Source organism: Bufo gargarizans, chromosome 1 (genome assembly GCF_014858855.1).
Source record: "Bufo gargarizans isolate SCDJY-AF-19 chromosome 1, ASM1485885v1, whole genome shotgun sequence".
Lineage (NCBI taxonomy): Eukaryota > Metazoa > Chordata > Amphibia > Anura > Bufonidae > Bufo > Bufo gargarizans.
In genome coordinates, this window is record NC_058080.1 from 521,349,900 (window position 1) to 521,494,078 (window position 144,179).

General features: G+C 43.8%; 2 protein-coding genes across 3 annotated transcripts; both read right to left on the bottom strand.

The window, feature by feature from the left end:
• Positions 1–7,360: 7,360 nt before the first annotated feature.
• Positions 7,361–73,845, bottom strand: TPST2 (tyrosylprotein sulfotransferase 2). 2 transcript variants are annotated; one of them, XM_044275391.1, is made up of 7 exons: positions 73,726–73,831; positions 24,771–24,824; positions 17,667–18,588; positions 15,873–16,071; positions 14,549–14,599; positions 12,098–12,140; positions 7,361–7,386 (listed from the first exon to the last, which is right to left on the bottom strand). In XM_044275391.1, exons 3-6 carry the CDS (start codon positions 18,512–18,514, stop codon positions 12,111–12,113), a joined length of 1,128 nt encoding a protein of 375 aa, XP_044131326.1. In that variant the 5' UTR covers positions 18,515–18,588; positions 24,771–24,824; positions 73,726–73,831; the 3' UTR covers positions 7,361–7,386; positions 12,098–12,110. The 2 variants fall into 2 exon arrangements, with proteins under 2 accessions (XP_044131326.1, XP_044131327.1); XM_044275392.1 differs by lacking the exon at positions 24,771–24,824 and having other exon boundaries at positions 73,726–73,845.
• A 20,923-nt stretch (positions 73,846–94,768) lies between these two features.
• On the bottom strand, positions 94,769–106,330 carry CRYBB1 (crystallin beta B1). Its single transcript, XM_044288916.1, has 6 exons — positions 106,207–106,330; positions 105,798–105,956; positions 101,799–101,917; positions 97,380–97,512; positions 95,519–95,661; positions 94,769–95,097 (listed from the first exon to the last, which is right to left on the bottom strand). The coding sequence occupies exons 2-6, from the start codon at positions 105,933–105,935 to the stop codon at positions 94,911–94,913; spliced, it is 720 nt and encodes a 239-aa protein (XP_044144851.1). The 5' UTR covers positions 105,936–105,956; positions 106,207–106,330; the 3' UTR covers positions 94,769–94,910.
• Between the last annotated feature and the right edge of the window lie 37,849 nt (positions 106,331–144,179).

Below are 144,179 nucleotides of genomic sequence, written 5' to 3' on the forward strand. Positions count from 1 at the left end.
GACAAAACGCTGGCCGCCGGGCAGGCCAGCACCTCCAAGGCATAAAAGGCTAGCTCTGGCCACGTGGACAATTTAGAGACCCAGAAGTTGAATGGGGCCGAACCATCAGTCAGTACGTGGAGGGGTGTGCACACGTACTGTTCCACCATGTTAGTGAAATGTTGCCTCCTGCTAACACGTTGCATATCAGGTGGTGCTGCAGTTAGCTGTGGCGTGTTGACAAAACTTTTCCACATCTCTGCCATGCTAACCCTGCCCTCAGAGGAGCTGGCCGTGACACAGCTGCCTTGGCGACCTCTTGCTCCTCCTCTGCCTTGGGCTTCCACTTGTTCCCCTGTGACATTTGGGAATGCTCTCAGTAGCGCGTCTACCAACGTGCGCTTGTACTCGCGCATCTTCCTATCACGCTCCAGTGCAGGAAGTAAGGTGGGCACATTGTCTTTGTACCGTGGATCCAGCAGGGTGGCAACCCAGTAGTCCGCACACGTTAAAATGTGGGCAACTCTGCTGTCGTTGCGCAGGCACTGCAGCATGTAGTCGCTCATGTGTGCCAGGCTGCCCAGAGGTAAGGACGAACTGTCCTCTGTGGGAGGCGTATCGTCATCGTCCTGCGTTTCCCCCCAGCCACGCACCAGTGATGGGCCCGAGCTGCGTTGGGTGCCACCCTGCTGTGACCATGCTTCATCCTCATCCTCCTCCTCCTTATCCTGGTCCTCCAGTAGTGGGCCTCTGCTGTTGCAAAAAACCTCCCTCTGAGTCACTTCTAAGAGACTGGCCTGCAAGTGCTAAAAATGACCCCTCTTCCTCCTCCTCCTCCTGGGCCACCTCCTCTTCCATCATCGCCCTAAGGCTGGGTTCACACCTGAGCGTTTTACAGCGCGTTCCTACGCGCTGTAAAACGCACAATAGGCAAGAACCAATGATTCCCTATGGGAATGGTTCTCACCTGGGCGTTTTACAGCGCGTACGATCGCGCTGTAAAACGCCCGACGCTCAAACAAGTGCTTGAGCTTTTTTTTGGGCGTTTGTCGCGCGTTCCCGCACATAGATATTCGGGAACGCGCGACAATGTGTGCACCCCTGTCTCTGTATGCGCGATTGTAAACGCCCGTACAATCGCGCATACAGAGCGCTCGTTTCAGAACGCTCAGGTCTGAACCCAGCCTAAGTGTTTTCTCAAGGAGACATAGAAGTGGTATTGTAACGCTGATAACGGCGTCATCGCCACTGGCCATGTTGGTGGAGTACTCGAAACAGCGCAACAGGGCACACAGGTCTCGCATGGAGGCCCAGTCATTGGTGGTGAAGTGGTGCTGTTCCGTAGTGCGACTGACCCGTGCGTGCTGCAGCTGAAACTCCACTATGGCCTGCTGCTGCTCGCACAGTCTGTCCAGCATGTGCAAGGTGGAGTTCCACCTGGTGGGCACGTCGCATATGAGGCGGTGAGCGGGAAGGACGAAGTTACGCTGTAGCGCAGACATGCGAGCAGCGGCAGGATGTGAACGCCGGAAGCGCGAACAGACGGCCCGCACTTTATGCAGCAGCTCTGACATGTCGGGGTAGTTGTGAATGAACTTCTGCACTACCAAATTCAGCACATGCGCCAGGCAAAGGATGTGCGTCAAACCAGCTAGTCCCAGAGCTGCAACGAGATTTCGCCCATTATCGCACACCACCAGGCCGGGCTTGAGGCTCACCGGCAGCAACCACTCGTCGGTCTGTTGTTCTTTACCCCGCCACAACTCCTGTGCGGTGTGGGGCCTGTCCCCGAAACATATGAGTTTCAGAATGGCCTGCTGACATTTACCCCGGGCTGTGCTGAAGTTGGTGGTGAAGGTGTGTGGCTGACTGGATGAGCAGGTGGAAGAAGAGGAGGAGGAAGCTGAGTAGGAGGAGGTGGCAACAGGAGGCAAAGAATGTTGCCCTGCGATCCTTGGCGGCGGAAGGACATGCGCCAAACAGCTCTCTGCCTGGGGCCCAGCCGCCACTACATTTACCCAGTGTGCAGTTAGGGAGATATAGCGTCCCTGGCCGTGCTTACTGGTCCACGTATCTGTGGTTAGGTGGACCTTGCCACAGATGGCGTTGCGCAGTGCACACTTGATTTTATCGGATACTTGGTTGTGCAGGGAGGGCACGGCTCTCTTGGAGAAGTAGTGCCGGCTGGGAACAACATACTGTGGGACAGCAAGCGACATGAGCTGTTTGAAGCTGTCTGTGTCCACCAGCCTAAATGACAGCATTTCATAGGCCAGTAGTTTAGAAATGCTGGCATTCAGGGCCAGGGATCGAGGGTGGCTAGGTGGGAATTTACGCTTTCTCTCAAATGTTTGAGAGATGGAGAGCTGAACGCTGCCGTGTGACATGGTTGAGATGCTTGGTGACGGAGGTGGTGGTGTTGGTGGTACATCCCCTGTTTGCTGGGCGGCAGGTGCCAACGTTCCTCCAGAGGCGGAGGAAGAGGCCGAGGCGGCAGCAGCAGAAGAGGTAGCAGGGGGAGCCTGAGTGACTTCCTTGTTTTTAAGGTGTTTACTCCACTGCAGTTCATGCTTGTCATGCAGGTTGTGCTAAGGTTCAGAACGTTAATGCCTTGCTTCAGGCTCTGATGGCACAGCGTGCAAACCACTCGGGTCTTGTCGTCAGCACATTGTTTGAAGAAGTGCCATGCCAGGGAACTCCTTGAAGCTGCCTTTGGGGTGCTCGGTCCCAGATGGCGGCGGTCAGTAGCAGGCGGAGTCTCTTGGCGGCGGGTGTTCTGCTTTTGCCCACTGCTCCCTCTTTTGCTATGCTGTTGGCTCGGTCTCACCACTGCCTCTTCCTCCGAACTGTGAAAGTCAGTGGCACGACCTTCATTCCATGTGGGGTCTAGGACCTCATCGTCCCCTGCATCGTCTTCCACCCAGTCTTGATCCCTGACCTCCTGTTCAGTCTGCACACTGCAGAAAGACGCAGCAGTTGGCACCTGTGTTTCGTCATCATCAGAGACGTGCTGAGGTGGTATTCCCATGTCCTCATCATCAGGAAACATAAGTGGTTGTGCGTCAGTGCATTCTATGTCTTCCACCGCTGGGGAAGGGCTAGGTGGATGCCCTTGGGAAACCCTGCCAGCGGAGTCTTCAAACAGCATAAGAGACTGCTGCATAACTTGAGGCTCAGACAGTTTCCCTGGTATGCATGGGGGTGATGTGACAGACTGATGGGCTTGGTTTTCAGGCGCCATCTGTGCGCTTTCTGCAGAAGACTGGGTGGGAGATAATGTGAACGTGCTGGATCCACTGTCGGCCACCCAATTGACTAATGCCTGTACCTGCTCAGGCCTTACCATCCTTAGCACGGCATTGGGCCCCACCAAATATCGCTGTAAATTATGGCGGCTACTGGGACCTGAGGTAGTTGGTACACTAGGACGTGTGGCTGTGGCAGAACGGCCACGTCCTCTCCCAGCACCAGAGGGTCCACTAACACCACCACGACCATGTCCGCATCCGCGTCCCTTACTAGATGTTTTCCTCATTGTTACCGTTCACCACAATAAGAAAAATATTATTTGGCCCAATGTATTGAATTCAAATTCAGGCCTTTTTTTTTTTCTTACAGACACCTAACACTATCTGGCTATCTATTTAGGTACCGTATTACACTAATAAAGGCACAGCAGTAACGACAGATTTAGCTGAATATAAATTTGAGGCCTAGTATTTAGGCGCTGGGTGACAGGTATACGTTTACGGATAGAATTAGACTTGGAAATGCACGGTAGCGTGTGAAGTTATTGTGGATGACCCTATCATCACCTTGAATCTAATATACCCTTTTAGGGATAGATTTAAAGTAGGTCTGATACAGCAGAAACCACTAAATTAGGAAATTGCTAAATTGGGAATTGTATTTCAACCCAGAACAAAAACTGTGCTTTGACGGACACTAAATAACTTGACCAGCCACAGCAATAACCACAGATTTAGATGGATGTAAATTTGAGGCCTAGTATTTAGGCGCTGGGTGAAAGGTATACGTTTACAGACAGAATTAGACTTGGAATTGCACAGTAGCGTGTGTGTGAAGTTATTGAGAATGACCCTATCTTCACCTTGAATCTTATATACCCTTTTAATGAATAGATTTAAAGTAGCCCTGATACAGCAGAAACCACTAATTTAGGAAATTGCTAAGTTGGGAATTGTATTTAAAAAAATATATCCTTTGCCAGACAGCAGACAGTATTACAATTGGCTGGCCACAGCTGAAACACCAGATTTAGGGTACTGCTATTTTGGCAATTGTATTTCACCCCTCAATAAAATAGCAAGGACAGCTTGACCCTGATGTAGGATATAGCCAAAAAACAACCACACTATTGAGGGTTAAATGCACTTGGTGACAGCTTGCCCGGCCAAAAATCGCTTTTTGCTCCGGCCAAAAATCCTGAAGACTTGCCGCAAGGCCGGATCCGGAATTAATGCCCATTGAAAGGCATTGATCCGGATCCGGCCTTAAGCTAAACGTCGTTTCGGCGCATTGCCGGAATCGACGTTTAGCTTTTTCTGAATGGTTACCATGGCTGCCGGGACGCTAAAGTCCTGGTAAAGTGTAGTGGGGAGCAGCATACTTACCGTCCGTGCGGCTCCCGGGGCGCTCCAGAGTGACGTCAGGGCGCATGGATGACGTGATCGCATGGCACGTCATCCATGCGCATGGGGCGCTCTGACGTCATTCTGGAGCGCCCCGGGAGCCGCGGGGACTGTGAGTATACCGCTCCCCGCTCCTACTATGGCAACCAGGACTTTAATAGCGTCCTGGGTGCCATAGTAACACTGAAAGCATTTTGAAGACGGATCCGTCTTCAAATGCTTTCAGTACACTTGCGTTTTTCCGGATCCGGCGTGTAATTCCGGCAAGTGGAGTACATCCTCAAAAATTCAAACCTTTTATTCCAATCTTCAAGACTTTTCTTGAGCTGCACCAGCTCTCTGGAATGCACTGCCCCAGACAATCAGGTTAATTCCCAACTTCCTTAGATTTAAACGTGCCTTAAAAATTCATTATTTTTTTTAGGCAGACTTACCACGTTCTCTAAACTGCCTCTTGCCCACTTAGCTCCCCACTCCTCATTTTTCAGAATCAAACACCATCATCATACAGTAATCAATGCATGAGCTCATGCAGCTCCATCTGCACTACTCTTATTTAGTGCAAAGATGGCTGGACCACTCTCTAAAACAAATCAATTTTACCTTTTGTGTCACCCCCTATTTCCTCATAGATTGTAAGCTATTGCGAGCAGGGTCCTGACTTCTAGTGTTTCAATAGTATATTAGCCTGTAATCCTGTGATGTCTATTTTGATTTGTACATGCAGCCTCTGAATAGTAAAGCGCTGTGTGCATCAGTGAGGGCTTCTTACAATTTTGGAAATCCAAATACAGAATTTACTTTCTGGATTTAATTTAAAATACAAGAACAAAACAAACAAAAAAAAAAGTCTAAATATCAGACCTTAATATGTCCTCCTTGTTCAGGTTATGTCTAGGTATCTCTTAAAGTCACATCTTTTGATAGAATGACTGGGTTATAACCAACAGAAACACCTAGCTTTTCAAGGACCCTGAGCCAGCGAGTGGGAAAATAGTACGAGGAGGAAAATAACCAGGAATTGTAATATACTCTTGTGTATATCATTATCTATCTATCTATTTAAAGGGAACCTGTCACCTGGATTTTGGGTATAGAGCTGAGGACATGGCTTGCTAGATGGCCGCTAGCACATCCACAATAACCAGTCCCCATAGCTCTGTGTGCTTTTGTGTCAAAAAAACTATTTGATACATATGCAAACTAATGTAAAATGAGTCCTGTCCCTGACTCATCTCACGTACAGGACTCATCTCAGGTTAATTTGCATATGTATCAAATCGTTTTTTTTACACAATAAAAGCACACAGAGCTATGGGGACTGGGTATTGCGGATGTGCTAGCGGCCATCTAGCAACCCATGTCCTCAGCTCTATACACAAAATCCCGGTGACAGGTTCCCTTTAACAAAATCACGTGGGCCATTTACCTTAGCCTCTTTAACAACTGTGCCTTTTATGGTGGTCGTACTTTGTGCAAGAGCATCCTAAAACATACAGGGCCTCATTTATCAAAACGGTTTAACTGGAAAACTGGCTTAGTTGCCCATAGCAACCAATCAGATCTCACCTTTTTCAGAACACTTTAAGAAACAAAAGGGGAGAGTTGGGAAAGCTTGGTAATACTTCCTTATTTTGTTGTCCTCTTTGTAGAACTTTTTCCATCTCTATGGGGTGGGGCTGTGATCATCTCTTCTTGATTTTTTTTTAAAATGCCAAAGCTCTTCAGATCTGTTGACAAGGGGCAATGCTGCCTGGTGGCTGTTTTTGCTGTGCCCGTGGGCTGGTGTGATCCAGTTCTAAAGGGGCTTAGCTCGACCGCAGTGGTGTTCTTGGGCCTTGCCGCCTGCAGTAGCTGGTTGCAGAGACATTGGTTGCCATGTGGCGCTGCGCCAAATTAGAATAGGGACCAGCTCAAGAGGCCACTTTGACCTGATGAGTGGGCTTATGCATTTGGATCAAACCTATACAAAGTGCTTTATGTACAGGTTTATACATTATGCTGAGAAGTAAAATATCAATGCATATTTTAATTTTTTTTACAGTTTGGCAACCACAGTCACCAGTATTATAGAAGAACGCCAAATAACTGACCGCACATTTTATATCATGTTCTGCAACCAATCTAGAAAATGCCTGCTTGCCATAGCGCAAAACCTCTTTGCAATAAAAGGCGGCAATAATTTGGCACTTTATTAAAACAGTTTAATATCATGACATCTGAATAAAAACTTGGAATGCGATGGATCATATATTAAAATTTTAAATAGAGATTTGAAGAACACAGTTAAACACCAATGTAAAAAGACACTGATTTCACTTTTGTCTCCTTTGTTTGCAACCACGTGGAAGAAACAAAATGATAGACTATTACAATGGATCAGTCTGTTGTAAGGAAAAGAATACAACTATTTATTGCAGCCGCTCCTTCATGTCACCAGTCTGTGTGATGGATGAGAGGACGCACATACCCTTCCGTCCAGTTTACCGAGAAGGACATTCCAACCTCATGTGTCAAAAATAAAAGCCGCTTGTGGCTCATTATAAAATACTGGCTCCATATTCAGTAACAAATAAAAGATCCAGAGATCACAGTAAAAGTCAGATGAGCTATGCAAGTTAACAAGTGCAAATACATTCGCTCTAGACAGTCACAGTTTGGCAATATTTGGCAAGCAATATGCTTGGATAATCAGAATTCCTTCAGTGTCAGGTTTTTTCAGGATCTGGTCTTGATGATGAGGTTAACTTGAAACCTTGAAAAATGAAGAAAAAATAAAAAGTAAGTAAACAGTGCAAAGTCTCCATTTTGGAAAGAAAAGCTCCAAACTGCCATTATAATAGTGTCCATAAATATTCAGATGCACATCAAATATCCAACTATGGCATTCTGAGCCACCAGAGGGACAGTTCACTGAAAGGACACCAGGTGGCGCTGCAGGACAATTAGAGACATTGCCAGGTTCATCTGCTGATCACTGGGGTCTCAGTTAACAAGGGATTGGTCAAAGCAGCAGCCAAAATAGTAGAGCATGTAATAGTAAAAAATACAGAAATATGAGCCATACAATTAAAGGGGTTGTCAGGCATAACTGGCAGGCAGGGGGTGTGAAAAAATAAATAAAAATCAATCACCTTGTGAAACTCCATCCGTTCCAGCAAGAGTTCCTGCCAGACCAGAAGTGATAAGGTCCCGTTCTTGGTTATAAGACCACTGCAGCCAAAAACCGATCTCAGTGAGTGAATGCACAGGAACAGCATATCACAGCTTTCGAAACAAAGGGAGTTTCAAAAGACTAGTGATTCTATTTTTTATTTTACTCGCCTTCTTGTCTGCCATTTATGTTTAAGGTATGTCAGACAACCCCTTTAAAACCATGTGCGTACTGTTGTGGAGGTCTCCCTTGTGCCTGTCGAGGCATGGACTCCACAAGACCTCTGAAGGTGTCTGGCACCAAGGCTTTAGCAGCAGATTGGTCATTTCAAGAAGAACTCTTGACGTTGTCATAGTGACATGCCAAAAGTTTTGATCAACGAGAGTTCAGGTCCAGAGAACCCCTGCTCATTTTAGAGATTAGTGAGGGTCTCAGCATGTGTCTATGTTTTTTTTTTCAGAATATCCCATACATGATCAATTGGACTGAGATTTGGGGAAATTGGAGGTCAACACCTTGAACTCTGTCATGTTCCTGAACTATTTAACGGTGACTTATCATGCTGAAAGAGGTCAATGTCAATAGGGAGTACTGCTGCCATGGAGAGGTGTACCTTGGTGGTCTGCAACAATGCTAAGGTAGGCGGTATGTGTCAAAATATGGAACTGTTCACATTATATTTGAACCTGCATGTCAGGAGGACTCCCGATGTGTACCTCCAATGGAAAGCGGCAATGTACCCCACAGTAGAGGCACACAGTGGTATATGTCTAGACAGCTCACAAATGATCCTTGCCCATCTGCTGGACCTTCTCACCAAGCTGACACACTGCACATGATGCATGAAGCTGACAGCTCACTAAGGGTTAAAGAGACCGCAGATAAGAAGCATGAGGGGAGAGGTCAGGAATGCGCACACAACAACAAATGCTGGCAGAGAGAGAGAGCGCATCTACGACTATAAGGCACACCATCATTTACAGTCTTATGAAGCCTGCCTGTTTTGTCCCCTTCCCTGACCACATCTGCGACCACCAAGGGCTATACTCACATATATGTTACGTGACGCGATGGGATGGAATACCTCAGTCTACTAAGCTGCTCCATGCCTTTATTTTGTGGTATACTGATGTATGCCAGCCAGATGGATGTCAAAAACACACTTTTTTTGGCCTCTGTATGCAATGAAGATTATGGGCACATTTAGGCCCCGATTTATCATACCTTCACTCCACAATTCTGGCGTGCAAAATGTAAGCGACTGCGCAAAATTTAGCAACTTGTTTGCGCAAAATTTTGGTGACTTGTGTTTTTACACAACTTAGGGTGGGTTCACACTAGCCTTAGGGATTCCGTTATGGCTTTCCGTTATAACGGAATCCATAAGGCGGGAGGACGGATCCGTTCTTCTGGCCATAGACTTGTATTATGACGGAATGCAAAATGGAAGGACTTCGTTTTTCGGTCTCGCATAACGGGACCCAGACGATCCGTTATGCTTTCCCATAGACTTCTATTAGGACGGAAAGCAAACGGAATACCTTTGAAAGGCTTCCGTTTTGCATTCTGTCTGGGCATTCCGTTATAACCATTTTATAATGGAAAGCAATAACGGAATCCCTAACTCTAGTGTGAACCCACCCTCACTCCAGTTTTGTAATGGGGATGGAAAAGTGGGTGTGTAATGAGTTTTACTCCAGATTCATCATTGAGACTTTTTTTTTTATTTTTTATTAAAGGAGGAAGGTGGAGTATGAAAACTGAAGGAGCTTCTCTATACACACGTGGTCTAAGGATAAAACAAATTTATCAAGTAACATGAGACATTTGCTAAATACGACAAAGTACTATAACGCAGACTCAAGCAAAACTGACTTTAAAGTTTCCCCTCTTAATAAATTCCCCCCTTAGGGAACTTTCACACGAGCGGATGCCGTGCGTGGAATCCGCTGCGTGAAAGACAGCCATGCCCTGCTCTGGACAGCAGAGACACGGAGCATTGACATGACTGATAATGCTCCGTGCCTCTCTGTGACCTTTTTACTACAAAATCACAATGAGATAAAGTTGTCACTGTGATTTTGTAGTAAAAGGGTTACAGAGAGGCACGGAGCATTATCAATCATGTTACTGCTCCGTGTCTCTGCTGTCCGCAGCGGGGCTTAGCACTTTTTCACGCAGCGGATTACCTGCACGGGATCCGCTCGTGTGAAAGAGCCCTTAGTGTGTACACTAAACCTACATAAATTTTTTTTTTTTTATGTGAACAGTTCCTAAAATCTATATGAAATCCAGGACCTAAGGTTTCCTGGTGGAACATTGCCTATAGCATCAGAAGGTACATGCACCCAGCCACCCATGTGATGTAGAATAATCACACCAGGCCACTCCAATTCTGATGCTCACATGTGATGGGAAGCTATGCAGCCATATACGCAGCTACCTGCGATGTACTGTGTGTTCTGACTGTTCTCATAGCGTGCATTAAAGAGGTTGTAAAGGGCGAGATGGGAATGTTCACCTTAAAGGGATTCTGTCACCTCTTTTTACCGTATAGAGTTGCGGACAATATACATGTCCCATAGCTCTGTGTGGTTTTATTGAGTGTAAAAAAATGATTTTATATATATCTGAAAGTTAGATCGCCGTAATCTCAAGATGCGAGAGCTCGTGCATGCGCAGTTTCTTCCCTGAGGCTGATGCCAGCACAGGGAAGTAACACTATGCCGGCATGTGCGAGCTCGCGCATTGCGAGATCACGGCAATCTGACTTTCTGAGCAAGGAGGAGATTTGTGGATACAGGCGGTGCTGGGCTCCTTCACAGGGGGACGTGGCTGGGCTCCAGAACGGTTAGTGCAGCCCCTTGGGCTCCTTACTAGGCTGATTTACACATATATATATATATATATATATATATATATATATATATATATATATATATATATATATATATATATATATATATATATATACACATATATATATATATATATATATATATATATAAACAAAGAAAGTCCGCAGCACTCCTTGAAGTAAAAAATGTGCAGTTTATTCACACATGTCAGACAATTGACAACGTTTCGGTTCTCTCACAGAACCTTTCTCAAGTCAGGTGCGGACTTTCTTTGTTGTTTATCCGTCCTGTATCGAGGGACCACCGCGGGCATCATTTTTTACGCTCAATAAAACTACACAGAGCTATGGGACAGGTATATATGCGGACATGCTAGCGGCGATCTATAGGGTAAAAAGAGGTGACAGAATCCCTTTAAGTGCGGCCAGGGAAGGTGGAGTGATGGAAATGGCCAAGCACACAAAATATAGCACAGCAAGCTATGCCGTATCTGTAACCTAGGGGTTGGGGATACTGTGTAACTTGCTGTGCTAAACTGTTTGTGTAGCTCCCATTCACTGCTATGGGAGTTACGGACACAACAGAGTGCCACCTTTTTGACCATTTCCATAACTCCGCTTCCCTCGGCAGGTGCTTACAGTGGTTATTCCCATCTTTTCCTCATTAAAAGCCAAGATGGGACAACATTTGTATTTTTTTCAGCAATTTGGGCTACATTTCCTTGGACCACCTTTGGAAGGTACTAACTAACCACTGGATGTCATGAACACCCCACAAGACCAGTACTACTGGAGATGCTCTGAACCAGTCATCTAGCCATCACAATTTGGCCCTTGTCAAAGTCGCTCAGATCGTTACAATTGCCCATTTTTCTTTCTTCACGAACTTCAAGAACTGAGTGTTCAGTTGCTGCCTAATATGTCATACCCCTTGATAGCTGCCATTGTAAAGAGATAATTCCTGTTATTTACTTCACCAGTCAGTGGGTTTACAGTTACGGCTGGTCTGCGTATAGACCGAAAAACAATATCATGCAGATCATAACAAACGCATCAAGGCTTCTGTAAAAAAAATCTATGGTGTGAAGAGAGCTAGAAGGTGCAATAACAGCCAGTGATCAGCAGGGGTGTCTGGCTATATGTTCCCCTGTAGCAGCAATAGGGCATAGATACAGGGGTTGTCCTCATGAGACAACCCCTTTAACGGTAATCCGGTATCTTTAGTCACATAGTTGATGCTACCATGAAACTCAAGGCAGCTGATGAAACGCTAAAACATCTAAAAAGCATGCAAATATTAATAAAATGTCAGTAACACCAGCAATAAAAAATTCATATCTTGTAGGCCATCAGTATCTAAGGACTAGCAAAGAACGGAAGCACTCCCAAAGCTCACGCCCATTGTAGGTATGTATGATCTGGATCTATAAGGAATAACGGCTAATAAACCAGTACCTGATTGCTCCTGTCACCAGTGGGACGAGTTATTCTGATGGATCTAGAAATAAAGACAAACTGTTATCGGACTTGTCAGAAGGTCCTCAACCATCTTTATCAAGCTTTATCAGTAACAGCACTGCAAAATCTGTTACAAATGTCTGGCCAAAAAGAACATAAAACATTTTACATGGTTTCTTTGTCATTCTTGGGGTACTTTCACACTTGCGTTTTTCCGTCCTAGGGGCTCTATACCGGAAAAGAACTGATCAGGCATATCCCCATGCATCCTGAACGGATTGCTCTCCATTCAGGATGCATCAGGATGTCTTCAGTTCAGTCTTTTTGACTGATCAGGCAAAAGCTAAAACCGCAGCATGCTACGGTTTTATCTCCGGCCCAAAAGAACTAGACTTAAAAGAACAAAAACAAAAAAAACTGGTATCCTAAGGGTTAAAAGGGTTGTCACGCCGTTACTAAGGGCCAGGAAATGTCAGGTCGGACCGCAGCTCCGCTGTCTTCAGAGCTCCCATGTGTTGCAATGGGAGCTAAGGAAACAGCGGTCCCACCTGCCGTTTCCTGGCCCTTAGTAACGGCGAGACAACCCTTTTAACCCTTAGGATACCAGAGTTTTTTTTGTTTTTGCTATTTATTTTTCTTCCCCATCTTCCTTGAGCCATAACTTTTTTTATATTTCCGGTCACATAGCTGTATGAGGGCTTATTTTGTTGCAGGACAAGTTCTACTTTCTAATGCCACCATTTAATATGGAATACAATGCAGTGGGAAGCGGGAAAAAAAATCCAAATGGGGTGGAATTGGAAAAAAACGCAATTCCTCCACCACTTTACGGGTTTTGTTCCCACGGCGTTCCATTTGCAGCAAAACTGACAAATGCCCTTCATCCTCTGGGTCAGTACAAGTAAAACAATACCCCATAGGTGTAGGTTTTATGTCTAAAAAGTGTAAAAATAAATTAAAATTTTGAAACAATGTTTATATCTACTGAGCTGTGTTTAGGCAAATTTTTTGCAGGAGAACCTGTAGTTTATATTGATACCATTTTGTAGTGTGTGTGACTTTGTGATCACATTTTATAAAAAATAAAATTGGGTAAGAGAAGCGATGAAAAAATGGCAAATTGGCAATTAGTCGTACTGGAAAAATATTTTTACATTTTAATGGTACAGGCGTTTTCGCAGAGCCCGCCGGCCATGACACCTGCTGCACGTGCGAACGGGCACCATGTCTGCACTTCGCTCCAGTGCCATATATTAACATAGGTTAAGGACCAGTAAATTTTTTTTTTACATTTTTTTTTACAGAATTTTGGGGAAAGGGGGCGATTTACATTTTTATGATTTTTACATTTTTAAAAACCATTATTAGTTTTGCACTAGCATTGGAGTGTATGAAAAATGTACTAGTTTCCCATGGAGCCCTGCTACAGACAGAAGCTCCATAGGAAACGCTGTGCTGCAGCCTCCTGTCATTCTCCGGCTTCCTTCGGCAGCGATTGGAGGAGCCAGAGAATACCTGGGAGCACGCGCTTCCAGGTTTGCACAGGCTTAGATGCACCACGGCATCTGAAGTATTCAATGTATGAAACAGCAGGCACCCTGCGGCTATGGTGCCCACTCCGCTCCGCAGTTTTTTGGGGCCATTTTTCTGGTCGAACAATTTTTACGGGTATTTTTTTTTAAATAATATATAGTAAGTATTCAATACAGCTATACTATGTATTAAAATATGAAGCACTTTGCATATTTTTGATCAAAATTACGTCAGGCTCATCTATCAGCGACAAGGTGGCTTCTACAGATGGTAAACTAACACTATCAGACCTGCCTCTCCTGGGACTAAATAAGGCTAGGGCTACACGACGACATTTGTTGCGCGGCTATTTGTCTAAGTAATGTCGCGTGACATTTTTTTTTATAATGGCAGTCTATTTTGTCGCATTGTGACATGCGACATGCTGTGACTGCGACATAACAGTCGCATAGAGATCCATTTAGGTTGGATTTTTGGGCGACTGTCGTGTCGCAGTCGCAGTGCGACATCATAGACTGTCATTATAAAAAAATATTGTGTGACATTACTCCAACACATAGTCCCAGTGTCATTGTATCCTTTTGTCGTGTGACAAATGTCGTTGTGTAGCCGTACACTAAGCCTACAAAATTCTGGGCCTGCACACAACAGTACATACTGCACTGGACACAATGGAGGGGTGACATCAGAGGCCATAGCACAGTGTTGGGTAGCGGTTTGTGCTCTTTGAAAGATTGGAAACGCCCTGGTGGGCACTTCTTGCCTCATTTGCATATAGTACAAACTTCATTTTCTTGTGATGTGAAATGCACGTAAAGGCATGTGTAAACCAGCACCTTCGCATCAGTTATTTCCCTTTGAAACTGTCCTACATTAAGTAGTCAGCAACAATTAGCGAATATAAAGAAGTCTAACCTGGACAAATCCTTTCAGGCTGCTCGGCGTTTTAAAGTCCCCTTTTAAGACCTGGAAAATAATATTATATATTGGGGTACCATTAATTAGGCTAGAAATGTATAGCATTAATAAGATAAATGATTATAATAATTGCATATCATATAAAAATACTAAATTGCAGCAGAAGTAAGGTGAGAAATGTATGCTACACTTCACCAGATATTAGGGAGTTTAATATTGATGACCTGATCTTAGAGTATAGTGCTGGCACCAGACACAGGAATACCACAGCTTGGGCCACGGTGTAGTGGCATGCCTGGTGACTGTACAGCTGCGCTCATTCACGTGGCGCTGTGGTGTTCCAGCTCCTGGGAACAGCTGACCCCCACTGATCTGATACTGATGACCTTTCCTAAGGACAGTTATTAAATGCCCAGAAAACCCTTTCAATTACCAAAATTAGGCCGGGTTCAGATGGTTTATTTTTGTGTTCTTCTGATCCCTCAGAAGAACAGAATAAGGCCTTGTTCACACTTCAGTGTTTGGTCAGTAATTTCCATCAGTGATTTGTGAGCCAAAACCAGAAGCCTCCACAGAGATGAGGTATAATGGAAAGACCTGCACCTGTTCTCTGGTTTTGACTCACAAATCACTGATGGAAATCACTGCCCAAACGCTAAAGTGTGAACCAGGCCTAAGAAAAAAAAAAAAAAAAAAAAAAACGGATCCTGTATTTTAAAGGGAGTCTGTTACCTACATTACATGATTTAAACTAATAATATAGCTCTATGGGATGCAAATACAAGGCACCAAAAAACTGAGTTTTAAAGATATGCAAATTAGCTACTTGCAAGTGCCCAGTGCTCCCCGCCTGACTTCTCCCCTCTGTATAGTCTGGCCGGCCCTGTATCCTTGTGTCGTCATTCTCATCTCCATTTATTACTATGCCTCTGCCCACAGTGGCCAATGTACTGTGCATGCCCGGGCCCGGCGTTGAAGCGCTGGATTACAAATAGAGATGAGAATGTCGACAAAAGGATACAGGGCTGGCCGCATGATATAGAGGGGAGGAGTCAGGTGCGCATTCTCGATAGCTAATTTGCATATCTTTAAAACTTAGTTTATGGTGCTTTGGAGACTCTGAAAAACGAAACCCAGGTACCATCAGTGTATATTATCAGTTTAAATCATGACAGACCCCCTTTATGCTCAGTTATGCACATTTGGCGTCCGTTTCAGCCATTTCCGAAGAACGGAAAAATAAACGGTGAAGTGAACCCGACCATACTCTGACTACACACAGTGCATATTACAGAAGTCTGCAGAGCATGGACATACTCACTCTGTGGGTGTTGTTGACCACTAGTGCATCTGGATTACCATATTTTGGTGGGTTTGCAAAAGGATCATATCCTAGTCGGGCAAGCATTGGAGCTATACGAGCCATGTCCTCTACTATATCTGTTGGAAGCTTTCCAACCCATTTAGTCAAGGCCTCAAGATTCACAGGTTTCATTACTTGGTCTGTTGACTTTTCAGTCCTATAGATTAAAAAAAATAATAATAATAATTTTGCATGGGGGACACTTAGGCTTACACAAGTTCGGAAGCATCGTCAAGGTACATAGTAGGCATGCTTTTAGGCCTGTGGCCTAGTCTCTTAAACGGCATCTGTCAGCAGATTTGTCCCTATGAAACTGGCTAACCTGTTGTATGTGCACTTGGCAGCTAAAGGCATCTGTGTTCCCATGTTCATATGTGCTCGCATTGCTGAGAAAAATGTTTTAATATATGCAAGTGTGCCTTCTAGGAGCAATGGGGGCTTTGCTGTTACACCTAGAGGCTCAGCTCTCTCTGCAACTGCGCACCCCCTGCATTTTAATGCATTGACAAAGTCATCACACCTGGCCCTGTCAATCAAAGTGGAGAGGACGCAGCAGTTGCAGAGAGAACAGAGCCTCTAGGAGTAATGGCAACGCCCCCGTTGCTCCTAGAGGCTCATTTGCATATATTAAGACATCATTTTTCTCAGCAATGTGGGGAGGGAGACAAAAGGAGCTCTAGGATTATTACTTTCACCCTTGCATTAAATTTACCTTGAATATGCTGTCTAATGAAAGGGAAGCAAATTCCAGATCAGGCCTGTATGCCTATTTACCAAAATGGCACAAAAACTATTTGCACCTTTTGACATCTAGTATCAACTATGTGCGTATAGGTGTGTATACACAGCAGCCTGAGTGCTCCAATTAGAGAAGCATTTTTTATGACGTCTTGGCTGATGAAAGCCTGGACCTGTCCTTGTAATATATTGAACTTACATAGGGCGGAGAACAGATCACAGATGTGAAATTCACACAGATTTTTCCCACTACATTTGGATAGGGTTATATCTCCTTCACACATAACGTACTGTCACTTTTTTCAGATTTTCTGTGCGGAATCCGACTGTGAGCCCATGTCTGAATGTGGCCCAGCAGTGAATCTCTATTCTTTATTTGCCTTCTAAAAGATGGTGGGCGATTACAGTAGACACATGATCCCATAGTTAAAACGGAAGACTGCGGCACAAATCTACTGGCAGATCAGGAGGAATTCATAGTCTGGATATAACTGTAGCAAACACTCAGCTAGAAGAAGCATGGGTATGTACAGGTTTCCTTCCCATATATACATACATACATACATATATACATACATGACAACATGGCAGAGATCCTGAAAGTGCTCAAAACTAGAAGCACAAAGTATACAAAAAAGCAAAACTTCAAGAGAAGGATTTGGCAAAAGTTACATAAAATTTGTCGTCAGAGCTTAACCATATTAAACATAGCCTCAAGGTTTTTGGGCTTGCGTTAATTGTTCCCCTAGAGGCATACAGCTAAATTTTCAAAAAATAACCCCCTATTTTGTGAATAATAAATCTAATAATTTAGGAGCTATGTGTCACATGAAAAAAATATAAAAAAAAGTAGAAGCATAATGGCTTGTTTTCAATCTAACCACAAGGTGTCAGTGTAGGCTAGAATTACCTGACTGTGATGCTTTTCGGCTTTGCTGTTAAAAGTGAATACTGAACAAGAATAAAGCTTATGGAATGTATCGGCACACCCAACACCCAAACGGCCGTACTCACTTGGAGAGGGATACGCCTCCTGGTTTTCCAATCAGTTCCTCATGGTGAAGCACTGCGTCATTCCATTGGATGCCCAGAAACTCAATAATGGCATGCAGGGTTTGCTTAGGATGTAAAACTAGCTGTTCATAATGCACCGGAAGGCACTTGTGCTCCCCGATCTCTAAGCACTGGGCGTACATGATCTCGATCGCTTTGTTCCACTTGGTCAGGCAGTCTCTATAGCTGTTTAGATCAAAGCCAGCTATGGTTATTTTTCTGGTTATCATGGAATGTACAGATGCACGTCCATCCCGAATCATCAGCAGAAACTTGGAATTGGGGAACAGTTTGGAGAGGTAAACTGATGATTTCAAAGTGAAGGGATCCTTATTACATAATAGTTTGGCAGGTTCTCCATGTTTTGCTATAATTTCTAGTATAAAGGCCTGCACTGCGGCGTCCATGACCCCATCCGTTACACCGGCTTCATCAAGACGCATCTTTTCACTGCCAGACTTCGACCAGGCTTGGCGCATTGCTAAAATCCGGGGAATAATCCGCGTCTCTTCTCCACAGCGGACATCTGGATGAGCATCCAGCATTGCTCTCATTAAGGTGGTACCACTTCTGGGCACTCCCCCGATAAATATAAGAGGCATGTTCTTACTGTATCTGTACTCGATGTTGTTGGCATCCATCATCACAAGTTCTTCACTTTCCGGCTTCATGACACCCCAATTCCTTCTATTATAACCTTCATCTAGAATCTGTTGGCATTCCAGCATTTGCTGGCCAAGATGCACGGCTAAGGCCACCAAAACAATGAAGCCAAACACTAACAGCACCTTCCTCACCGTGAACCGCATTCTTACTGGTCAACATGCGGAAACTAGCACAGCTGCTGGTAAACTTTCAATAGGATGACGTTTCCATGTGGACCCTGGAGAGAAAAACAATAAAAAAAAAAACGTTTACTAAACCAGATCACATTACTGTTATGTCGCCATATAGTGGCAAACTGGCTTGATCAGAACAGTTCTAAACTGAAATCTACCATATTGTTCTATTTCCAGCAGGATGAAGTACCCTAGACTGACACAAGGTGGCAGAATTCTGCTCTAACGTAAAGCGGCTAAAACAAGGCGCCTTAGTGCTACCATTTAATGTCTAACTGAAAAGATGAAGACATAATTGCAAGCTTTCAAAGCTATTTGGGCCTCTTCCTCAGGAGTCTCTTAAAGGGGTTGTCACAGTTTTCAAACCAGCTCCTGGATCTGAATACTTTTCTAATTGCATGTAATTAAAAATTTTGCATGGCCACTGAGTTATTTAATAAAATGTATCTGTATAGCGCCACCTGCTCTTTGTTCTTTTTCTTATTTGTCCGGATCACTGAGATGGACGCACATGCTCAGTTTCATCCTTCAACTGCCTCCTGAGCTGTGATAGGGAGAGCTGAGACACGCCCCCTTAGCTGCAGAGGAAAAGACACTCCCCTTGAGCTGTCAGCTTGATATAAATCTAGCAGAACAATGAATGGGGAGATCTCTGGATCCATGTGAGGTACAGGGCTGGTTCTAGCTTTGTTAGAAAGAGACAGTCAAGTACTATATGATAATTTTTTACATTAATAATTGGATAACCCCTTTAAGACAGTATCTGAAGATTAACATATTTATACACCAAAGTACATAGTAATAATCAGGTAGAGGAGACCTTCACACTTATCTATAATATTCCTCTATAAGTGCTACAACTGTTTGTTTACTCTTTCACTCATACTAATCTACCTCTGTACCTATGTACTTTGGTGTATAAATATGTGACTCTTCAGATACTGTCTTAAGAGACGTCTGAAGTGGGAATATGGAGTCTCTGATCGTTTGGAATCTATTGGGTCTGATAAAATTATCCTGACCTATGTATAAAGTAATCTGTCTGGACCTGATAGAATGAAGAAAAAAACTGGTCTGGAATGCGTGTGGAAGGCTTTGTCCATTTTATCTGATAGACTAAACAAAGAGAACCGTCTGAAATGTGTACTAGGTATTGTACCACTTATTTGATGACCTCTAAAAGAACATGGACTCGCTTAGAAATATGTGTACAAGAGTGAGAAGCATTGTCTGCATAGTTTGTCTTGGGATTCTAAATTATTGTGAATCTAAAGGGCCGAGAATCGCATAGATCATCAGTAAAGAGCGTTCAAAGTAACATTTGTTAGGGATGATCTGGCGGTGTAAATGTACCGCTGATTACCCGAGGAACAAGCAAAACGCTTGTTCAACAGGTAATTAGAACGTCTTTCCGAACCAAAAATCGTGCTGTAACAGGCAGCGCACGGCGCATGCGTGAGGAGAGCGCGGTCCCGGCATCACGGCAAGATGTCCATCACAATATAGAGAGCAGGGGTAAGGGGCAGGCTTATCGTGCCTTGAAGCAAGGAGGCAGACATTAAAACTGCAATTTTAACAAATATGAGGAGACAGAATGAGGAAAGAAAATCATAATTAGCAACACACTGGGCGATACTTTAAGGTACTGTGGTTGGTTTAATATGCGTTTTCCAGGCGACAGGTTCCCTTTAAAGCCACTTGCTCCCAGTACTCTGGTGCATAAGCATGGGAAGGATTACAGCAGGCCACGTGGGTACGGTGCATGAAATGGAGGAGAAATTCAGTTAATTTCTCTCCATTTCATGTTCAAACAGTGAATATAAAATAAGATGGTGGTGGTAATGGGCATATAATAGTGATTCCCAACCAGTGTGCCTCCAGCTGGTGCAAAACTACACCTCCCAGCATGCCCGGACAGCCAAAGGGGATGCTGGAAGTTGTAGTTTTGCAACAGCTGGAGGCAAATTAGTTGGGAAACACTGTTATATGCCCATTTATTAACCCTTGTACAAAGGACAAGTAAAAGCAGTTGTCCATAGCAACCAAATTCCAGCTTTAATTTTTTCATTACCATCAGCAACTGCGCCGCTGTTATAATTGGTATTGATGAGTACTTAAATGAAAGTATCGATACTTGTACTCAGTCTTAAAAAAAAAAATTGTATCGGGACATCCCTAGTTAAAACAGTATAAAAGCTGGACCTTTTCAGTTAAAAAGTTGGAGTTCACCTATGTGGAGACTAAAACGGGCTCCTCAGCCGATGTGTGTCGCTGTCAGAGGATGCAAGTACCTTCATTCTGGATGTAGTCAGGACTCTAGGTGAAGTGTGGTTGTAATTAGTAATTAGGGATTTTATCTATCCCTTATTTTGTGTAAGTTTTCTATCCTTTGTATTTACTTAATTTGCTAAAACAAGGACATACATTTTCCGGATTATCACTATTACTTCTTTGTTTTACTATTCTTAAAGTGGTGTGTGTAGTCTCTCTTAAAAGAGTGAACCTGAAATGGTGTATTTATTTTATTTTATAGCAATTTGCCCGATTTTATAGCAATACAACGCCTGAGGAAGAAGCCAGAGTGCAATTGTGCCATCTGTTCAGTTAGCCATTAAAAGGTATCAGCCACTGAGGAATCTTCTATTTACTGACTAACCCGGTACAAATATACTTAGTGCTGCCAAGTCTTCCTAATCCCCTTTTCCAGACAGACAGACAGACGTATGAATGTCCAACTTGTCCAGAAACGGATTTAGTGTCGGAGTTCTTACTCCTTTTAGTGAAGCCAATGAATAGGTGAATGCAGTATGTATGAGGCCACACAACTTACCACAGGTATTATCACTTTCCCACAGTGGAATCGAGTCTCACAGACGTCTTCTATCATAAAACATCCTGTGACACATCAGAAAGGTGCACTGATGGTGAAGCACCGTTTATACAATCACCAGTATACTCACATCAGGTGAATATAGATCTGCTTCCTTTTTCTGTTGTCGGGAGCCTGCACTGGCTGCAGCAGGGAGTGTCTGCTCTGACCACATAAGCTAGTGATTGTATAAACGGTGCTTCACCATCAGTGCACCTTTCTGGTGTTTCACAGGATGTTTTATGACAGAAGACGTCTGTGAGACTCGATTCCGCTGTGGGAAAGTGAAAGTGATAGTACCTGTGGTAAGTTGTGCTGAAGCCTCATACATACATACTGCATTTTACTTTGTGTGAATTGAACCCACAACACACCCGAGACACGCAGCGATAAACCATCACAATTGACGGACTGGATATATGGTATATTGCATGTTCAGACGGTCGCTTCCTATTTCCAACAGACCTCAAACTGCTCATAGTGTTCAATTAATGAAATAGGGATGGCAAGCTGCAGTGAGGTACGTTCGGGTGGCAAACAGAGGGTTAAAAGCGCTTCGTGGACTGCTCACTGTACCTGGATATGTAATGGTCACAACACCAGGGGAGCTGGGCATACCCTTTAGATGGCCGACTGGTGGGCAGCTTGGTCAAGCATGCAGGTTTTTATGCGCAGAGAGTCTACCAGCAGCTTACTCCCCGGGGGGCCAAAGAAAGCGATTCATATATTAAAGGGGTTGTCCACTAGAAATCAATGGGATTGTATGTAATCCTTGGATACATGATCTCCGCCACAGGAAATATTAGTATGTACTAATGGGACACACAGATAAGAGTTGTATAAACAGCAGTTCCCAGAGGAGTTCTACTTCCATACATCTCTAGTTTCAGCAGATATGAAGAACTGTAGAAGGACGGCTGGGGGTCTCCCTGCACGGCAGTGTAATACTGGTCTGTGGCCTGGAATGTATGTTTGTGAGGTAGATACGTGAAGGAATGGCATGCAACAGCTACAGTACCATCGCGCCAGTACCGTGGCACAGTGGAAAATCTTTTGGAACTGAACTTGACAGGTGCGTTATAAAAAGTGCACTTTGCAGGTGAGTATTTTAAAAGGGGAAATACTGCTGTTATTGAACTGACGGCTTGCAGTACAAGAACACAAAAAACATTGGGGAACACTTATCAATGCCTTTTCATGACAATAGTGGAGTTAAAAAAAAAAAAAATCCGCTAATTACGGTGCACACCATATTTGCACCTTAATTTTTTTTAACTTTTTCAGCTTCTTGCCACTTTCCCAAAGTGGCGAGAAAATGGACGGGGCTTAACAGGAGAGGTGGGGCTTCTCACGGCCCGCCGGATTCACTATAAAGTACACTAGGACCTGGCGTAAGTTATAGCTGAAGTCTATGCCAGCCCCTAGCTGGCGCACAGACTGCCAAACATGAGCTTAGTTTATTAACAGGCATCTGCCACTTAAAGGGAGTCTGTCACCACATTTGACCATATTAGACAGATCCTATAGCGTTATATGTGCCACCCAGCAGTTAAAAACGGTACCTTTGTTGCATATAACCGAGTCTTCTTTCTGCCAAAAATGAACTTTGAAGATTGTGTAAACGAGCCCTCTCAAGTGCCCAGGGCGGTGTCTCAATCTTCCGAGCCCAAGACCGGACCTCCCTAACTGCTCATAACCCTGCCCTCCTTGTGCCTGTGCCCGCCCGTTTACTCCCCTCCCCTCGCCTTTTCCATTGCGGCTGCGCGGACAAATTCGTAGCCGGCGCATGCGCAGTAGGTATTGCGATGCCCTGCCAGGACCGGGCATCGCATTGCGCATGCGCCAGCTACGAGTCTCGTAGCTGGCGAGGGGAGGGGAGGGGAAAAGGCGAGGGGAGGGGAGTAAACGGGCGGGCACAGGCACAAGGAGGGCAGGGTTATGAGCCGTTAGGGAGGTCCGGTCTTGGGCTCGGAAGATTGAGACACCGCCCTGGGCACTTGAGAGGGCTCGTTTACACAATCTTCAAAGTTCATTTTTGGCAGAAAGAAGACTCGGTTATATGCAACAAAGGTACCGTTTTTAACTGCTGGGTGGCACATATAACGCTATAGGATCTGTCTAATATGGTCAAATGTGGTGACAGACTCCCTTTAATAGATTAGGCGCAACCCACTCCAATGCAGAGGGACCAAGTCTAGATAAATGTCCCCTATTGTGTGGGTGTTGTCATAGTGCCGTTGCCTGTCACCTCTCCTGATATATCGATTTACAAAAGACTTGCATTTCCAATTAAATAACTGTTCGGGGGTTATCTTCTCTTAGAACCCTGTTTGTGCGTTTTACCTGTTATTCCTCCAGGAAATTACTGAAAAAAATGCCAACTTGTTGTTACTTGGTGGGGGGTGTGCCCCCAACATTAGAACTTGTTGTTACTTGGTGGGGGGTGTGCCCCCAACATTAGAACTTGTTGTTACTTGGTGGGGGGTGTGCCCCCAACATTAGAACTTGTTGTTACTTGGTGGGGGGTGTGCCCCCAACATTAGAACTTGTTGTTACTTGGTGGGGGGGGGGGGTGCCCCCAACATTATACATTATCCGATTGGTGCTAGGACACACCCCTTCGACTATTTAATCAAATATTCAGGAGGAATAACTAAGGAATGGCAACGTGCAAAATTAAGGGGAAAAAAGATGCTTCTGAATTATTTAATGGGAGAATGCAAATAGTTACTAAAGCAGATATGTCAGGAGTAGTGATCATTAAAGATTTGCCCTTAAAGAGCATCGGTCAGATTTGTACCTATGAAACTGGCTGACCTGTTGTATGTGCACTTGGCAGCTGAAGGCATCTGTATTGGTCCCATGTCCATATGTGCCGCATTGCTGAGAAAAATGATTTTTTAATACATGCAAATGAGCCTCTAGGAGTATCGGGGGCGTTGCCATTACACCTAGAGGCTCTGCTCTCTCTGCAACGGTCATGCCCTCTACACTATGACTGACCACATTTACACTGATCAGCGGGGCCCAACCAATGGGACCTCAACAACCTCCAGAAAGAGCAATCGTGGTCACTCTCCATTACAGTAGATGGAGGATACAGAAACTGCTGTTTGTGCCCTGGGCCCCTATCAAGACCACTTTGGTCATGTGGCAGTGGAGGGGGGGGGGGGGGGTCATATGAGGCAAATACTACCAGAGCAATATGGCAGCAAAGGCCTATGGTGATCACATTATACAATCTCAAAACAAGGGTTAATTATTAATGGTCCGGCAATAGCGTCTCCATTTACAGGATGAAATATTTATACCAGCCTTGCTATATCAGACCTCATTACGGAGGGTGAACCCACCTACCTATGGTGAAACCACCTTACGCTGACATCTTCTTGCCGTTTAAAATGGTACATTCTGAAAGAGAAAGGGGGAACATCCACTTACAATTCAATGAGATAGCGAAGAAAAAACTCTGTGCTACTACAATGCTGGTTATCTTCATGTCACAGAGGACCCAGCAGCTTTTGGATTTGCCATAATATAACTGTTCTGGAGCATCTTTTCTTAGATGCTGTATTGTGCTCCTGTTATTCCTACTGGAAATGTGAAAATAAACTTAGCCCTGGGTGTTATCAAGTCCTTCACACAGGCAGCACCGACAGGATAATATGAGGACAAGCAGGGACACATCCAACTGGCAAAACCCTGTTATTCAATTTCTAGTAGGACTTAGGTTGGCATCAGATGACCGTGTGTTGGCCACATCTTCCAGGGCTACCATGGGTCTGCTGTACTCACATCATCATGCGAGTACAAGTAGTAGACCTGCGGGGTCAGGCAGGAACTAACAGATCATAAATCATGATAATGCTGTGTGTTGGGGTCAGATGTCTGGAAGATGCGGCAGAGGGACAACAACCTAACAGAGAAACAACACCGTTTTAGGAAAAGATGTTCCAGAATGGTTATACTATGGAGAAAGCGAGTATCTACTAAGGTCCCTTTCACATGAGCGAGTTTTCCGCGCGGGTGCAATGCGTGACATGAACGCATAGCACCCGCACTGAATCCGGACCCATTCATTTCAATGGGTCTGTGTACATGAGCGTTGTTTTTCACGCTGCGTTGCGTGAAAATCGCAGCATGTTCTATATTCTGCGTTTTTCACGCAGCCCTGGCCCCATAGAAGAGAATGGGGCTGCGTGAAAAACGCATTGCATCCGCAAGCAAGTGCGATGCGTTTTTCACTGATGGTTGCTAAGAGATGTTGTTTGTAAACATTCAGTTTTTTATCACGCGCGTGAAAAACGCATCAAAACGCATTGCAGTCCCGCCGAAAAAACTGAACAACTGAACGCAATCGCAGACAAAACTGACTGAACTTGCTTGCAAAATAGTGCGAGTTTCACTGAACGCACTCTGAACGCATCCGGCCCCAATCCGCAATGCCCGTGTGAAACCAGCCTAAGAGTCCATCATCACGCCTGGTGCAAAGCTGTGCCTCTAGGTGTAACTGTAACGCCCCTGTTGCTCCTAGAGGCTCATTTGCATATATTAAAACATTATTTTTCTCAGCAATGTGGGCACATATGGACATGGGACCAACACAGATGCCTTCAGCTGCCAAGTGCACATGTAACAGGTCAGCCAGTTTCATAGGTACAAATCTTCGGACAGATGCCCTTTAATGAGGCTGCTGGAGCAGATAAATACAGACCACGCGGGCCAACACATAAAGGGAGGGTACCTAGGAGGAGAGAAAAGGAGGAGCGGGGCTCACTGCTGATGGGTACAGCTGGGTTCAGCAAAATACAGACTTTTGGGCTTTTTTCTGCCTAATTTTATTTATAAAAGTTGTTTTTTTTATTTTTTTTTGTTGGGGGGCACAGAGAACTTTCAATTGGACATAAAGGTATATTCTGAAATAACAGTGCCATACAAGCAGCTACAAACACTGCAGGGTGGTAACAGTTTCCCTTTAAGCAAGCAGGGCAAATATATTTACAATATATAAATACCAAAGTATTTCTTGGGGAAAAAAAATGCAACATAAAGTCTTCTAAAGTCAACAATTATTATATAGATGTAAAACCACTTTCACACTGGCGCTTTGCTTTCCGTTTCTGAGATCCGTTTCAGGGCTCTCACAAGCGGCCCCAAACGGATCAGTTTAGCTCCAATGCATTCTGAATGGATAAGGATCCGCTCAGAATGCATCAGTTTGCCTCCGTTCAGCCTCCATTCCGTTCTGGAGGCGGACACCAAAACGCTGCCTGCAAACGTTTTCTCTGGCACAATCTGGCACAATAGAAAAAGGGATCCGTCTCACATTTACTTTCATGACGGATCCATCTTGGCTATGTTACAGATAATACAAACGGATCACGGCGGATGCATGCGGTTGTGTTATTGTAACGGATCCGTTTTTGCAGATCCACAACGGATCTGCCCAAAACACGAGTGTGAAAGCAGCCTAACCTGCAAACCAGCTGCACGGAGATTGCAAATGTTCATATACTCTCACAGCACACCGCTCTGCATTATTACCGGGTGATGACTCCAGAACAGAAGGAGTGCAAATGTCACACCACCATGTTATCTGACACCACTGAGTTCATAGCACCTGCAAGTCCTAGTCATTCCCAAATAACGTGCTATTACAGAGATGTGAAACAAATCATTAGGAGGACACTAAACCTAGAACTCAGTGATATAAAAAAAAAAAAAAAAAAGGGAGGGCTGAAACGATTAGGCCTCATGCACACGACAATGGGGCCGCAAAGGATGTGGACAGCAGTCCGTGTGCTGTCCGCATCCATTGCTCCGCAAAAAAAAAATATAACCTGTCCTATTCTTGTCCGTTAAGCGGACAAGAATAGTCAGTTATATCAATGGTTGTCCATGCCTTTCCACAAATTGCGGAACGCACACGGACGCCATCCGTGTTTTGCGGATTCGCAATTTGCGGACTGCAAAACACACAACAGTCGTGTGCATGTAGCCTTACTCGACTGAATCGAGTAATTTGACACAAAAATATCCTAGATACAAATATCTTTGCATCAAGTATTCGTTTGTGTCATGTGACCACGGAGCAGGAGTGAATCGCTTGCTATTACTTACCACTCCGTGGTCACCTGCACCGCACTTTCTTCCTGACACATTGTCAGGTCATAGTGCACGTAAGCGCGCACTATGACCCGATGCTGTGTGACGTCAGGACGACGTCAGCACGCAGAGAAGAAGATGGAGGAGCTGTGGAGCAGCGCCCCTACAGGAAAGGCAAGTACTGTCGCTGGGAACATTCCTAGGAGGGGGAGCTGATGGCACTGGGGTGGGGGGAAGCAGGGAACGGAGCTGATGGCACGGGCGGGGAACGGAGCTGATGGCACGTGCGGGGAACGGAGCTGATGGCACGTGCGGGGAACGGAGCTGATGGCACGGGCGGGGAACGGAGCTGATGGCACGGGCGGGGAACGGAGCTGATGGCACTGGCTACTTTCACACTGGTGTTTTGGTTTCCGTTTGTGAGGTCCGTTTAGGGATCTCACAAGCGGTCCAAAACCAGGGCTGTGGAGTCGGTAGAAAAATGGTCCGACTCCAACTCCGACTCCTCAGTTTTTGGTACTTCCGACTCAGACTCCTTTGTATTTATTATGCGAATGTCATTACCACAGAACTACTGGCTAGGAAGCTGCTGCCTTCTCCTTTGTGTGCTGATCTTCTGCTGAAGATGGGCAGTAGGGGGATCCGGGAAGGGGCAATTATTGTAAAACATGATTTCCCTAGTAGAATCCCATAGTCATGTTTAAAGCTTAAGCTAACAATCCGAGTTTACACGTTTTTATAGCCTTAGCTGAATGACAGCAGTTTTTCCAAATGGTTTACAGCTTCAGTCTTGAACTATTGACTATCCATTCCCTTAACTTATACAAGTGTCTCTACTTAATCAGTTATCAGTGAAAGGCTAGGTTAACCATGGGCGTTGCGTTCCCTGTAACAGCGGAACACAACACAATGGAAAGTATAAATATTGCCGCTCCTTAACTGTGCGTTGCGTGCCATATAGTGAAGCATATGAAAAGCATGCTTCTTCATGGTCACTTAACATGTTAGTTTTTACGGTAACGTGACGCACTGCATGCATTGGCCTTTATTCTTACGGCCGCTTATACCGCCAATACCTGGCTTTCTCAAAGACACCACGTCTGTTTTACAGACAATTGATAATATGGAATGGTCCTCGAATTATGTGTGGATCACAGCAGACGTGGCGTCTTTGTATATCAACATTCCCCATGAACTGGCCATAAAATCCCTAACCTGGTTCCTTAAAATATATGGGAATATTACTGCAGGCTTGCAGGAATATGTCCTGGTGGTGGTGGACTTCCTCCTCAGGCGCAACTTCATGTTCAATAACCAATTTTATATTCAGGTATCGGGGGTGTCGATGGGGGCTAAATTCTCTCCCTCCATTGCTAATATTTTTATGGCATGGTGGGAGAGGTGTTTTCTCCTCATCGACACCCACCCTTTCTGGCATCACATCAGGTGGTATGGTCGTTACATCGATGACCTGATCCTCATCTGGACGGCGATGTGACGGCCAACCTTCCTTTTGTGATTACATCAATTCCTGTGTGAACACTATCTCATTTAGTGTTCACCATGATATACGGGAAGTTTCTTTTTTGGATTTGCGCCTGAGGGGGGATCCCTCTACCAGCAGGATTTCTACCTGCACTTTATAGAAAACCTATGGCAGGTAATACCACATTGTATGCAACATCGTGCCATCCAAAACATGTAACTGCCGATATCCCCAGAGGGGAATTAATTTGTGCAAGAAGGAATTGCACGGAAGAAAAAAAGCTATATGGATGAAGCAAAAAATATCTTCCATAGATTGGCTAAAAGAGCCTATGGCATCAAACATGTAGAAGAGGCTATACAGCAGGTTTCCACTATTGCCAGGGGTTCCCTCCTCTATCCTCAACAGGAACAATTACCACGTAATACAGGAAAAAAAGTAATAACAAAAATAAAAATAAAAAGGATGACATTGTTACCAATGACAGGAGTAACAAAAATAAAAATTTCTTTGTGACTCATATAGCACAGAGTACTTGCAAATAGGTCATATTATAAAAAAACATTTTCCTGTCCTGGCACACGACAGAGAATGGACTGGCATAGTCGCAGATGGTATACAATGTGCCGCTAGAAAAGCGCCTACCATTGCGAACTATGTCAGTCCTAGTATGTACCAGGAGGAGAAAAGACCGCAACCGGTCTGGCTTAGGACCAAGGGGAGTTATAGGTGTGGACATCACAGGTGTATTTGCTGCACTCATAAGGCAATATCCAAAACCTTTGTCTCAGCCTCTAATAATAGAATTTTCCCAGTTAAAGCATATCTTAACTGTAACACAACCCATGCTGTTTAATCACATGCAAAAAATGTAACATTCAATATGTAGGTTGTACCATCAATGCAATCAAGTCTAGGATACGGAAACACATCTCTGATGTGCCCCACCGTGGCAATCGCAATGTATCTGCGGCCAGTCTGCACTTTGCTGTTTGCCATGGTGGGGACACATCAGACTCGGTGGTACAAGGTATAGAAAAAGTCTTCTTGCCTAAACGTGGAGGAGACCACAGAAGAAAATTATTAAATAGAGAGCCCTTCTGGATTTTTGCATTGAATACACGTCAACCAGACGGCCTGAATAAACGTCTGGATCCGATTCTGCAGCAATAAAATCATATTCTATAGTTTCAAGCGCACAACTTTTTTACATGTCTTTTTCTGAGAACACTTTTGGGAGACGCTTCCCTTTTTTTGTAATGTGACTTTTTATCACACTTTACCACTGTTTAGTAAAATGATTAGTGTGTACCCAGTATAAATACTATATGCATTTCCTCATTTCTCTTTCTTTGCATAGTAGTCCTTACTATGTATATGTATGGTTAAATGCTTTTTTCTGTGTTTTTCTTTTATTTTTCTTGAGAAGAGCTTTGAAGGTGTGGCACCTTTTCTTGGGGGAGGTTACATGCCTGTGGAAGCAGGTGCACTTTCCCCTTTAAAGGGAGTCTGTCACCACATTTCAGCATATTAGACCGATCAAATAGGGTTATATGATCCACCCAGAACTTAAAAACGGTACCTTTGTTGTAGAAAACTGACTTTTCTTTTTGCCGAAAATGAACTTATAAGATTGTTCTGAGCCCTCTCAAGTGCCCAGGGCGGTCTCTCAATCCTCGGAGCCCCAGGCAGCACCTCCTCAACGGCTCATAACCCCGCCCTCCGTGCGCCTCTGTCCGCCCGTTTACTCCCCTCCCCTGTCCTTTTCCACTGTGGCTGTGCGGTCCAAATCGTAGCGGGCGCATGCGCAATGCGATGCCCGCTCCTGGCAGGGCATCGCAATACCTACTGCGCATGCGCCCGCTACGATTTGGACCGCACAGCCGCAGTGGAAAAGGACAGGGGAGGTGTGTAAACGGGCGGGCAGAGGCGCATGGAGGGCGGGGTTATGAGCCGTTGAGGAGGTGCTGCCTGGGGCTCCGAGGATTGAGACACCGCCCTGGGCACTTGAGTGGGGTCATAACAATCTTATAAGTTCATTTTCGGCAAAAAGAAAAGTCAGTTTTCTACAACAAAGGTACCGTTTTTAAGTTCTGGGTGGATCATATAACCCTATTTGATCGGTCTAATATGCTGAAATGTGGTGACAGACTCCCTTTAAAAGGTCTCATTTTTAATGTCCGTGTCATGAGGAAGGGCTTAAATTTGTTTCTGGTAGCCCGAAACGCGTAGACAAGACTGCTATTTTTGTAACTAATGGATGAGATTTTATCGCAAGCAAAATAAATATATTCCTTTATACAAGTGGAGCTGGATTCCTTCAAACCTTTTTGCAGTAGAGAAGTACCGTATTTTTCGCAAAAGTGGGGGGAAAAATAGCAGTGCATCTTATGGGGCGAATGCTACGACCATCCGGTGAATAGGCTGAGAGGGAGGAGGGGCTGGGGGCCGGCATCTGTTTCTGTAATGGCAGCGGGGCCCGGCGCAGTCACTGTATTCTACTACACCGGGCCCCGCTCACTGTAGTATACAGTAATCATATCTAACTTGTGGGTATTGTTAAAGTATTCCAATTATCTTAAAAACTTCTTGGCAGTCAGGAGGCCAGGCGGGCGCTCGTAGCGTAGCTCACTACGTCACGCGCCTGCTCCGCCCACTTTATGGATGAAGCAGGCACCGGGCCCCGCTGCCATTACAGAAACAGGTGTCGGCCCCCATTCACTACACAGGGACACTGTTATGGGGGGGGGATCTGTGGATGACATAAGATAAGATGCTATATATGTGTCATCCATAGATGCCACCCACAGATGCCCCCATAACAGTGCCACCCACAGATGCCCCCATAACAGTGCCACCCACAGATGCCCCCATAACAGTGCCACCCACAGACCACCATTAGGTCAAAACCGACCAAAAGCACACCTTTTGGTTCAAAATTTTTTTTTTCTTATTTTCCTCCTCAAAAACCTAGGTGCGTCTTATAGGGCGAAAAATACGGTAATTAATTAGAACTTTTTGTGAATTGGGACATTTAAACTTTTTTTATTTTTATTCCAATTTAAATCTAGTAGGAGTCGGAGTCATTTTTTTGCCGACTCCGGGTACCCAAAATTGCCTCCGACTCCTCGACTCCAACTCCACAGCCCTGTCCAAAACGGATCAATTTTGCCCTTAATGCATTCTGAATGAATAAGGATCCGCCCAGAATGCATCAGTTTGGCTCCGTTCCGCCTCCATTCCGCTTTGTCCGTCTGACAAAACTGATCCGTTTTCTATTGTACCATATTGTGTCAGTGAAAATGGATCCGACCCCATTGACTTACACTGTGTGTCAGGACGGATCCGTTTTCACTGACACAATAGAAAACGGATCCGTCCTCCACTGACTTTCAATGTTAAATATAATACAAACGGATCCGTTCTGAATGGATTCATGCGGTTGTATTATCTGAACGGATGTGTTTGTGCATATCCATGACGGATCCGCACCAAACGCGAGTGTGAAAGTAGCCTTACTGATAAGAATGTGACTTAAGTGTTTCTGACCTCTTAGTAGTTTAGAGATGAGGTTTATTAGATGACTGGCACCAAGTGAAAGTACCAGTCACACAGGTAGAAAAACAGTTAACCCTTTGTGACAGAACGACTCAATATTTTGAATAAAGGCCAACTGAAAATAAGATTTTTAGGCAAAGATGAGTAAAATGCAATCAAACTAAAATTGCCTCCAAAAGGTGTACATAGACTTTAAGAAATACAGTTCTTCTGTTTGTCATCCTGCAGCATTTTTGGCGTGATTCCGCAGATCTTCTGGAAATCCTGCAGAGAACACAGGGGTCAATCTCCTGTTACTCTTTTCCATTTTGGATTGGGTTCCGGGGTGACGGTGTGTGGCTTAGCAAGGGGGGCGGGTTTACCAAACGTTTGTACTACTGCAGTGGGGCACAGCAGGGAGGCTCCTGCTCCAGAAGGGGGACAACTGAGCTGCAGATCATTATTTTAATTTTTTATTTTATTGTGCATTTTCTGTCTTGACTGTTCACTAACAAAACTGCAAACCTCCTTCAAGTTCTATATCTCACTGTTTCACTAAGCGCGTAGCTCTGACAGGCAGGAAAAATAATCGCCACTCAATGGACACATTTCCAGGGGCACCTCACTTCTATAAAGAGCAGTCTGTCCTATGAGTTACAATCACTAATAGATGCCAATGGATATAAAACGCATAAGAACTTGACATCTCTCCAAAAGCTGAAAGCGACTGAAAATAAGGAACGCTGTGACAGCTCCCTGAGGGACACCATGTCGGTATAGGAACAGAACTTTAGTATATATATAATATTTTCCCACTACACAAAGAATTCATTGGTATAACTATGGCTTTTTCATCAGGCCCGTGTGGTGCAGTGTGCTACAGAACAAAGCACTAAATAAATCCCTTCTAGAGTTGTGGATTGCAGTTACAACGCGAGCCTCATCCTCTAGGCCAAAGTTCCCACCTGCACATCACAGAGCGTTCTTCTCCATAATATCTTTCTAGATATTGCTTCCAGCTGTTCCAGGACTGTGACTAAATATAGTTTAAGATGTGGAAGCGTATAAAAACTATATGATGGAGCATTGTTCTCTCAGTATACAGGCAGCTATTGTCAACTAACTGTGCTGTAAGCATAAAAAGGCAATAAACCTGAGTTATATCAACCACTACAATACACATAAAGGGACTGTCTACGAGACACAAGCCGGCTTCACTATTCTCTACCGATACAAAGGGCCACTAAATGCAAACAGCACAGTAAATGATCTGGGTTAGGAGCTTCCGTCACAAAGAGCCAATTAAAAAAAAGCTGGACATAATAAAGGAGCATGCAGCAATATAAAAGTGACACCAATAATACGGGCTTATGTACAGGGCCGTAACTATAAACAGCGGGCTCCCATGCCAAGGGAATATTTGTCAGTTTTACTTGAGTCGGTGTTGGCATACTTTATGCCCCATTTATTAAAGGGTTTCTACCACTTCGGTGTCACATATTTAGCTGTCAGACACTAGCGATCCGCTAGTGTCTGCTCTGCCCAACCATCCTAATCTAATTGCTTTTGGGGCAGCCGTTTTGCTAAAAAAAGAACTTTTATTAATATGCTAATGAGCCTCTAGGTGCTATGGGGGCGTCATTAGCACCTAGAGGCTCCGTCTACCTTCAGAAACTGCCGCCGCCCAGCGCGTCCCTCCAGCCCGCCCATCTCCTCCTGAATGCGATCCTCCTTGTGAGCGCCTGTATTCGGCGCATGCGCAGTGAATGTCCGACAGCTTCCCTGCTCAGACATCTCCACTGCGCCTGTTCCTCGGAGCACTATGGCGTCATCGCGCAGGCGCAGTGGAGATGTCTGAGCAAGGAAGCGGTCAGACATTCACTGCGCATGCGCAGAATACATACGCTCACAAGGAGGATCGCATTCAGGAGGAGATGGGCGGGCTGGAGGGACGCGCTCGGCGGCGGCAGTTTCTGAAGGTAGACGGAGCCTCTAGGTGCTAATGACGCCCCCATAGCACCTAGAGGCTCATTAGCATATTAATAAAAGTTCTTTTTTTTTAGCAAAACGGCTGCCCCAAAAGCAATTAGATTAGGATGGTTGGGCAGAGCAGACACTAGCGGATCGCTAGTGTCTGACAGCTAAATATGTGACACCGAAGTGGTAGAAACCCTTTAACCACTTCAGCCCCGCTAGGTGAAACCCCCTTCATGACCAGGCCACTTTTTACACTTCGGCACTACACTCCTTTCACCGTTTATCGCTCGGTCATGCAACTTACCACCCAAATGAATTTTACCTCCTTTTCTTCTCACTAATAGAGCTTTCATTTGGTGGTATTTTATTGCTGCTGACATTTTTACTTTTTTTGTTATTAATCAAAATGAAACGATTTTTTTGCAAAAAAATGACATTTTTCACTTTCAGCTGTGAAATTTTGCAAAAAAAACGACATCCATATATAAATTTTTCGCTAAATTTATAGTTCTACATGTCTTTGATAAAAAAAAATGTTTGGGCAAAAAAAAAAAATGGTTTGGGTAAAAGTTATAGCATTTACAAACTATGGTACAAAAATGTGAATTTCCGCTTTTTGAAACGGCTCTGATTTTCTGAGCACCTGTCATGTTTCCTGAGGTTCTACAATGCCCAAACAGTAGAAAACCCCCACAAATGACCCCATTTCGGAAAGTAGACACCCTAAGGTATTCGCTGATGGGCATAGTGAGTTCATAGAACTTTTTATTTTTTGTCACAAGTTAGCGGCACCCCAAAACACATTCCCCAACTTCTCCTGAGTACGGCGATACCAGATGTGTCACACTTTTTTGCTGCCAAGGTGGGCAAAGGGGCACATATTCCAAAGTGCACCTTTCGGATTTTGCAGGCCATTTTTTACACATTTTGATTGCAAAGTTCTTCTCACACATTTGGGCCCCTAAATTGCATGGGCAGTATAACTACGCCACAAGTGACCCCATTTTGGAAAGAAGACACCCCAAGGTATTCCGTGAGGGGCACTGCGAGTTCCTAGAATTTTTATTTTTTTTGTCACAAGTTAGCGGAAAATGATGTTTTTTTTTTTTTTTCTTACAAAGTCTCATATTCCACTAACTTGCGACAAAAAATAAAAAATTCTAGGAACTCACCATGCCCCTCACAGAATACCTTGGGGTGTCTTCTTTCCAAAATGGGGTCACTTGTGGCGTAGTTATACTGCCCTGGCAATTTAGGGGCCCAAATGTGTGAGAAGTACTTTGCAATCAAAATGTGTAAAAAATGGCCTGCAAAATCCGAAAGGTGCACTTTGGAATATGTGCCCCTTTGCCCACCTTGGCATCAAAAAAGTGTCACACATCTGGTATCGCCGTACTCAGGAGAAGTTGGGGAATGTGTTTTGGGGTGCCATTTTACATATACCCATGCTGGGTGAGAGAAATATGTTGGCAAAAGACAACTTTTCCCATTTTTTTATACAAAGTTGGCATTTGACCAAGATATTTATCTCACCCAGTATGGGTATATGTAAAATGACACCCCAAAACACATTCCCCAACTTCTTCTGAGTACGGCGATACCAGATGTGTCACACTTTTTTGCAGCCTAGATGCGCAAAGGTGCCCAAATTCCTTTTAGGAGGGCATTTTTAGACATTTGGATCCCAGACTTCTTCTCACGCTTTAGGGCCCCTAAAAAGCCAGGGCAGTATAAATACCCCACATGTGACCCCACTTTGGAAAGAAGACACCCCAAGGTATCCAATGAGGGGCCTGGCAAGTTCATAGAATTTTTTTTTTTTTCGCATAAGTTAGCGGAAATTGATTTTTTTTTTGTTTTTTCTCACAAAGTCTCACTTTCCGCTAACTTAGGACAAAAATTTCAATCTTTCATGGACTCAATATGCCCCTCAGCAAATACCTTGGGGTGTCTTCTTTCCAAAATGGGGTCAGTTGTGGGGTGTTTGTACTGCCCTGGCATTTGAGGGTCTCCGCAATCATTACATGTATGGCCAGCATTAGGAGTTTCTGCTATTCTCCTTATATTGAGCATACAGGTAATGAGATTTTTTTTTCCGTTCAGCCTCTGGGCTGAAAGAAAAAAATGAACGGCACAGATTTCTTCATTCGCATCGATCAATGTGGATGAAAAAATCTCTGCCAAAAAAAAAAAAATGGAGGGGAAAGGCGTCTGCCAGGACATAGGAGCTCCGCCCTACATCCATACCCACTTAGCTCGTATGCCCTGGCAAACCAGATTTCTCCATTCGCATCAATCGATGTGGATGAATAAATCATTGCCGGGATTTTTTTTTATATATATATATATATATATATATATATATATATATATATACACAAAGTGCTTGCCAAAGCATAGGAACGCCGCCTCCTCCTCAGCTCGTATGCCTCGGCAAACATATCTGTCACTGCAGAGGAGAAAATCCCGTCTTGCAGCGCCGCATACACCGACTTGCGTGTAATCTGACAGCAGCGCAATGCTTCTGTCAGAATGCACATCGGTGCTGCAGCTAGTAGATCGGTTGGTCCACCTGGAAGGTAAAAAGACAAAAAAAAAAAAAAAACCAGGCCACAACGCAATAATTTTATTAACTTTGGAACAGAACATGTAACTTTAACTTTTGGAACTAAACATTAACCTGTTTGCTTACCTGTTTTTTTTTTTTGTTTTTTTTACCTTTATAGAACAAACCTCTCCTTCCCCATGGGTCAATGTGCAAAGCGCAAATCGCCCAAAGATGTGGCGAAGTGCGTTATGCACTTTGTCCCATGTGAAAGGAGACGTTTGCAGCAGCTGTGAGTGAATGGGCCCTAATAGCCCTGTGTGCCTATCCTGGTGAGATGATCCCTATGCTAATAGTGTACCTGTGAGTGGTACTTCCGGAAACACTCTCCAAAGCATAGGGCAGGGTGGTCCGGACAGTCAGGACAGAAATAGCGGGTGTCACGCCTTATTCCACTCCTGCTACAGACACGACATTTTTTTCGGGGTGGCGGTCGGTTTGAGGTACCAGCAACGACACTGGGGAAGTGTCGCTCGTGTAGACGGCTAACTACACTGGTGGATGGGGCCACGGAACCTCCTGGATACAGGAGGTTCGCGATGATCTCTTCCTGAAATTTGAGGAAGGATCCAGTTCTCCCAGCCTTACTGTAGAGAACAAAACTATTGTACAGAGCCAATTGAATTAAATATACAGACACCTTCTTATACCAGCGTCTGGTGCGTCGGGAAACTAAATACGGAGCCAACATCTGGTCATTGAAGTCGACCCCTCCCATGTGGAGGTTATAGTCGTGGACTGAGAGGGGCTTTTCAATGACACGGGTTGCTCGCTCAATTTGGATTGTCGTGTCTGCGTGAATGGAGGAGAGCATGTAAACGTCACGCTTGTCTCTCCATTTCACCGCGAGCAGTTCTTCGTTACACAGTGCGGCCCTCTGCCCCCTTGCAAGACGGGTGCTAACGAAGCCGTTGGGGGAAGCCCGCGCGACTAGTTCGCGCGGTACCACAGGCGCCAATCCGTTCTAGAAACAAATGCCTAAAGAGGGCCACACTTGTGTAAAAATTGTCCACATAAAGATGGTACCCCTTGCCGAATAAGGGTGACACCAAGTCCCAAACTGTCTTCCCACTGCTCCCCAGGTAGTCAGGGCAACCGACCGGCTCCAGGGTCTGATCTTTTCCCTCATAGACCCGAAATTTGTGGGTATAGCCTGTGGCCCTTTCACAGAGCTTATACAATTTGACCCCATACCGGGCGCGCTTGCTTGGGATGTATTGTTTGAAGCCAAGGCGCCCCCGGTAAAATGTATTAGGGACTCGTCTATGCAGATGTTTTGCTCTGGGGTATAAATATCTGCAAATTTCAGGTTGAAATGGTCTATGAGGGGCCGAATTTTGTGGAGCCGGTCAAAAGCAGGGTGGCCTCTGGGACGGGAGGTGCTGTTATCACTAAAGTGCAGGAAACGCAGGATGGTCTCAAATCGTGTCCTGGACATAGCAGCAGAGAACATGGGCATGTGATGAATCGGGTTCGTGGACCAATATGACCGCAATTCATGCTTTTTTGTCAGGCCCATGTTGAGGAGGAGGCCCAGAAAAGTTTTAATTTCGGAAACTTGGACTGGTTTCCACCGGAAAGACTGGGCATAAGAGCTTCCCGGGTTAGCGGTTATAAATTGTGTGGCATATCTGTTTGTTTCGGCCACAACTAAGTCTAAAAGCTCCGCAGTCAAGAACAGCTCAAAAAATCCCAGGGCCGAACCGATCTGAGCTGTCTCAACCCGAACTCCAGACTGGGCAGTGAAAGGGAAAACTACGGGTGCGGCGGAAGTTGGGGACTGCCAATCAGGGTTTGCCAGCACCTCTGGGATTCTAGGGGCTCTACGGGCACGTCTTTGCGGTGGCTGCGACGGGGTCACTACTGCACGTGCCACCGTACCAGCTTCAACTGCCCTTCTGGTGCTCGCTACTTCACCAGGTTGTACGGCAGTGCTGGTACTAGGTCCAGGAAGGGCTGGGCTGCTGGTGTATGCCTCACCACGTAATCCGACAGCACCAGCCCCACTCTGCTGCTCTTGAAGCGGATCCTGCGCAACCTGCGGTCTAGCGACACGGGGCCGGGTACGCCTGCTGCTATCAGGGACCTCAGCCTCCTCGTCCGAACTTTGGGTCAGAGAGCCACTGCTTTCTACAGGTTCGTATTCTGACCCGCTGGATTCATCAGATGAGGGTTCCCACTCCTCATCCGACTAGGTCAGAAGCCTGTAGGCCTCTTCAGAAGAATACCCCCTGTTAGACATGTGGGCAACTAAATTTCGGGGTATTCCCTGAGACTACCCAAGAAAAAAAAAGCAAGCCTGTCTTACAAAGGGGAGCCTAGCGAAGTACCGGAGGCCGCTGCGGTTGATAAAAAAAATATCAAAACTGATTTTTTTATCGCCGCAGTGCGTGTAAAGTGAATGTGCAGTGATCAAAAAAAAAAAATTTGTTTGTCACTGCGGTGGGGCGGGCGTGGGCAAACGCACGTGTGGGCGACCGATCAGGCCTGATCGGGCAAACACTGCGTTTTGGGTGGAGGGTGAACTAAAGTGACACTAGTACTATTATAGATCTGACTGATCAGTTTTGATCACTTTCAGATACTATAAAAGTACAAATGCTGATTAGCGATACGCTAATCAGCGAATAACGGACTGCGGTGCGGTGGGCTGGGCGCTAACTGATCGCTAACTACCTAACCAAGGGACCTAAACTATACTGAAACCTAATGGTCAATACCAGTGAAAAAAAAAAAAGTGACAGTTTGCACTGATCACTTTTTTTCCTTTTCACTAGTGATTGACAGGGGCAAGAAGGGGTGATCAAAGGGTTAATTGGGTGCTGGGAGGTGATCTGGGGGCTAAGTGTAGTGTAGTGGGTACTCACAGTAATGATGTGCTCCTCTGCTCCTCTCCTGGAACCAACCGACCAAAAGAAGGAGCAGAGGAGCACAGCAGCCATATAACCCCATCATATTTACTAATATGATGGGTTATGTGGCTGCTGATTCGTTTTTTTGAAAATCATCAACCTGCCAGCCAATGATCGTGGCCGGCAGGTTGATGACGAAGTTCTTCTTTGAATTTTGCCGGCCCGCGATGCGCATGCGCGGGCCGGCATACCCGGAAATCTCGCGTCTCGCGAGAGGACGCACCGGCGCGTCCAGCCAGAACAGCACGACCGCCGCGAAGACGCAATCCTGCGTACGGCGGTCGTGAGGAGGTTAAAGGGCTTTTGTCAGCCCACTAAACAGTTTTTTTTTTTTTGGGTTAATAATAATCCCTACACTGCGAGCTCCCTATACATAAGCTAAATATTCATTTTGGTTCAGTAGATTTTGTTAAAAGCTATTTTTATAATATGTAAATTACCTTGCTACCAGCAAGTAGGGCGGCTGCTTGCTGGTAGCAGCCGCATCCTCCGCTCCTAATGACGCCCCCTCCGCTGTGTGATTGACAGGGCCAGGGAACGGAATCGTTCTCTGCTGGCCCTGTTTGAATTCAAAATATCGCGCCTGCGCCGTACCGGTCTTTAATCGGCGCAGGCGCACTGAGAGGCGGCCGCTCTCTCGGCCGCTCCATCCTCAATGAGCCTGCGCCGGGTGTAGATGTGACATCATCGGCGCAGGCGCATTGAGGATGGAGCGGCCGAGAGAGCGGCCGCCTCTCAGTGCGCCTGCGCCGATTAAAGACCGGTGCGGCGCAGGCGTGATATTTTGAATTCAAACAGGGCCAGCATAGAATGATTCCGTTCCCTGGCCCTGTCAATCATACAGCGGAGGGGGCGTCATTAGGAGCGGAGGATGCGGCTGCTACCAGCAAGCAGCCGCCCTACTAGCTGGTAGCAAGGTAATTTACATATTATTTTACATATTTAGCTTTTTAACAAAATCTTCTGAACCAAAATGAATATTTAGCTTATGTATAGGGAGCTCGCAGTGTAGGGATTATTATTAACAAAAAAAAAAAAACACGGTTTAGTGGGCTGACAGAAGCCCTTTAAATGCCACATGTAGTTTGATAAATTTGTCTACTCCATCCTGGAGTGAGATTACAATTTATTTAATAAGTCTCAGTGATAAATCTGAAGTGAACTCATTAACATAACCACACCCACTTTACCACACACTTTTCAAAGCAGGAATGAGTGGTGTAAAAAGACAAAATGTCGCAAAACCCAACACCTCCCCTGCCCACAGCCCAGACCTGAAAACAGTAAGCATATAGGCAGGATATGTAGGCCTGCTGGGTCCCAGCAAACCCCTTTAATATGGCCAAATATTATAGGTAAAGGTTCACTGCGCTCGCCAGACAAATCCTTCATAATTGATAGTTATTTACCTGTACGGAGCAGTAATTGACCCATCAATAATGCAGCAAAAATACATAATTTTGCATAAAATTTCTGTCACAATTTTCAGCCAACAGTTCCTATTGAATTTTTATTTTTATTTTTTTATGTGGTAACAGCGCAGCAAAACTACATGGAGACACATGCTTATTGCGGTAGTTTTCTGCCATACCATTACCGCGGTGTGAATATACCCCAAAAACAATACAGCAGATGTGGTCCTGATGCAGCATGTACGGAGAGGCTGGCACTGATGCCTATGCGGCCTCCACAACAAGACACATGTACGGAGATATGCTGCATGGAGGCCGTATGGCTGCATGGCTCGGGAGGGAAGGGGAAGTCATTGGATTCACGTATACACTGGTCTTACATGCTGGATCTGCTTCTGAGTACGCTTGATTTTAGTATTGTTTTACCATTTTTATGTAAGATTTGGGCCACAAGCAGAGCAGACCTGTACCTCTACAGCGGTCACACGTCCCTGTGTCAGAATGTTAGTGCTGGACCAGGAAGCAAAGAGCAATGGGGGAGAAGAGGCAGCATCGTGAGTACTGCTTTACAAATTATTATTTTTTTAACAGTACCCCAAGCACATAAATGTTTTTCTTTCTGAATACCCCTTTAAAACCAGCTCTGGCGGGAGAGTATGCCCCTTTAAGCCATAGGCATACAGTTAAATTGGCTGATAAACCAAGCAACTGTGGCAATAATCTGCATTTATATTAACCCCTTGACCCCTTGAGGACCCCGAGATTTTCCTTTTTTGAGTTTTCGTTTTTCACTCTCTGCCTTCCCATAGTCCTAAATTTTTTATTTTTCCATTAACATAGCCTTATGAGGGCTTATTTTTAGCAGGACAAGTTGTACTTTCTAATGGCACCATTTACGGTTGCATAAGGCTACTTTCACACTCATGTTTTGTGCGGATCTGTCATGGACGGATCAGTTCAGATAATACAATCATCTGCATCCGTTATGAACAGAACCGGATGTATTATCTTTAACATAGCCAAGACGGATCCGTCATGAACTCCTCTGAAAGTCAATGGGGGACAGATCAGTTTTCTATTGTGTCAGAGAAAACGGTCTTGCTCCGCATCCCAGGGCGGAAAGCAAACCGGTTTGCTCTCCGGTATGAGAACAGGACGGAATGCATTTTGGAGCATTCTGTTCTGTTCGGTAATGTTTTGTCCCCATTTACAATGGCTGGGGACAAAACTGAAGAGTTTTTTTTTTCCAGTATTGAAACCCTATGCCAGATCTCAATACCAGAAAATATTAATGCTAGTCTGAAAGTAGCCTAACATGTAGTAGGAAGCAGAAAAAAAAATTCCAAATGGGGTAGAATTGGGAAAAAATGTTATCTTCATTCTCTAGGTCGGTACGGTTCCAACGATACCACACTTATATAATTTTCTTGCGTTTTAAGACTGAAAATAAAATTAAAACCTTTGGAGGAAAAAAAAGTTAAAAATTATAACCTATAACTTTTTTGTAGTTATGTGTACGGGGCTGTGTGAGGGCTAATTTTGTGTGTGACGATCAGTTTTTTCTCCAGCTATACCAATTTGAAGTGTTTGCGACTTTTTTATCACTTATTATAAAAAAAATTATTGGGTAGTTGAAGTGACAAATGGCAAATTGGCTGTTTTAATATTTTTTTTTCCCGTTACGCCATTTGCTGTATGCCATTAAGGCCTCTTTCACACTTGCGTTGTCCGGATCCAGCGTGTACTCCACTTGCCAGAATTACACGCCGGATCCGGAAAAACGCAAGTGTACTGAAAGCATTTGAAGACGGATCCGTCTTCAAAATGCTTTCAGTGTTACTATGGCAGCCAGGACGCTATTAAAGTCCTGGTTGCCATAGTAGGAGCGGGGAGCGGTATACTTACAGTCCGCGCGGCTCCCGGGGCGCTCCAGAGTGACGTCAGAGCGCCCCATGCGCATGGATGACGTGCCATGCGATCACGTCATCCATGCGCCTGGGGCGCCTTGACGTCACTCTGGAGCGCCCCGGGAGCCGCACGGATGGTAAGTATGTTGCTCCCCGCTACACTTTACCATGGCTGCCAAGACTTTAGCGTCCCGGCAGCCATGGTAACCACTCTAAAAAAGCTAAACGTTGTATCCGGCAATGCGCCGAAACGACGTTTAGCTTAAGGCTGGATCCAGATCAATGCCTTTCAATGGGCATTCATTCCGGATCCGGCCTTGCGGCAAGTCTTCAGTTTTTTTGGCCGGAGCAAAAAGCGCAGCATGCTGCGGTATTTTCTCCGGCCAAAAAACGTTCCGTTCCGGAACTGAAGACATCCTGATGCATCCTGAACGGATTTCACTCCGTTCAGAATGCATTAGGATAATCCTGATCAGGATTCTTCCGGCATAGAGCCCCGACGACGGAACTCTATGCCGGAAGACAATAACGCAGGTGTGAAAGAGCCCTAATATTGTTATATTTTAACTATGGGTATTTTCGCACACGGCGAAGCCCATGATGTTTATTTTTTTTTATTGGTTAAGTATTTTTATTTTAAAGGGGTTTTCCCATCGCAGACAATGGGGGCATATCGCTAGGATATGCCTCCATTGTCTGATAGATGCGGGTCCCACTGCTGGGACCCGCACCTACAATGAGAACAGAGCCGGAAAATGAACTGAGGGCGCACTGCGCATGTGCAGCCGTCCTCCATTCATTTCTACGGGCTGCCGAAAATAGCAGAGCGCTGGCTCAGCTATTGCCGTCTTCCCCATAGAAATGAATAAGAGCATGGGCCGCGCAATCGCGGTGCTCTCCTATTCACTTCTATGAGAGCAACTCATGGTGGTGGACAGACCCCGGAAAATCCGGGGTCCACCAGCCACAGCGCTCCCTGCTTCGTTCTCGTTGTGGGTCCCAGCGATGGGACCCGCAGCTATCAGACAATGGGGGGCATATCCTAGCGATATGCCCCCATTGTCTGAGATGGGAATACCCCTTTAAGGAAAGTGGAGTGATTTGAACTTTTATGTTTTTTTTATACTTTTAAAAACTTTTTTTTAAAGTCACCTTGGGTGACAATAACTGGCAAATTAGATTGCCCATTGTGTTCATTGATGGCTATATAGCCATTATTGAACACTTAAAGAGGACCTTTCACTAGAATAAAACATCTAAACTAACTATACAGACATGGAGAGCGGCGCCCAGGGATCTCCCTGCACTTACTGTTATACCTCGGCGCCGCTCTGTTCTCCCGGTATAGCCTCCGGTATCTTCATAGTTAGGCTCCACCCAGGGGAACCTGCCGGCGTCACATTCTCCCATGCTGTAGCGCTGGCCAATCGCAGCGCTCAGCTCATAGCCCGAGAGGCTTCTTTTTCTATTGTTTGCATGTAATGGTGTGCTGCCATACGTTTTTTGTTTGCTGTCTGAATGCTAGCTTTATGGATGTGCACTGGCGACTATGGATTTTTTAATGTAGTAACATTTAGCCTTAATTTTAGGACATATTTATGAATAAAAAACACTTACACACCTTTTTAGCTGCTTTTCTTGTATTTTATAATTCATAAACCCCAAATAGTTAAGTAAAAAAAAGCAATTCAGTGTAACCTGTGAAGATCAGATAATGGGGCGGATAACCCACAACTTCCTGCACGTACAGCGGGTCCCTGCACAGCTGCACCACATGACATGGGCCCTGCTGGATGGAAAATAGATGCAAACTAGCATAAACGCTAGAAAGAACAAAGTACTAAAAATAATTCCTCTGACTGCAGTGGCATCTGTACAATCACCTAAGCTATGAACGTTGAAGGAGTTTACATTTTTCTTTTTAAAACTGAGCACATGATTTACAATAATAAAAGATTTGATCATGTCGGAGGTCCAAGCCCGCTGGAGCTCTTTTGCTCTCACTCCTCTCAACTTCTGCTTCTCAGGTGGCCCATGCTTGTCATTGTTCTCCTCTGCCTCCCTGGTGGGCCTGGCAACCAAGATGCTCTGCTGATGTCCAGGCTAGGTCTGTACGTAATGCCTGCTGCAGCCTCTTCTGGCGTCCCTAGGGTGCACACTCCTCTCAGCCTCTTCCACAACCCCTGTTGCTCCCAGCCTTTGGCAACCTTCACATGGGTAGTTAGGGCATCTTCTCACTAGGGCAGGTGCCTAGGCAATAGATTCTAGTTGCTGCACTTGACCCTTTGCAGCCTGAACTGACTTCTGCTAGATTACTTGTATGCTGCTTGCACAGACATCATATGCCGATTCATCATGTGATCATCGGCACCTTTTAAAACAGGCCAATTGTCATGAACGAATGTCAAATTGCAGGTCCTTCTAAAAGGACCATTAGGGTACGGCCACACGTTCAGGTTTCTGCATGCACTTTTGGAAGCCAAAAGGAGACATTGAATCTGTCCTTAATACTTTATTTTTATGATCAACTCCTGATCTTGGCTTCAAAAACTGCATGATGATATAATTCCCTGAAGTATTCTAGAAATAAATTGCAGAATATCTGCATCACCAGACCAAAGATCTCAGAGCAGCAACATAAGGCGAAGCATCCGGAGCCTTTATAATAATTGCCAAAAGATGGCCAGCACTTTCTCCTATCTGAAATTATTTTTGTTTCAAGAAAAACCTTTTATCTTCAGCAACAAAGAGAAGATGTTCCCTCAAATGATTCTGCACCTCCCTACGGGTATTCCACTGATGGATCATTTTCGTAGGCCCTTTCCGTTTCTAAAACCAGGGCAGTTAATATAGCCATTAATTCCCTACTCTTAGTTTTATGGACACAGATTCTTTTTATTTTATTTTTTTAATACATATTCCCCTCATATAACTTTTTCATAGTCTCCCAGACGATGCTGGTCAGTGCTACTTTTCTTTGAAAATTGAGACAAAAAGGTCTCAAAATCTACCGGCTGCAAGGACCCAGAATCACATGGAAGCCCTTCTGTGTGCTTCCTGGTCCGTGCTGCAAAAGATTGAACACGTCAATGGGCCTGCACCATGAAGCCGGGTGCCATGGGCAGTGTCCGTGTTTTATGGATCTGCAAAACAGACACGTTGTGTGAATAGCCGTTTAAATTGTGCACCGTTCTTCTGTACTTCTGCAGAAAAAGGAATGCAATTTGCGGGCAATAATAGGACATGTTCTATCTTTGAATGGAACGGAAAAACTGAAATTCGGAAACTGAATGCATATGGAGTACATTCATTTTTTTTTTGCGAAACCATTGAAATGAATGGTTCTGTATACGGAACTCAAAAAACAGCCCATATACGGAACGCAAAAAACGTTCGCGTGAACGAGCCTTTAAATGTATCTATTAGCCGGTTTTTAAAACAGTCAACTGGGTTCCTGCCCTCCATCTTCTCTGGCACTCCAGTAAGTTGTACAGAGGTTCTCTAGATCTTCCTCAATTAAACAATCTGCGCATCAGTTGTTTTGTTTTTTAAATCACTTCGGGTACTTTCACATTTGCGTTAAAGTTTTCCGGTATTGAGTTCCGTCCTAGGGGCGCAATACCGGAAAAAAACACTTCAGTTTTGTCCTAATGCATTCTAAATAGAAAGCAATCCGTTCAGTATGCATCAGGATGTCTTCAGTTCAGTCACTTCTACGGTATTTGGCTAGAGAAAATACTGCAGCATGCTTGCCGGAATGCCAGATCTGGTACCAAGTATTCCGGTAAAACGGATCCGGTTTTTCAGTCTGTGCATGCGCAGACCCTTAAAAATGTGAAGGAAAAAAAAATACCGGATCTGTTTTTCTGGATGACACCAGAGAGACTGATCCGGTATTTCAATGCATTTGGATCCGGAAACAAACGATATCCGTTTGCACAAGAATTTCGGGATCTGGCAGGCAGTTTCGGCAACGGAACTGCCTGCCGGATTCCTCTAACGCTAGTGTGAAAGTACCCTTATAAGAGGCGTCATAGTCTCTTCCATCTCCTCCACCTTTACTAGCCGTTGCCTTACTTTCCGAAGATCATGCTGAATAAAAGAAACCGCTTCCATCCTAGAGCCCATATGGACATGTCGTGAAGCGCTACATTGTGTAACACAGCTCTAAACACGTCCTTCAGTCAAGGCTCTCCTTGTGGCTGTTTGATACTATGCCCCTATACATAGAATAATCGAAAATTGGTAGTAAAACCCTTAAAAAAAATAAGCATTTATTAGTATCCTTAAAATGACCCTTGGTGGTCAAATGTATCTAAAAGGTGAAATTTGAAAATTTTTAATATTGTGCAAAGTTCATTTATTTCAGTAATGCAACATAAAACGCAAAACTAACATATGAGACTCATTACATGCAAAGCGAGATATTCAAAGCCTTTATTTGTTTGAATTTGGATGATTATGGCTTATGAAGCCCCAAAGTCACAATCTCAGGTCCCCTTTGCTCAGGGGGTATGGACTAATTAGCTGACTACAGTGTGACACTTTGAGCCTAGAATATTGAACCTTTTCACAAAATTCTAATTTTAAGCTGCATTAATGCAATTCCTTTTAATTTGCGTTACTGAAATAAATGGACTTTTGCACGATATTCTAATTTTTTGAGTTTCACCTGTAAATAAACAACCTTTTCCTATAATGATCCTGATTGATCCTCAGCCCAGAGGCATCGCCTAGTGATCCTCCGTCCTCGTACCTGCCCTCGATTGCCCTTAATGTGCCCTATCACCCCAACGTGTTTCCCCCAGTATTTGGGTTCATAAGGGGGTAGACATATAGGGTGGTTAAAAAGGGCCTCTCCTCCTTTTTTGTAGATGAAGGGAGGGGGGGGGGGGGGGATTGTAGCTGGTGGTTAGCCCTTTTTAACCACCCTCTATGTCTACCCCCTAATGAACCCAAATACTGGGGGAAACACGTCGGGGTGATAGGGAGCATTAAGGGCAATCGAGGGCAGGTACGAGGACGGAGGATCACTAGGTGATGCCTCCGGGCTAAGGATCAATCAGGATCATTATAGGGAAAGGTTTTTTCCTCACATGGTTGTATCCTCGCATATACCTACCCCTGGGCCCTTGACCGTTTTGAATAAAGGTATTTATGTTAATTATTTAGTTACATTTGACCACCAAGTCGTTTTAAGAATACTAATAAAGGCTTATTTTTTTAAGGGTTCTTCTACCAATTTTCGATTATTCCGTTTCATTTTGTTGGAACTCACTATAAATCGCTTTATTTATCAGAGTACTTTTTCGTCAATAAGCCCGTATACATCATTCACATTATTTAAAATGGTATTTAGCCCCCCCCCCCCCTCCATCTGAGGAGGTACATTCATCTGAGAGCGTGTATAAACAGGTTCACCATTAAGAATAGAATGAGGGGAAGCACCCTGTGCTCCAGTAGAAGTTCCAGCAATCTCCACGGTACGTACTGTAGCTGTATGCGGTCTCCTGCCACAGTTTACCATTGTAACTCCAATTATTGCCGTAGACAATATGGCTGTAGAAACCAATTCAGGAGCAGAAGCAGGTACACAAACAGTAGCTGAACTACTAGCTGTTGCTGAAGTTACAAGGATGCCAATACCTGGTAGCAGATATGGAGATGTATATAGGTCAGGGGCCATAACAGAGGTCTGGTCCATTGAGGCAGCTAATATTAAAGCCAGTACATAAACTGTCTCCTGGGAAGGCACAGAGGCAGCATCTTTTAGGTGATCTTTTGATCGCTTCTATAATACTGCTTATGCAGTACAGTGAATTATACTGTCAGTGCTATAATGACAGTCGCCAGAGAGGTGCAGCCCAATAGGGAAATCCTGCAGGCAGACTTGGGGCCTTTATTAGTCCCCAGGCTGCCATGCGAAGACATCTGCACCTTGCAATCTTATTTGCGGGTGCCGATGGGAGACAGAGGTATCTTCCTCCTGCGGCGGTAGCTATTGGCCACAGAATCTAAGGGGTTAAACAGCCAATGAGAAGTGCCGATCCAGCCATTAAGGTGGAAGCCCAGCTCTCATGTAAGAGACCTGACTGGGCTGCCATAAAAGAGAGGTGGCGTAGTCTAAGGCCCATTAGCGGTATAAAGGCATATCGGTGGTCACTAAGGGGTTGAATTGCTCGGCTACAATTTCTTCGGACTGGCAGGTCAGAAGGCATGTCCTTTCTGCTGCAGCTGTTACTCTGAAACGGTTATGGCTTTTAACAGTAGATATGACTGATGGAAGTTGCAGGATGGTACTGAGCATGGGAATGAGATGGATGGAGAAAGAAGGCAAAGAACAAAAAGCAGGTGGTTCATACCGATACAGTTTATTGCATAACTCAGTGGCTAGTCTTAATTTTTAATTACATGTACTTAATTACAAAGGCCTTCAGATCCAAATGCTAGTGTAAAAAATAAAGTACAATATTTTTCATGGGATAATCCCTTTAATAACAGCCTATACTATACTATATAGGCAAAATAGTATATTTTCTTCTTAGCGATGCTGGCTCTTTCACACTTGCGTTCTTTTCTTCCGGCATAGAGTTCCATCGTCGGGGCTCTATGCCGGAAGAATCCTGATCAGTTTTATCCTAATACATTCTGAATAGAAAGAAATCCGTTCAGGATGCATCAGGATGTCTTCAGTTCCGGACCGGAACGTTTTTTGGCCGGAGAAAATACTGCAGCATGCTGCGCTTTTTGCTCCGGCCAAAAATCCTGAAGACTTGCCGCAAGGCCGGATCCGGAATTAATGCCCATTGAAAGGCATTGATCCGGATCCGGCCTTAAGCTAAACGTCGTTTTGGCGCATTGCTGGATACAACGTTTAGCTTTTTCTGAATGGTTACCATGGCTGCCGGAACGCTAAAGTCCTGGCAGCCATGGTAAAGTGTAGCGGGGAGCGGGGAGCGGTATACTTACCAGTCCGTGCGGCTCCCGGGGCACTCCAGAGTGACGTCAGGGCGCCCCAAGCGCATGGATCACGTGATCGCATGGCATGGGGCGCTCTGACGTCATTCTGGAGTGCCCCGGGAGCCGCACGGACTGTAAGTATACCGCTCCCCACTACTACTATGGCAACCAGGACTTTAATAGCGTCCTGGCTGCCATAGTAACACCGAACGCATTTTGAAGACTGATCCGTCTTCAAATGCTTTCAATTCACTTGCGTTTTTCTGGATCCGGCGTGTAATTCCGGCAAGTGGAGTACGCGCCGGATCCGGACCACGCAAGTGTGAAAGAGGCCTTAACAAGCAAACAGTTTTCAATGCTCTGTATGAAATAAATTGGAAGCATTATAAAAAATATATATATATATATATATGTATGTGTGATCAGAAAATGACAATTTAGATCATATTTTTATGCACAAGACCGTATGTATTTTGCGGTCCACAAAAAACGGAATAGCAAAAAATACGGATGACGTCCGTGTGAATAGTGGATCCTGTGTTATCTATAAGGGCTCATGCACACAAGCGTATTTTCTTTTCGCGTCCGTTCCGTTGTTTTTTGCGGACCGTATGCGGAACCATTCATTTCAATGGGTCTGCAAAAAAACAAAAACTAAAAAGGTACTCCGTGTGTATTTTCGTATGTCTGTATTCCGCAAAATACGGAATGCACATGGATGTCATCGGTATTTTTATTGCAGATCCATTTTTTGCGGAACAAGAAGTACATACAGTCGTCTGCATGTGGCCCAATTGTGAAAAAGCTAGATTTCTTCAATGCTGAACTCTAAAGACCTGCGGCTTCTTCTGGTTCGATATATGTACCCACCCGTGCCCTGCATACAGAACCCACAAGCGTGCGACTCATCAGAGCGGGACAGGAACTGACACTTGTTACATAACAGACTGGTTTACCACACTGCATTACTTAAGAAAGTCAAGGTTAATGGGCAATCATATGCAGAATTATTTCCAAAATTTTAATACCAGAGGGCACTTGTTCCCCAGATAAAGGCCCACTTCATTTTAGGCTGGGAGCCGGATGATATACGTGAACTGCACCCATCCAACGTCTGCACTGATAGTGCTGGAGAGAAGAACTGGGCATCCAGCATCACAACGGATGCGCCAGATGTAGGAGAACGATCCCTCAGAAAATGACGGGATCAGTTCTGGTTTCAGCTCCCCGCCTTTTCTACTTCACGTCAGAGGGGAATTCAGCCGAACTGAGCTGACCTTACCTTGCGCAATGCAAGGGGAAGCATAGGAGCGAGGAAATGCTCCGATGCTCCACTCATACATAGTAAATGAGTAAAGAAGTAGTTATGTCCGGGTTCAGCTCCGGAAAAACCCCTTTAACCCCTTCCTGACATTTGACGAACATGTACGTCATCATGCTGGTAGGGGTATATGGAGCGGGTGCTGGCTGTTGAATACCGCTGACACTTCCATGCAATGGCCAGGATGAGAGACCAGTAAGGATGTGACTACATGGCGCAGTTCCAATGAGAACCACACTGTTCAGGCGGACTGCATTGTTAATGGCCTTGAGGTCATCAACAATGGAGACACATTAAACAGTGCAGTCGTCAATTTAATTCGGATCCACTGTGGTCACAACCGTGCTATGTGGTCGTACCCTTATCATGGACATTAAAACCCCTCATATATTAGTGACGATGGTGTCTGAGTGGTTACACAAAGAAAACGGCCCCCCTCTGTCCCCCAGAAGTTTTGCATGAAATAGTACAAGCGATCAAACGCTTGCACTACTCCCATGTTGCGGTTCTCACATAGCCACGTGAGCTGCAGGGGGTTCTAAGAAAACTATGCATTTTTAAATTCGACCCAATGACTTGTATGTTAAAAATAAATGAAAATGGTACCAATATGGATCCACTGGAACATGCTGCATGGTAAAAAAAAACGCCATGAGCACAAGAAAGTGGGCTTAAAAAAACGTAAAAGTGAATAAAACCACTTAAAATGTATTGGCAACAGTTTCTTAATGCAAAAGTGTAAATAATACATATCAGGAATACACAAGTGTGAATGAGCCCTAAGGTTTATTTTTTCCGTTTACGTTCCGTTTTTTTGCGTTCCGTATACGGAACCATTTATTTCAATGGATCTTCAAAAAACCAGAAGGTACTCCAGTATGCCTTCCATTTCAGTTTTTCTGTTCCGTTCAAAGATAGAACAGTACTATACTTGTCCGTTATGTGGACAATAATAGGACATGTTGTATCTTGGGCCAGCTGTTCTGTTCCGCTAAAAAAACTGAATGCACACGGACGTCATCCGTATTTTTTGCGGACCGCAAAATACTGAAAAAGCCATACGTTCGTGTGCAAGAAGCCTAAGGATAGAAACACACAAGCAGAGTAAAAGTAAAGAAGTGAAAGGAGAAGTAGAAATCCTTCCTCTATACTCCCCATGCCTATGCCTTTGCCTTCACTTCTGGTTTTGGCTCCAGCCTTATACCGAGTGCATCAGCAGAATTATTACAATTTGGTGGAAAGGCCCTTTAAATAATGCTTACAGTAAAACACAGATGATCACACCCAGATACCGAAACCTGTTTTTAGACATCAATGGTGCTTTTGAGGAACGTGCACAAAGCCAAGAAGCCGATGTTCTATTAATCCTGTGAAGACAGAGGTCATCAATCAGCCATCTACAGCCAATGCGCTCAGACTTTCATTTTAAGGTCACAGAGAACAAAGAAAATATTGAGTAAAATGAAGACTATCCATTTTCACTCATCTTGTCACTCATGTCATATCAGCAAGCCCTGGTCCATAAGACTATGTGAGTGCGGAGGGGTGTGGACCACAATGACCGGAAGGGCTGCTAGGAGAACAGTAATCCCAAGAGCCACTTTCCAGCCAAGTACTTCTAGTGGGCTAATCATGTCATCCTGTCACCGGCGGTCAGGCCATGACCACACGGAACTGAAAGGACGTGGGTCTGCTGTACAGTACCAGCACGGTGGATAAATACATCCACACGCAGTGTAAACCGAGCCGCGGTGCGTTTTTTGGTGCTAAACCAGGGCATAAAACTCAGCCACATGAGGGTTTGTTTTTTGTGGGACAAGTTGGCATTTCTAATGGGACCATTTAATAATACATATATGTAGTGGGAAGCCGGAAAAAAAATCCAAATGAGGTGGAATTGAGAAAAAGAAATGCAATTCCTCCACAGTTTTATAGGTTTTGTTTTGACCTGACTGACCATGCTCTTTATTCTCTGGGTCAGTACAACCACAGGGATACCACATTTATATAGTTTTCCTCGTGTTTTAATACCCTCTATTCTGACTCTTACACCCTTTTTTACATTTTCATCTACTTTGTGATTACTTTTAATTACATTTTTTGGGAGGTGAAGTAACGGAAAAAACTGAACTGGCCATTTTGATTTTTTTCTTGATACGGCATTCACTGTACAGAATAATTACGTTTGTATTTTAACAGTACGGGTGTTTTGAGAAGCGGTGGTGCAAGCGATCTTTAATTTTTTATAATTTACCTTTGTTATTGGGAAGGGGGTTCCGTATAAAGAACGCAAAAAAAAATGGAACATAAAGGGAAAAAAAAAACCACCTTAGGGCTCATTCACACTTGTGTATTCCCGATATGTATTATTTACACTTTTGCATTAAAGGGATTCTGTCACCTCCCCTAAGCCAAAAAACGATTTTAAAGCAGCCATGAAGCACAGCTTACCTGGATTAGGCTGTGCTCTTTGATCTTGAAATCCGACCAGCAGTTACTGCAAAAAACGACTTTGATTGATATGTAAATGTGTCCTGAAGGTGCCCAGAGGGGCGTTTTGTTCTTCTTAGAGAGCCCAGTACCGCCCCTCTTACAGTGCCCAGCCCGCCTTCCTTGTACTGTCTAACCGCCGCCTCCAGCCTGCCACAGCCTCTCCTCCCTCTCCTCCCCCTCCCTCACGCCGAACGAACTCTCGCACAGGCGCAGTACCCACTGAGGGCGGCAGCTTCATCTTCGTCACTGGGCATGCGCCGAGCCCAGTGACGTCCGATGTTCGCTCTTTCCCTCAGTCAGCCTGGTAGGAAGCACAGAGGATTGCCGATCGGCTGCTGCACCCTGCGCTTTCTCCAGTCTGCCTGCCACAGTGAAGACGGCCAGCGATTTCTTTCCCCACCCTCCCTTCAGGAAAGAAATAAGTACTTGTTGGGGCAAATTAGGTATTATTATATGAAGTAAAGCTGTATTGTATTTAGCCGATCGGCAATCCTCTGCGCTTCCTACCAGGCTGACTGAGGGAAAGAGCGAACATCGGACGTCACTGGGCTCGGCGCATGCCCAGTGACGAAGATGAAGCTGCCGCCCTCAGTGGGTACTGCGCCTGTGCGAGAGTTCGTTCGGCGTGAGGGAGGGGGAGGAGAGGGAGGAGAGGCTGTGGCAGGCTGGAGGCGGCGGTTAGACAGTACAAGGAAGGCGGGCTGGGCACTGTAAGAGGGGCGGTACTGGGCTCTCTAAGAAGAACAAAACGCCCCTCTGGGCACCTTCAGGACACATTTACATATCAATCAAAGTCGTTTTTTGCAGTAACTGCTGGTCGGATTTCAAGATCAAAGAGCACAGCCTAATCCAGGTAAGCTGTGCTTCATGGCTGCTTTAAAATCGTTTTTTGGCTTAGGGGAGGTGACAGAATCCCTTTAAGACACCATTGGCATCTTCTAAGATAAGCCTATCCAGATATAGAGGAATTTAAATCTTCCATCATGCCTTGCTACAAACGTAGCAAGACTATCCGTGATATTTTGATACGAGCAGACACTGGCAGTCTGACGTGTCTCCCTACCCGGACCTTCTTATCCACTTCACGGAACAGCACCTTTCCATGTCTTCACTGTGGTTAGTGTTCCTGACCATCCAAGATCTGGTAAACGCTTTCCCATCAAGGGCCATTTTACTTGCACTTCCAACTATGTGATTTATTTAATAAAGTGCCCATGTATGTAGGGGAGACAACATAATGTATACGCGACCACGATCAGATGTAAGAGGGAGCTCCTACCATTTCCATCCCATTTTGTGAAAACCAATTTCACAATTACGTTTCCAGGTGATTGAACATGTCCCACCACCTCAGCAAGGTGATGACAGAACCATTATTCTAAAAAGGAGAGAAGCCTATTGGATCCATACATTATACACTCTTGAGCCTTCGGGTCTTCATCGTGGATATCTCTAATTTTGCTCTCTACCCTATGTGCCATTTATGATATTAATATATGTTTGTAATCAGACTAAAGCCCACAACATCTATTTGTATCTAACCTCTGAATGTTATACATTTTTCCCCTTCTCTTCAGCAGCTCATTCCCCTCTTCAAATTAGTGCAGATGAGACTTGTGAAAGGCCATCTCAACCGAAATGTCATCATTTTATTCAAATGAATGCACAATTATACACGGCTGATATTGGAAAATTATATGCAATAAATACAAAAACCTATAAGCATGTGCCCTCAACTACTGCTCGACTATTGGTGGGGTTGAAGAACCCTTCTGGTTGCACCATTTTTGGCGTGCTATTTCAATGTACCTACTCTACACCAACTATTGGTTGGCTTACTTTCAGACAGATTTTGACGCCAGAATTGAGGTGCAATTTTTAAGTTAAGACCCCTGAGGAAGCTGGTATCTGCCAGTGATATGCGGAGTGGATAATGTGTACACCTTAACCTGGACACCTCCATTATTTTGTATGGGCATTTATCTTTGACATTGAATATCATGTGTGTTACTTTATTGGATCATATATTTCTATTAGTGGTTTGTCTGAGTACCAGTACTATTCTTACTGAGAATTAGGGGTGCACTTCTATGTAGGGACGGATTAGGGGACCCTCAGAGTCCTCACTGTATACAATGTTTTTATTGCTGTGGCTATAACAAAGATTTTTACATTTTATATCTTTGGGATGTGTTGAATTTTTATATAGTCCTTCTTTTCTACTGTATACTTTGAGGTCCAATTTTGGCACAAAATGGCACATATTAGGCCTGTCTAATTTCCAATAAAGCCCAACCCCCTTGCAGACCATGTTAGGGAAAAAATAATATTTGGAAACCCTAGATGAGCTATTTTGCACCAATCTGTGCCACTTTTTAGACATGTTTGGCGCAGACACATTAGTAAATTTGGGCCACAGAGTCTGGTGAAAAAAAGAAGTCTTAATAAAGATTTAGGGGGAGATTTATCAAACTGGTGTAAAGTAGAACTGGCTTAGTTGCCCATAGCAACCAATCAGATTGCACCTTTCATTTTCCAAAGGTGCTGTCAAAAATGAAAGATGGAATGCGATTGGTTACTATGGGCAACTAAGCCAGTTTGACAAATCTCCTCCCTTAGTACCGTACAGTGCGGGGCTGGAGTTACAACTCGGGTGAGGTCTCCCACTATGAAAATTATTGGATTTTAAAGGTATATTGTATTACAATTGTACTTTAATTGTGATTAACGCATCAATCCAAAAGTTTCTAATAGACTACAATAAACTGCTTCATTTTATTTCAGAAAAAATTGTCCGAAGAGTTCCAAATGCTGTCACAGATTTAGCTTTTTTTCCCCAATGCATCCTTGATTTAGATATTATCGTTACAGAGGACCAGTTACCGCTCCTGACATGTCCGTTTTAGTAACTACTTGCGCTCCCCACTTGCAATGAAGGTGTAACTGGGTATTCCCAGTAGGGGGGGGGGGGGTGTCCCGGCATAGTCTGGCACCATCCCATCAGTGCTGCCAGGGGCCGACTGTGGAGAAGCCGAATCCCAACCGGTAAAAACCAGTTGGACCTTTATTGGAGACTGCTGGGAATTCTTTCTTAAACGTCTAGCAGGAATAATAGAAGAATAGCACAACATAGATTCATGTGGGAAAAAAACCTCCAAATTGTGATGACACGGGGAACGCAAGTACAGACATGTCAGGAGTGGTGACTGGTCCTCTTGAATTATTTTATCCAACTGAATAACGCCTTCATGCAAGGTGCTGAACTTTAAGCGGTTCAATATGGGAACGGAGTCAAGCAGAAAAAGGTCATTATTCTGTAAAAAAAGAAGGGCATGATGTAACTGCAAATACCTAAAGCAGTCACACTGAGATAGCAAAAATACAATACTGAGAGCCTGAAACTATTTAAAAAGACCTTCTGACAAGATATGAAAAACAATGCAAAATTGCTGTTTTTGTTACCTCACCTGCCTCACCTCATCAGGTATGAAAAGCAATCAAGAAGTCCTACAGCTATAGCAAAAAATAGGACCAGCTGTGTGGACAGAAAAATAAAGATGTTATGGATGCTTGTAAACAGCGATACAAAATACAACTGAATTTTAATTAAAAAATAATAATAATTGAAGTGATTTTAGGGTGCAAAAGTAGTACAACCTGAAGAAGTAATGACCCTTAAAAACCATTCCAGCAAATTCCATGTTATAAAATCCAGATGCTGCTCCTTCCCTTCTGAGCCCTGGTGTGAGCCCAAAAAACTACAGGTTTCCAACCAACACATGCAGGCTGCCATCTCAACTCACAAGTCCGGCGATGCACAGGTAAGTCCTCACCTGTGCCTGTGCGCGAGCCGGTCTGAAACCAATGCGGTCAACGGGAGCAGGCAGTTCCGAGAATCGGGCTGTTCTCGGAATTGCCTGCTCCCGGTGACCGCATTGGTTTTTAGACCGGCTCGCGCACAGGCGAGGACTTACCTGTGCATCGCCGGACTTGTGAGTTAAGATGGCAGCCCGCATGTGTTCGCGGGCGAACTGGCCATCACTGGTTACAACCACATATGGAGTACTGAGTAAATTTTTGGGTGCTTTTTCTCCTGTTAACCCTTGTAAAAATTAAACATGTTGAGCTAAAACTGCATATACAGTGGAGGAAATAATTATTTGACCCCTCACTGATTTTGTAAGTTTGTCCAATGACAAAGAAATGAAAAGTCTCAGAACAGTATCATTTCAATGGTAGGTTTATTGTAACAGTGGCAGATAGCACATCAAAAGGAAAATCGAAAAAATAACTTTAAATAAAAGATAGCAACTGATTTGCATTTCATTGAGTGAAATAAGTATTTGAACCCCTACCAACCATTAAGAGTTCTGGCTCCCACAGAGTGGTTAGACACTTCTACTCAATTAGTCACCCTCATTAAGGACACCTGTCTTAACTAGTCACCTGTATAAAAGACACCTGTCCACAGAATCAATCAATCAAGCAGACTCCAAACTCTCCAACATGGGAAAGACCAAAGAGCTGTCCAAGGATGTCAGAGACAAAATTGTAGACCTGCACAAGGCTGGAATGGGCTACAAAACCATTAGCAAGAAGCTGGGAGAGAAGGTGACAACTGTTGGTGCGATTGTTCGAAAATGGAAGGAGCACAAAATGACCATCAATCGACCTCGCTCTGGGGCTCCACGCAAGATCTCACCTCGTGGGGTGTCAATGGTTCTGAGAAAGGTGAAAAAGCATCCTAGAACTACACGGGAGGAGTTAGTTAATGACCTCAAATTAGCAGGGACCACAGTCACCAAGAAAACCATTGGAAACACATTACACCGCAATGGATTAAAATCCTGCAGGGCTCGCAAGGTCCCCCTGCTCAGGAAGGCACATGTGCAGGCCCGTCTGAAGTTTGCCAATGAACACCTGAATGATTCAGAGAGTGACTGGGAGAAGGTGCTGTGGTCTGATGAGACCAAAATAGAGCTCTTTGGCATTAACTCAACTCGCTGTGTTTGGAGGAAGAAAAATGCTGCCTATGACCCCCAAAACACCGTCCCCACCGTCAAGCATGGGGGTGGAAACATTTTGCTTTGGGGGTGTTTTTCTGCTAAGGGCACAGGACAACTTATTCGCATAAACGGGAAAATGGACGGAGCCATGTATCGTGAAATCCTGAGCGACAACCTCCTTCCCTCTGCCAGGAAACTGAAAATGGGTCGTGGATGGGTGTTCCAGCACGACAATGACCCAAAACATACAGCAAAGGCAACAAAGGAGTGGCTCAAGAAGAAGCACATTAAGGTCATGGAGTGGCCTAGTCAGTCTCCGGACCTTAATCCAATCGAAAACCTATGGAGGGAGCTCAAGCTCAGAGTTGCACAGAGACAGCCTCGAAACCTTAGGGATTTAGAGATGATCTGCAAAGAGGAGTGGACCAACATTCCTCCTAAAATGTGCGCAAACTTGGTCATCAATTACAAGAAACGTTTGACCTCTGTGCTTGCAAACAAGGGTTTTTCCACCAAGTATTAAGTCTTTTTTTGTTAGAGGGTTCAAATACTTATTTCACTCAATGAAATGCAAATCAGTTGCTATCTTTTATTTAAAGTTATTTTTTCGATTTTCCTTTTGATGTGCTATCTGCCACTGTTACAATAAACCTACCATTGAAATGATACTGTTCTGAGACTTTTCATTTCTTTGTCATTGGACAAACTTACAAAATCAGTGAGGGGTCAAATAATTATTTCCTCCACTGTAATTGTTAACATATGGTTTCCATGCCCCAAGTGTAATAAATGTATAAAAACACCTGTGGGGTCAAAATGCTAACTGCACCCCTATATTAATTCCTTCAGAGGTGGAGTTTCAAAAATGGGTCCTTCAGTGGTATTTTTTATGTTTTGGCAATTCGAGGCTTCTGCAAACCTGAAATGGTGCCTGAAAAGCTTCCTAAAAAAATAAATAAAAAAAAAACGGAGACTCCAAAATTCTGAGGCCATATTTAAGCCAATTAGCACTTGAGGGCCACACATGGAATGTTTCTAAAAACTGCAGAATCAGGGTAATAAGTCTGGAGTATTTGTTCTCACCTATGTATTCCAAAAATGAATTAAAACTGAAAATCTTCCAATTTTTAAATGTCACCTGTACATGTGTGAATTTTGCATTCACTTCTGTGAAACATCTAAAAGGGTTAACTTCCTAAATGTCACTTTGAATACACTGAGGGGTAAAGTTTTTATAATGGGGTTATTTATGGGGGGGGGGGGGGGGGGGGTTCTAATTATATAGGCCTCTTACAGCCAGTTCAGAAGTGAATTGTCCCCTAAAAAAAGGTTTGGAAATTCTCTTGAAAATTATAATGTGGAAAATTGCAATTACCAAATTTCTTTATAAATAAAATAAAAAATATATCAACCAAAGGTTACCACCAACATGAAGTACAATGTGTCAAGAGAAAAAGAATCTCTGAATCGCCTTGATAAGTAAAAGCGCTCCAAAGTTATTACCACATAAAGGGACATGTCAGATTAGAAAAATTAGGCGTCGTTCACATTTCCGTTTTGCTAAGACGGGTGCAATCCACATTTTTTGTGGACAGCACACGTACCAATTGATTTTAATGTGCTTGTTCACACATCAGTAGTTGGGTCCGTGGACATCACGGAGACATGCACTATTTCCGTCACTGATGCAGACCAAACATGCCCATTGAAGTCTATGAGACCATGAAAAATCACTGGAACAATGCGGAAAGCGTCAGAGTTCAGTTACTTTTTCACTGGCCACTGGTATGAGATCTTAGGGAAATTCATTTTCAGCTGAGCAGTGTCCATGGAATATGGATGATACATGGAGGGCGAAAACGGACACACAGCCTCTTCAGGGATATCTTCAAGGAGGAAACACAGACGTATTTTTTCAAGGACGTCAAACAGACATGGAAATGTGAATGAGGCTTTAAAGAGGCTGTCTTACTTCAGTACGTTGCATTTATCATGTAGACAAAGTGAATACAAGGCACTTACTAATGTATTGTGATTGTCCATATTGCCTCCTTTGCTGGACAGATGAATTTTTCCATTACATTATACACTGCTCGTTTCCATGGTTACAGACCCCCCCCCCCCCCCCCCCCTCCTGCAATCCATCAGTGGTGGTAGTGCTTGCACACTATAGGACAGGGATCAGCAACCTTTGGCACTCCAGCTACTGTGAAACTACAACTCCCAGCATGCAAGCATGCTCGGCTGTTCTTCTAACTCCTATGGAAGTGAATTTAGCATTCTGGGAGTTGTAGTTTCTGAACAACTGGAGGGAGGTTGCTGATCCCTGCTATAGGAAAAAGCGTCAGCCTCTCTGGTGGCCGGGACAATGGGAGCACACATAGGCTGGTGCTTTTTCCTATAGTGTGCAAGCACGACCACCACGATGGATAGCAGGGTGGTCATACCCATGGAGACAAGCAGTGTATAATGTGATGGCAAAATGAATCCAGCCAGCAAAGGAAGCAATATAGACAATCACAATACATTAGTAATTGGCTTATATTAACTTTATATACATGATAAATGCCACTTGCTGAAATGAGACAACCCCTTTAATGCCAAAATAGGCTGAATCCTTAGGTTTACATTTCTACATTTTTCAAACCAGCACCTGGATCTGAATATTTCTGTAATTGCATGTAATTATACATTTTGTATAGCTGTCTGTCATTGACACGTTCTCCAGACGTCTGTCTTCGGGGACAAAGAAAGGAATCACGGTGCATAGAGAGAAGGATAATATTCTTTCACTGTCCACCTCACTAAAGTGGTCACACATGCTCTGTTTGAATCTTCAACTACCACCAGCCATATCTTCTGTTAGAAGCTGTGGCAGTTACAGGGAAAGAGCTACCCGAGAAAGGACACACCCTCCGAGAAAGGACACACCCTCCGAGAAAGGACACACCCTCCGAGAAAGGACACACCCTCCGAGAAAGGACACACCCTCCGAGAAAGGACACACCCTCCGAGAAAGGACACACCCTCCGAGAAAGGACACACCCTCCGAGAAAGGACACACCCTCCGAGAAAGGACACACCCTCCGAGAAAGGACACACCCTCAAATAAATCTATCAGGACAATTGGAGCAATAAATGGGGAGATCTCTGGTTCCACATAAGGTTAGGGCTGTTTGTTAGAGATTCGATTTTACACTATCATGGCCTAATCCCTTTAAGAGGTTAAAGTTCTTGCAATCTGGCAGGAGTTGGTCCGAAGTGGTTTCTTACTGATTCTGCCTTCTGCGTTCCTCAGCAAGTGCAGTGAATAGAGGAAGCGGCTATCCTGGGCATCACATGATTGCTGGGTGTCTGGGGCACAGGAGAGCTGCTAATCAGCTCTGTATACAATGCAACATCGGGGGGGGGGGGGGGGTTGGGGGGGCAGGGCATTAATAACTATAGGGAACATATGTGCCAGAAATAAAATAAAAATTACATATAATAAAATACAAATAAAAAAAATAAAGACACCCATGCCAACCAAAACCGCTACAATTATCACGTGAAACCATACATATATTATATACAGTTGAGTGACAAAAAATAGGGAACTCATTTTAATCATTTATTTTGGTGTCAGTTTGCATATTTAAAGAGTTGCAGTTTTCCCCAAATGAAACTATATCACAGTCCTGATAGATATAGACATCACGTAACCTTACTGATCACCATTACAACTCATCCAGATTGTGCCCATAAAAAGCAACTAACAATAAGGGTGGGCAGGACAAGGAAAGGAAAAATACCCCACCCTCACACTTGCCCTATCAAACTTCAAGCCCTGCCTAGCAAAAAGGAATGGCCGCCCTGATAGGGGGGATTCCGTGTCAGGAACCTCCTGACAGGCCCTATATGTTCTGACAAGGGATAGATACCGCCACCCGAGAAGGGACCCATTATGACTACAGTCGAACAGTAATGTCATTGGTCTATGCATGTATCAGAAAATAATAAAGTCACAACATAAATAATCACACAATACATATATGCTCCCATATAACCCAATCCCTAAGTTTGGTCACCAGTGGAAAAAAGGAGCACATACCATATGTCCCAGGAATGCAAACTTTGTCCCGACGCGTTTCTCTGAACCGTTCTCTGGGGTCAGTCCATCAGGGGACCACATATAACACAAAAAACTCCACAAAGCAAACAATACAAAATAGAAGCAATGATATACAGGTATAACTTGAAAAATTAGAATATCGTGCAAAGTCCATTTATTTCAGTAATGCAACTTAAAAGGTGAAACTAACATATGAGACTCATTCCATGCAAAGCGAGATATTTCAAGCCTTTATTTGTTATAATTTGGATGATTATGGCTTACAGCTTATGAAACCCCAAAGTCACAATCTCAAGTCCCCTTTGCTCAGGGGTTATGGACTAATTAGCTGACTAGAGTGTGACACTTTGAGCCTAGAATATTGAACCTTTTCACAAAATTCTAATTTTAAGCTGCATTAATGGAATTCCTTTTAAGCTGCATTACTGAAATAAATGGACTTTTGCACAATATTCTAATTTTTCGAGTTTCACCTGTACATGTGTGAATCTGATTAAACTATTGTGATAATGCCCATATGATAATGGTCAATCTCATGGCCATAAAGAATAACAATTCCCACAAATTTGGGACTAAATATAGCGCATCTGCATCACACATCCAATGTCCACAAATCTGGACCACAGACCAGTTAAATACCGATAGTAATAATGTGGCTTTACAAATAAAATTAGAAAAACAGCAGGAAAGGCTAATCAAAGTAATCAATCGAAGTAGCAGAAAGGGGGGAGAATATGGTCATACTTCCCTTAATCCCAACTAAAATGCCAAGCCTGGAGAGGGTATGATAATGAGGTCACTCTGGGTCAGCACAGGAACACTGGTGGTACAGTGGTGGCCATCTAGATGGAGAGTCCAGTCTCTGTCCATCAACCGTTTAACCACTACGTGAGTCAAATCAAACGTGTCTGGTCATAAAGAGCTTTTCATTAACAAGTTAAAGGGATTGTCCAGGATTTTGATACTGATGGCTTATCCTCATGATAGGCCTGCAATATTAGATTGGCAGGGTGGTGGATCCCACCAATCAGCTGTTACCTTGTAGCTCCAGCCTTTGTGTACTAGTTACCATTCACTTCAATAGAGGCTGTGGAGCAGTCACCAGATCTACCCACTACACAAGGGCCAGAGCCGTGTAGCTTTGAAGCCGGAAAAACAAGGTAGTAGCTGAGCTGTGGGGTTGCAGCTACTACTTTTCAAATTTGCTGAGAAATCCCAATATGTGGAGATGGATGGAAAAGTAAGGGTTTCTTAGCGCTCCAGTCATTTCGGGAAACCCTGAGGGGTACGGGGTACGGGGTTCTTGTGAACAGTGGTGGTTCCTGCAGTAGGACCCCGACCAAATCTAATCTGTATCTGTTGTATCACAACTGGAATAACCCTTTCACACCTTGCTTAATATTTTTGCTAAAGTTCAGTGGCGGGGGGGTCATGCCGTGGTATTTTTTTATTGGTATTGCCGCCGAACATCTGATGGACCCCTAAGGCCTCATGCACACAACAATTCTAGATCAGTGTCTCATCCGCATTTTTTACGGATCGCACACGGACCCATTCATTTCTATGGGTCAGCACGTGGATGTCACCCTTGTGCTATCTGCAACTGTGCAGCTAATGGGGTCCACAAAACGGATACGGTCGTGTGAATGCACCCTAGTAGGCGATAAGGAGGGTAGCTGTAGCGGTCATGGTCAGTACTACCCACAGTGCGGTCATGTTCAGAGCTGAACCAGGACATAACCTCATCTTCACTCATTCAGCATGAAAGAGTAGAGCATCGGAGTATTTCTCGCTCCGACTCTCCCCCTTACTTGTGCAGGTCAATGGCTTTTTCTATACTACCGGTGATGTACCGGGCTTCTCATGGGCATGCTAGGAGAAGGCTTCCATCTAACAGTGATCCCGGTGACATCACTGGCACAAATGGGCTGTCTTAGAGCCATGGGCAGCACTACAGACTGCCCATTAGTGTCGGTGACATCATCAAGATCGCTAGAATCGTGAGGAAGTAAGAAGAAAAAAAAAAAAAAAAAAACAGCCCATGCCCTGCGCGATGCAGCGCAGAGCAAGGGGGGGGGGGGGGGGATTGGAATAAGAAATGCTCCGACGATCCATTCACAGCAAGACAACAAGTGAACATGAGGTTCATCTCTGAACCCGGACAACCCCTTTAAGGTTAGGACGTGGCTGCACTAGAGCACCGAGCGGGATCTAATTAAACTAATGACAACTGCACTGTTTAGTACAGGGGTGCACAACCACGTTGTGAGCCTGAACCAATTCAAGGGCCAAAAATAAAACTTAAAGGGTTATTAACAACTGAAATACTATTTTTATGGCATGTTGAGCATACAGTATATATCATAAATGTCTAGTTACACTTCTAGTACTCCCATCTAATGGGAAATTACATTAAAGATACATGTGAGCAGCCACAAGACATAGACATACATGTCTGCTACCAGATAATTGGGGGCCGCACAGAATGGTATCGCGGGCCGCAGGTTGTGCACTCCTGGTTTAGTAGGTCTGTATTGTTAATAGTCCCTCAGTATTGTAGGTGCTGCAAGGCCATTAACAATGCAGACCAAATGAACAGTGCGGCCTTCATTAGTTTAGTTAGAGCTCGCTATATGGTCGCGCAGTACTCATCCGCAACCACGCAATGTGGTCGTACCCCCAACATGCTGCTACCTGATAAGGACAATCCAAAACCGGACCCTAGGAAGCCATGATAAATGCACTAACCGTATTATTACGAGCCCACCACGTTCCTCTCCGGACTCATCAGGCTTATATTATCTACCAGTAATCAGCAAGCTGATTGTTCCATGGAAGTGAAGCAAACGAGTGACAATCACTGTGTGTGACCAAGTGATTGTTCATTCACATACAGCGGCACAGCAAATGCGAGATGTCACGGAAGAAAGGCCCTTGTAAACAGACTGATAATCGGGCCAATTATCAGGGGTGAACTGGTTCCCGAAAACTGGCCTGCGTATAAAATGCCATTCATTAGGCGATTGTGTCCCTAAAATCATCGTCCCTGTGCAGCAGGTCGTGCGGTGTAAACTGGGGTCTGCTGCTCAGGAACAATACATTTCTATGGGGACAAGCAATCGCTGTAACCCCATACTGCTGCATAAAAATACAGACGAGCAGGCAATTATCAGGAACGTTTCGTTCACTCCCGATATTTGACTGAAACATTGGTCCGTGTAAAAGCCCTATACTGAAACTTTTTGAAGCCAGAATTGTGGAGTACAGGGCTTGATGAATTCTCCCCATTCTGTAAAAGAGGACACTTAGGGCTCGTTCACACGACCCTTGGTGTCTCGTTCCTGTATTGCGGATCGCATTTGTTCCGTTGTCACTCCGCATCGCGGATGCGGCCCCATTAATTTCAATGGGTCTGCAAATCCAGAGATGCGGAACGGAAGCACGGAACGGAACGCTACGGACTGCTTTCTAGGGTTACGTTCCGTGCCTCCGCACCGCAAAAAGATAGAACATGCTCTATCTTTTTGCGGAACGGAGGGATTGCGGACCCATTCAAGTGAATGGGTCTGTGATCCCCATGCGTCTGCCCCACGGAAGGTGCCCGTGCATTGCGGACCGCGTGTGCATGAGCCCTTAGAAATTGAAAAATAAGGAAGCAGTTCATTTCTTTCTATTTAAAAGCTCTTGAGAAACTCCCTAAACAAGTTTGTGGAGATATTTCTTACAGTCACGCGCTGTAATGCAATGATAGCCCTGCCATGTACATCTAGTCGTACTACCACCTGGGCGTGCTGCAGAGGATAACCCCTATCTGTAGAGACCTACATCCTCAACAGGCTGAGAGCACTCCCTCATCATCATGCCGGCCGTGCAAGTAGGGGTGACAATAATGCCTTATGCGTTATTTCTACACGTGTGACTTTCTTTGGTCCAGGACGCTGTATCAGCGCAGTCCGTGTAGTCTGTTCAGTCCCTACGACCAGCTACATTAATCCTGGTGCAATGCGCAGCCAATCCGCCTTTTGTGCGGACCCATTCACTTCAGTGGGGCCACAAAAGTGTCTGTCCGTTCTGTGGCACCCACAAAAAACAAAACATGTCCTATTCTTGTCTGTTTTATGGACAAGGATAGGGCTGTTCCATAAAGACGCTAAGTTCCGCAAAATGCGGAACGCACAAGGCTGGTATCCGTGTTTTTGGAACCCCAATTTGCGCACTACAAAACAGGCTACGGCTGTGTACACGAGTCCTTAGACTGTACCACAGCCTGTCACTGCTACAGTGATAGGCTATAATGGTGTAGAGATATACCAGTGCATTATAAACGTCATGTCCTAGTGGGACTAAAAAAAGAATAATGGTAATAAAGTTTACAAGAAATAAAATAAAAAATTTTTCCTATAAAAATATTTACTAGAAGTGGTTAAAAAAATAATAAGCACATGTGATATCACACCCTGTTTGTCACAACCTGAATAATAAAGATAACATGTTATTTATTTTAAACCACCCTGTCAACAACTTTAAAAATATGGAGTGCTTTTTTCCTATTCATCTCTGCCCCCAAAATAACAGCCTGAACAGCTTGCCGGATCCGTGCTACCGCTATTGCACTGTGCCGCCGTATTTCTGCTCCGGCCCCATTTGCTATACCGGGTGCGTAGCATGGCAAACATGCCGAAATAAAACTACTACATGTTCCCCATTGGAAAAGCCTGCCGCTAATGTGAAACTAGCCTAAGTCCAACGTACCCCCAAAAATGGTGCCAATGAAAAGTATCTCATATGGGTACAACCAGGGCTGTGGAGTCGGTAGATAAATGCTCCGACTCCTCAGTTTTTTGTACTTCCGACTCCGACTCCTCTGTATTTAATATGCGAATGTATTTTATACATTCCTTGAAGGAAAGAAAGAAGTTCTTCTAAGCTCTTCTAGCACAGAGAGGTAGTTGGGCAGAAGCTGCTGCCTTCTCCTTTGTCTGCTGGTCTTCTGCTGAAGACAGGGCAGTGGGAGGATCCAAGAAGGGACATTTATTTTAAAACATGATTTCCCTAGAAGAATCCCATAGTCATGTTTAAAGTTTAAGATAACAATCTGAGTTTACACGTTTTATAGCCTTAGCTGAATGACAGCAGTTTTTCCAATGGTTTACAGCAGGGATGTCAAACTCGTGGCCCTCCAGCTGTTGCAAAACTACAACTCCCATCATGCCAGGGCATACTACAGCTATCAGGGAATGATGGGAGTTGTAGTTTTGCAACATCTGGAGGGCCATGAGTTTGACATCCATGGTTTACAGCTTCAGTCTTGAACTATTGACCCTCCATTCCCTTCACTTATACAAGTGTCTCTAGTCCTGCAAAACACATATTTACTTAATCCCTTATCAGTGAGAGGCTAGGTAAACCATGGGCATTGTGTTCCCTGTAACATCAGAACACAACACAATGGAAAGTATATGTATTGCCACTCCTAATTGTGCATTGCGTGCCATATAGTGAAGCATATGAAAAGCATGCTTCTTCACATCACTGAACGCGTTTGTTTTGCGGTTACGTGAGGCACTGCATGCATTGGCCTTTATTCTTACAGTAGAGAAGTCATTAATTATAACTGTTTATGAATTCGGACATTTAAACTTGCTTTTTAATTTTTTTATTCCAAATTAAATTTAGTAGGAGTCGGAGTCGGTTCATTTTTTGCCGACTCCGACTCCAGGTACCCAAAATTGACTCCGACTCCTCGACTCCGACTCCACAGCCCTGGGTACAACAGCTCTTGGAATGTGGCGATGTAGCAAGACATGCTATCATGTGCAAAAGTAGTAAAAAAACAGATAACACTATCATCATAATCATGCTGACCCACAGAATATCAGTAACATGCTAGTTAGGCCTCATGCACAAGACCGTTGTGTGTTTTGCAGTCTGCAAATTGCAGATCCGCAAAACACGGATGGCACCCGTGTGCGTTTTGCAATTTGCGGAATGGCACGGACAGCCATTGATATAACTGCCCATTTTTGTCCGCAAAACAGACAATAGGACAGGTTATATTTTTTTTTGCGGACCTCGGAACAGAGCAATTGAAGCGAATTTAAACTGCAGCTCGGATGCAGACCAAAACAACGGACGTGTGCATGAGGCCTAATACTGCATGTTGAACGTTGTAAACTTAAAGGGGTTCTGCACTTTGTTTTAACTGATGATCTATCCTCTGGATAGATCATCAGCTTCTGATCGTCGGGGGTCGACACCCAGGACCCCTGCTGATCAGCTGTTTGAGAAGGCAGCAGCGCTCCAGCAGCACCGCGGCCTTTCTTACTGTTTACCGCTGGCCGAGTGATGTCACGACTAGTATCAATGGCCTGGACGGGGCTGAGCTCTGTTCAATTGAATGGAGCTTAGTCCCGCCCAGGCCAGTTGATACTAGTCGTGACGTCACTGGGCCCGGGACCCCTGCCGATCAGAAGCTGATGATCTATCCAGCTTTTTCTGAATGGTTACCATGGCTGCCGGGACGCTAAAGTCCTGGCAGCCATGGTAAAGTGTAGTGGGAGCGGGGAGCAGTATACAGGTCCTTCTCAAAAAATTTGCATATTGTGATAAAGTTAATTATTTTCTGTAATGTACTGATAAACATTAGACTATCATATATTTTAGATTCATTACACACAACTGAAGTAGTTCAAGCCTTTTATTGTTTTAATATTGATGATTTTGGCATACAGCTCATGAAAACCCAAATTCCTATCTCAAAAAATTAGCATATCATGAAAAGGTTCTCTAAACGAGCTATTAACCTAATCATCTGAATCAACTAATTAACTCTAAACACCTGCAAAAGATTCCTGATGCTTTTAAAAACTCCCAGCCTGGTTCATTACTCAAAACCGCAATCATGGGTAAGACTGCCGACCTGACTGCTGTCCAGAAGGCCATCATTGACACCCTCAAGCAAGAGGGTAAGACACAGAAAGAAATTTCTGAACGAATAGGCTGTTCCCAGAGTGCTGTATCAAGGCACCTCATGTGGGAAGTCTGTGGGAAGGAAAAAGTGTGGCAGAAAACGCTGCACAACGAGAAGAGGTGACCGGACCCTGAGGAAGATTGTGGAGAAGGACCGATTCCAGACCTTGGGGGACCTGCGGAAGCAGTGGACTGAGTCTGGAGTAGAAACATCCAGAGCCACCGTGTACAGGCGTGTGCAGGAAATGGGCTACAGGTGCCGCATTCCCAGTCAAGCCACTTTGAAACAGCGGCAGAAGCGCCTGACCTGGGCTACAGAGAAGCAGCACTGGACTGTTGCATGTCATTCGGAAATCAAGGTGCCAGAGTCTGGAGGAAGACTGGGGAGAGGGAAATGCCAAAATGCCTGAAGTCCAGTGTCAAGTACCCACAGTCAGTGATGGTCTGGGGTGCCATGTCAGCTGCTGGTGTTGTCCACTGTGTTTTATCAAGGGCAGGGTCAATGCAGCTAGCTATCAGGAGATTTTGGAGCACTTCATGCTTCCATCTGCTGAAAAGCTTTATGGAGATGAAGATTTCATTTTTCAGCACGACCTGGCACCTGCTCACAGTTTCTTAAAGCACTGAGGGTCTGGCCTAGCCCCTCAGAGCACCGTTTTACCTGCTCCTCTCCCCTGTCACCTGATTGACGAGGCCAGGCATCTTCACTGTTTGGATGAAACTTCCCACTCACGCCAGCGAGTCTTCTTTGGCGTATGCACAGTTAATTGCTGGAGGTTGTACCTTCTCTGAGATCTGCATTGAGGTGACCGAGGTCATCAGCGCTTGCGCAATGCAAATCTTAGAGCGGGGTGTAGCTCCTGAGATCAAGGGGAGATTTCAGGGCGAGCCATCAAACAGTGAGAATGCCCAGCCGTGGCAAACAGGCCATGAAGGGGAGTGGAGCAAATAAAGGGATGCTCCAAGGGACTAGGCCAGCCCTTTGTGCTCAGAGCACCTAATTTGCATAATAAGAAAAGTAAAGATTTGGCTGCACTGGTAGATCATGGTACACATTGGTACAGCAATTGATGCAATCGCTACCAGGCAGAATGCCTGGCTTAATAGGGTTAATCATGGGGACAGATGAATTACAGGTTATAGTGGATTATCTCCCATAATGTCAATCTGCTCAGTTCCTCCTGCTCAAATAAATGCTGCCTGCATATTGCACTGCATTTCCATGGCGACAGGTTCCCTTTAAAGGGATTGTCCATAAACACTGCATCCACAGCTAAGCCCGTATAGAAGGCTGTGCGGGCTCAATCACACCACTGTATGGTCCGCCGTGTGAACTCTGTCGTGGTGCAGGCCCATTGACTTGAGTGGGTCCACGATCCGCAAGGTACGGCAAAATACAGATTATGTCCTATCTTTTGTGGTGCAGAGGCACGCACCCGAAGCTCACGGAACTGTTTCCATAGGACATGTCCTATCTTTTGCTGTATCTTGCAGATCGTGGACCCATTCAAGTCAATGGGTCTGCAACGCAGCACAGAGTTCACACAGCCGATGCGGTTCACAATATGGGCACCACGGCCATACGGTCGTGTGAATGAGCCCTTCGGCCCCAGAGTTGTGTTACTACACGCCTCTACCCTGCTACTATCTCCTAAGAGCCTTTATACTGTCATCAGATGTAATTTATATTATGTCTTCCATGAATGTGCATACAAAACTATGTTACAAGCAATTGTTCATGTAATTTGCCTGGTTACCAGTAGGTGGCAGCAATGCATTGGCAAGTGCAGTTTAGTGAATCTAAGCTGGAATAGATTATGACAGCAAGGACCTAGTCTCGGCTGAGACTTGGCCATATACCCAGCTTGAGGATCTTCAGCTCTGCTGGATGAGGAAAGCAGAAACTACAGACCAACTCCAGAGTTCCAGGAAAAAAGCATCCCGAGAAGCCATCTGAGAGATAAATCCAGAGTCCTAGGAGAAGCCTATTCCTTCTCAGCTAGTCTGTCACCATACAGCAGGTACCAGATAAGTGCAGAAGCTAATCCTGCCACAGTTATAGAGCTACCAAGCAGACGTCCTATCCTGCAAGCTCTACATTTAAAGCAGAAGCTCTCATTCCTGCCAATGATTGCCAAAACCTGCTGGGACCAAGAGGCCAAAGCTGCTATACCGCTTGGATGCAGGTTATTTCAAGAACAGCAACGTTTAAAGGGAACCTGTCACCGGGATTTTGGGTATAAAGCTGAGGACCTGGTTTGCTAGATGCCCGCTAGCACATCTGCATACCCAGTCCCCATACCTTTGTGTGCTTTTATAGTGTAAAAAAAACGGATTTGATACATATGCAAATTAATCTGAGATGAGTCCTGTCCCTGACTCATCTCACGTACAGGACTCATCTCAGGTTAATTTGCATATATATCAAATAGGTTTTTTTTACACAATAAAAGCACACAGAGCTATGGGGGACTGGGTATTGAGGATGTGCTAGCGGCCATCTAGCAACCCATGTCCTCAGCTCTATACACAAAATCCCGGTGACAGGTTCCCTTTAACTTCATCTAAAGGTCTGGACATCATTTCTTCTGCAAAATTCCTCTATTACTCCTACTATCACTAAACTCAAATTTATTGCAAGTGAGCCAGGAGTCCAGCCGTACCCAGGTAGGGGACACGGTGACACAATTATCACTACCCTACAGAGACATTATAGGCCATTACACCACTCTGGCATTCCTAGTCTGGGACGTACATTCTAACACCTTGGAGGGGCCCTGGGGTAGTACCCTGTGCATGCTGCAATTGGCGTCACAACAAATACAGAATATTATCCACCTGACCCAAGTGGCGTCAGCTAACCCCTTCCTGGCACTGCATGTTCACAGGATAAACATAATCAAAAGTGGATTTTTTCTTAATCTTCAGCAGTAATCAGGTTTCAGAAACGGATCTCTACAAATCCACTCTGGACTGCAGAGCGGATCCACACACATTATCCAATCAACCTAATCTGCAGCCGTGATGACGATACGCAGATAACACGTCCGCACGCACCGCATTCCGGACGTCAGTGTGTGAACATGGGCACAGGACGACTTGTGCCACCGCTGCAATGGCCGATACTTCATAAGGTCCAGAAGTTTTAATAAAAATTCATCAAAAAGTTATTTCACGACCCAAAAAAAGAGACAATACGGAGACCAGTACTCAGCTTTCCTAGTATCCTGAGTGGCTGACCTGCCCAGTGCCATGCTGTGCTCCCTGGGCAGTCAGGAGGCTGGCTGACCACCCTAGTGCTGGAGGGCACATAGCTGCCACCCAGCTTTCCCAGAAACAGTGATTATAGGGGCAAGGGCTCCAGTTGACACCAGGGGTAACACTGGGCAGTGCCATCGTATATATAAGCCCTGATAACGTCATACAGCAGACACATGGATATCTATCAGCACAGCCGCGGCCACATGAAGCTGATGGGACGCAGGGCCCCCTCCCCCACCCCAACACTCACCTCTCCCGACGTCTCCTGCATGAAGCTGGCAGTAAACGGGGAACCTCTCTCTAGTACCAGCCAAGTCCTCACAGCCCGGGGCGCGCACCCACGCAGCGAACCCTCCTCCTCCACTGCCAGACACCCACAGGCTCCGCCCACGCCAGAACGCGCGCCTAGGCTCCGCCCCTCGGGCCTGTCCGTGGTCACGGAGGCTGTATTCGGCCGTTAGCCGTTCGGTTCGCGTCTTCTCGGTTATGTGGCGGGGTCCGCCTCCTGCAGCGGAAAGTGTATTATATATGTGGTAAAACCATAGCACCCCGGAGGGTATAGTGTGGTGAGGGCCCCGACCTGTAACGGTAACAGGTAGTCGTGTGTCACTGACGGCGGCAGGACGGGCTCAAGTACTTTTAGAAGAGTCCATGTACCGGGGTCAGTGGTGCACATAATGCCCTCTGTGCCCCCTGCCCTTCACACAGTATGAGGCTGCCTGACAGCAGAAAGATCTCAATCCCCCCCCCAAAACAAATTAAGTACCTATAAATGATGCGCCTGAAGTCTTTCCCACCTAAATGCCACCACAGAGAGTGATACCCTTTTTTGCCTCTAATTTAAATACCTAGCCCACCTTACCCAGACCAGCAGAGTGGAGCCGGCCTGTGGAGGTGTCACTGCGTCACGCCTACGTGGAACCACCGGTGGCAGGGGAATGGTGGAACATGGAGCTGAGGGCCCCTGCTTCACTATTGTGTTCCGCTCTATCTGATAAAGATGAAGGCGGGACATGCAGAGGTTTGCATCTGGGCTGCAGTCCGCCAGGCCAGTAACCCTGCTGTGGGTATTTGAAGATCCTTGCCTGGAAAATACTGCCATAGGCTACATGCACACCACCGTATGTATTTTGCGGTCCGCAAAAAAAACAAAACGGATGATATCAATATGCTATCCTTTTTTTTTTTTTTTGCGGATCCATTGTGACAGTGCCTAAAACGGACAAGAATAGGACATGTTCTAATTTTTTTAATTTTTTTCAGGGGCTACGGAACGGACATACTGATGCGGACAGCACATTGAAATGAATGGGTCCGCATCCTATCCACCAAAAAACAGAGCGGACACGAAAACAAACAACGTTCATGTGCATGTAGCCATATAGTAATGATACTAAAGTGCCATAGTGTGCTAAGAAAACAGCATATCTCCATAGTGTGCCCAATAATGACAGTGCCCAGTACTAAAAGCTATACGCCATATCACTATGCTACACACAGTAATAAAGGATGTATACTATAACATCACCATACAATACACAGTTACAATACCACTCATCTCCACTACAAATAGGAAAAAGTGGCTACAATTTGCACAAGCTCACCAAAATTGGACTGTTGAAGACTGGAAAAATGTTGCCTGGTCTGATAAGTCTCGATTTCTGTTGAGACATTCAAACGGTAGAGTCCGAATTTGTCGTAAACAGAATGAGAACATGTATCCATCATGCCTTGTTACCACTGTGCAGGCTGGTGGTGGTGGTGTAATGGTCTGGGGGATGTTTTCTGGGCACACTTTAGGCCCCTTAGTGCCAATTGGCCATCGTTTAAATGCCACAGGCTACCTGAGCATTGTTTTTGACAATGTCCATCCCTTCATGACCACCATGTACCCATCCTCTGATGGCTACTTCCAGCAGGATAATGCACCATGTCACAAAGCTCGAATCATTTCAAATTGGTTTCTTGAACATGACAACGAGTTCACTGTACTAAAATGGCCCCCACAGTCACCAGATCTCAACCCAATAGAGCATCTTTGGGATGTGGTGGAACGGGAGCTTCGTGCCCTGGACGTGCATCCCTCAAATCTCCATCAACTGCAAGATGCTATTCTATCAATATGGGCCAACATTTCTAAAGAATGCTATCAGCACCTTGTTGAATCAATGCCACGTAGAATTAGGGCAGTTCTGAAGGCAAAAGGGGGTCCAACACCGTATTAGTATAGTGTTCCTAATAATTCTTTAGGTAAGTGTATATGGTAATATCACCATACAATACACAGTAATAAAGGATATACACAGTAATATCACCATACAATACACAGTAATATCACCATTTGAGATGGCCTTGCGGTTCGCCTAGTGGTTGTTTCGTGGCAAACTTTGCTAGTTCACGATTCGCCTAACATATGGCAATATACGCACGCGCCATATTTTTTTGCATAGGGCCGAACAGGACAGCCAATTGAGACGTTTCAGCACATGGACAAACCCCCTACCTTATAACAGAACCCGATCTGGCAGCCAGTTTACATTTTGTGTTTTGCCAATGTAGGGAGAGGTTGCATTTTGGAGCAGGGACAGTTAGGGACATCAAACGCTAGCTAATAGGGCCTCAAAAGTCCTTTTAAGAACTGGTATAGGTGTGATATAGAGGGGTGTGATATACTGAGGGTACTTTCACACTTGCGTTTTTCTTTTCCGGCATAGAGTTCCGTCACAGGGGCTCTATACCGGAAAATAACTGATCAGGCATATCCCCATGCATTCTGAATGGAGAGTAATCCGTTCAGTTTGCATCAGGATGTCTTCAGTTCAGTCGTTTTGACTGATCAGGCAAAAGAGAAAACCGTAGCATGCTACGGTTTTATCTCCGGCGAAAAAAACTGAAGACTTGCCTGAATGCCGGATCCGGCATTTTTTTCCATAGGAATGTATTAGTGCCGGATCCGGCATTCAAAATACCGGAATGCCGGATCCGTCCTTCCGGTCTGCGCATGCGCAGACTTTTAAAAATGAAAAAAAAAAAAAAAAACGGATCCGTTTTGCCTGATGACACCGGAAAAACGGATCCGGTATTGCAATGCATTTTTCTGACTGATCAGGCATTTTTCTGACTGAACAGGATCCTGATCAGTCAGAAAAATGCCTGATCAGTCAGAAAAAATGACATCCGTTTGCATACAGTTTGCCTGATCAGGCAGTCAGTTCAGGCAACGGAACTGCCTGCCGGAATCAAACAACGCAAGTGTGAAAGTACCCTGAGGGGTGTGATATACTTATAATATACAGTCGTGGCCAAAAGTTTTGAGAATGACACAAATATTAGTTTTCACAAAGTTTGCTGCTAAACTGCTTTTAGATCTTTGTTTCAGTTGTTTCTGTGATGTAGTGAAATATAATTACACACACTTCATACGTTTCAAAGGCTTTTATCGACAATTACATGACATTTATGCAAAGAGTCAGTATTTGCAGTGTTGGCTCTTCTTTTTCAGGACCTCTGCAATTCGACTAGGCATGCTCTCAATCAACTTCTGGGCCAATTCCTGACTGATAGCAATCCATTCTTTCATAATCACTTCTTGGAGTTTGTCAGAATTAGTGGGTTTTTGTTTGTCCACCCGTCTCTTGAGGATTGACCACAAGTTCTCAATGGGATTAAGATCTGGGGAGTTTCCAGGCCATGGACCCAAAATGTCAACATTTTGGTCCCCGAGCCACTTAGTTATCACTTTTGCCTTATGGCACGGTGCTCCATCGTGCTGGAAAATGCATTGTTCTTCACCAAACTGTTGTTGGATTTTTGGAAGAAGTTGCTGTTGGAGGGTGTTTTGGTACCATTCTTTATTCATGGCTGTGTTTTGGGGCAAAATTGTGAGTGAGCCCACTCCCTTGGATGAGAAGCAACCCCACACATGAATGGTCTCAGGATGCTTTGCTGTTGGCATGACACAGGACTGATGGTAGCGCTCACCTTTTCTTCTCCGGACAAGCCTTTATCCTGATGCCCCAAACAATCGAAAAGAGGCTTCATCGGAGAATGACTTTGCCCCAGTCCTCAGCAGTCCATTCACCATATTTTCTGCAGAAGATCAATCTGTCCCTGATGTTTTTTTTGAAGAGAAGTGGCTTCTTTGCTGCCCTTCTTGACACCAGGCCATCCTCCAAAATTCTTTACCTCACTGTGCGTGCAGATGCGCTCACACCTGCCTGCTGCCATTCCTGAGCAAGCTCTGCACTGGTGGCACTCCGATCCCGCAGCTGAATCCTCTTTAGGCTCTTCTGGCGCTTGCTGGACTTTCTTGGATGCCCTGAAGCCTTCTTAACAAGAATTGAACATATTTCCTTGAAGTTCTTGATGATCCTATAAATTGTTGATTGAGGTGCAATGTTAATAGTCACAATATCCTTGCCTGTGAAGCCATATTTATGCAACGCAATGATGGCTGCACGCGTTTCTTTACAGGTCACCATGGTTAACAATGGAAGAACAATGATTTCAAGCATCACCCTCCTTTTAACAGGTCAAGTCTGCCATTTTAACCCAATCAGCCTGACATAAAGATCTCCAGCCTTGTGCTCGTCAACATTCTCACCTGAGTTAACGAGATGATTACTGAAATGATCTCAGCAGGTCCTTTAATGACAGCAATGAAATGCAGTGGAAAGTTTTTTTTGGGATTAAGTTAATTTTCATGGCAAAGAAGGACTATGCAATTCATCTGATCACTCTTCATAACATTCTGGAGTATATGCAAATTGTTATTATACAAACGTAAGCAACAACTTTTCCAATTTTCAATATTTATGTACTTCTCAAAACTTTTGGCCACGACTGTACTTTATACCATATAAAAGATATTATAGTGTATTTGTATTGAGCAGCAGTTGTGTGCGGTTCTGCTGCGATAGCCTTCTGCTTCTGCACCCTCCTCATCCTCTGTATCTGCACTCTCCTCACTCTCTGCTGTGTGCACCCCCAAAGACACCACCTCCATAGCCCCTCCACACGAGTCAGCGGAATTATTTTCCCATCCATTCCCAGAACCTACCGATGCGCAGCCATTCTTGGCATCAGCCAAAAGAGGTTGGTCCCCGCTGTTGCTGCCTACTCCAACATCTCTAATGTCAGTAGTGGTGAAAGTGGTGATGATGATGTGTCGATGGACGTCATGTGGGTGCCCATAAGAGAGGAAGAGGAGGGAAGTTCAGAGGGAGAGATGTAGCAGCAGTTAGGGAGGAGAAGCAGGCAGAACTCGAAGTGCACAGGAGGCAAAAAGCAGACTGCAAATATATCTGTAGCGAGCCATCCACCATGCACGGTCACGTCTTGCGCTCCCAAGACGCCGACACATGGCTCCGCAGTGTGGGCTTTTTTTAACGTGTCAGCTGCTGATAATAGTGTTGCTGTCATGCCCGGCTCTGACTATGTGCGGAGGTCGGCCAGAATAGCAGCATGTCTTTAGTGTTTGTTTTGGAGTCGTGCTGGATCCGCCTCCCATCAGGTGCACTGGGTGGGGTCATTAGTTTAAATGGCTCTCATTTCCAGTGCTCTGAGCGGGTTATAGAAATCAGTCTGGCCTAGGAAGCAAGCAAGGAAGGTTTTCTGTCCCAGCTCTGTTAAGATAAGTGTGGTTTCTGTTCTTGTTGTTTGCTGTTTTTGTTGTGTTGATATCTTCTCTCCTATCCAGGTTCTGTGCGAGCAGGCTGCTCCTATTTCCCCTTTTCACCATCTCAGAGAAGTTAGGGTGTATTAGCCTAGGCACGAGGACACAGCATTCCTACCACCAAGGTCTGCCTGTGGGATGAGCAGTGCAGGGAGCGAGGTCAGGGATTAGCTAGGAGGTGAGCCTTCCCCTGCTTCTCGCTCAGAGCCTGGTTGTTGGTTTTTCTGTGTGTCCGAGTGCTTGTCCGCCGTGACAGTTGCCATCTGCAGTCTGTGCTGTCAATGCATAAGTCGCGGTAAGCCCAACACTCACCTAGGGACGACCGCCTTAAGAAGGTACCTGGCCTTCCATCACTGAGCCCAGTGGGAGCAACACCGTCAGAACCCACAAAGCCACACTCCCGGCGCTCCACGTCCTGCCTCTTCTTCTCTCTCCTCCCATTTGTCCTCCACTCCACCTTCCACCGTGCCATTGTTGCGTTCATCTGGCAGAAGGCAGGCTTCCGTGGCCCAAATGTTCGAGCATAAAAAAATGACGCCGGATAATCCTCTTGCCCAACGGCTGACCGCTGGTTTGTCGGAACTGCTAGCCCGGCAACTACTGTCATATAAATTAGTGGACTCGGAGGCCTTTACAAAATTTGTGGCCATTGGCACACCGCAATGGAAGGTCCCCGGAAGGAAATATGGCCCTGAACTATATGGCCACGTTCAGCGGCAAGTTAATATATCTCTGGCACGCAGTGTCAGTGCCAAGATACATCTGACCACAGACACGTGGTCTAGCAAATACAGGCAGGAAAGGTACATAACTTTTACTGCCCACTGGGTGAACCTTCTGACGGCCGTCAAGCATGTAATCCGTGGTAACCGTGTGGATTTGGTGTTACCACCACAATTGCATGCAGACCTGCCTCTTCTCCTCTTACTCCATCCTCTGTCTCCTCCTTGGCTAATTCCTCCTTTTTCACTGCTACTCCCTCTTCCGCTGCACTCCCCAAGCTCCCCAAAACCTTTTCGACGTGCCAGGTGTGCTGTGGCTGTTGTGCCTGGAAGCCAAAAGCCACACTGGTCCTGCACTGCTTTCAGTTCTTCGGTCACAAGCCGATCAGTGGCTAACCCCGCTCAATTTGAAAGTTGGTAAAGTGGTGTGAGACAACGGTGCCAATCTGAGCATGCTGAAACAGGGCAAAATGACACGTGCCGTGCATGGCACATATCATGAACTTAGTCGTGCATCGATTCGTTGCCAAATACCCCGGGGTCCAGGACGTCTTGCGGCAGGCCAGGAAAATCTCTGGCCATTTTAGAAGATCTTACACGGCCATGGCTTGCTTTGGTGATGTTCAGCGGCGACACCACTTGTCCATCAGACGTCTGATTTGCGACTGCCCAACGCGCTGGAACTCCACCTTGTAGATGCTTGATAGGCTGCTTCAGCAGAAACGTGCCGTTAACAACTACCTGTACAAACTCTGCGGCAGGACAGGTTCTGGGGAGCTTGGTTTCTTTTCACCGCGCCAGTGGCTGCTCATGCACAATGCATGCAGACTTCTGCGGCCATTTGATGAGATCACCAAACTGGTCAGTTGCAGGGAGGGCGCCATCAGTGACATCGTACCTTACGCCTTCTTTATGGAGCGTGCATTGCGTCGTGTCATTGATCAAGCCGTCGAGGAGCTGGAAGATGAGGAAGTCGCAATGCTGAATGAATTCCATGGGGGGGCTACTCCATCTGAGACAAGTCAGCAGGAGTCTGAAGAGGAGCCAGAGGAGGATGGTGGCTGGGGGGAGGAGGAGGAGCAAGAAGAGCAAGCTTTAAACTTTTCAGGGATCCCTGGTGTTGTCCGTGGCTGGGGGGAGGAGACCGAGAACGACATTCTACTGGGCGATGAGCAGGAGCCAGGGCGCTCCACCACTTCTAATTTAGTGCAAATGGGGGCCTTCATGCTCCAGTGTTTGAAGAGGGACCCCCCATATAAAAAGCATAAAGGTCAAGGACCTGTACTGGGTGGCAACATACTTAAACCCCCGGTATAAACACAAAATGGCGGACAAGTTACCAGCATCACAGAGGGCTGTCAGAATGCAGCATTTCCAGGCCATGCTGTGACAGATGCTGCATTCTGCTGTTGCAGGCACTAGCAGAGGATTTTTTACCGATAGCAAAACATTTGCGGATACCAATCCTACCGTGCCTGCAAAAAGATGGCGGTTTGAAGATGTGTTGGTCACTTCAGATATGAGATCATTCTTGCAACCAACCAATCTACAGCCTCACCCCGGATCCAGCCGCAGAGAACGCCTAGACCGACAGGCGTACGACTACTTAGGGTTAACAAGCGATGTGGACGCAAAGAATGCCCCTTGCCTTATGTATATACAGCGGCATAAAAGGCCTTTTATGTCAGGTAAAAGCCTAATTTTTGGGGCCTATACTGGCCGACAGTTACATATTTATCCTGTGACCGCCTAATGTACCTCCAGCCACAGAATCCAAAGTTCTTTGCTGCTGTTATACACTTTTATCTGGTCACGGTATGGCGGTGTTATCCGGTCTCTGTACAGAGGTGTTATCCAGTCAATGTATGGCAGTGGTATCTAATAACTGGATGGCCATAACTGTATCCCTTTCCCTGCCCACGCCATCCATTTTTAGACCTTTCATGAGTGGGAAAAATATGCAGATTGCGGTGCTAAGGACCTTTGCGCCACAATCTGTGTCAGAAATACGCCTAACATAGACGTATTTGTATATAATAAATGACCACCTAATTGTATTATTACTCGGGGGGTAGGGATAATATCTTTATATTATATAGATTCTAGTGTATTATACTGTGCCCTGTATTTCCCAGTAGAAAATGATCCTTAGGAAGTGCAGTTCTCATCCTTGACCACCAGGATCAGGTAGCGCTCTGTCAGTACATGGCGGCCTCCCCTCTTCGCCACGCTGCTCCGCTGTGTACCGGTGCTTATTCTGAGACTAGGGCTGGGTTTACATCCTATTTTTGCCATCCATTTAATGCATACCAAAAATGTATGCGTTAAACAGATGCCTTAAACTGATTCCGTACAGTGGCGTCCGTTCACCATACAGTTCCATAGTAGAAAAAACTTTACGTTAACGTATGCATTTTTTTATGGACTCCGCAGGATAGAAAAACATGGAGCGCTGCACATTTGTATATATCAAACCGATAGGAAATAAAAGTTTTCTAGGCTCCAACAGGGCACATTTTATTTAAAGCTCACTAGATTATAACCTGATATATCTGATATTAGGAAAGTTTACGTTACCGTCTTGTCTAAATAAGTTTTTCAAAAGATATCCTCGAACGTCTCCCTGGCCATATGAACGTTTGAAAACAGATTGTATTTTATTGACCTCATTATGCTTCAATAAAAGGGGAAGAGTTTGTAATCGGTAAAGCAGTCTAGGGAAACTAATCATTTTGATCAAATTACAATGCCCCAAAAAAGTTAAGGGCAAAGTTTGCCATCTTTGTAGTTCCTAGATTATTTTATGCACCAGGGGAGATAATTTAAATTATAAATGGATTATGGAAATTTGCGAATCTTGCATCCCAGGTAATTGATATGTGTACGTGCTAAGAAGAGCAAGGTACCCCAAGATGACAATGTAAATCAGGGGACACCTTGTCCTAAACATAACAGTTCACTTTTATGGGTGTTGACTCGATAGCCCCAAAAATTCCCAAACTGAGTAATAAAAGCAAAGATTTTTTTTTTTTTAGATGTTGCTGCCAGTTATCTGAAAATAAAACTGTCAGTGAATAATGCGATTTTTGCTTCCTGGGCTTTCATTTGCATATTTTAAAAGCAAGTTTTTAACACAATCTACTGAACCAAAATGATTGATTAGATTATGTAGGCATAAATCGCAGTATAGGGATTATAAGTAACCAAAAAAAAGAAAAAAAAGGTTTAGTAGGCTGAGAGAAGCCCTTTAACGTCCTGGTTTATTAAAGATATGGTTTTGATAAAACCCTGGTTCTAGTACATCTTTCGCTAGTTTTGACAGCAGTTTGATACATGCCGATTTTGCGTTATGAGGTACGGGTCCTGTGCACATCGTATGATTAAAGACTTGGCATAACACTAGTGAAGCTTGTTCCACCAGGGTTTTATAAAACTTCCTGTGAACCCATCAGGGCCGGTTACCATTATGTAAGTGACATATAGTATTGTAGTAAGGTGAACAGAAATGTGTATGGTAAAATCCTGGAAGGGGTGTATATCCCACCCAGGTTCCTCAACTGGGTGAGGTAAATGAAATCCAGAAAGTTAAAATGGTCTCAGCAATGTGTAGGTTGCTGAGACAGTTTTGTTAAGATTATGGGCTGGATTTTATTGGACTAGGGAAGGTAGGCTTGGTAGAGGGACCTCCCCAGTCCACCCCATTCCGGCGCAGATTTTCCCATAGCCTGAGGAATCATTAAAGGGAAATAAATAAAGCCAGCTGGGATCATTAAAGGGAAATAAAACACAGTCCAGGCTGTCAGTCTGGGAGAGTGATGCCTGTAGAAAGTCTGGGAAGCTAGCTGCCCTGGGGGCTAGAGAAGCCGATTTCTCTGTGTGACCTATATTCAATAGGTGAGCTAGGATCTTCACTGTATTATCCAGAGCCCAGAGAGGGCAGGTGTTTATTTTGGTTTGGTTTATGTTTTTTTTGGTGCTGGACCTTCACCTTACCCAATGAGCTATAACTAGGGTTTGCCTGTATTGCCGGAGTGTAATAAAAAAAATAAACCATCATTTGGACTTTAACCCTGTGGTCTGCAAGAGAATCTGTCACTGCCTCCCTGCTTTTGAAAGCAATCCCTTACAGTATGCTGAACCTCCTCTGCTGTAACTTCTCCATTTAAGACATCTAGCTGATCCTGATTTAAAGTAGGAAGACACAAGAATTTTAAAAAAATCCCCCCTTCCTGTGGATTAGATCCATCATCCTGGTATAATTTTCTATAGTACTGTTGAAAAACTGTCAGTATCTTCTTTGGGCTAGAATGGATTACCCCCTCAGGAACTCTGATCGAGAGAACATGGGAACGTGGGAAGCTGCCTTTCGCCTACCGTGATAATAATTTCCCTGCTTTATTACCAAAACTGAATAGATCTCATTCAAACTGTGACCTATAGAATCTATCCCTCCTATCTATGCACAGCTTTAAATATTTTATAGTAACGGCCACTTAGTGGTTGTAGAGATCTCATTCCAAGGTGGATGCCTCAGACTTTGGTAATGCCCCTGGTGAGTACTGTTCCAAGTAGGACTCTATCAACTGGCTGGAAGCTCCCTCCTGACCCTCCCTATCGCTAGGGATTGAGTATAGGGTTGAATGAAAAGTACAAAACTCTTCTAATATCTGATGAGGAGTAAAAGGGGCCTTTTAAAGGGTAATTAATAGAGTACAGCAGTTTCCATATTCAAAGTAACCCCTACAAATTGTATGCATAAGACAAAGGGAACAGAGACAATCTGTTGGCGGATAGTCTAGGTCTTCAGGATATCTGTTGGGAGGAACATGTTGGAGAACTGTTTACAGTAGAAGTCAGCTAATAAAGAGGAAAGCTTAGCCATGGGAAATAAAGACACCCCAAATAACACATTTCAAGGCCTTCTATCTGGTGCACTAGAAGGGTAATTTACATGTAAAACTTTGAAGTCTCTAGTGGTCCTTACCGCCTCCAGGCATAAAGAGTAACTTAAAATATTTTTGTTGAGACACCAGGAGCCAGAACGCAGTTCCACACCCAAGCCCGAGATACTGGGTGCCCACAACTGGGGCATGGTCTCTTAACAGGAAGGAGTCAATGAAACATCTAGTGGAGAGATCTAACAGGTGGTGAGAGAAGAGGATAGCTGTTGCGGGACATTGAGTGATAATCTATAATATCAGTCCTAGGATGGAGAACTTCTTCAAAGTTCAGTTAGTCTAAGGGAACCTAGCACACTCTGTAGTTCATGAATAACAGAGATGGAGGTCCTACCTAATGATGAATCCAGATAGGAGTTATAGAAGAGGTTTCCACCAAAAATGATTATGAGAGCCATCAGCTAATTTGGCAAGAGCCATCAGCACAGCAGAACCAAAGCAAAACTGATCCTCATTAGGAAAATAAACAGAAGCCAATGTATAAACTGCATGGGCAATCGAGAGCTTGATGAGTAGTTATCTTCCCACCAAGTCTAATTTAGAGGCTATAAAGTGATATTGGACAGATTTATCCTTTTTTCAGTGAGTAGTAAAGAACCTCGTTTTTCTTTTCAGTTAAAGCTCCTCATATTGTACGTACAAAAAGTTACGTTAACCATAATAACTAGATAGGGAAAAAGCAAAGCCTACCTGACAGTCATCACCATTCTGAGAAAGGTAAGGGCACACACAAGGGGATGGATAGGGAACACAAAGACAGGAGATACATATAAATAAAAAATAATAGTCGCATACAGGTATCAGCTAAAGTCAGTCATAAGCCTGGGACACCAAAGGAGTTGTTCATCCCTAGGTGGGTGAGAGCCTTAGACTAGAGCAGCGATCCGTTCACCCCCAGAATAACACAAACATAAACAAGGACCCAAGTATATGTTTGAAACAGGCAATGTATAAAAGACACCTAAACGGAGAAAATAACAGGTTGACGATATAATGTACCCCTTAAGACATGATTAAATATCCTGCCTTGAATATAGGCACTTGACTAGAATGAGTCAACATATTTTAGGGATGAAGTTGATGACTCAAAAGCCGTTTCTCACAGGTAGAGATAGGCAGGTAGAGAGGCCAAGTCAGGTGGTTTTAGTACGATGGCCTCACGGCGGTTGCTGTGGTTTAGGACCTGCTACCTGCCATTGTTCCCTCAGTTGTAGCGTAGGAATAGATGGAAGAGTAGGCCAGTTGAGTAGAGTCACATTAAGCAAATCGAAGGCACCCAAGAACTTAGATCTACAAGGGATCTGAAGATTGAAGATTTCCTGTCCTTTATGGTGATGAGACAAAAATGATACACCCAGCAGATAGACATTCCTCTGCCCCAAAACACCACCAAAAGGGGTTTCAATGCTTTCTGAAGTGTATTTGTCCAGAACTGGCAGGATCATAATTAAGGACTCCTCAGATGTAAGAGAGCCAAGCTTTAGTAAGAATAGAGTGTTTTTCTTTATAGAAATGGATTTTACAAATAATGTCTTTGGGAAGGGCTGAGTCAACAGATTTCCGGCTCAAAGCTCTGTGTATCTTGTCAATCTCAAGGGGTCGGGAGTCGGTCCAAGATAGTGACTGTGCTTCGCCACGCAGAGTGGTGGAGGGGATACCTGCAGCTGCAGCAGATCTCACCTTGTCCACAGTGCTAGAGTTGTTGAAACTGGCGGTAAGGAAAGTCTGCATGGTTTGCTGCAGAGGAAGATGCTGTTGAGATGGTTTAGATCCCATCTCCAATGAATCGAGGAGGCTCTGTATAGGTGAGGAGTTGGCTGGCACCATGGTGGAAGAAGAGCCGCATTTGGGCTCTGATGAGGACAGTCACCCTCCACAAGTATTTCAGAGGTAGGAAGTCTCTCTCTAAGCCATTCAAAGGTAAATGTCTGTGTCAGGATGTCTGTAACACCTGGGAAATTATGAGGTAAGTGGGACCTTTGCAAACCACACTGCCTACTCTGCCATTAGCTAGTGTTGCAAACAATTTTAAAATACTGGTGTGGGGGGGGCACTTCTCATACAGCCTAGGGCCCGTAGAACCTTTACTTTGCCTATGGATACAATTTATGGAGGCATAACAAACTGAAAGATCTTGAGTGCAAGACTACGGGTTGTATATGATTTTTTTTTATAGTCAGTATTTTCTAGAACATACATTGAAGCTGATATAACAAAGGCTTGCAGCACTATTTCTGAGAAGAGAGCATGCAGATACAGTAGCATTACTTCCTGTCAGATATCACTTGTAAGAAGTTGCTTTCATGTGGAAAGATAGTTGAAGAAGGTGTTTGGTTATTGTTGGTTTCCTATGTGTCACAGTCTTTTAAATATATGTAGCAAATACTAAATTTGTAGTCAGCTTGCTTCTTTTACAGAGTTAAGTATTTGGTCTGGAGGATACCGTATTCTTCCAGATTATAACAATAGAAGGGTACGGCACTCTGCTTGAATAATCAAGAATGCAGTTTTTTTTGGTATGTGAAGATGTTTTTAACTCTCCCTCGTATTTTACTGATTCAAGCCTTAGGCCTCTTTCACAAGTCAATGAATCGCAGACATGGTGGTCTCCACGCAACCAATGACATGTGTGTGCATTCTCACATCAGTGATCTTCCACTGACCGCGGGTCTGCGGTTACACCACTGAAGCATGTACTATTTTGTTTATGATTACGGATCCCTCACACACTTTATAGTCTAGAGGTCCATGAAAATCACAGACATAACACGGATGTCATCCATGTTTGATCCGTGGTTTTCACAGACCATTGGTAGGGGATGCCCTGGAAACCAATTTATAGCCTAGCAGTGTCTGTGGAATAACGATGACACATGGAGGGCAAAAAACAAACACAAAGACCCAACACATATTCTTCACGGAAATCTTCACGGATGAACCACTGACCATCTTGTCATGGATGTTATCATTGATACAGATGTGTGACAGAGGCCTTAGAATGCAAGTTGCTCTTTAACCATATGAGATATCTCCATGCAGCCAACATTACATACATAGCAGGGTGCAGCAAGTTTCTGGGCATGCATACAGTAAATGTATGGTTTGGTGGGGTTTGTGCAATGTGAGGATATTGATGACCAACATCTGAGGATCGGTGGGGATCTAAATTAGGCGTATTTTTTGGCGCAGATAGCGACGCAAAGGTTCTTTGCGCTGCATGCTGTGACTTTTCCCTGCTCGCGCCAGGTCTACAAAAGTGGGCGTGGTGGGAAAAAGGGGATAGGATGGCAGCCCAGTCTTTTTCATAATTTTCTATGCCTGTTTTAGGTGTAGAAAATGGTCTAAATCTACACCAGCAAGGGCGTAGATTTAGAAGCGGTGGTGGATCTGCCAAAGGGTATGTAGAGGTTGGCACCTCTACATTACTCCGGCGGTTCCACCATCAGCACAGGGAATTATTAAGACCAGCATCTAAAACGCTGGTCTTAATAAATTACCCCAATCTATATAAAAACAAAAATGTAAAAAATATAAAATAAGCTGAATGTACTAATATACAGCGTGAATGTAAATGTAGAAGTTACCATTGTTCCCCTTCTGTATGTACATATAACTTCTTGCTGGTAAGGTGTTTTTGTATATAAAATACCAGATACGTACAGTAAATAGCACACAACACCCTCAGCTTGGCAGAATGCGGACAGTCCTTCAGAAAGTCGTATTTGATAGATATCAGACAGACAGTCTTGCTGACAAAGCTCATACAAAAATAAATTGCCTACAGTTGCAGAATTTGATCCATGCATACAAAGTGACATCAGAAACCAATGTGGTATGCTATTGTCCATGCTGTTTTTAACTCATTCAGTTCAGTCATGGCTTCTTATTAGACAACTGTAAATACAGGAGAGTCATTTGAATTGATCTTTTATCCATTAAATAAATTTAAACCTAAGCTCCCTACTGGAACAATGTAAAAATATATTCGCAATCTGCTAATATTATGTTCTTAAAGGGGTTGTGCCTATAGATGACCTATCCTCATTTGGGGTCCGACTCCCTGTACCCCCACCGATCAGCTGTTTGAAGAGGAAGCGGTGCTAGTATGAGCAATGCTTCATCTTCCCCTTAAAAAGCTGCACCTCTGACTAAGCCCCACGAATGCCGAAAATTGAAGAGACATTAACCCCAGTTTTCTCTCCGGTGTATCTTTAAGATGCTTTTGTCTCAGAACATCCTGCAGACTGACAAGCATTGGGGACAAGTGTACCTCCTGTGTACTGTTATTATTCATTCCTAGGTTCAGCTTTCAGTGTAACTTAAATTTGAAAAAACTTTTGACTAGTCATAGCGACATTTCAAAGATTTTGATCGGAGGGGATCTGTGTGCTGAGACCCCCACCGCTAGAATGAGGAGGGAGATGCGCTCACATAGAGTACTCCTTCTCTTTTCACTGCAAGAGATGGGCCCATAGACTTTCCAATGAGTCCATCTAGCTTCCATCTCCTGCAGTGAGGAGAAAAAGCCCACTATCTGAGCGTTTCTCTCTCCTCATTCTAATGATCGGTGGGGGTCTTGGCACTCAGACCCCACCGATAAAAAACTTTTGATATATTGCTATGACATATCAAAAGGTTTTTCAAAGTGCAGTGACATTTTGTGTCCCTTTTTGGCTTAGAGAACGCTTATATTTGGTCCCATGCTGAAGATGGAAGGAACCAAAACTGCCACATTTCGGTTAACAGACATAGGCAATTTTTCCTTGTTAGTTGGGGTCATGGGACCCATGGTTGAACAGCCTTCTATAGATGTTTTATCTTATTCGTTTTCAGGTTAGTAGTTCCTTCTACATTTCTGTTTTGTTCAGGATTAAGGATTCAATTCTGCAGTTAGATAAAAATATATTTTCAGAGATGATGAGCTGACTCCACTTACTCCCCATGTCATCCTGTGCCATCCCCACTTCTAAAGAAAGGTAAAATGTTCACGTTAATCTAGCTGATAGGAATATCTTAGCTCTGTGTCAAGGATTTTTATTAGGTGACACAACTGGCAGGAAAAAGAGGGCAAGCCGAAATGAACCCCCAGAAGCTCTCTGGGCTTTCTACTAATCTCTGCTGTCTAGGAGCTGTTGAAAAATGTCTAATCAAAGACAAATAGTTCTCCCTGTACAAATAATAAGAAAACTCACTGATGTTGGTGTCTTCTTTCTTTTTGTCAGCATATTTTGACCTATCATTATTTCACTACAATTTACTGCAGCGTATTAATTGTTAAAGGGGTTCTCCTGGCCCAAACTGCAAATTATTTTATATGCCATAGCTAACCAAATAATGCATATTTGTCCACATGATTTATTTTTTTTATTTTTTCTCTGTCACCACTGTGGTCCCAGATGTTTTGTTGCCATACTTCCTGTCTCTGTGCTGGGTTTCCTAACCAAACCCAGCATGCCTAGCATTGCCTTCATTCCCAGTGTTAGCTATGCAAGCCGTCCTGTCTGCAGTGTATGGAACATCAGCGATGACACCTGTACTTTGCAGAAGACCGGAAGACGTTCCGGATTAGACGTGAGCGGAAACTCCTGGCATAGGCAGTCATGTGAGTACTGTGCAGAGGGAGGAATTGGTGACACATTGGGGCGATACGTACAGAAGAATGGATCTTCCTTCCATAAGTTAGAACAAAGATTTCACTGTAGTTCCAGAAAACCCCTTTAAAGCTCCATTGGGGGTTGTAAATGAGCGTAAAGGTTGCTCTAGCTTAGAATAAAAAAGTGGAACAATTTAAATAAAATCAGAGGGAAAAAACACACAGAAATAACAAGACCTGCTATGCCTACAGATATTTCTATGGCTCCGTCCACATATTTCTTTTCTCCTTCCATTGGAGGTATATGTAGGGAGTATTCTCCAATGTATAGAGCCAGAGGAAGGCTGTGATGTATACCACTGTGTAGGCATGCAGTAGCACCTTCTGACTTCCATAGTAAAATAAAAAAAAATGATACCCTGCAGTATAGATCTTTTTTTTTTAATTATATCCATCTATATAGGAAAACGCAGCAGACTATGCATTCTGTAAGCAGGCTCTGCATATGCCAGTAGGACACACTAACCTTAAACGGCTTCTTTAACTCATTAAAGAAATCTCCATAGCCAGCAATAGTGAGAAGAGACATTATAATTGCCTATTTTATCCCCCACCACTCTGATCCTCCCTCCTACTGCAGCTATGGTGGTCACATCATGGCTGCAGGCTAGCAAACAAAGCCCAGTGACGTTGTGAAAGCCTATGGTATGTAATAACCTATTATGCACTTATTTTGCTTTTATTAAAGGAGTTGCCACACATTGACAGCATCCTTTTTATATGCCCAGTTATGTCATATGACTATAATAAAGGATGATCTCTTGCTTTACACCGCTCTCTAATCGCTAGAGATGCTCCTGGAAACAACAGCCCATGCTCAAGGAGGACATGGTATGATTGATCATTTGAATAGGCCCAGTGGATGTCCAATACAAAATTCTGGAGGAGAAGAATCCTAATGGGACAACCCCTTTGAGGGAATGTGTCACCTATCTTTTTTTTCTGCCAGTTAAAAACAGATACATGTCTTTTTTAACAGCATTTAGAGAATTGCTTTACAGCAGCCACATAGGCAATGTGAGGTCTAATTGGGGGACTTATTGAGGTCTGATCTGAGCTCTGATTGGGGGTCATTCACATGGAGGTCTGATTGGGGGACTTATTAACTGTTCTGGGGTCTGATCTCCATTGGGGGTCTCATTAGGGCTGTGAGTTGAGTTCTGATTAACATTGGTGGTCTCATTGGGATTGTGAGTTGAGGTCTGATGACATTTTTTTTTTCTTATTTTCCTCCTCTAAAACCTAGGTGCGTCTTATGGAAAGGTGCATCTTATAGGATGAACAATACGGTACTGAAAAATGATCTGTGCAGAATTGGAAGGTGGTGCCTATTATTGGGCTTAATGGCACGTGTGAAAACTGCAGAATTTTAGGATTTTGTGGTATATTGTGGTACAGAAAAAATAACATCACCAAAGATTCTGTAATACACCAAAGTATGTGTAATATAAAAACCTAAACAATGGGTAATTTTCTGATGCCACATTCCCTTTCATCTGGTCTTCATCCACTGTGTTTCACATCATGAATTTAATATAGAACTGGCAGAACTATTGCTTAACACAATTAACACAGAGAGGACAACAGGAGAATGGAAATAGGGAAGATGTAACAATGCCATTGCCTCCTATGGTTATTGCGCCCTTTTTTAAAGTCTTTATTTTAATTAAAGAGCAAAAAAATTAAGACAATTGCCATCAGTTATAGCTTACACCAAGAGCAGTATAATGACCCCAAAAGCATCCACACTGTGGTAAAAGGGGTTGGAAATAAAATTAAAAAAATCTCATGTAAGATACCAAGCAATTTTTTTTATAAATCTTTGTTCCTTACCCTTATTACAGTAATACCTTTGGTCATATAGCATTATTTACTGGTTGGTTCTATTAACTCCTATCTGGAGAGACTTCGGCTAACCACTTGCCTAAAAAGAATGAACTTAGTTTTTTATTTTATAACACCTTTGTCCCCTAAAATACATAGAAGTGGATCCGCTGGGATCTCTCACTTCAGTGTAAATCCAGTTACTCCTATTACGTTCTTCCAATATCTTTGTAACTCAGGGCTTCGCCTTCGCCACAACAAGTGAATAAAGCCAGCTTCATCTTCAAAACATTTTGGACATAGATCATCCTCTCTTTTACCCATACACTTTAGCAATTTTGGGGTAAAATATAATCTGTGTATCAGCATAAACTGTGCAAAGCAGTGTGAATAATCTAAAGAGCATTCATTAATGACACTATCAATAGTGTATTCTCCCAAATCCTTTTTTGTCTTCCCCAGTGGACTCAAAAGCTTATACATTTTAGAAAACAAACCTCGCTTTGTTCCTATGTGCAAACAGGCAATCTAATGTTAGAAGCAATACGATCTGAAAGTTGTTTTCTGTCTCAAAACCCAATTTTAATTAGGCTCTGGAAAGTGTTTAAAAAGTAAAAAAATCTGCTCACCCATTCACTGCTGCTGTGAAGAAATGTACGGTTCCTTACAGTCCCCGATGTGTGAGTCCAGGACAGTATCAAATGCGCTGCTGCAGTCATTCACTGGCCTCAGCAGTGATGTGAATATTTCCTAAGCGGCACGTGAACGTGGTGCACCAGACTCCTTCCAGAATAATAGGTGAGTGATTTTTTAATATTATTTTAACCACTGTTCTGGGCATAAAAAAAAAATGGGGTTGGGAGTGGAAAACCTTTTTATGCACCCTTTAGAAGCATTTCTAAGTTGAGAATATCTATACCATCCAGAATGCGACTCTTGAAATGCTTCCTAAAGTGAACATCCATCAATTTCTAGGAAATGCTGACATTAGTTATTCTCATTTGTCAATGTTGCAAATCAGGCATTTCAGAATGAGGGTATTAAAATATTCCACAATAGGTTTATGTGATTCACATCCAAGCATTCACTTAGGCTGCCCATACAAGATGTGTATGCAGCTCACTGCTAACTGCCAGGCAGCAACTGTACATGCTGTTTGAAACAAATAGCAGTACATGTGTGGCCCATCAATTGGCGGTTAGCCACATGTGGATCCTAAGGCCACATGTGGATCCTAAAGCCTGGAGCTCCTTAATACCCTCATATCTTACAACATATCGTAACATGCTGCAACATGAGAGCTGGTTGGGGTGGACTGTTCTACAGCAGGCAATGGCTGTAGATCTCACTCCCAATCCCGGTCTTGTTTTAACACTTACCTGGTCCACATCCTTAACTGCTATGCACCCTGAGATAGAACCCCTAGTAGATGCTGGTCTCCCCTAACTGTGGAGTGCACCTTATAGTCCAAAAAATACAGTATAGATGTGGCTCATAGGTGTGTTAAATATAAAAACAAAAAAAGTCATATTCACTCTCCCAGATCCCCCATTTCTGTTATTCTGATGCTGCTCCGGCCCCTGCTTTTCTCCACTTTCTGCTGTTAGAAATGCTAGAAAAGGCCTTTTAAGCAAATCACTGGCCGTAGTGGTTGTAGCATTTCCAGTATGTTAAGCTGGGATTGGGAAGTCGAGAGCAGCTGGGACGGGAGCAAGATCAGAATGGCAACAGCAGCCGTATATAAAAAATGTAATCACACTGGATGACCACTTTAAAGATATCCTCCGGTTTATGAAAAAATAAATAAATCACATTAACTGGGGAAAGAACACTTAGACAATACCTTCCTTTTCCTCTTTTTACCTGGAGACCCGTCAATTCCTTGGCTCCGTTTCTGCCATGGCCGCACCGCTTCATAGACTGCCTGATGTATACAGTACAAGACACTTCCTGCTGCCTTTGGATTGGCCAGCACTGCTCACATGAACAGTGATGGCCAATCCAAGAGCAGAGATGGACGTAGTAGGAAGTGTCTTGGGTGAAGTGGAGATGTGGTACGGCCATCAAAAAGGAGCCCAATAGTTACCGGATCTGCAACTAAAAACATGAAAAGCAGGCACCATTTAAGAGTTTTCTTCTTTTCCTAGTAATTGTGCATTTTTTCTTGAACCAGAGGGCTGCTTTAAGGAAGTGATTACTGACTGAAATATATCATTTGGCCACTAAATTTTATTCATCTGTCGAAACCATTGGTAACTAAAAATTGAAGGCAGAAGTTCTTAAATGACCTTTATATATTACAGGTGACAATGACACAGTGTGTGTGTAGTTCTATAGTTCACTAATAATTTGCATCAAAAACATAGGCACATATTAGCTATGTGATTCTCTGTAGAGCAGTGGGCCTGAAAGGGTGCATCGTTTTGACTTATAAGACCGTATACCTCAGAAACTGTGTTTATTTGCATCATAAAGTAGTACATCCATGAAATGTGCAATATACAACAAATTAATTGACAGAGTCCTTTAAAAAAATGGTGATGAGGTCAATTTGCAAGAAAGATTCCTAAAGGTTCTCTGTCAAGCTGGGGACATCTGGTATGTTCACTTGGTGATGGTGGCAGAGGTGGGGATAAGAAAACATCCCTTCTGATGCCACTGCATGTCTCTGATACGACGTATAGACTGGATCTGGGGCTGGAAGGCACTCCATTCATTCCAATGTTTGTAATCGCATGTTTCGAACAGGTATTGGTAGCCTCTGTATCCAGGATACTGGTATCCGACCCAACTGTATCAAAGCAAAACGCAAAGATTGTTATTATATTTCCTGGAGAGTTATGAAAAGAAAAAGTGAAGTGGTTGTGAAGTTCACCAGCGGCCAACTGCATAAGGGGTTAAAATGTCCTTTTGCTCTGTGTTATGTGTGTGTGGTCTATCCTATAGGTTGCAGATGAAGAGAACAGGCCCTTGGGAATAGCTGCTAAGTAGGTCTGGGGAGCTGTGCTGCTAAAAGTTGGAGTACATATCTGGTATAATGTGCACCAGTTTTCTGGTACAGTGTTGTCAAATGAGTCTATATCCCACCTACTTTTTGGAAAAGTGTAAAAATGGAAATTGCACTTTCAAAACTGCTGTAGAATGTTAGTACATGACCCCCATTGTCTATAGTATAGTCCTTTTATAGTCCACTTAGCATGCGCATGACTTACGTTCCACTAGGAACTTTTACGCTTCCCACGCGGTCACAGAATCCATAGGCCCACAGGCTGGGCACGTCATCCTCAATGATTTCCATCTTGTTGCCCTTGAAGTCGGCGGATTCGAACAAGGAGATTTTATGTTCTTGACTATCCTGCAGATGTGCAGAAAATATACAATTTACAAGACTTAGCAATGACACTGTCTATATGGTTGTTATATTCCACTTCCTGAAAAATACTGTACAAGGTGTATATAAAAAAGCATCAAGGCTAAAGCATTTTCATCACCTTCTCATGGTTATCAAGTAATTTTCTTCTACAACAAACACTAATCACTTGTCAAATTTGAAGCAACCTTAAAAATCATTGTTTCGCTGGTTACTGTTTTCTTATTTAAGGGAAATGTTTTTCCCATCGGTGAATGATTAGATTTAGCTAGGAATCTGCCATTAAGTGCTTGGCCAGTGTTTGGCTCACATCCTATGACTTCACACTGATTTGATTCTGAACATAGCCTTACTCTCATGAACTGGTTGAATGGGCAGCTGGAGCCAACAACAGGCTGTAAAAACAGCTGTAGACAAAGACACTCCACCAGAATAAACTTATTTTTTCAGAGTTCAGCTGCAACTGCGTCCAGAATACTGTGCTTTGTCCTTAACAATCCATAATAACGGTGGAAAGAAAGATACCAGCTGAAAATAAATTGAACCTTCAAAATGCTGAGGAGAGACGTAAATCTGGCAAGAAAATAACCATTCTCAGGCTTAAGGCTGTATGTAAATACCACAGAAATCTTGCTTAAGAGTTGCATACTTTTCTTGGCTCAGATACTAAATTTTGACAACTTCTTTTGTTTATAACAGGATTTAGAAAATGCCTCCTTAAAACCTGCTCACTCTTAATGTCTTTGAAGCGTAAAGAATTTCAGCAAAATTATAAATGACATCTTAAAGGGGTTGTTTCACTTCAGCAAATGGCCTTTATCATGTAGAGAAAGTTATTACCAGCCACTTAATAATGTATTGTGATTGTCTATATTGTTCCTTTGCTGGCTTGATTCATTTTTCCATCACATTATACACTGCTTGTATCCAGAATAGGTGGCCGTGCTTGCACACTATAGGAAAAAGCTCCAGCCTGTATGCGTTCCTGCGGTCTCGTCCACCATAGAGGCCGGCACCTTTTCCTACAGTGTGCAAACACAGCCACTGCTGCTGGATTACAGAGTGGTCATAACCATGGAAACAAGCAGTGTATAATGTGATGGAAAAATGAAACCAGCCAGCAATGGAGGCAATATGGACAATCACAATACATTAGTAAGTGCCTTGTATTAATTTTCTCTACATGATAAATGCCATTTGCTGAAGTAACACAACCCCTTTAAGTACTGATATGTTTCCATTGAACAGATTACTTGGTTTTGGATAACCATCTGTTTATCTATCACAGATTTTCAATTCCACTATCTTCTGTGTATATTGGCATCTTCTTTGAGAGGACCGTCCTCCTACAAGGCCTTTTACATGTTTAACAAAGTACATATACATCAATATATAAAAAAATCTAAATAAGCCCCTTCCTGGTGTAGGTTTATATGACTGACCCAGTATAGGATGGCTTGGCTTTTGCTCATCCCATCCCCTTTCTCATTAGTTGTATAAAAAGGGGGATAAAACTATCGGGTCAATCTCGATCACTAAGGTATGGCCTAAGGAGAGGAAGAGCTTTGCTCAGGTCTACACCCCCCATTTTGGAAGAAGGTATAAGACAAACCGTATTCTATAAGCCCCATAGCAGCTACAGCTAACTCAATGCTAATCTTGTTTGAGGGTAATGTATGGATGTGGAAATGTCTGAAACGTACCATTCGGATGGGGCGTAGGGACACGAAGCAGTCGCTCCTATGGCTGCTAGACCAGGTATCCCAACGAGGATACTCGCCCTTCTCCAAGATAAACATCTCGCCACGGAAGTTGGACTGCTCGTAAGCAACCCAGCTGAGAAGATGTGTACGTGGAGTCCACATGTTACATGACAAACAACAGAACAACATCAAAAAGCACCACAAAACACACAATGACAACAGTGGGAGAGAAAAGTGAAAATAATAAGAATAAAGTCTATGTAAGAAATGTCAGACTAGTAAATCTCTTACTCAAGTGTATCTTTTGGATGAATCCATCTATTAAAGTGGCTGGCCAAGTATTCAAGTTATCCCCTATCCACAGTATAGGGGATAACTAATCAGTGGAGGTCTAACCGCTGGGACCCCCACCAATAACTTATGGATAGGAGCTAAATTGAAACATTTGCACAACCCCTTTAAGACTTCACGGCGACACTGTCGCTGCCAGGATCACAGAGCACTGGTTATTCCATAGAAATTAATGGGATCGCCACGGCAGTCGCAAGAAATCCAGCTGCGACCAGTGTCTCAGTGTAGCCCTATTCTAAGTGCTACATTCATGACGTTTAAAAGGGGTTTTCTACAGACCCCACAGTGTTGCGGAAATGCCAGCGGTGGTCATACGTACCTGATTCCCACTGATGGGTTCTGACTCCATTGCTGTCCTGCTGGCTCTGCAGGTCCCGGGTCCCCCCACATCAGCATCCGGATTGAGGCCGTGTCACCGATCTGGCTCATGACGTGCCACATGGGTGACTGGCCACAGCAGTCACATAACCTGCCATCAAACAGGATATTGATGCAGGGAGACCCAGGACCGACAGAGCAGATGGGGCAGGGATGGAGTCAGAACCCACCAGCATGGATCGGGTAAGTATAATTCCCTCTACGGGTTCGCCCAATGGGGGTCTGTAAAAAATGTGCAGGGAGGTGAACTACCCATTTAAAGAAGCACTCTTAGAGTTTTTTATGGTTGTCCCCTTTTATAAACTACTTCAGGGATAGAGAAGTACAGTCATTTTAATGGGCAAATCAGAGCTCATATTCGGGTCAGCTGTTACATTATGTGACCATGTGATTATCTTCTCGGCTGCATTATTGCAGTATTATTAGCTGTGGGTTCGAGTCTGCTGTCACATTGTGTGACCCAAAGTCTGACAGTGTCTGCTGTGTAGACTGGAAGTCATATGAGAGCCTTAATGTGGTTCCTATAGGAATCCGTAGAGAGACTGACTTCCAATCCACATAACAGATGCTGTGGGAGTCCAGTAGTCAGAATGCAGGTCACATGATGTAATAGCAGACCCGAATCGGAGCTGACAATCTTGCAATAAAGCAGCTGTAAGACGATTGACTGCACTAACCTATTCATGTAGTTTACAACCGGGGAAATGAGAAAAAAATGAAACTAAAAAAATCTATAGTGCTTCTTTAAATGTATAACATTCAGTGAAGTGACAATAAATGGTAAAACCCAAAACACAAGGGAAAGAAAATCATTGAGCAGGAATATTTCAAGAGACAGTATCCATTAATGATATGTGCATTTTCACAAATTTCTTAAGATAGAGCACTGTGAAGATGGACAAATGTTCCTCATCTAATTTCAGGAAATCTTTCTTCACTAGAGCCCATCCCACATATATTCTGATCTCTCTGACACCTCCTTGTATGTATTGACTACAATATGGATACAAATTGTAGCCTTTCATTTGTTAGTACGTCCTCTGTATCCTATCTGAATATTTGTAATATATTTCCCATTCACAATAAGAAGTATTTATTCAGGTGCGTGGATGCACAGGCCTGAATCATCCTCTCGGGCTAATAAATCATATATACGCTATATACATTTCAATATATTTTACTGTGTATAAACAAACCCGTGTAATCATTCTTGCCAGGGGAAGATGTGGGAGTTTATTGCTACCTACATTTTTCACTTATTTTCAAGTGTCATATTCATGGCCTAGACTGCTACTCATAAATCAGCCATGGACATCCTGCGCTGGCACTGTCTCTTCCAATTTTCTTTAAGCTGAGCATTAGCCTTTGGCGCCAGCTAAGAAATTTCTATAAGGTACCTATAATATTTCCAACTTGCTACCATTGAACATGAGATGGGGATAATAACAAAAGATCACCAGGAGAGTGAGATATATTAATCTTAGTCATTCAAAGGCTTAACACAAAATATGATCTAATTCTGAGCAGCTATAATTCTTCTTGAGCCCAAAAGGGCTAATAAAACATATTGTAGAGTGCAAATTTTATATTATATATATATATATATATATATATATATATATATATATCATACTGTGCTGTGAAGGTGATTCGGGTTTGGAATTTTAAGATAACATTTTTTTTTTGTTGCTTATATCAGTGTGCTTTCACATGTTCCATTTTTTTAAGGTAAAATTAAAAATATTATGGCTGATTGATTAAAATCAGAATCATTTAGTACATGACAAACTAGAACCAGCTCTGTATTTCAGATGGAACCAGAGATCATCTCATGCATTGCTTCAATTGCTCTGATAGATTCTCTTCAGGCTGGCAGCTCAGGAAGCATATACTTTTTCAGGGGATGTGTCCTTTATGTTGCAGCTCTCTCCCTAACACAGCTCAGGGGTGTCCTTTGTGCTGCAGCTCTCTCCCTATGAAAGGTCAGAGAGCCTGTCCTTTCTGTAGCTCTCTCCCTGTAACTGCCACAGCTTCTAACTTTAGATATGGCTGGTGGCAGCTGAAGGAAGGAACTGGGCATTTGCGACCACCTCTTTACAGAGTAAACACCAGGGGCCACCATTATAATAGAGTGAATGGAATAACACACAACTGGAGCATTTTTGTAACAGAAAATAAATGACAAACGTAACTAGTTTTTCATACTGAATTATACTTAAAAAAAAAAAAAATTACCGTAAATTGGCACAACCCCTTTAAGAGGGAATTAAAAAAACATTATGCATGCCTTGTTAACAAATGTGGCACGCGGTAGAACCTACACCATGTCTTAAGCCTGAATCACAAGTCAGTGTTTGGTCAGTGATTTCCATCAGTGATTGTGAGCCAAAATCAGGACTGGCGCCTCCACAGACATAAGGTATAAGGGAAAGATCTGCACCTGTTCTGTGTTTAGAGCCGCACCTGTTTTTAGCTCAAAATCACTGACCGAACACTGACATGTGAATGAGGCTTTATATTTTTTATAATGAATTAGTAAATTAGTAGCACTACTAAATGATTAATTACTAAATCTACTCCACTTATGTGCACACATATATTTGTACTATACTTAAAGGTAACCTGTCACCGGGATTTTGTGTATAGAGCTGAGGACATGGGTTGCTAGATGGCCGCTAGCACATCCACAATACCCAGTCCCCATAGCTCTGTGTGCTTTTATTGTGTTAAAAAAAGATTTCATACATATGCAAATTAACCTGAGATGAGCCCTGTCCGTGACTCGTCTCAGGGACAGGACTCATCTAAGGTTAATTTGCATATGTATGAAATCAGTTTTTTTACACAATAAAAGCACACAGAGCTATGGGGACTGGGTATTGTGGATGTGCTAGCGGCCATCTAGCAACCCATGTCCTCAGCTCTATACACAAAATCCCGGTGACAGGTTCCCTTTAATGCCAATTTATGGCATAAATGGTGTGAATGTCATTAAAAAAACTAAAGTTTAAAAGTTGCAATAGACAATTTTTCTTTTTTCAATTTTTTTTTAAAAGTTATTGCACAAATAATAACTTTACAAAAATGTGCTGCTTTTTGATGCCACAAAACTGGCGCAAAGGCCTTGATAAATGCCCCCCATCATATCCAATACTTTTTAGAAAGGGCACTGCATTGGCACAAATACTTATTTAGCCAGTACGTGGTGCATGATCATTTCCAAAACACTTTGGACTCCATTTATCGACACTAAGGTTAAATGTACTCTAGCGTTAAAACTATTCAGCAGAGGAACAGCCTACCAGAACCCACTTGACTTTAATGGGACCAGGCAGGGGTCCGGCTTGTTTTTGGAATTAGTGCCAAATCCCAGACAAAAAACGGTTCTTACGTTGTTGCCCATGAGAGCCAATCACAATGCAGCTTTTATTTTTCCTGTGCAGTGTAAGAAATTAAAACTGCTCTGTGATTGGCTGCCAAGGGAACAAGGTCAGTTTTTGATAAATAAGGCTGTTTAAGTATTCAAGTCTTCTTGTGTCATATCTATTGTTGATCACTGTTTCTTTGGTTATTGGAAAATTTAAAAAGATGATAAAAATAATGTAAAAATAGATGTCAGTTATGGACAATACTGTTATCAGCACTTGGTAAATGAAGGGGGGGATGTCAGCTTGAGCTTTTAGCACTTACGGTCCAGAGTCGACAATAACGCTGCGTACTCTGTCAAAGCCTCGCTCCCCGAGGTTCACACACTCATTCAGAAGCTCCATGTGTCTTCCTTGGAAGTTTTCCTGTTCAAAGATGATCACCTATGGAAGAGAAAAAAGGAAAGGTGTAGCAGCACAACGATAAAAAGATAAGTATGCAGAACGTTTTAGTGGTGGTGCCAACTGTGTTGAGCGCCAGTCTGAAGCTCCCCCAGCTATACGCAAAACTTGTAAGGAAACCGCAGCACTCACTTGTCCTCTGTATTCCAAAATTTATTGACCATTTTAGTGTGATGTTTCGACCGTTATGGCCCTTTTCAAGGCTTGAAAAAGACCATAACGGTCGAAACGTCGCACTAAGTTGGTGAATACATTTTGGAATACAGAGGACAAATGAGTGCTGCGGTTTCCTTACAAGTTTTGCACCTATGGAAGAGGTTGTTAATGTCAGCAGAGCTACATGGTTTGAGATGTTGGAAAGTTGTTAATGTGGGATTTAGTGAAACATGTCCTTCTTCTTTGCTTTTCTTATGGCTAACACCTTTCAAATGTCTTCATAAATACATCTTGAGGGTTACCATTTTGAACCAAGGTGATTGAAATATCCACCTGACATGTTTAATGCTTGCACTACATCTTGGGCAAGAATTTGAGAGTACATTTTGGGGACAGTACTGTATGTCTACATATTTATGTCTAAATATTAAAGGGTTGTTCTGGGAGCTCAGTATTGATGGCCTATCAATATCTGAATGGTGGGAGTCCAACTCTTGGCACTCCTGCTGATCAGCTGTTTAAAGAGGCCAAGGCGTTCCGATGAGCTCTTCGGCCCCCTCACAGCATACCAAGCACAGTGCTTTGCATTGTATAGCAGCTCTGCTTGGACTTGCAGCTCAGGCCTATTCACTTGAATGGGACTGAGCTGTATATAGGCCATGTGACCAATGAACATGACAGCATTGGCCTAGGAAGTGGCTCCAACCCTCATCGAAGCACCACGGTTTCTTTAAACAGCTGATCGGATATTGATGACCTAACCTGAGGATAGGCCAATAATGTTGAACTTGTGGAAAACTTATTAAAGTGTACCTAGACCTTGGAATATACTTTATTAAAAACTAATCTATCTGCCCTAAAATGACTCTTTGTAATGTGCTTTATTTTTTTTTCACTATTTCCTTGCCAAATAGGCACCTGAAGTTCAGGGGCCTATCTCACATTAGAATCTGTACTCGCATATAGTGCTGTGTATGGGACTACAGATTCCGCTTCGGCCAAACTGAGTGCTATAGGGGCCAAAGCACAACTGCTCCTGCCTGTAAAAGCTCTGCTCTACTAAAACTTTGCATAGCATATCTATGCCAGGCTTTAGCACAGCGGGCACAGGCAGGGCCGTCAATGTGGTATATGTCTGTGCCCGCTTGCTGCGATCTGCTAAAGCTTTCCATAGCACAAGGCTTCAGCAGAGGGGAGCATGCGGGGGCAGGCAGGAGCTCACATAGCACATTGCTGCTCCTGACTGTGCCCGCTCTGCTAAAGCTTGGCATAGATATGCTCTGCAAGGTTTTATCAGAGCAGCGCTTTAACAGAAAGCACCAGTGATGCTCAGTGCGGCCGAAGCGGAATCCGTAGTCCCATACACAGCACTATATGGGAGTACAGATTCTAAAGTGCGATAGGCCCCTGAACTTCAGGTGCCTGTTTCATAAGCAAATAGTGGGGAAAAAAATATTAGAAATATTAATTTTTATGGCAGCAAGATTAGTTTTTAATAAAGTATATTCCAAGGTTTAAGTACACGTTAAGCATCAAAATATTGGGACATATTGTTTGTTGGGATGAAGGCAACTTAACAGCTTCTCTATACTATCATTTATTATAATTATTATTATTTGCTAAAGATTTTGAAACATTTATGATATATCTGTAAGTAAATCAATGTAAAGCTCTATTCACTTTTCAGTATTGCTATTCTTTTCAAAATGGAAACCTTACAGACTCATCCCGAATCAATAGGATCAGAGTCCATAAAATCTGTCATGACTCTTGGTGTAGTGTGAACAGCACCTAAATTACAAGTGATGAAACAAAATCCATGTCAGTAACATATTTACGTGTACATATTGGAACCTTTAGTCAGTGGCGTACTAAGGAAGGGGGCGTGGTCTGCCCCAGGTATCGGATCTCAGGGGATGTGCCAGAAGCAATGAGCGCTTCCATCAATACAGAAGGAAGAGCTCATTGCTGGAGCGCTGGGAGCTGCGGTCCTGTCACTCACAGCTCAGCTCCCCGCGCTCCTCTCCTCCTTCAGGCCTGCGGCGCTCTCTCCGCTCCACCATTCAGCCTGCAGACACGGATCGCGCTGCCAGCCTGTGTGGGCAGAGCCTGCAGCTGGGAAATCTGCATAAGCTCTGCCCACACAGTGTAGCAGAGCGACCTGTGTCTGCAGGGAAGAGGTATGCGAGCCTCAGAAACGGGACAAGGTGAGTGGTTACTGTGTTTTTTTTTGTGGTTTTTTTTTTATATAGAGGGGGCACAGAGGACTTTATTACTATGGAGGGGGCACAGAGGGCTTTATTACTATGGAGGGGGCACAGAGGGCTTTATTACTGTGGAGGGGGCACAGAGGACTTTATTACTATGGAGGGGGCACAGAGGGCTTTATTACTATGGAGGGGGCACAGAGGGCTTTATTACTGTGGAGGGGGCACAGAGGGCTTTATTACTGTGGAGGAGGCACAGAGGACTTTATTACTATGGAGGGGGCACAGTGGTCTATATTACTATGGAGGGGGCACAGAGGGCTTTATTACTATGGAGGGGGCACAGAGGGCTTTATTACTGTGGAGGAGGCACAGAGGACTTTATTACTATGGAGGGGGCACAGAGGACTTTATTACGATGGAGGGGGCACAGAGCTCTTTATTACTATGAAGGGGCACAGAGGACTTTATTACTATGGAGGGGGCACAGAGGTTTTTACTACTATAAAGGGGGCACAGAGGTCTTTATTACTATGGAGGTGGCACAAAGGACTTTATTACTATGGAGGGGGCACAGAGGACTTTATTACTATGGAGGGGGCACAGAGGACTTTATTACGATGGAGGGGGCACAGAGGTCTTTATTACTATGAAGGGGGCACAGAGGACTTTATTACTATGGAGGGGGCACAGAGCACTTTATTACTATGGAGGGGGCACAGAGGTCTTTATTACTATGGAGGGGGCACGGAGGACTTTATTACTATGGACGGGGTACAAAGGACTTTATTACTATGGAGGGGGCACAGAGGTCTTTATTACTATTGAGGGGGCACAGAGGTCTTTATTACTATTGAGGGGGCACAGAGGTCTTTATTACTATGGAGGGGGCACAGAGGCATTTCTACTATGGAGGGTGCACAGAGAGCATTACTAATGTGAAGGGGGCACAATGGGCATTTCTACTATGGAGGGGGCACAGAGCCAGAGGGCATTACTACAATGAAGGGGGCACAGTGGGCATTATTACTGTGAAGGGGGCACAATGGTGATTTCTACTATGGAAGGGGCACAGAGGGCATTACTAGCACAGTGGGCATTATTACTGTGAAGGGAGCACAATGGGCATTATTACTATGAAGGGGGCACAGTGGGCATTATTACTATAATAGGGGCACAATAGGGCTTATTACTATGAAGGGGACACAATGGGGATTATTACTATGAAGGGGGCACAAAGAGGGCATTACAACTGTGAAGGGGCACAGAGAGTGCATAAATGCTGTGAGGGGGCACAATGTGGGCATAACTACTGTGAGGGGGCACACATCTGTACAAAACTACTGTGAAGGTTGTACAATGAGGGCAATACTACTGTGAGGGGGTACATTTTTTTAAAAAAGTATTGGGGGGAGGGTGCCATAGAAAGGACCCGCCCTGGGTGCCAAACACATTAGGCATGCCACTGCGTTTAGTTTCCTGTTTTAGGACAGTCTGACCTTGAAGGTTCCCAGGCTAGTTTCACCAGATTTAGAGGGCTTGGTTATAGGAACGGGAACTGGAGCAGGGGTCCCCTTTTCCTTGGTATCAGTGCCTTGGCTGGCAGCAGCAGCAGCTGCTTTAGGTGTCTGAGACATTTTGAAGCTGGAGTTCTAAAACTGGAATAAAAATAAGACTGTAAGTGAGGCGCACATGACACATTTATTGTATGCCGATTAATAAACTATTATTAACAGTAGTATATTTTATAAAGTGATATTTTCAATCCAATGCACTTTACTAAGGTGATGACCATCAGCTAAGAAGGCTGGATGGACCACATAAGTTTTACGGACTGTCCAAGTGTTTCACCATACTGTTCCTACCAACTCTAAATGTTCCACGTGCTTAGTAGTAACTGTTTCTTACCTGATGGAGGTGATCCTTGCTGGAGCTACAAGGCTTGTTGTCGGAGATACTGTATGACCCAGAATTTATACCCTGGCAGAGGCAGACTCCAAATAGTGCAGGACAATAGAACTCAAAGCTCATCAGTGTCTGCTTAGGAAGCTGCTAGTCATCACATATTTCAATGTACCCAGTCATCTGGAAACAACCACCATGTACTGCAGCTGAACCAAGCACTTTACATTGTTGGGCAGAAGTGTGCTCAGTACGTATAGCTGAAATCCCTGACATGGTACATTGGGTCCTGTAGGAAGGTATATAGGGATTATTACAAGACCTACACATTGAGACGTTACAGAAAATTTCTGCATTACTATTTTATTACAGTTAAATTACAAATTGATGATTTCACCTTGATAAACTAAAGGAAGTGGATATGTGATGAGGAGATAAGATAATATGATGACCTATAACTTAGTTTCTTATCACAGAGGAGTTGTCTTCTGTTCCTTCCAGGTTCCAGTGTTTTAACAGCAAGCATAATGTAGTCTGGGGCACTATTCTTGCCATCTAATGGACCCCACTGGAACCTGGAGGAAGCCAATAGTAAAAATCCAACACACCTATCATGGTTTTATTAAGAATGGAAGCCATGGCTGTGGTATGAACAGATCCTTACTGATACCTGAGAAAATTGCTTGGGCATCAGATATACGTCCTTTATTAAAGGGGTTGTGTCAAGAAACGTATTCTACATTTTACAAACCAGCATCTGGATCTGAATACCTTTGTAATTGCATGTAGCATAACCAGTGAGCTATTCAATAAAATGCATTTGTATAGCGCCACCTGCTGTTTGTTCTTTGTCCATCTCACTGATCTGGTCCAACGTGCTCAGTTTAAATCTTCAACTGCCAATAGCCATATCTTCTGTGACAGTTACAGGGAGAGAGCTGCAGCAGAAAGGACCCCTGTGCTTCCAGGCTGAAGATAATCTATCCGAGCAATTGGAGTACTGAATGTGGAGATCTCTGAACCCAGGGCTGGTTCTAGTCTTGTTAGAATGGTATTGTCCTATATGATGTCTGATTTTCATTTTTTACATCAAGCATTCCCTGATATTATACTACCTGTCTTAGGCTAGGTTCACATGTGCGTTCCATCGTAGAAAAAAAGAAAATAAAATGACAGCAGTGCTGGATCCATTACATAACAGAGCCTATTGGGCCCAAAGGACCCAGCTGACTCTAAAGAGGACCTTTCACCGGTCCTGACATTATCATGTAAATAGCTGGCAAGCAGGGGCGTAACTATCATAGCGGCAGACCATCCAACTGCTATGGGGCCCAGGGCAAGAGGGAACCCAGTCTTAGTTGGGATTATCTCCTCTTCTACTGGGGGTGAAAACCTGGTCAGAACTCTACCTTCTAAAGGGAAAATGGCCCAGGGGTCATAGAAAAGGGTTTAGGTAGAAACCCTTCTGTCCTGTGTGTGTGTGTGTGTGTGTGTGGGGGGGGGGGGGGGGGTTTAATCCTTGCTATGGGGCCCTTAGTTCTCTATGTATGCCACTGCTGGCAGTGTAGGGCATACTGATTGCATGTGATACCGCTTATTTTATTATGGGCTGCTCCGTTCCCCCACTGTGCCCCCCATTCTGGTTTCCCGCCCTATATGTAAATCCATACCATCGGTACAGGGAGGAGGAGACGGCCGTGTTTCTCAAGGGGTGTCTCCTTCTCCCTGGCTGTGAGCTGGAAATTCGCAGCGGAGATCGTCACAGAAAAAGGTGAGTTTTTTTCTCCCTGGCTGTGACACTCTCCGTTGCGATTGGAGAAGGAGACACCCCTTGAGAAACACGGCCGTCTTTTCTTCCCTGTACCGATGGTATGGATTTACATACAGGGTGGAAAACTAGAACGGGGGGCACAGCGGGGGAACGGAGCAGCGCATAGGAAAAATAGTAAGCGATCTCACATGCCTTCAGTATGCCCTACCCTGCCAGCTATTTTTATGGTAATGTCAGGACTAGTCAAAGGTCCTCTTTAATGGTATCCATCGGAGCCTCTGTCTTGATGTCCTTCATTTGATCAGCCTTGAAGGTGTGTGACCTTACATGATTTATCGCATGTGAAATACATTTCACTATTAATTGCCCCCCCCCCCCCCAAAATAAAATAAATAAGTAACTGATCTGAGAACCACTGTTCTACATATTCCCCATATACAGTATACGTATATATATATCCCCATATTTCCAATATATCCACATTTTTGTCTTCTGTTGAAAATTAATATGGAAAGTGTCTCATAATTAATGCATATCAAAGATGAATTTGTATTTGCCATGAAGCAAAGAAAAAAAATGTTTAAACTGTAAGCAGGTGGAGGGTATTTTACATATATACAGTGTAATATATATAAATATATACACACATACACGTGTTAATCTGTGGCTTGGAAATAGCTGCAGTAAAGCTAGACGTTAATTGCATTCTGCTTTTCCTACTTTTCCATCTACTGTCGCTTTAATTTGACTTTGTAAAGACATCTAACTGGTACGTTGTGCTAAACAAGCCAATCCATCTAGATTATGAATTCAATTTATTGTGGCTGTGATTTTGCCTTTGTGCTTCCAAACACTATTGAACCGCTTTGCTTTCTGGATATTACGGAGTAAGACATCTGTATATTGTATTTCTTAATGCAATCAATATAGAACAAAGTGCACCTCCAACCATCCCGTGGCCATTAATTGAGTGGTTTATCTTGGCCATCTTTATGAACGTGTAAAACCTTCTTCCTCTGCTCATTTCTAGTCTAAATATATAGTAAATATGGAGAAAATAGCTTATCTCGTGTACCATTGCTGCTCCATTGGACTTTTAAATGATATAACAAATTATGTCCAATTTGTAGGTGAAGGAAGCTACAACCTTCTGCTTCATGATGGAGATGAAGTAGATAGGATAGTGAACTACAAGATTGTGTTCACACATGGCAGGTTTGGTGCAGAGACTTCTGAACCTGATAACTTCATTCCATACACCTGAATAGGATTGTTTCTGTACTTTGTGCATGGATATCTACAAACCCTATTTGGTTGACTAGGACCATTGCAGAAATGTCTATGTCTCAGCTGCCATGTGTGAAAATACCCTAAAGCTCAGGATTTACCTCCATCATAACAGAACTGCATTGCAAGAATTCCTTCTTTATTTGCACTGAAAAAAGAGTCTTTGTGACTATTCACAAATCCAATGAACCTAAATGGCAGATATTATGTAGGTCATTTGTATAGCTCCAACATATTCTAAACCCCTGTACTCATTTGACCCTGGTGTTTAATAGAGGCTATGCATTGCCTATGTTCTTACATGGCAGATTTGTTTCGGAAATTCCTGTGACTGAAAATTTGTTCCATCCATCTGAATGGGGTTATTTGTACAGTAGGTGGATGGATTTCTACAAACCTGATCCAGATTGATGGGGCTTTCCTTCGCCCGGCTCAAACACTCATCTTGACACTTCCATGTGGACACACAAATGCCTAGAATTGTCATTGGCCACGTTCTGGCTACTCTTTGCCAATGTGTAGGTAAGATGACTGTATTGCACCGACTAATATTAGTTCCCTTACGTCCTACCAGCAGCACAGATGGGGTTAACTTCCCCCCATGGCCTGGTAGGACCGGCAGAATTTTTAATGAGCCCAAAGAATAACCAATGAAAGAACTCCAGCTCCCCTAAAGGGAGGGGTTCGACCCCAGCCCACCATGTTTTTTTCTGTCCTTTGGACAGGTGGACTGGCGAAGTCTCTCCCTCTCTGGGATTTTGAGACTGTTTTACTCTATGAGTTCATCTTTGTCTCTTTTCTTTTTAGGATTAGGCGCTTATTTAATGCGCTTATTTTTATTGTTATGAGATTCCCCCCATTTTTGCTGGCTTGGGTTAGCGATACCTGGGGCTAATGCTTTGCCTCACTGAGTGCTCTCCCCTCCTGGACGTGTCGGCTGCGCTCCGATTCCGGCGTGGCATGGGCGCCGCCATGACCGGAAGTGACGCGCAGCCGGCTGCGGCGTCACTTCCGGTCTCTCGGCTGACGGCGTTTTCTTTTTTTAGTAAAGCAAACTAGATCATGCCAGCCTGGGCTGTTCCCACAGGGGGGGGGGGGGGGGTCAAGAGAAAGGGAAAGTGTATTCCTTTTCTACCACAGTAAGGTTTTTAAAACAAGATATCTGTGGCAGTGACTTTCTGGGGGAGGGTCTGTTACAGGGCCCCCTCCCCTGGGTGGAGCTTTTCCCTTCTTAATCTCCCTGATAGCTTCAGTCTGTCTCTGGTTGTGCTGCTTTAACAAGCTAGTTTCAGAGTATCCTGTGTTCAGTTGAGAGTTTTTTGCTATCTTCTGAAATTTCTTCAGCTTCTAACATTTCAAGTGCTTAAATTTCTTCTCTGGTTCGTGCCGGTAAACTAATGTGTTAAACTCCCTTAGTTTTTTAGGGATGTTTTAATTTTTTTCTTTCGGTTCAGCTATGGCTTCTCCTAGAGAGTCAGACCAGCAGCGAAAGTCTGCGGCCAAAAGGAAACACCTGGCCTGTTATGACTGCAACATGCCTCTAAACGATAGTTGCCCCTATTCCAGGTGCGACAGTTGCCGTTCTGGCACCGCTACAGAACCTACGATGCAAGACATGTACCAGTGGGCGAAGACGTATGTGGACGACTCCATCAAGGGTGTCGTACGGCTACTGAATGAGAGATTACCAGGTCCTTCCCAGACTCCTATGGAGGTTGCCGCCCCTACTGAAAGACCCATGCCCCTCTCTGCGGGATCATCTTCCTCTGATGATGAGGAATCAACTTCATGTTTTTTTCCACCCGAAAAAACACAGAAGTTATTCAAGTCCATCAGGTCGGGGGACCATGATGTTGACATAGGGGAGTCTTCCGATCCCGTCTGCCGGACTCAGCAGGTCTTTAATGCGGATGAGACCCTTCTTTCTGTGATGCGCACAGAATGGAAAAAAACGGAAAAAGGTCCAGTCCTCACCCAAAGGTTTAAATTGATGTTTCCGTTGGCTAAACCCTTAGTGGAATCATGGGGTTCCATTCCTAAGGTGGACATGGCTATAGCCAAATTGTCCAGGCGCACTCTGGTTCCTGCGGACGATGGGTCTAGCCTGCAGGACCCTCTAGATAGGAGGGCAGAGTGCACCCTGAGAAGGGGCTACTCGGCTGCAGCTTCGGCCTCAACTTCTATCGCAGCCACCGAGGTCTCTTCCTTCCTACGTTGTAGGCTGAACCAGATCCAGACTGATGTCGACCAGAGTGTCTCCCGGGACGACATCCTGGCCGCATTTAAATCCGTCAATCCGGCCATGGATTTCCTATGTGACACGTCCCAGCTACAGCTGAAGTTGGCAGCCAAGACAATGGCTCTGGTGTCAGCTGCTAGGAGATGTCTATGGCTAAAGCCCTGGAATGTGGATAACGCATCCAAATATAATCTCTGTGGGCTCCCCTTCGAACCGGACCGTTTATTCGGTTCGGAACTGGACACCATCATAGAGGGACTCTCTGATAAAAAGGGAAAGAGTCTCCCCCAACAGCCCTTGGGGTAGACAAGGGGTAGACAAGATTGCTGAGGCAGATCCAGACAGCAGGCCAGACGTAGAGATTGGGGGGGGGGGGCAGTCTAGAAGATTTTCTAGATGCTTCCGTAAACCCACCAAGGAGGCAAAACCCTCCTGACTATGGGCCTCTCTTCCCTCCCTTTTCCATGATTCCGAGGGTATTGATGAAAATCCGTCAGGATCAGGCCTCGGTAATAGCCATCATACCATTTTGGCCCAGGAGATCCTGGTTTACCCAGCTCATTCATATGAGTCGGGGACAATATTGGAGACTCCCTCCAGAGCAGACCCTGGTGTCTTGGGACACTCATCTCTGCCCAGATCTGCACAGATTCAACCTGACAGCCTGGAGGTTGATCAGTCCCTTCCCAGAGTGGATGGGCTCTCTGAGTCGGTCCTGAGAACCCTGCCGCATTCCAGAGCAGAGTCTACCAAGAAGGCCTACTCCCGGATCATGAGGATCTTCACGTCATGGTGTAGCTCCAACCAAGTGGCGTCTGCAGATCCGCCCCTTCTTGCGATATTACAGTTCCTTCAGGATGGGTTAGACAGAGATCTTTCCCCATTTACCCTGAAGGTTCAAGTCTTTGCCATCTCGGCCTGTCTCAACAGACCATATTCTCGGGACCCACTCATCAAACGCTTCCTTAAGGGAGCAGAAAGATTGAAGCCTACAATACTGAAACCCGTTCCCCAATGGGACCTGTCAGTGGTTAGCATCTCCCCCCTTTGAACCTTTGGAGGAGGCAAGCTTTAAGTTTTTAACTCTTAAAGTGGTTTTCCTTCTGGCTATAACTTCAGTCAAAAGAATTTCTGAGCTGCAAGCTTTCTCCGCTTTACATCCATATACCATCTTCTTACAGGACAGAATTCTTTTGAAATTTCTACCTTATTTTAGACCTAAGGTTCCAACTTTTCAAAATATTAACCAGGTAATGTCTCTACCTGTATTATTCTCCGCCTCCTCCTCTGATGTTCCAGTTAGACATCCACTGGACATCTCGAGATGCCTCCAGATCTATGTGGATAGATCCAGAGAGTTCAGGATAGATGAGACCCTCTTCATCCTGTTTGCCGGTAATTCTAAAGGCCGTAAGGTGTCTAAAACTACTATTGGTCGCTGGGTCAAGGAAGCCATTAGGGAAGCTTTCACCTCCCAATCCTTAGATCCTCCGGAGTTTGTGAGGGCCCATTCTACTAGGGCCGTAGCTACCTCTGTTGCGGAGAGAAGTTTTCTCCCCCTAGAGTTGATCTGTAAGGCAGCTTCCTGGAGCTCTGAATAAACCTTCATCTCTCATTATAGAATAGATGCTAAGGTAGCAGAGTTTTCGGCCTTTGGGAAGACAGTTCTTATTTCTGCCGGGCATGAGGACCCTCCTTAGGGGATTCTTCTTGCTATCTCCCCATCTGTGCTGCTGGTAGGACCTAAGGGAATCGTTAATTTCTAACGATAATTTGTTTTCCCTTAGTCCTAACAGCAGCACACAAATTTTCCCGCCCTAAGTACTTTCTTTCTATAAACACGGTGGGCTGGGGGGAAAACCCCTCCCTTTAAGGGAGCTGGAGTTCTTTCATTGGTTATTCTTTGGGCTCATTAAAAATTCCTCCGTTCCTACCAGTCCACGGGGGGCAGTTAACCCCATCTGTGCTGCTGTTAGGACTAAGGGAAAACAAATTATCGTTAGAAATTAACGATTTTGTTAAAGGATAACTGTCATATTTTATTTGCTAGTTTATTAGAGCTAGGCATGTATACCTGAGTTAGTCTGTCAATGATTGCCAAAAGATCTGTTATTACCTTATAGTAACAGCCTTTATTAATGTCCTCTGTCCCTTATCACTGCTCCCTTAAAGGGGTTGTCCATGTTCAGAGCTGAACCCGGACATATCCCCATTTTCACCCAGACAGCCCCCCTGACTTGAGCATCGGAGCAGTTCATGCTCCGATGCTCTCCTTCGCCCTGCTCTAAATTGGTCAGGGCAAAGGCATTTTGTGGAGTTCTGGTAACGTACCGGGCTCTCCATGGGGCTGCCAGATGGAGGCTTCCACCCAGCAGTGAGCCCGGTGACGTCACCTGCACTGATGGGCAGGGCTTTAGCGCTGCCCTAGCCTGTAAAACGGCAAGGGCAGCGCTAAAGCCCACCCATCAGAGCTGGTGATGTCACCGAACACACTGCCGGGTGGAAGCCTTTGCCTGGCAGTGTGGTATTGTAAATAAAAGAGCTCTTGCCCTGCGCGATCTAGCACAGGGCGAAGGAGAGCATCGGTGCATGAAATGCTCCGATGCTAACATCAGAGGGGCTGCCTGGGTGAACCCGGACAACCCCTTTAAAAGACAGTTGCTATAGCTTGTCTGTCTCTGGCTAAGAAGACAGGAAGACGGAGGGGCAGTACTTCACACTACATACCTGCATTAGGCTTCAGAGTGAGGAGGCGTGTCTCTCAGTAATCAAATTTGATTGGCTGGCAGGTAGCTGCTGGCTACAGCAAGTGTGTATGGGAAGTGAGGGAAAGCAGTTTTGGCTTTAGAGAACTGGGAGTCAGGGTCACCTAGGATCCAGCAAACAGGAAAATACAAATGAATGAACAAACTTATCTGTAGAAGACTCAGTAGTAGCATCCAGCATGCACACACTCCAGGAAGTTGTATAAACCGCGAAGTGATGCAGTATGGGAAGGGCTTTAAAGGGATGCAATCAGTGCAACTACATGACAGCTGAGAGAGGCTAACGAGATGAGAAAACAAAAGCAAAACAAAAGGAACCTCAAGCAGGAGGTTCTGAAGAACGTCTGTCAGAGCTTCTCAGATGTCTGGTGGTGACAGGATCCCAGACTTCTTCTCACGCTTTAGGGCCCCTAAAAAGCCAGGGCAGTATAAATACCCCACTTGTGACCCCATTTTGGAAAGAAGACACCCCAAGGTATTCAATGAGGGGCATGGCGAGTTCATAGAATTATTATTTTTTTGGCACAAGTTAGCAGAAATTGATTTTTTTTTGTTTTTTCTCACAAAGTCTCCCTTTCTGCTAACTTGGGACAAAAATTTAAATCTTTCATGGACTTAATATGCCCCTCACGGAATACCTTGGGGTGTCTTCTTTCCGAAATGGGGTCACATGTGGGGTATTTATACTGCCCTGGCATTTTAGGGGCCCTAAAGCGTGAGAAGAAGTCTGGAATATAAATGTCTAAAAAATTTTACGCATTTGGATTCCGTGAGGGGTATGGTGAGATTTTATTTTTTGACACAAGTTAGTGGAATATGAGACTTTGTAAGAAAAAAAAATAATAATAATAAAATTAAAAATCTATTTCCGCTAACTTGTGCCAAAAAAAATTCTGAATGGAGCCTTACAGGGGGGTGATCGATGACAGGGGGGTGATCAGGGAGTCTATATGGGGTGATCACCACCCTGTCATTGATCACCCCCCTGTAAGGCTCCATTCAGACGTCTGTATGTGTTTTGCGGATCCGATCCATGGATGCGTGGATCTGCAAAACACATACGGACCTCTGAATGGAGCCTTACAGGGGAGTGATCAATGACAGGGGGTGATCAGGGAGTGTATATGGGGTGATCACCCTCCTGTCATTGATCACCCCCCTGTAAGGCTCCATTCAGACGTCCGTATGTGTTTTGCGGATCCAATCCATGGATGCGTGGATCCGTAAAACACATACGGACATCTGAATGGAGCCTTACAGGGGGGTGATCAATGACAGGGGGGTGATCAGGGAGTCTATATTGGGTGATCAGGGGTTCATAAGGGGTTAATAAGTGACAGGGGGGGTGTAGTGTAGTGTAGTGGTGGTTGGTGCTACTGTGTCCTCTGGTGGTCGATCCCAGCAAAAGGGACCACCAGAGGACCAGGTAGCAGGTATATTATACGCTGTTATCAAAACAGCATCTAATATACCTGTTAGAGGTTAAAAAAATCGCATCTACAGCCTGCCAGCGAACGATCGCCGCTGGCAGGCTGTAGATCCTGTCTCTTACCTTCCGATCCTGTGAACGCACGCGTCTGTGTTCGCGCGTTCACAGGAAGTCTCGCCTCTTGCGAGATGACGCATGGATGCGTCCAGGAGGAATGAATCGACCGCCTCCCGAACGCATCCGTGCGTTATGCAGTCTGGAGGCGGTTAAACAGCACCTGTCAGCAAGATTAATCCTATTAAACCAGGCTTATGGTTTTTTCAAAAAGAAAAAAAATATATTATTTTCTCTTCAGTGTATGTATGTGGAAGGGGCCCCTCAGTGCTCCTCAGCTTTCCAGTGCTAGTCCACACTAGTGATGAGCCGCGGGGGCAATATTGGAATTCGCAATATTTCCCGAATATTTAGTAGAATATTCGTCATATTTTTACAAATTCTGGATTATTTTCTTGATCGCGAAAAATCGGCAATGTAATATTCGCGTAATGCGTGCGAAATACAGGCGTGGGTCACTTTAGCTACATTTTTCAAGCTGCTAGACATTTCCTGAGACTGGAGAAAATGGTTGACATAGCAGAACATTACAATAGCTTTATATGCAGATAGAGTGCTCCAATATATTTGCGATTGCAAAATCGCACTAATAATGCAAATATTTTGGCGCAATATGTGCAACTTCACATTTTAACAGGTCTGACTACTTATTAGTGATTAGTACACTAAGTATTGTTGTGAACTTGTGACATCACAGCACTATCTATGTACAGTATGTAGCATCCATCCATCCATACAGCACTTTGTATGTTTGTATGTATGTATGGACAGCAGAGATCCACAGCTCAGGTGGGAGAATCTGTTCGCAGGACAACTATTAGACACGTGCTCCACAAATCTGGCCTTTATGGAAGCGTGGCAAGAAGAAAGCCATTTTTGAAAGCAAGCTATAAGAAGTCCTGTTTGCAGCTTGCCACAAGCCATCTAGGGCAGAAAGCAAACATGTGCTATGTGGCGGAAAACTAACAGTGCACATCTCCCTGAACACACCATCCCCACCGTGAAACATGGCGGTGGCAGCATCATGCTGCGGGGATGCTTTTCTTTAGCAGGGACAGGGAAGCTGGTCAGTGTTGATGGGAAGATAGATGGAGCTAAATACAGGGCAATCCTGGAGGAAAACCTGTTAGAGGCTGCAAAAGACTTGAGACTAGGGTGGAGGTTCACCTTCCAGCAGGACAATGACCCTAAACATGGCACTGTAAATATATTTTCAAGGCACTTTAAATATATTTTCTAATGGCTTGTCCTCAAGAGCTTGATAATCGCGCAGGCGGTACTGCGCCTGCGCAAGTTTTCTGGCCGCCGACAGGAAGGACGGGGCATTATTAGAAGGTAGACAATGACGTGGGGAGGGGGCGGAACCGTTTGCCGGGGCTGTGGGAGGTTATTTCAGGACCTTGGAGCTTCATTAGCATATCATAAAAAGGGCTTTTTTATCAAAAGGACAAAACGAAATAAAGTAAGAAGACTGCAGGAAATAAGGTACTTTAGTGAACATGGCGATGGTGACAGCTTAAAATGGTAAAAGCAGGTGACAGATTCCCTTTAACATTGCTTTACACTTAGGGGCGTACCTAAAGGCTCTTGGGCCCCCCTTGCTTCAGTGTTTTGTGGCAAGGAGCAGGGTTCACTTAGGCTACTTTCACACTAGCGTTCGGGCGGATCCGTTCTGAACGGATCCGCTCATATTAATGCAGACGGTGGCTCCGTTCAGAACGGATCCGTCTGCATTAAAATGGCAAAAAAAAGCTAAGTGTGAAAATAGCCTCGGACGGATCCGTCCAGACTTTCAATGTAAAGTCAATGGGGGACGGATCCGCTTGAAGATTGAGCCATATTGTGGCATCTTCAAACGGATCCGTCCCCATTGACTTACATTGTAAGTCTGGACGGATCCGTACGCCTCCGCACGGCCAGGCGGACACCCGAACGCTGCAAGCAGCGTTCAGCTGTCCGCCTGTCCGTGCGGAGGCGAGCGGAGCGGAGGCTGAACGCCGCCAGACTGATGCAGTCTGAGCGGATCCGCTCCATTCAGACTGCATCAGTGCTGGACGGCTGCGTTCGGGTCCGCTCGTGAGCCCCTTCAAACGGAGCTCACGAACGGACCAGCGAACGCTAGTGTGAAAGTAGCCTTAGCCTTTCTGCTTCATGAGTATCACAGTTCCCCTAACCGGCCTTGTCTCGATGCGGTATTAGTGTCCAGTTGCCAGGGGAAGCGACATTGTGATGTATCCCTCTCAGCCTGAAGCTAATGAAGGAGCACGTCACAGCATTAGGGCATCAGCTCGTTCAGCTCACAGCTCTGCCCGACATGTAGGGAAGCCAGCTGGAGATCATTCCCAGTTCTCTATATAAGTCTGGCTCCTGTGGGTGCAGGTGCCGGTGAATTTCTGTTCCTCTGGTTGTATTGTGTTTACTTTGGCTGTGACTTCTGAATCTGGTATTGGACTACGTTTTCTGGCGTCTGGTGATTTGGTCTTGTATTGCTCTCCTGGTTTTTGACTTGCTCTCTTGTCTACTTCTGTTGTTCTTGGCACTTCGTTGACTGGCGCTCCAGCGATAAAGAGGGGGGACAGGGGAGTGCCTGACCTGACACTCCCCCAAGCTGATTGGATCCCGTGATGCCGGTACAGCCCAGAAGGGTCGGGAATAGGTCTTCATAAACAGACACATCGAGCGGCCGCGCTACGGCCATCCCAGTGCCGCAGGCTATGGGCCAGATTTATCATGACTCTGACAGCTGACTCCACTTTAACATATGGCTAAAGTCAGTTTTAGGCTACTTTCACACTAGCGTTCGGGTTTCCGCTCGTGAGCTCCGTTTGAAGGAGCTCACGAGCGGACCCGAACGCAGCCGTCCAGCCCTGATGCAGTCTGAATGGAGGCGGATCCGCTCAGACTGCATCAGTCTGGCGGCGTTCAGCCTCCGCTCCGCTCGCCTCCGCACGGACAGGCGGACAGCTGAACGCTGCTTGCAGCGTTCGGGTGTCCGCCTGGCCGTGCGGAGGCGTGCGGATCCGTGCGGATCCGTCCAGACTTTCAATGTAAGTCAATGGGGACGGATCCGTTTGAAGATGCCACAATGTGGCTCAATCTTCAAGCGGATCCGTCCCCCATTGACTTTACATTGAAAGTCTGGACGGATCCGTACTAGGCTATTTTCACACTTAGCTGTTCTATGCTAAAAATAATGCAGACGGATCCGTTCTGAACGGAGCCTCCGTCTGCATTATTATGAGCGGATCCGTTCAGAACGGATCCGCCCGAACGCTAGTGTGAAAGTAGCCTTAGCCAAGTCAGATTTATGATCGGCCCTTTAAGACTGTAATAAATGTGGTTTGACGGTAGCAGTTTATCCGTCAGTAAGCATCTTTACGAAAAAGTCACACGTTTTTATGAAAAAGTCGCATGTTCTATTAAAAAGTCTCATAAGATAAGCATTGTCCTCACTGGAGTAAAATTGCAACTTTTTAAATAGTCCCAATAGTAAATCTGTCTAGAGATTCATTTACATAAGAAAACACGCCCACTTTCAGAAAACTGGCGAGCATAGTGCAGAGCAGAAAAAAGTTGCAAATTTGTGCGCAGTTTTAGCGTTTGGGACTTTTTTTGGGACTTTTTCACTCCATTATTCTGACCTGAGCTAATGATAAATCTGGCCCGGTGTCTCTGTGTGCTGCACGCATGATACAAACAGCATGCAGCATGTTTGTATGTTTGTCTGTCTGTTGTAAAAAATACCGCTCCTGATGAAAAGGCTAATGTCCATTAGTTGCCTTAGAAATGCGTTGAGTGTGTGAGTGTATGTCAGTAATACAGCCTGAGTTTATAACAGCGCAGATTAGACAGCTTGAGTCAATGGGCCAGATTTATCATTAGCTCAGGTCAGAATAATGGAGTGAAAAAGTCCCCAAAAAAGTCCCAAACGCTAAAACTGCGCACAAATTTGCGACTTTTTTCTGCTCTGCACTATGCTCGCCAGTTTTCTGAAAGTGGGCGTGTTTTCTTATGTAAATGAATCTCTAGACAGATTTACTATTAGGACTATTTAAAAAGTCGCAAAAAAGTCGCAATTTCACTCCAGTGAGGACCATGCTTATCTTATGAGACTTTTTAATAGAACATGCGACTGTTTCTTAAAAACATGCGACTTTTTCGTAAAGATGTGCGACTTTTGTAAAGCTGCTTACTGACGGATAAACTGCTACCGTCAAACCACATTTATTACAGTCTTAAAGGGCCGATCATAAATCTGACTTGGCTAAAACTGACTTTAGCCATATGTGAAAGTGGAGTGAGCTGTCAGTCATGATAAATCTGGCCCAATGTGTTTATAGCCAGTATTAACAAGTTGGTGGGGGAGAGTATTGGAGATGAACAGTGGAAAGGAAGTGTGTGTGTGAAAGACCATCGGTTACTGATTGTTTGTCAATACCGGTAGTATTAGTGACAACACTGAGGTCCAGGTGCACACATTAGGCAATAGTGCCGTCTGTTCTGATCATACATTCCTCCTCCCCCACATCAACCTTGTCCCCAGTGAGATAGCGGTGCCTGCAGTTTAGCTGGCTACCCCCCTGGTGAATTATACCTGAGCAACAAGGGGGATTGGAGTACATTTTATGAGAATCATTTTTTCCCCAATTATTTTAAGATATATTTAATAAAAGTTACATTTTAGCAACACTTATTTACTCAGTTAACCATTTAGCACATTGGGTTGTCAAACCACTTACATTATTTTGAGTTAATCCTGGATTTACAGTTACACTAATGAGCATATGTATCTCCTCTTGTGCTGTGGGCTGTGTGCTCTGTATGGGAGACATCATAGCAGCTAATCTCTGCCCACTAGCTCAGGGAAGACTATCAATTAGAGATAGATCCCACTGAGGGAAAAGCAGTGAAAAATACAGGAAATAATTCATTTAATGGCCAGATATAGTGTTATTCCTCATGTACACAGTAGATACACTCCTGAAAAGTCACCGGAAAACACAGGTATGATAAACTAAAGGTGAGCAGTAGGGCTATTCCTTGTCATCCCTGTCATCTGTTCTCTACTATTATACCGGTAGTTATAGTTTATGGCCTCAGGAAATTCAATAATAATTGATTTTACAGTGGGGGAGATTTATCAACCTCTGTACGCCAGTAAACTGGAGCCAAAAAGGCATAACATTTGGTGCATGCAATGCTTGCACAAATTTTAGTCACTTTTTGCTAGATCCTACACCCTGTTTTCCACTTTTCCAAAAAGTTTAGCTCAGCGAGGCGGAGAGTGGGCGTTGTTGGGGTGGACATAGCTGGCCCAGTGCATTTAATATAATCTATAGCTGGAAAGTGGTGTAGATTATACCTGAAATCCACACCAGCTCCCTTGCCTGGTGTAGATTTAATTTCTGGAACACTGGCTTCACAACATGCACAGCTACCCTTCATTAATTCCATTGGGAGGGCCGAAACTAGGCGGCTATTATAAGATTTCTTATTAAAATGAATGAGTGGCACACCACGCAAGTGCGTCCACTGTTCCATTCACTTCTATGGGGCCGAAGAAAATAGTGCTCATCTATTTTCGGCACTCCCATAGGAATAAATGGAGGGCGGCCACACATGCACGGTGCGCCCTCTGGGACGTTGCCGGCTCCATTCTAAGTATAGGCTCGGGTCTGAGATGGTACAATCCTTTTAAGAACGGTAAAAATATCCCCCAGTAAGTATAAAGTGAGATTTCATCTGTTTTAAAACTTTTTAACAAAATGTGGGAAGTAAAAAGGTGATCCTTTTCCACCATTCGTGCTGAATCTACAAAGCAATGGATTGCCCACCCACTATGGAAAGCTGCTGGATGCCTTATAGATGACACTTCCATGCAGTGGAACAACCATGCCCAGCAAAGTGACAACCATTAGGCATCAGCAAAATGTGCAAGGAAATTATCCATGCTCCTCCACATCTTCCATGCCTCCTCTTACCATACATCCTATGTATCCACCCATTCTCATCCTTGAACAATGGTATATTATCCTTCCTTCTTCCTACTGGATGCAAGGAACCAAAAAAATTACTATTCACAGTGGACACCATATACACCACCTACTCCACTCAACTGTATACTATGCACCTAATTGTTTTTTCTCCCTCTCCAGATAGGCACTGTGTAATCTTCCCCACAATTTGACTTACCAGCTATAACTTTACCTCCAAACTAGACTAGGCACCATATAACCTAATATAACTTCAAGTAAATTACCATTTCATTAGAAATCCCTTCAATGCCATTAATAGAACTTTGTTTTTACTGTCAACTCTTAGAAGGACTTCAGATTCTGCTACAGTATTAATAAAATAGTCATGAAGAAAATGGTCATGTTGTAAAGTGATGATGAAATTCACAAAATGGTATATTGTGATGCAAGGAGCCTGTGGTCCATATTGCTTGTTGTCCCAGATGACTCTCAGTCACAATGGATACGAGTCATTGGTGATAGAGGTCTAAGGTGTTTTGGTAGATTTGAAGGCTCGTTGAAGAATGGGAAGTTCAGAACAGTAATGTAAATTGTATAGTGCTAAGATCTTTTTCCATTAAAATTTAGCTTACTGGTTGGAAAAATTAGTTGAATGGTCTATTGGGAAAATCTGTAGAAATATGATAGCAATTGGCCTCCCCCTCCTCCTACAATCTTCTCTGAATGTCAAATGTCTGTTGTGGCATTACATTCTGAAATTCCTTGGCCAGTATGTGCTTTTACCCCAATTACTGTATATTCCAGTGGCAAGACAAGCATGAAACAGTAGTGCATCTGCTAACACTTTAATTCATATATTTGGCTTCTTGTTTAATTTACAACATTTCTTAACCATTCATTCATGATTTATTGATTTAATTGGCTGTATGTGCTTCGAATGTACCCGGAGATCTTGTGAATTGATTTTTTTTATTGGATTTGGTAATTAAAAAATGATAAATAATTAAATATGCATTAAACTCATTACAATTACAGTCATGCTCTGCCATTCGCACTATCATAGCCTACATTTTAGAGACGCAGTAACTTCACACTAACGATGGTGTAATGAAATCCTTTCTGTAGATATGTATTTTCGATCATATGAAAATTTCATGGGCAGTCCTGCATGTAATTATCAGGTCTCTCGCACGGCTAATTTTAGTGATAACATTCTAGGAGGGAATTGCTTGTTGAGCTGCACTCTAGTGTATCCTGAAGAATAAGTTCAAAGTGAAGGCACGCTTTAAAATCAAGGTTGCATTAGAACCCACAAGGGAGGGGCAATGCCAGACAGAAAAATATGTCCCTTGTGAAATCTGGTTAATTACGTGAAGTGTAATGTTAGAGCAAAGATCCCTGCAGTTATCTACTGTGCAGAAGATTCTCAAAAGCTTTCACTCCCTTTGCCACATATATTTATTATTTAAATGGCTCATTAATTTTGCATCACGCTCGGTATGTAAATGCATGTCTTTTTATAGCTGCAGCACTGAATTGTATCTGTGCATCTATCTTCGGCAAAGTTTTCAAGCTATATACATTAGAAATAATAGAATTAAAAGATTTAAAAAAAAATATATATATATATATATATATATTATATATAGAGTGTGGGGAGATTTCCTATTTTTAATCAAGATATTCTCAACTTTTGTAGTTTAAAGGGGTTGTCTAATACCTATAGCTGTAGTTGTGCATGGGCTCAAAATAAAAATAAAAAAAAGACACCTCACCTGGTCGAAGCCTTCTGTGCCACTCCTGAGACGTCAGCACTGAGGCCATTGATTAGATGGCAGCAGTGATTAGCATGTAGATGACATGTCACACTTCCAGTACTGTAGGGATCAAAAGCATCAGGGTTTGGAGCCTTGGGGATAGCAAGTGATAATAATGTCTGTAAAGTGCTGCTAAGGGCTCTTTCACACTTGCGTTGTCCGGATCCGGCGTGTACTCCACTTGCCGGAATTACACGCCGGATCCGGAAAAACACAAGACGGATCCGTCTTCAAAATGCGTTCAGTGTTACTATGGCAGCCAGGACGCTATTAAAGTCCTGGTTGCCATAGTAGTAGTGGGGGGCGGGGGAGCAGTATACTTACAGTCCGTGCGGCTCCCGGGGCGCTCCAGAATGACGTCAGAGCACCCCATGCGCATGGATGACGTGCCATGTGATCACGTCATCCATGCGCGTGGGGTGCCCTGACGTCACTCTGGAGCGCCCCGGGAGCCGCACGGACTGTAAGTATACTGCTCCCCCGCTCCCCACTACACTTTACCATGGCTGCCAGGACTTTAGCGTCCTGGCAGCCATGGTAACCATTCAGAAAAATCGAAACGCCGGATCCGGCAATGCGCCGAAACGACGTTTAGCTTAAGGCCGGATCCGGATCAATGCCTTTCAATGGGCATTAATTCCTGATCCGGCCTTGCAGCAAGTGTTCAGGATTTTTGGCCGGAGCAAAAAGCGCAGCATGCTGCGGTATTTTCTCCAGCCAAAAAACGTTCCGGTCCTGAACTGAAGACATCCTGATGCATCCTGAACGGATTTCTCTCCATTCAGAATGCATTAGGATAAAACTGATCAGGATTCTTCCGACATAGAGCCCCGACGACGGAACTCTATGCCGGAAGAAAAGAACGCAAGTGTGAAAGAGCCCTAAGTATGTCATCGCTATGTAAGTGAGTAAAATAAATAATACCTCCATAAAGCCTCCTTGACATAATTTTTTGGAGCACTTAATAAAAAAAAAAATGGAAAAATTCAAATCACCCCCTTTGCCTACAATAAAAATAAACTTTAAAAAATAAAGATAATTTGCATCACTGTACACCGTAAAAGAAAAGAAAATCAAAGTGGCCAATTTGCTATTTTTTCGTCACTTACCCATGCACACTCCAAAATAGTATCAATAAAAACTACAGATTGCCCTGCAGAAAATGAGCCCTTATATAACGTAGACGTAAATATAGAAGTTATATGGGTCAGAATATGGTGATGCGAGAAAATGTTTTCTTTTTTAAAGTTTCATTTTATTTTTTTATATTAAAACACATAAAGGTATAGAATGTGATATCACTGCAATCGTACTGACCTGCAGAATAAAGGTAACAGGTCAGTTTTACCTGATTAGTATAGTGGGTTTTTTTTCCCACTTGTACCTCATTTGGAATGTTTTTCCAGCTTCCCACTACATCATATGCTAAGTTAAATGGAGTCACTAGAAAGTACAACTTGTCCTGCAAAAAACAAGCCCTCATACAGCCACATGAGCATGAAAAAACAAAAAAACTATAGCTCTGAATAGGTAGGGAGTAAAAAATTAAAACACAAAAATGGAAATTGCATGGTCTATTGGTCTATGGACCATTTTCCTCCCAGTTTTCAAAAGTGGCAAGTTCAGAATTCTGGTGCAAAGGAGGTAATAAGTTCCCCCCACTAATTTGCTGTGAGTGAATGAAAACATTCTTGAGAGCATCCATGTACTTACCTAGTCCTGCGCACTGGTGAGAAATAGATGTATCCAGTCTAGACAATGCAATGCTCTGTGAACTAAACAGCCTGGGCCACGATGATACATTGTAGCAAGAGATCAGAGAGATTGCTTCTTATTTTGAGGAATTTGGTCCCATCTTTACTAATGTGAGTGAACCTATATTTTTGTGCAATTGTGCCAAAATTTGATGCAGTTTTGCATACCTAAGTTTAGAAAAAGGGAGATGGCTTTGTGGCAAAGGGGCATGGCCTAAGATTTTAAACCAAAATCGCACCACAATTGTTATAAAATTCAGTTGCAAACTAAGCCAATAGGTCGTAAAAAGTTAGACAAAACTTTCTATCCCTGCACCAAATTTAGGGTCCATTCACATGTCCATAAGTGCTTTGCGGATCCGCAAAACACTGACAGCGGCCATGTGCACATGGCCGCCACTATAATAGAAAATGCCTTTTCTTGTCCACGGACCAGAAGTTTGGTTCCACGGAACGGAAGTGCGGAAGCGGGCGAGACACTGTGTGCTGTCCGCATCTTTTCCGGCCCCATTGAAAATGAATGGGTCCCACCCATTCCGCATAATTGCGGACGTCTGAATGGAGCCTTATTCTACATTCTGAGCCCCTGTGATGAATTTGGTGCCTGTCTAGAGAGCCTAAATTTATGCCATCTACATTATAGGAATAGTAAATTTGCCCAAATATTCACAGTAAAAACCACAAACAAATAAAAAACATAACTCATATTTACTAGAGCAACAATCTTTAAACATGCCCTCCCTCAATAAAGTTATTGGAATCACTGATCCACAAGTTCCTGTTGGTTGGATCCTTTTCATAGACATTTCCCATATCATCCATGAAGAAATCACCAGTTTGAAAATGAGTACCATTTTCCCATCATTTGTTTAACTGATGGTGATGTCCAAAAGATACCAATCCATGTGCAGCAATTTGTGGACCAGAACCATGAAAACACTGGTACAGATTTACGAATACTGTCTAAGTGTAAACTTAGATTAGACAGTCTAAAAATGCACTGGAATTATCACAGTGACTAATGCTGGATGATATATTTGGTGCACCTAGACTGTCTAGTCTTTTATCTTTTATTAGGTGGCTTACTGTTATGAGCAACAGGAGTCTGTGTCTTTTATGTTTACCTTCATGTTCATTGCTTCGCCTCTGAATCTGCATTCAGTTATTGCCTAGCTTATCTTTATTAATTAGGGTGAAGTTGCTGATGCTTGAGCCTTTATACATCCAGGCCTTTCCTTTCTGGTTGTTGAGTATAGTGTTCGCTAGGTGCATTTCCTTCCAGATATTTTGTACTTTGTTTTATATTCTGGGATCAGTTTTTTCGCAGTTGTCTAGTGTGTTACTGTGTATCCTGAGACCTATGGTTTCATGGTGTTTCTTGCTGTGTTTGGGATTTATGGCTAAATTATATTTTAATATATCTACGGACGTAACAGTTGAAACCAAATTTTTTTTCTGCCATTACCAGGGGAAGGTGAGGAGCTTACTGCATACTATTTCAAGTGTCTGTCCAGGAGTTGAACAAATTAAAGGTGTTATGCCATGATTAATGTAAAATAAAATGTATATATCTTAGAGTACATGGGAACCTTTTTCTAACAAAGCTAGAATCAGCCCTGTATCTCAGGAGGCATGTCCTTTCTCAGGGTCCTTTATATTGCAGCTCTCTCTTTATAACTGTCACAGGAAGTTGAAGGATGGAACTGAGCATTTCTGACCACCTTATCGATGCAATACTACATTTTTATTTCCATGCAACTACAAAACTATTCAGATCCAGTTGCGGAGTTTAAAAATGTAGAGTTTAGGCTAATATTTCTTGCAGTGGGGATGTGCCATACATCAACTTGATCACTGGAACCATCAAATGTTTGCAATATTTCTTACTGTTAGCTCAATTTCTTCAACTCCTGTACAACCCTTTAACCCTACTGTCATACAGACGTGTACAGTACTGTCCAAATTTTTAGGCACGAGTGGATATTTAATATTTTTTTACCAATGAATAAAATGCAAGGTGAATGAACAAAGGAAAAATCAAATCAATATTTTGTTTGCCCAACCTTTGTCATAAATAAGCATCAGTTCTTCTAGGCACACTTGTGCACCGTTTTTGAAGAAACTCGGAAGAACTAACCACAGATTATCTGTGGATGTAGGCTTGCTGAAATCCTTCTGTCTCTTTGTGTAATCCCAGACAGACTCAATGAGTCTGGGTCCATATCATCACTTCCAGGACTTCTTGCTCTTCGGAAGAGAGGTTGTTCCATACATCCTGGAGAACTAACCACAGATCATCTGTGTTTGTTCTTGCTGAAATCCTTCTGTCTCTTTGTGTAATCCCAGACTCAATGAGTCTGGGGCCATATCATCACTTCCAGGACTTCTTGCTCTTCTTTTCACGGAAGATCTTAATTACATTGGCTGTATGTTTGGGATCATTGTCCTGCTGCAGAATAAATTTGGAGTAAATTAGATGCCTCCCTGATGGTATTGCATGATGGATTCCAAAAGTTCTGAAGTGGTTTAGAGGGACCTGTATGTTAGAACCCCCCTATGTCGCCCCATTTTAAAAACTGCACCCCTCTAAATATTCAAAATGCCATTTCGGAAGTTTCTTAACCTTTCAAATGTTTCACAGAAATGTATGCAAAATTGAGAAGAAAATAAAAAAAAATTTGTGCAGATTTTCAATTTGAACACAGCAGGTTATAAAAGAGAAGTAAAGCTCCACATTTATTATCCAAATTCTGTACCTTTAAAAAATATCCCATATGTAGTTTTTGCTAATAACATTTCATTTTTAGAAGGGTTAACAGCAGAGCTCAGGAGGGAAGGAGCACCAGTTGGCTTTTGAAATGCAGACTTTAACTGGAATGAGTTTGGGCACCACGTCAAACTTACAACAAACCTGAGGTACAGGTGCAGTGGAAACCCCAAGAAATAACCCCATTTTTGAAACTATACTCCCCAAGTAATTCATCTTGCGGTGGTGTTTCATATTTATTTATTTACATTGGACCATGAAAATGAATTTTTTTTTTTACAAATAGTGGTCTCCAAAAGGAAAAAAAAGAACCACGTAATTTGTTACACAATTTCTCCTCTTTACAGACATTAGCATCAAGCTGTCTCCAATGGGCTCACAATCTAAGTGTCCTATCAGTATGCCTTTGCAGTGTGGGAGGAAACCCACGCAAACACAGGGAGAACATACAAACTCCATGCAGATGTTGTCCTTGGTCAGATTAGAACCTAGGACCCCAGTGCTGCAAGGAACCAGTGCTAACCAATAAGCCACCATGCTGCCCCATTATTTTTTATTTACAGAAGTGAGGGCTTGTTTTTTTGTGGGACAAGCTGTAGTTTTTATTGGTACCATTTTGGGGTATATTTGGCTTTCTGATTGCTTTTTAGGTGGACAATAATTGCAATTCTGCCAATGATTATTATTATTTTTTTTTATGGGGCTCACAATGCAGTATATATGATGATAATTTAATTCTAAATTAAAAATTAGCTATATTTTGCATTGCCCTTTACCATCTATAAAATTTTTATTTTTCCATCAACATAGTTGTCTGGGGGCTTTTTTGATGAGATGGGCTGCAGATTTTATTGGTACTATTTTACATATGACTTTTTGATGGCTTTTTTGTCATGTTTTTGGGGAGATGAGATAGGCAAGAATTACAATTCTGTTGTTTTGTTGTTTTTTTTATTATTTTTATGGGGTTCACTATGCGGTATATTTGATATGATAACTTTATTCTGTGGGTTCATACAATTATGGTAACACCAAATTTATATAGTTTTTCTCCTGTTTTACTTTTGCATCATAAAATCAATTTTTTAGTAACTTTTTTTTGCATCATGACATCTAAGACCCATACATTTTTATTTTTCTGTTTAAGCAGATTTGTGAGGGCTTATTTTTTGCCGGTGAAGCCCCAGTTTTTATCTGTACCATTTTGGGACACATGATTTTTTGATTATTTTTTATACAGTTTTTTTTTTTGGAGATGAGGTAACAAAAAACAGCAGTTCCTTCATTGTTTTTTGAATTTTTGTTTAGACTGTTCAGGATAAGTAACATGATTCTTTTATAGATCACTCTGGACCACTGTGATACCAATTATGTTTAGTTTATTTATTTTATTTTTCTTTTTTTAACAATTATAAATGACTGGACAAGGGGAAAGAGTTGTTTTTTTTTTTTACTTGAAAATTTTATTCTTTTTTATTAATATATTATTTGCTTATTTTTAAAGTCCCACTTGGAGACTTGAACATACAATTGTCTGATTATTGATGCAATACACTGCAATAGTTATCTATTGCAATGTATTTAGTTTTATGCTGACAGCCTACCAGACCCAGCCTCTGGCAGGGCATGACAGGCTTATGTTGATGGAAAACTCAGAATCATTTGGCTGCCATAGCAACCATTGGGACCCTGCAATTGTGTGGCGTGAGGGCCTAGTGGGGTAGAGAGGGAGTTTGGTGTCATGGTCATTGTGGACCAGGGAATCTAAGGGGCTAAACTGCCAGAATCAATGCCAGCACTGATTTCACCCACTGCTGATGGATAATAAAGACCTCCCAGAATGTCCGGCCCTCGGTGCTGAGCATACTAACCCCTTTAATCTTTCTTATATGGCTTATAATAGATAATATAAACTAATATGCAATGAAATATATAGAAGTATACTAAGCACCAGTAAATATGGCGGGGACCACTGTTAGTGGATGTAAATGAGCCTATATAATCACAATGAGCATTTTTCCTGCAACCATGGTTCCTTGTAGGAGTGTAAATACTAGGAAATATAACCCATGGGCGCTGTTAATTTAGCTTTAGTTGTAAAATAAATTTCAAACCTTTATTTGTACAAGAGCTTTATTCTGCATACAACTTTGAATGTGTAACATTATTTGCCAGTAAAAAGTAAACTATTTTCCTGTGAATGCAAACATAAAACTAACACAGGTTCAGATGTACAAAAGGCTGCTTGCAATTATGTATGTACAGTACATTTATAATTCCCCATAGTGAATGCATATCTCCGGTTTCTTGTACAGTGTAAATGAGGCAGAATTTCTGTAGAAAGTTTTCTCTATAGATTCTTCACATACAACCCCTTACTAGCAATCCTTGTGATGCTGCATCTCAACCTAGAGACATAACTTGAAGGTTCCAGGCCCCAATACAGAATCTTATGGTAGCATGTACTGGTGTGTTCTTATGTGGCACGGGAGGTGTGGACCTCTCACATTGCGTCATATGTATCTCCTATTATTATGCCACTGTGTCTGTAGCTATCTGACTGTATTCAATATACAGATACATATAAAATGGTTTTCGGGTCTTATGTATTAGAATGGAGTTCTTGCTGTTTAGCCTGCTCCCCCGTTTGCACTCTAAGGCAGCAACCCTTAGCTGTGGATATCCCCTCTCCTTTTGGTATATCTTTTGTATATTCCATAAGTGTTTCAGATAGGAAATCCCCTTACCCATTTACACTGCCAGACATAACTGTACATCCGAGGTGTAGTATGAATCAGGCTCACGAGCTAAAAGAGAAGTAAAAAGCAAAATAAAAATTTAGTATATAAATAAATGTAAAATTTAAATCACCCAGTTGCAAATTTTACATATAAAATAGCAGTAAAAAAGAAATATTATTGACATCACCATATCTGAAAATATCGTAACTATTAAAGTCTAAAAATATTTATCCTGCGCGTTGAACATGGTAATGGAAAAAAAAAATCTAATTGCCCAAATTAGTGTTCTTTGTTCACCTCTCCTCTTGAATAACATTGAACAAAAAGTGGTCTATAACTCACCCTGCAAAAAACAAGCCCTCACACACTTCAGTAGACTGAAAATTGGACGGAAGATTATGGGCGTCAGAAAACGATGGTGCCATTAAAAAATACAACTTGTCCTGCAAAAAACAAGCCAACATATATGGATGAAAAACCTAAAGAGTTATGTCTCTTGGAGGAGAGAGATAAAAATGAAATATAATGAATATAAAATTTGCTCTGTTCCAAAATGGTTAAAGGAAAAAACTATGCACTATGTTTTGCCTAGTGCAGGGCCTGAGGCAGTGATGGCTATCCTCCGACACTCCAGCTGTGGTGAAACTACAACTCCCAGCATGCTCTATTCATTTCTATTGAGTTCTGAGAACAGCCAAGCAAGTGTACATCTTGGGAGTTGTAGTTTTACCACAGCTGGAGTGCTGGAGGTTAGCCATCACAGGCCTAAGGGGTGGGGATTAAAAGAACACTAAAGAGAATACCAGCCATAGTCTGCACAAGGAATAACACTATAAGGCACACTATAAGGCTCCATGCACACGGCCGTGGAACCGCGGCCTGGATCCCTCCTGAGAGCAGGAGCGCACGGCGTCACTGGTTGCTATGACGCCGTGCGCTCCCTGCTGCCGCCGCAATACAGTAATACACTGGTATGATCTATACCAGTGTATTACTGTACTGTGCCGGCAGCAGGGAGCGCACAGCGTCATAGCAACCAGTGACGCCGTGCGCTCCTGCTCTCAGGAGGGATCCAGGCCGCGGTTCCACGGCCCGCACACGGCCGTGAAACACGGCCGTGTGCATGGGGCCTAACAGTTTTACCTGAATTGCTTCTTTAACTCCTTCAGGACCCTGTGATTTTCCATTTTTGTGTTCTTGTCTTTTACTCCCTACCTAACAGTAGCCATAACAATTAAATTTTTCGGTTCACATAGCCATATCAGGGCTTGTTTTTTTGTGGGACAAGTTGTACTTTCTAATGACACCATTTACTGTTGCATACAATATAGTGAGAAGCTCTAAAAAAAATTCCAAATGGGATGGAATTGTAAAAAAAACCTCACAATACCGTTCCAGTTTTATGGTTTTGTTTTTACGGCGTTACCTGTGTGGTAAAACTGACCTGTTACCTTCATTCTCTGGGTCATTATGATTCGAGTGAAACCAAATTTATATAATATTTCTTGTTTTTTAGCACTGAAAATAAAATAAAAACTTTGGAGTTGTTTTAGGGCTCATTTTTTGCTACGAGGCTCAGGCCTATTACTACTACCTTCCACTATCTCAGCAAGGACCAGAAAGCACATCGTTTTAGTGCTGTCAGATGTCATGGTGACATTTGACCATGGCACCTGAGGGCTTAAATGTCTGCGATTGGTGTTATCGCCGATTGCAGACAATAGCCATGCATCTCTGCTCTTTAAAACAGCAGAAACTTGGTGGCTATAGCACCCAATGCGCTCGCGAGCAGGTGCCATTCTTAAAGACTGGACTTCCACCATACATGTACAGTGGACATCCAGAAAAGGTTAAAGGGGTTGTCTGATTGAAAAAGAAATCCAGGAAGCTTCAGGCAGCCAATATATGAATAGAAGCCTTTTTCCCCTGCCGCTTCCACTGCTGAGCTCTAGTCATCCTCGCTGCTGACATGATCTTCCTGGATGACATTCCGTTAACACAGGTGACCGTGCAACCAAATATTGACCTCGGTAGTATTTGGGGACGTCACTACTGATTGGCCAGTGATTGGCTCTTGTAATGATCTGTGTGCATGGAATGTCACCAATGCAGCCAGGAAAATAAACAGCAGTGGGGAGGACCAGAGCACAGTGCAGAAAGTGGTCGGGGAGTATTGCTCCTATTGTATTAGCACATTTTTATTTGTAATTCTCTTTATTAATATTTAGAAAGCCCAGTCTGTCAAATACAATATTCCAACATAATATGTAAATTAACAGACAAACTGCCTCCACCCCCCAGTCCTGTGCCCTATAGTGCCTTTAAGCCTCTACCAGGTGAGAACATCCATGAAGAGCCTTCAGAAGGTACCATGAGATATGTTCACAATGTGATTTTAACTGTGTCTTAATATCCTGTGAGAGATATGCAATAAACGTGGAGCGTGCTTCAAAAAAACTTTTCATGTGCCAAATTTTTATTTAACTTGGAAAACTCCTTTCATTTGTTTTAAACATTTCCCCAAAGTTCCCTCTATAAGGCGGGTGTCACACACAGCTTTTTGTGGCAGTTATTGAGCAAAAGCTAGTGGATCCATCAGGAAGTAGTGCAAGTCTTGTCAAGGGCTGAATTTAGAGAGGATAGGGGGGGGGGCAGAGATGAAGAAATGAGGAATAAATAAACTAGTACCTGACCACCCATCTAATTAATATAAAAACAAACTGGCAAATTCTTTATTGGAAGGTGGTCATAGCTTTATTCAAGTGTTCTTTCTTGTACAGTAACCAGAATCATACAAACATCTTTAATAAATCAATATCCGGGAGCAGAGTCCTTTGCAACAATCACTCCAATCCAAAATTCATTGAAACTGTGTGCTTACAAAATAAAACTTGCACCTATATAAGTGTCATAGTGGCCTTCCAACCACTAGCTGTAAAACCTCAACAAGCTACAGTAGTGGAACCAGTGATAACCATTAAAGCTGAACCATAAACAACACTGTAACTTGCTTCCTGGGTCTGACCCTTAGAGAAGCTAATGTAAGCCATATTACACCTCAATGTAAATAACCCCTTAATGACCAGGCCATTTTGCTACTTTTTTATCTTTTTGACCTGGTTGATTTTTAGCAAATCTGACATGTACCACTTTATGTGGTAATAACTTTGGAATGCTTTGATACAATGTAAAGTAGTCAGTGTACAGCTTGTATAACAATGTAAATTTGGTGTGCCCCATAGGCGTGCGCACGGGGTGTGTCGGGTGTGCCTGGGCACACCCTAATAGGTTTGTCACCTCCGTGCGCACTGCCCCCCAGCTGATTCCCCTGTCTGTTTTGCTGGCTGCCACCGCCCGCCGCACTGTCAATTCATTTACAATACCCGGCTGTGGGCTGCCGGCAGGCGGTGGCTAGTATTCAAATAGGGGGGCGGAGTCCCGGACCCGGCGGAGGCAGAGAGGAAGTGCGTGCTGTGCGGCGCAGGCTGAGTTGACCCCACGTCACGTCACGCTGCATCTGCGTACTCTGCGCGCCTGGACGCCTGCTAGCTGGTGAGGTGAGGGCATATAAAAAAAGAAGTATGTACCCCCCTGTCCCACAGTGCTGCTACGAATCCTCTGTTGTCACCTGTATTACCCTGATAACCCTCAGTTATATAATATATCTGAGGGGTATCAGGGTAAGTTATACAGGGGGTAATATAACTAGGGGTATCAGGGTACATTAAGGGTAATATAACTGAGGAGGGCTAGGCTACAATCAGACATTATACAGGGGTAATATAACTTATCTTACCCCTCACCCCTGTATTATGTCCCTGATAGCCCTCCTCACTTAAATTACCCCTGTATAATGTACCCTGATAGATACCCTTTAAATATATTACCCCCTGTATAATGTACCCTGATACCCCTCAGTTATATAATATAACTGAGGGGTATCAGGTTAAATTATACAGGGCGGGGTAATATAACTAAGGCTACTTTCACACTTGCGGCAGGACGTATCCGACAGGCTGTTCACCCTTTCGGATCCGTCCTTCCGCTGTTTCGCCGGGCCGCCGCACCGCCGCTCCGTCCCCATTGACCATAATGCGGACGGGGGCGGCGCTCCTGCGCAGTACGGCAGTTCGCGGTCAGAGGCCGCCGGACTAAAAAGTCGGACATGCAGGACTTTTAGTCCGATGGCCTTTCGCCGTGCAGTGCCGTACTGCGCCGGAGCGCTGCCCCCGTCCCCATTATAGTCAATAGGGATGGAGCGGCGGTCCAGCAGCACGGCGAAACAGCAGAAGGACGGATCCGACAGGGTGAACAGCCTGTCGGATCCGTCCTGCCACAAGTGTAATAGTACCCTAAGGGGTATCAGTGTACATTATTATACAGGGGTAATATAACTAAGGGGTATCAGGGGGACATTATTATACAGGGGTAATATAACTTAGGAGGGCTATCAGGGGACATTATACAGAGGTAATATAACTTATATTACCCCTGTATAATGTCCTTGATAGCCCTCCTCAGTTATATTACCCCTGTATAGTGTCCCCCATAACAGTGTGTCATCCACAGATCCCCCATAACAATGTGTCATCCACAGATCCTCCATAACAATGTGTCATCCACAGATCCCCCATAACAATGTGTCATCCACAGATCCTCCATAACAATGTGTCATCCACAGATCCCCCATAACAATGTGTCATCCACAGATCCCCCATAACAATGTGTCATCCACAGATCCGCCATAACACTGTGTCATCCACATATCCCCCATAACAGGGCACCTGCACACTATGGAGAGACTGAAAGGAGGGGAAGATCCGCGGAAGCAAGCAGAGGACAGCACAGCAGATGACTGAATAGCTTCTTTTGTAAGTCAATTATTTTATTATAGTGCAGAAATTGCTTTAAACTCTAAAGAAAAGTTTTGGAGAGTGTTTCTCTCTTTCTCAGGTCTGAAGCAATAAGGAGGAAGAAAGGGAAACTCTTGAAAGCTTGTCTTTTAAGTATTAGGATAGTACAATAAAAAGATATCCCTGCATACCGCAATACTCTCGTATTTTGTAATCTTATTTATATATACTTATTTTGTTTTTTTTCAGTAGTATGATTATAAATGGTGAAAATTATTAGTGCCCCTCCAATTTTGACTGTGGTATCTTATGTGCCCTCCCCCTATATATTGTTCCTAGGCGCAGAGGCGGAGTCACGGCAATGCTAGGGTGAGGCCCAGCCTGTGTGTATATGTGTGTGTGTATATATATATATATATATATATATATATATATATATATATAGATGTCTCAAAGAAGAGGCAGCACTCCAAGATAAAGTGAAAAAATGACCCGCTTTTTTCACTTTATCTTGGAGTGCTGCCTCTTCTTTGAAACATCTACAATTATTTTGACCGAACAGCCTAAGGTCAGAGGACTTTGCACCCGGCTTCATCTACAAGTAGTGCTGCTGCTCTTTCTTTGTACTATATATATATATATATATATATATATATATACACACATAAATACACAAATACACACGTGCACGGGGCGTGTGTATTTGTGCTTTAGGGTGCACACCCTAATGCAAGAGGCTGCGCACGCCTATGGTGTGCCCTCAAAATAACTCACACAGACATTTATATCTAAACCACTGGCAACAAAAGTAAGTACACCCCTAAGTGAAAATGTCCAAATTATGCCCAGTGAGTCATTTTGCCTCCCCGGTGTCTGATGTGACTCATTAGTGTTACAAGGTCTCAGGTGTGAATGGGGAGCAGGTGTGTTAAATTTTGGTTATCGCTCTCACACCATCTCATACTGGTCACTGAAAGTTCAACATGGCACCTCATGGCAAAGAACTCTGAGGATCTGAAAAAAAGAATTGTAGCTGTACATAATGATGGCCTAGGCTATAAAAAGATTGCCAACACCCTGAAACTGAGCTGCAGCACGGTGGCCAAGACCATACAGTGGCTTAACAAGACCGGTTCCATTCAGAACAAGCCTCGCCATGGTCGACCAAAGAATTTCACACTACATCAAATTGGTCTGCATGACTGTCGTTCCAGGAGGAAGCCTTTTCTAAAGATGATGCACAAGAAAGCCCACAAACAGTTTACTGAAGACAAGCAGAGTAAGGACATGGATTACTGGAACCATGTCCTGTGGTCTGATGAGACCAAGATAAACTTATTTGGTTCAGATGGCATCAAGGGTGTTTGGCGGCAACCAGATGAGGAGTACAAAGACCAGTGTGTCTTGTCTACAGTCAAGCATGGTGGTGAGAGTGTCATGGTTTGGGGCTGCATGAGTGCTGCCAGCTGCGGGGAGCTTAAGTTCATTGAGGGAACCATTAATGCCAACACATACTGTAACATAGTGAAGCAAAGCATGATCCTCACCCTTTGGAAACTGGGCCATAGGGCGGTATTCCACTATGATAACGACCCAAATACACCTCCTAGATGACCACTACCTTGCTAAAGAAACTAAGGGTAAAGGTGCTGGACTGACTAAGAATGTCTCCAGACTTAAACCCTACTGAGCATCTGTAAAATATGAAATAGAGCACGATATGTCTTTTGAAGGGCAGATTTCACTGGAATAATTTTAAATCGCTGTGTCACATTTGAAGGTACCTGGAGACACCCCACAGTGGAAACCCCTAAAAAGTGACCTACTTTTGGAAAATACACCCCCTATTCATCTAGGAGTATAATGAGCCTTTTTTTTTTTTTACATTTTGGAGTTTGTCTAGTATTCCAAATTATCATTGGCTAATAATATAATAAAATATGGAGTGTTAAAAAATAAATTGAACATGGCCCAAGGTGCATAAAATGGGTAAAAACATGTAAATTGATTAACTTAATAATTTAGGGAAGTATGGTAAATGCTGAAACACTGCTTAATGCAAAGTCCAGGCTTATCTAGACAGGTGTCACATTGATATATGGTATCATGCTGTATCCTATTCTTGTAACAGACTCTACATCTCTTTTGGGCTCTGCTTTTGCAATGGTGTAACCAGGGCTAACAATTAAAACTAAACCATAAACAAGGTTGTGACTTGCTTCCCAAGGTCCACCCCTTAGAGAAGCTTATGCAAGCCATATTACACCTTAATGTAATTAAAATCCTCCAATTTTTTATGATCCTCATTGAATGGGTCAATGAGCTGTTGCCAAAGACCCACCAAAGTATGCAGACATAAGTCTGCATATTTTATCAAACACAGACTACAAACTCCAAAACTTACACCAGGCCAAAATTAAACACATCCAAGCCTAAATTTGTAAAGTGAACCCGAACCCTTCCAATGCACAAACTACATTTCTCCAATATCATGTGTCACACTACCAAGCTCCAATTCAGCCTTAAAAACTTATCCAGGGCTTTGTTGATCTTCACTCAAGTCCTATCTAAAAGCAGAAACTCTAACTGCATCCCTCCTCTTGATGCGCTAAATAATGTCAGACTAAATGATCAGCAAACCTGGATGCCGATCCCAGAAGCATACTGGCTCACGTGTTTGATAAAATTCTACATAGTATAGTTACCCATGTAATTGCCTCTTGCATGAATGACTAAAATATGTGGAGCCCCCTTCTGCAAACACAAGCCTGAAATCAAAGCCATATCTGATCCCTAGTCAAATCTCAAACACCCATCCAATGCACCTCTACCTTGTCCCTATCCTAACCCAGATACCTGCCACCTGTTCGGCCCTGTAGACATATGAATGTCCAAGGATCCACATTATACATTGTGACAGGACCAGGGGGAAAGTGCTAGAAGGAATCTACATTTCACCTAGGTCCCTGTCTTATACGTTCTAAATAGCAGCCAGGGAATTGAAACAGCAAGGAAAACTAGGTTTTCTGTGTGGGTAAGGCTTTATAAAAAATCTGGTTAGAAGGGCCTGGACTGCTTGGAGCAGGGAGAATTGGGTGGGTCCTTGCTCCAATTAGCCACTCCAGGTACTGTATTCATGGTGAATGTGGTTAATCACCTTAGCACCTGGGTGGACTATACAAGGGCAGACAGCTCACTAGCTGATATCTCTGCTCCTGGGAAAAGCTCTGATGTGAGTACAAAGCAACCGTGCGTTTTGGTTTATGGTGCTGGGCATAAGGCCCAGTTTCCTGTAGTTAGGAACTGCTGTATGTATAGACGTAGTGGCCAGACGCCCAGGTAGTTCTTTTATGTTGTACTGTTTTGTTCAATATTTTTGCCGGCAACAGCCAAATAAAATTGTCTGCAGTCAGTTGCACCATACTTGCTTGGACTGGACTGTGTTCTATGTGCCTACATCGCCCATCTATCCCAGGAGACGGTGATTCCGTGAGCTAATCCCATTACAACATTTAATTTATGAGAATCTGAAAGAAAATGAGCACATAAGGCGGGAAAAAGAAAAAACACTTCCAACCGCTTCATAGAATCAAGACTACAGTACTTTGGAAAGTCTTCAGTCTCTCACTTTTTCCATGTTTTCTTATGTTGCGGCTTTGTGCCAAAATACAAAAAAACTCAAGTTTCCCTTATCATTCTGCAGTCAACTAATTTGGCAACCTGGAAATCCTCATAAAAAGCTAAATGAAACAAGACCTACTCGTAACTAGAGCTCCAAACCACCACCAGTTGATCGAATAGAGCCCCCAACATCTTAAAGGACAGTGGATTCCACTGATCCCGAACTTGAAATCCACGCTGAAAACCCTTGACGACCTGCCTAATCTTAATGATGGTAACATACTCACCACCCACCAATTTGAACAAAAATGACAAAGCTGCCAATGAAACGTTAAACACGGCTGCTGATGCTCTCCAGTCAAAACGCATAACCAGATAACAGAACATACAGTCCAACCAGACACCTAGACTCAATCCAAGAGTCTTCTAACTGATATCATTGGTGCCAAACCATTGAGTAGGTGTTCTGTTATCAAAGGCGCTAACGACCTCCGTACCTATCCCAGGAAACACGCACAACAACCTTCCATAGCTAATTTGCATATGGAATAGGATCCTTCTCTGCCTCTAGGACCAAATAATAAAATGCTTTAACTGCTGTTGAGACAAGGCATCAGCTATATCGTTCACTACACCTGAAACTGTTATATAAACTACACATTTCTTCACAAACAGGACAAGACTAACTGCTGCAACAAAGCCACTAACGAGAGGGACAAAGCTGATTGACCGTGGATCGCACATATCACTGCCATATTGTCGCAATGAAACAAAACCAATAAGCAAAGGCTCCAAATTGTAAAAGCCACTACTATGGGGAATAATCCTAAGAAACAAATAGTCAACCTGAAATCTGCCAGTCTTCTGGCCATACTCCTACACTCCAGCGACTTTGGAAAAATGCCCCATAGCCCATTGCCCATGCCACATCTGTGAATAAGTGTATGTCCACATTACCCACTGTCTCCACCATCCATAATGTCTTCCAATTATATTCTGCCCCAAAAAATCGGACATTTTTAAATCCCTCCTATGCTTTAAGCAAAAATAAGGCCTCTTTTACTTGAGCATGACGGATTAGGTCCGGATGCGTTCAGTGAAACACACACCATTTTGCAAGCAAGTTCAGTCAGTTTTGTCTGCGATAGAGTTCAGTTCATTTTTTTCCGTGCGGGTGCAATGCGTTTTAATGCGTTTTTCACACGCGTGATAAAAAAACTGAAGGTTTACAAACAGCACCTCTTAGCAACCATCAGTGAAAAACACATCGCACCCGCTTGCAGATGCAATACATTTTTCACGCATCCCCATTCACTTCTATGGGGCCAGGGCTGCGTTAAAAACGCAGAATATAGAACATGCTGTGATTTTCATGCAACGCAGAAGTAATGAGTGAAAAACAATGTTCATGTACACAGACCTATTGAAATGAATGGGTCAGGATTCAGTGAGGGTGCAATGCGGAAAACTCGCTTGTGTGAAAGGGGCCTATTTGTTTTGGTTACTTAAAACCCTCTGCAGCTAAAGCAGGAAAAATTCAAAAAATTATTTTTCCAAGCAATAATTACAAAAGTCGCAGGGTGAATTCTGTTTTCACCAGAGCCCCCTGCTCCATTACTTGCAATTCCCACAATTTTGAATCTAACAATCAACGCCCAGAAAACAGAACAGTAATTGGGCTTTCTGTCTTGTGACTATCCAAAGGAACCCCAAAATGCTGAAAAATCTCCCCCAATGACTGTAATAAAATCCCACAGTGGGATGATGGACAGAACCAACACAAAGGAAGTTGTCCAATTAACGGATAGCTACCTTTGATCCAATTTCCTCCCTAATAACCGACTTCAAGAATGTACTAAAAGCCTCAAAATAAGCGCATGAAATGGAGTAGCCCATCATCAAAGAAATACCCTAGAAGATGCCTTGAGTAAAAATGGAGAAGCAACAGATGAAAAGCAGACTAAGCGTCTGCGTTTGCCAATAATGCGCTTGTGTCAGCTCTAAACACCAAACCCACAGCTTCATCAAAAGATGTGTATGAGACATTCATCAATAATTTATCAATGTTGTGTTGGATTCAACAGGTGATGAATCTGAAAACTTTCTCTTGTATTTTATAGGGACTATTCCCAAAGGAGAAACCTGTAAATTCTGACTAGAAAGAGATGTAAATGGGACCAACATTCTAAATAAACTCACTTTTGTAACTTGTCTTTTACAACATCAGGATAATCCCTGACGTATTGGACATTCTAAGCAACCAAACCATGGGAATATGTGCAAAAAGGAATCCAGAAACTATCCTTAAAACCTGCAATTAACAAGTCAGCCTTCTCAATGTACTTTCATTGAAGAGCCAACGCACTCACTTTTTGCCCATGCCAGATGAACCTGCACATTAAGACCTGTCGGAGGCCAGCTGAAAAGAATTGGACAATCCTAAGCTACCTCCTTGACTGAAGTAAGAAAAACGCCCATTCCCATTTTAATGAAGGCTGGACAGCCATCCTCTGACTAAACTGCTCGTCATACTTTAAGGCATCCCACCATAAACCCTATATGCCTCCCTTATTTAATCCAAATAACAAAACAAACCAAAGCAACATTCTAGATTTTTTTCCCAATGGCACTACCAAGGATCAAGAATGCAAAAATCCAATTTTTGAATATCCTTGGTATGAATTGGAACCGTCCTCTTTTCTTTGCTCCTCACCTTTCCCCCACTGCTCAATACTAAACCTCTCTAAAGTAAAAAGCATAAAATGTCCAAGTTCTTCCTCTTCTAGATTTTTTTATTTTATTGCGGGGTGCTGGTTTTAAAAGTGCCCCCAGTGGGCCCTTGAAACACATATACATGCTACACTTTGCTCAATTGGACATGGACAAAGACCTATTGATACCTACCTCCTTTTTCATTTGAACACTCACATCCAAAGAAGGTGACAAAAATTCTTAAATGGCCCCAACTCCGATGGTGGAAACCTGACTCCTGCTCATTCGCTCCCTCACTGACAGACCAAGCACTCATTGGCCCAACATGCTGGTACCCTTAAACGCCATAAAACTACCCCAATAACTGAAGAAGCCCCTTGAAAAAATTAAAAAATCATGAAAAATTCCCTTGTGTGGTGACCAAATCAGACCCACCAACAATCCCTTTAACCCAAGTCCCTGTGTCATCAAAGTGTGTGTAGATGAACTAGCTGGTGACTCACCACAAGGCCCTTCACCACAAACCAAAGACAATATGACAATCCAGACTCCCCCGACTGTAGACCCGAAAACCATTCAGATGTTGCTACTGGTCCCGTGTCACTAGTGTCTACAATCCATCCTGGATACACCCAATGACTGCCACATCACATCAGTTGGTTGACTTCTACACTGTTACAAATCTGTAGGGGAAAATGAACAGAAGAAACACCTCAGATATACCCATCACCACCACTAGGTGATGGCAGAGCAGTGCTGATATCTGATTCTTCAGGGCGATGCAACTCCTGACCAGTAGACGCCACTGCAGCTACAAGCCTCCCATGAAGGTCAGCAGATCCTGCTCCAACAGAAGGCCCAAATGCTGAAGAGGAAGGGAAGATTGGGCATCTGATATCCTGGCAGCCACTGTAGCCTCTGGAACCAAGTACCTCCAGGCCCTGTGACTGCTACATTCCTGACCTCTTCTCCCTGGACCTGCTGGCAGTTGAAGTCCTCTATGTTGAGATTGCTGCCTGTCCTCCTCATAATGATGGAGCACTCACACTTCAGTCAACCACTTATGGATGGCCACTGGCCACACTGGAACCTGAATCATGAACCATAAGAAAGTTAAGACTGCATCTTTGGCACCTGAGGGGAGGAAATACTGATGGAATCATTCTTTCTGGAAGGCAGGAATGCCGTGTACGATATATGTGGTGCTCCCTGTGGGGGGAGTGAATCAGGAGGCCTGCCATTACAGGCAACTAACTGCTCTTGGACCCAAGCAATCTCATTCAATGCTGTTCTCAATCCAAGCCAAGAGGTCCACCAACTCTGACATGTGTGAAGATAAATGTGAAACAGTTGGGGCCACAAGTAGTTTGTAATCTTTCCACACAGACAGGACCTCCACACACATTTTTCTATACACACAAAATGGCTCCCTTCCTTGCAGTTGAATAAATAGGTATCCCCTTATTCTAGCCTCTTTCCACCCACTACCTCTCATATCCTACACTGCATTTCCACAAGCCACACCTTATTTTCCAGTCTGCCCAGACATGTCATGACTAAACTACTCCCAGCCTTTGGGCTAGCTCCATGCTACCATTTTCTTCCAACCCACTTCTAAAAAAACTGCATCAAAAACTGCCACAAAAAGCTGTGTGTGACACCACTATAACAATGACAAGCACAACGTATCCACCGTACAATGGTACCTATAATTAGGGAAGCGAGGAGAAAGCAAAGTTTCTGACCACATTCCATTTTCTGCATCAGAACACAGATAAGCATGTCTATGTTCTGATGGTTGGGGGTTGCACTGAACAGTATTGTGGGCTGCATGTGTCACCCTGGCTGCAGGTTGGGTGTCCCTAATCTAGTACATTTCCACCATTATGCATTATGAAGTCTCTTCATATGGTTGGTGTACAGAACAACCTTCAAAAACATGTGATGAGCTGCAATGCAGTCTTTGCCTTTGCACCTTTTCTCAGAATCCAGCAGCTAGAAGTAATCTACACTGAATATTATTTAATTTAAGCACAATAAATCTGTGATCTAATCATATGTCCCAGAGAGGCACTAGCAGTACAATACCTTAAGTGGATTTTGTAATCCCCCAAAAAATAAAAAATAAAATTGT

Excerpts from the sequence above, each read along its gene's own strand:
- TPST2 (XM_044275392.1), bottom strand. The coding sequence starts at position 18,514 with ATGCGGTTCACGGTGAGGAAGGTGCTGTTAGTGTTTGGCTTCATTGTT. Across the intron at positions 16,072-17,666 it reads GGAGGCGTATCCCTCTCCAA|GACTGAAAAGTCAACAGACC; the intron begins GTGAGTACGGCC and ends TTTAATCTATAG. Across the intron at positions 14,600-15,872 it reads TGGTCAACAACACCCACAGA|GTCTTAAAAGGGGACTTTAA; the intron begins GTGAGTATGTCC and ends ATTATTTTCCAG.
- CRYBB1 (XM_044288916.1), bottom strand. The coding sequence starts at position 105,935 with ATGTCTCAGACACCTAAAGCAGCTGCTGCTGCTGCCAGCCAAGGCACT. Across the intron at positions 97,513-101,798 it reads GTTATTGTCGACTCTGGACC|CTGGGTTGCTTACGAGCAGT; the intron begins GTAAGTGCTAAA and ends ACATCTTCTCAG. Across the intron at positions 95,098-95,518 it reads GTAAAAGTTCCTAGTGGAAC|TTGGGTCGGATACCAGTATC; the intron begins GTAAGTCATGCG and ends GCTTTGATACAG.